General features: G+C 52.1%; 5 protein-coding genes across 8 annotated transcripts; 3 read left to right on the forward strand and 2 right to left on the reverse strand.

Moving 5' to 3' along the window:
* The first annotated feature begins 2,753 nt into the window (after nt 1-2,753).
* LOC106737830 (bone marrow proteoglycan) lies at nt 2,754-7,007 on the forward strand. Its single transcript, XM_019485789.2, has 6 exons — nt 2,754-2,791; nt 3,349-3,420; nt 4,949-5,145; nt 5,445-5,579; nt 6,283-6,394; nt 6,739-7,007. Exons 2-6 carry the CDS (start codon nt 3,360-3,362, stop codon nt 6,795-6,797), a joined length of 564 nt encoding a protein of 187 aa, XP_019341334.1. The 5' UTR covers nt 2,754-2,791; nt 3,349-3,359; the 3' UTR covers nt 6,798-7,007.
* A 1,583-nt stretch (nt 7,008-8,590) lies between these two features.
* P2RX3 (purinergic receptor P2X 3) lies at nt 8,591-43,085 on the reverse strand. Its single transcript, XM_019485788.2, has 12 exons — nt 41,304-43,085; nt 35,322-35,457; nt 18,439-18,510; nt 18,172-18,238; nt 17,670-17,775; nt 16,979-17,056; nt 14,649-14,790; nt 14,197-14,333; nt 13,195-13,288; nt 12,492-12,557; nt 10,027-10,104; nt 8,591-9,634 (listed from the first exon to the last, which is right to left on the reverse strand). The coding sequence occupies exons 1-12, from the start codon at nt 41,441-41,443 to the stop codon at nt 9,509-9,511; spliced, it is 1,242 nt and encodes a 413-aa protein (XP_019341333.1). The 5' UTR covers nt 41,444-43,085; the 3' UTR covers nt 8,591-9,508.
* Nucleotides 43,086-43,156: 71 nt separating this feature from the next.
* SSRP1 (structure specific recognition protein 1) lies at nt 43,157-54,725 on the forward strand. Its single transcript, XM_006261412.4, has 17 exons — nt 43,157-43,230; nt 43,412-43,605; nt 44,698-44,883; nt 45,692-45,797; nt 46,094-46,284; nt 46,381-46,611; nt 47,037-47,140; nt 47,869-47,997; nt 49,414-49,635; nt 50,004-50,076; nt 50,725-50,863; nt 51,179-51,224; nt 52,277-52,400; nt 53,069-53,239; nt 53,505-53,596; nt 53,858-54,038; nt 54,153-54,725. The coding sequence occupies exons 2-17, from the start codon at nt 43,552-43,554 to the stop codon at nt 54,219-54,221; spliced, it is 2,118 nt and encodes a 705-aa protein (XP_006261474.1). The 5' UTR covers nt 43,157-43,230; nt 43,412-43,551; the 3' UTR covers nt 54,222-54,725.
* Nucleotides 54,726-56,699: 1,974 nt separating this feature from the next.
* TNKS1BP1 (tankyrase 1 binding protein 1) lies at nt 56,700-86,796 on the forward strand. Of its 4 annotated transcripts, XM_014597154.3 has the most exons (14): nt 56,735-56,803; nt 61,499-61,586; nt 62,143-62,294; nt 62,837-63,653; nt 66,366-66,435; nt 68,951-70,588; nt 71,910-73,705; nt 73,900-73,995; nt 75,787-76,123; nt 76,750-76,897; nt 77,633-77,769; nt 80,869-81,035; nt 85,206-85,280; nt 86,330-86,796. In XM_014597154.3, the coding sequence occupies exons 3-13, from the start codon at nt 62,153-62,155 to the stop codon at nt 85,264-85,266; spliced, it is 5,409 nt and encodes a 1,802-aa protein (XP_014452640.1). In that variant the 5' UTR covers nt 56,735-56,803; nt 61,499-61,586; nt 62,143-62,152; the 3' UTR covers nt 85,267-85,280; nt 86,330-86,796. The 4 variants fall into 4 exon arrangements, with proteins under 4 accessions (XP_014452642.1, XP_014452640.1, XP_019341338.1 ...); XM_014597156.3 differs by lacking the exon at nt 61,499-61,586 and having other exon boundaries at nt 56,700-56,803; XM_019485793.2 differs by lacking the exon at nt 56,735-56,803 and having other exon boundaries at nt 61,425-61,586.
* Nucleotides 86,797-128,432: 41,636 nt separating this feature from the next.
* Nucleotides 128,433-129,254, reverse strand: LOC102565449 (olfactory receptor 2C1). Its single transcript, XM_006267493.2, has one exon. It carries the CDS (start codon nt 129,252-129,254, stop codon nt 128,433-128,435), a length of 822 nt encoding a protein of 273 aa, XP_006267555.2.
* Between the last annotated feature and the right edge of the window lie 10,408 nt (nt 129,255-139,662).

A 139,662-nucleotide genomic window follows, 5' to 3' on the forward strand; every position in this document is an offset into this window, starting at 1 on the left:
GCAGGGGCAACGTTGGACCCCTGCTGAACCAGATGGGGCAACTGACAACTGACGCCCAGGAAAAAGCCAACCTATTAAATAGGTACTTTGCGTCGGTCTTTCATCAGCCCCATGGGACGCCTGTGCCCGCTACAGGGCCGGGAAGTCCGGGTGAGGGTGATCCCCTGCCCTCCATTAATGCTGACTTTGTGAAGGAACATCTTGAGAAGCTGGATACCTTCAAGTCAGCCGGCCCTGACAATCTTCACCCAAGGGTACTCAAGGAGCTGGCGAGCATCATAGCCCAGCCTCTAGCGCGGATCTTTGAAAACTCTTGGCGCTCTGGTGTAGTGCCCGAAGACTGGAAGAAGGCCAACGTGGTGCCTATCTTCAAGAAAGGGAGGAAAGTGGATCCGGCTAACTATAGGCCCATCAGCCTGACTTCTATCCTGGGGAAGATCTTAGAAAAGTTTATTAAGGAGGCCATCCTTAATGGACTGGCCGACGCCAACATCTTAAGGGATAGCCAGCACGGGTTTGTTGCGGGTAGGTCTTGCTTGACCAATCTCATTTCCTTCTACGACCAGGTGACCTATCACCTGGACAAGGGAGATGAGATTGATGTCATATATCTTGACTTCAAAAAAGCCTTCGATCTGGTGTCCCATGATCGTCTCTTGGAGAAACTGGCCAATTGTCGCCTTGGGTCCCCCACGATCCACTGGCTGGAAAATTGGCTCCGGGGTCGGACCCAGAGGGTAGTAATTGATGGAAGTCACTCATCGTGGTGTCCTGTGACCAGTGGGGTCCCCCAGGGCTCTGTCCTTGGACCCATACTGTTCAACATCTTCATTAATGATGTGGACACTGGAGTCAGAAGCGGACTGGCCAAGTTCGCCGATGACACCAAACTTTGGGGCAAAGCATCCACACCAGAAGACAGGCGGATGATCCAGGCTGACCTGGACAGGCTCAGCAAGTGGGCGGATGAGAATCTGATGGTGTTCAACGCCGATAAATGCAAGGTTCTCCACCTTGGGAAAAAAAACCCGCAGCATCCTTATAGGCTCGGCAGTGCTATGTTGGTTAGCACTATGGAAGAAAGAGACTTGGGGGTCATCATTGACCACAAGATGAACATGAGCCTGCAATGCGATGCTGCGGCTAGTAAAGTGACCAAAACGCTGGCTTGCATCCATAGATGCTTCTCAAGCAAATCCCGGGACGTCATTCTCCCCCTGTACTCGGCCTTAGTGAGGCCGCAGCTGGAGTACTGCGTCCAGTTTTGAGCTCCACAATTCAAAAAGGATGTGGAGAAGCTTGAGAGAGTCCAGAGAAGAGCCACGCGCATGATCAGAGGTCAGGGAAGCAGACCCTACGATGACAGGCTGAGAGCCCTGGGGCTCTTTAGCCTGGAAAAGCGCAGGCTCAGGGGTGATCTGATGGCCACCTACAAATTTATCAGGGGTGATCACCAGTATCTAGGGGAACGTTTGTTCACCAGAGCGCCCCAAGGGATGATAAGGACGAATGGTCACAAACTACTACAAGATCGTTTCAGGCTGGACATAAGGAAGAATTTCTTTACTGTCCGAGCCCCCAAGGTCTGGAACAGCCTGCCACCGGAGGTTGTTCAAGCGCCTTCATTGAACACCTTCAAGATGAAACTGGATGCTTATCTTGCTGGGATCCTATGACCCCAGCTGACGTCCTGCCCTTTGGGCGGGGGGCTGGACTCGATGATCTTCCGAGGTCCCTTCCAGCCCTAATGTCTATGAAATCTATGAAAAAGCTGTAACCACACCCCCATCTGCACAGTCCCCCTGGTCAGGGTCCCACATGTGCCAAAGTAGGCCAGGGGTTAGAGATACCAGCTCCACTCTCCCAGTATGCCTTCCAGCATGGGCGACTGGTGCCACCTAGATCAGGGGGGGCACGTGCTCCCCCAGCGACCAGTCAGTGAACCAGGGGCAGGGGGGCCCAGCAGCCAGTCTCACCAACTGGGGAGTGGTCCCCCCATTGCCGATCGTGCTGACCAGGAAGCAGCTGCGGCACCACATCCGACACTCCCACTCCCCGGGCAGCAGTCGCAGGGAGGGCACTGGTACTCCCACCTGTCCCCTCTGCCCGTCACCTAAGCGGGGAACGTGGCCTGTCAGGGGGTGCACCAGCGCTCTCAGGGGGTACACGTGCACCCCTGTGTAATCCCTATGCATCGCCACAGCCTTCCAGGAGCTCCCAGCTGCCCTTGCCCTAGATTCTTGCTGAGGGACTCTTATTGCTGCCCTGAAAGCTGGGCCAAGCCAGGTGAGACTTTCCCTTTGACCCCCGGGACCCACACAGCCCTTCATGACTCAATGCTGCCTTTACAGTCCTTCTGATGCCCATCACTCCCAGCCTGCAGCTCCCTGCCAGCTCAGCCCTCCCAGTGCCACTCAGTCCAAGACCCTAATCTTGGCTTCCTCCCACAGATCTGATAGTACCCTCACTAGACATGCAGCCCCCTGCCAGCTGCAGCCTGAGCTTCCCTACACCTCTGTCAGTGCCCACCAGTTCTGCCTCATGCCCCCTTCTATCTCTGCTTCTAGGGTTGAGGCGGGGACAGTACCCAACCCCAAAAATGGTGCATGTGAAAGCATCTTCCTGTGATGGGAGCACTGTGGGGCAGCTGAGTGGTTGGAGCCTTGTGGGGGCGGGGGGAATATTGCAAGCCATCCCAGCTTCCTCCTCCAGCCCCATATAAGGGGCAGGGCAGGCTAGAGCCACCCACCAGAGGCTGCAGAGGATCTGGATTCTCAGCACGTCCAGGCAGGTGAAAGATGGGGGCTCCCTAGGGCCTCCTGCATCTTGTGTGGGGAGGGGATGACTGGCAACAGCCAGCGCCGGATGCACCAGGGAACAGAGCCTCCCAGGCCATGGGCCGTGGGAGCTGCCCAGTCTGCCCTGCGTCTTCCCTTAACACCCTGTGGCAGGGGGTTGGAGAGGCCAAGGGCGCATCTCCTCTGTGCATGTGCAGTGGGTGCCCAGGTCACCCTTGTGCTCATGTTATAGAGTAGGTGAATGGTGACCTCCATGGCCACAGCCCAGCCATGGCCTGGGTCTCCTGCCCACCCCTCACTCGTCCCCTCTGGGTGGGGGCCCCAGGGAAAGGACCCTTCTGTGGGGGTTGGGGAGGGAGCCAGTTGTTGGAGCAGTCATGGGCACTGATCCATGCAGAGACCTCTGCCAGCTGCCATCAGCAAGAGCAGGTTTGGTCTGTCCAGGTGGGGTAGCTGGAGGGCTCAGTCCAGAGGAGCTGGGGGTTTGGATAGCTGGGGTTGTAGGCCTCAGAGCTGACTCTGCCTCTTATCCCCAGCCTCTCTCCCCTAGGTCTGACTGAAATGGAGATGCTCTTGGTCCTGGTGTTTGCCCTGCTGGGTGCTGCCTCAGCTGGAAGGCTTTGTAAGTCCCTTTCTCCTCCGTTCTCTTGCCACATGCTTCCCCCACCCCAGGGAAAACCGCTTATTCCCTTTTCCTCAGCCCCAACTGAATCCTGTTAACCCCATGTGCAGCCCCTGCAGGGACCCAGTGGATTTAGGCACAGGTGCCAGCATGGGAAACGCTGGGTTCCACTCCCCCAAGCCAGCGTTCCCCTCTAACCCCAGCCCATTTCCCTGCCAGACACCAGTGTCCCTGATCCTCACAGCCACAACCCTGCTTCACGCCAGGCACTGAGATCCTCCTACCCTCAGAGCCCCATCCCTGCATCTCCCACACCCTGGGGTCCCCTGGCCCCCACAGCCCCAGCCAAAGGCAGGTCTAGGATTTTGAAAAGGGGGTGCTGCAGGAGTGGCTGTAAAGCCTCAGCTCCCAGCATCCACCCCTACCTTGATCTGCACCAGAGCTGCATCCAGCTGCAGCTGTTCTATCAGACGCTGCATGGTGCTCAGGCTGGAGTTGGGAGACAAGTTGGTGGCTCCATTTACCTGCAGCCTGGGATGTCTGGGTCCCTGCAGAGTTCGGGCAGCAGGAACTGAGCTCAGACCATAGAGATGGATGGTGGCAAAGTGTGACTGAAGCCTCTGAGCCAGGCACATGAGAGGGCCAGGCAGGGAGGAGGCCAAGTAAGGGGGTATGCATCTATGTCCTCTGCTGCTCCCAGTTCTGGGCCAGCTGAAGACGCTGGTGACAGCAGGTAGGCCCCCACCACTTCCTGTGCCTGCTCCCTTCTGGGTGTGACCTCCTGGCCCATTGCTCCTCCATTTCTGAGCTCCGATTCTGCAGGAGAGCCAGGCATCTGGGTCCATGTGGAACTGGAGCAGCTGCCATATCTTCCAGATATCTCATTGTGCTACACAGTGGAAGAGGGGGTGCAAGCGCACCACTGCGCTGTCCCTGGATCTGTTTGGGTCCCAGCTCTGCTCCGTCACAGACACTGGGGTACCTTGGCCCCTACACATCCAGTCTTGTTCCATCTTAGACACCAGAGTCATAACCTGCCTTACACCCCCACCCACACCTCCACCGACACATAATATGAGCCCCTGCTGACTCTGGCCCACATGCTGAGACCCTAATAATAGCTTGAAGCTTGGGGAAGGGAGAGATGTCTGAGATCTGAAAAAATGTGAGTCAATCTAATGATGTCAGGGTCGGGCTGGTGACAGGCTGGACTCCTTACCCTCCCCGCTCAATTCCCATGGGTATTTGGACATGGATGATCCGAATCCCTGGCTGGAGCACTAGACACTGACGGGAATGGTAGAAAGTGCCCCTGTGCTCCCCACTGGAGGGTGGGGAGACCCACTGAGAAGCACAGGGACATAGATATGGACAGGGAGGGAAGGTGCCTATCCCTCATCCACTGCTACTGTGCCCCCACCCCACTCAGAGTGGTCCTGGAGCCCTCTCTCCTCCCCTGCCCTGGTTCTCTTAGGGCCTGGGGCACTGCATGGTGCTAGAAGGGCCAATGATGTATCTTCTTGCTCAGCCGAGGTCCAGGAGCTAGTGGTGCCAGCCAAGGAAGACAGCTCTATTTCTAGGGAGGAAACAGGACTGGAGACTGGGGACTTGGACCCGCCCTGCCCCCTGGAGTCTGAGACCTTCATGGTGACGATGGCAGGGGAGGGGGCCAAGACTTGTCGGTACAAAGTAGTGACTAGAAGCCTGACCTTTAGTCAAGCCCAGGTGAGGAGGCTGGCAAATGGATCTTGAGGCTGGAGGGACGGCCAGGGGCTGGTGGGTCGAGCATGCGGGAGGCAGATGGTACCTGTGGCGGGTCAGTGGTGGGTGCTGGATGGAAGTGGAAGATGCAGAGTGCTGGGTGTGAGCATGGGAGCTTGGGGTGTGATTGAGAGGTGGGAGGTTTTTCTGTGGGGTGGCGGGTGTGACCATGCACTTGGCTGGTGTTATATGAAGGCACTGGTGGTTTTGTGACTCCTGGTGCCAGCACAGGACCTCTGTGTCTGCTGTCTCTCCCCTCACAGAGAATATGTGCACGCTGCTACAGGGGCTGCCTGGCCTCCATCCACAATTCCAGGGTGAACCGGTACCTGCGCTGTGCATCCCGTAAATATACCAACAGTGGCCAGGTCTGGATTGGAGGCCAGTGTGCTGTCTCGGTAAGCCCCCATAGCTCCATCCCCATTGGTTTGGGGCTGTAGCCAGAGCCACCCAAGCTGGTGCCAGATCTGGCCCTAAGGGATTCAGGACATGCTAGCATGGGTGGGCAGAAGGTGACTGAATCAATACAGTCCCACTCAGAGCAAGCCCATGCCCAGGCCCGCGCCAGGTCTGGAGGCTGGAACTGGAGTGTCACCTTAGGCCCCCTATATGTAGCCAGCCCAAACACAGGCCGTGAGATGACCTGGATATGTGCTGTGCAAGAAACTAGTGTCATTATTACCACATGGACCCTGCTATGGATTGTCTTCTACCCAGCTTCAGGGTTTCCAGAACCCCTGCCCTGCCTCATGCAGGGTTGGGTTAGATCAGGGATCGGCAACATTTTAGGGTAGGGTGCCAGAAACAGCCACACCCTTGATTTGTAAGATGTTGGCGTGCCATGGGTGGGTGACAGGAGAGCCACGAGGGGCCCAATCCTTGTTGTGGTTAGCACAACCCCAGCTCCTTCCCTGCCATCAGCTCTGAGGCGCATTTGTGAAGGAAAATGCTTTTGCACACCATGCTCTGGCACCCATGCTGGAGTTGCGTACCGCTGGGTTAGATCAAGGCCTAGGCAGTAGTGACAGCTTAGTGGGGTGGTGGCTGGGCACCCGCCATGGTACAGGTATGCCAATATAGCTCAGTGTTGGTGTTCTACAGAAAGGACGTGTCGTCAGCTGGTGGATGGACAGGAGCGCCTGGAACTACTCCCACTGGGCCCGCGGGAACCCCATCCGTCGCTGCAGGAGCTGCACATCCCTCTGTACCAACAGTGAGGAGCACAGGGATGGGGAGATAGGGGGCCTGGGGCAGGGGACCAGGACTTCTGATACTGAAGACAGGGGCAGGGGCAGCTGGGGCACTATGGGGCAGTGGAGTTTTGGGTTAAGCAGATGTGGGGCCTTGGGGAACAGGAGTATTTGCGGCAGGACGATCTGGAGTAGAGTGGGGTCTGGGTCATTGGGATCTGGGGCTCTACAGGGAAGAGGGGCCTGAACCAGCTGGACCTGGGGCTCTGTTGGGCACCAGGGCCTGGGGCAAGGGGTCCAGGTTTGCTCGGGCCTGGGGGACCAGGTGATGCCAGGACGGCACTAACCCATCTCCCCTTCTTGCCAGATGGTCTGTGGAGGTCTCGTAACTGTAATACTCGCTTGCCCTTCATCTGCGAGGTCTGAGAAAACATGCATGGCCCTGCGGCTCCCCATCCCCGCCGCTCCACCACCAGGCACTCCCAGCTCTGCGTGGTGTCTCTGCTCTCTGCACTCATCTCTCCCTCTGCAGTGGGTTCTGGGTTCTGGCTGTGTCCCATCTCCTAGGTAGGGGCTGCCCCCACGTATGGTAACTGCTTGCTGTTCTCTGCAATAAAATACTGCTTCACTCAGCAGCTCCAGCCTCATGTTGTTCCTTCTTGCTCTGGGATGGGCACAGTAACACTGAGGGCTGCTCATGCATGATGGGGCCTGGGTGGGTATTTTTGGGGAGATTGGTTCCCACAGGATCTGTGCCTGGTCGGAAGGGGCTGGAGACGGTCTATCTTATCCCAGCACTCTGAGTCCAGGCAGGGAGCCCCTCCAGGGTCCAGGAGATTTTTGCTCCATGGTTGTGGGATGGAGCCATTCCATAGGGGTCAGTGGGCCTACTCCACCCGAGGCCCCTGTACCTTGTGTGTGGTGAGGTTTGCATGACTGTTCTCCATTTAACACCCTACCTGTCAGCAGGGCATGTGGGATCCTCGCTCCCTGCCCCAAGATACTCTTTCAGACCTATAAGCAGACCCCCGATCCCTTCAGGGTGGTCTTTCTTTCAGTTCCCATGGAAAGGCCCTTGAACACCCCTAGTGCACTGGTGCCAGGGATGAAGTCTGGCACTGGCCAAACAGACTAGCATGAGTGTGAGCAGGAGACACTCCATGAGGGCCCCCTTCCACACACACCTCATGAATACCTGTGACATCAGCACAGGATCACCCCTTACCTAGGAGAAAGGAGCTGCTTGTGGGGGGTACAGAGTGACGCACTTGTCATAGTCGGATCTGGAATGCTTGCTGGCACAATAGCTTTGAAAACACGACTAGTTCAACAGTTGATGGAAGAACGAGACCTATGAGCTTCTCCAGGCTGCTGTATAGTTGCATGCTTTTGCCCTTACAATTGACCTGATAGATGAGCAGTCCACGTAACTGGTACTGAGAGAAGCTTTGCTTGCTGGTATTACGTCCCCTGAAGTAAATAACTTATTTAGAGGCAAAAGGAACTACATTAGGTTATACAACTGCTTCTGTACAGTTGTACTGCTGGTACAGGTATCATCCCCCTACATTTTACCTGTGGCATTTTAAAGGCTGTGTTTGATGTTTTGGGCATTGTACCTGGTAGATGTGGGTGAGGGTTTATTCCCAACGTTTTTAAGAGCAAGTTAGACAAATGTCTAATATGCTTTAAACAGGGATGACTAGATGACCACCTGATGTACCTTCTGGCCCTACTTCTCTATGAGTCTGTGATTTTATGGTTAGCAGGGTGATTTTTCCCCCCAGATTACCCAGCTGACACCGTGTGTGTGTGTGCGTGTGTGTGCGTGTGTGTGGGCACCTGGTGATTCTTTGAAAGCCACAGCTTTCCAAGTCATGTGAATCTCTGAGAATCAGAGCTTTCTTACTTTCGTTCTTGCTTTAGTTAGGTGTCCAGTCCTTATGGCTGGGGAGAAGCCCAGGGGAGAGCCTAGGGACCACAAATTAATCCCTCTTGGCTGCATGCAACCCAGAAGCCACGGGTTGGACAGCCCTATTGTATTGGAATAACTCTCACAATAAAAGCCTCTAACCCAGTTGGCTGCAAGCAGCCTTCCCACTTTGTGGGAGGGCCTGGGAGGATGGGTATCACACTGGCTCCTCCCAGTTTAGCCTTGAGCAGTTGGGCTGGAGTGAGTCCCAGCTCACATCTGGCTTGGTAAAACCCCAAGACACGTATTTGAGAGCTCACAAGAGGGTGAGTTTTATTGACTAAAAAGCCCCTGTGGCTATGGTGCTGTGGAAGTGGGCAGTATAGGGGTGGGGAGGGTGTCTCCCTGAGTCTCAGAATCTATGCTCACATCTGGTGGCCAGCTGCACCTCCTAGCCACAAGCACAGACAAAGGGCACTGGGAGGAGTGCTGGAGGGGGCAAGCCCAGTCAGCTGTCAGAAGGGAAGGGAGTCAGGATGGTCCCTTGTCCCAGTGTGGACAAGACCTGCCATCCTAGGAAGAGTGCCCTATGCTGGAAAGCTGGGCAACCCATAATCCAAGCCCTGAAGCTGGACCACTCTCTCAACACTATCAGCCTGCCGGCTGCTAGGAAAAGGGATTGGGGTGTTCTTCTAGCACCTCCAACCTGGAGAGAGGATCCCCTGCTGAGGATCCTAGACAAGCATTTTATGGTGGCTGAAAGCATCCCAGGAGGTGAGGACTGTCTTGTTTTGCACAGAGCTAAGCATGCTGTTATACAACCAGTGACACCAATGTCAGGCAGGCTGGCACCCATGTCAGATGGCAAATGCCTAAACAGGTTTACTGGACATGGTGAGGGACTCTGTGGCCAGGCCAGGCACCCCTGGCTTCAGACAGGGGCAAGCCACAAATCCCAAGGTGTCCCCCTGAGTGTGTGTTGTAGGAAGAGGAGGAGGCTTGTAGAAGGAAGGTCCAAGGCTCTCCCTGGCAGAGAAAGACTGGTTGGTAGTGAGGAAAAGGATGGTGTTACTGGCCTTTCCACCCACCTGTGGTGGTGTTGGACAGCTGTGGGACTGGAGGATCATGAAAGGGGGTATAAAAGAGAAACCATTCTGCACTGTGAAGCCAGGTAGAGAGGCCTGTGCACTGAGTAGGGGCATGAAGTCCTGGACTGGCTCTGGGGCTAGAGGCCAATGGAATATGCCCCTGAGTCAGTAGACTGCTTCTCCTCGCTCCGGCCTCCCAATGTCTGGCTGCTCCTGTACACAGGGCTGTTGGAGACGGCTGGAGGCAGGTTCACCTCCGTCACCTGTGGGGCACAGAACCATGTTACTGTTTCCTTCCTGGTTACCCCATGGGAGAGAGCTGGGGTGGGTAGGAGTTGGGGGCCAGCTGCTCCAAGGAAACACCTTGGCACCACACACCCCCATGGCAGATACCTTCTGGCCAGGCTGGTCATGCTGATGCATGTGTGCACATGGCACAAGCGGCCCTGCTGGGACAAAGTGGGACCAGAGTAGCCAAGAGCGCTTTTACCTCAGCCAGCACTCCTGCCCCACTCTCCATGATACCCCTGCTGGGAGAGGCTGGGGCTTATGTATAGGGAGCTCCCTCATGGTCAGTACACCAGCCACGTGATACTTAGCATCCCTTGGCTCTGCAGCGATCTGGGCTCAAGAGGTGCCCCTCTTTCAGACTCACCTCTTCAAACTTTTTGGCTTTGTACTGCTCAGCCCCCTTGAGGAAGTTGAGGAGGATGATGTCGCATAGGACAGTGCCCTGAAGGGATGGAAGGACAGAAAGGCTAAGGCAGTGCTGCCCACACAGCACAGCCATAGATTCATAGACGTTAGGGTCGGAAGGGACCTCAATAGATCATCGAGTCCGACCCCCTGCATAGGCAGGAAAGAGTGCTGGGTCTAGATGACCCCAGCTAGATGGTTATCTAACCTCCTCTTGAAGACCCCCAGGGTAGGGGAGAGCACCACCTCCCTTGGGAGCCCATTCCAGACCTTGGCCACTCGAAATGTGAAGAAGTTCCTCCTAATGTCCAGTCTAAATCTGCTCTCTGCTAGCTTGTGGCCATTATTTCTTGTAACCCCCGGTGGTGCCTTGGTGAATAAATACTCACCAATTCCCTTTTGTGCCCCCGTGATGAACTTATAGGCAGCCACAAGGTCGCTTCTCAACCTTCTCTTGCGGAGGGTGAAAAGGTCCAGTTTCTCTAGTCTCTCCTTGTAGGGCTTGGTCTGCAGGCCCTTAACCATATGAGTGGCCCTTCTCTGGACCCTCTCCAGGTTATCCGCATCCCTCTTGAATTGTGGTGCCCAGAATTGCACGCAGTACTCCCACTGCGGTCTGACCAGCGCCTGATAGAGGGGAAGTATCACCTCCTTGGATCTATTCGTCATACATCTGCTGATGCACGATAAAGTGCCATTGGCTTTTCTGATGGCTTTGTCACACTGCCGACTCATGTTCATCTTAGAGTCCACTAGGACTCCAAGATCCCTTTCCACTTCCATGCCACCCAGCAGGTCATTCCCTAGGCAGTAGGTGTGCTGGACATTTTTCCTCCCTAGGTGCAGCACTTTGCATTTCTCCTTGTTGAACTGCATTCTGTTGTTTTCTGCCCACTTGTCTAACCTGTCCAGGTCTGTTTGCAGCTGTTCCCTGCCCCCCGGCATGTCCACTTCTCCCCATAGCTTTGTGTCATCTGCAAACTTGGACAGAGTACATTTGACTCCCTCGTTCAAGTCGCTGATGAAGACATTAAAGAGTATCGGTCCAAGGACCGAGCCCTGCAGGACCCCACTGCCCACACCCTTCCAGGTCGAAGCCGACCCATCCACCACGACTCTCTGGGTGTGACCCTCCAGCCAATTCGCCACCCACCGGACTGTGTAGTCATCCAAGTCACAGCCTCTTAACTTGTTCACCAGTATGGGGTGGGATACCGTATCGAAGGCCTTCCTGAAGTCTAAGTATACGACATCCACCCCTCCTCCTGTGTTCAGGCGTTTCGTAACCTGGTCATAAAAAGAGACTAGATTGGTCAGTCACAATCTGCCTGCCATGAACCCGTGCTGGTTTCCCCTCAGCATAATTTGTCCTGCTGGGCTCTCGCAAATGTGAGCCTTGATAATTTTTTCAAAGACTTTGCCAAGGATGGAGGTGAGACTGACTGGCCTATAGTTGCCCGGGTCCTCCTTCCTCCCCTTCTTGAAAATGGGGACCACATTGGCCCTTTTCCAGTCCTCCAGGACTTGGCCCGTGCGCCACGAGCGTTCGAATATTTCCGCCAGTGGCTCTGCAATGATGTCGGCCAGTGCCTTCAGCACCCTCGGATGGAGCTCATCCGGGCCTGCCGACTTAAAGGCATCCAGTTCTTCCAAGTGACTCTGCACCATCTCAGGGTCTACGCATGGAAGTCTGGCGCCTTGCTGCTGCCTCTCTACAACCCCAGTGGGAGACTTATCGTGCCCCTCGCTTAGGAACACTGAGGCAAAGAACTCGTTGAGGAGTTCAGCCTTGTCCCCCCTGTCCGTCACCAATTGCTTCTGCCCATTTAGCAGGGGTCCTATTCCTCCCTGGGCCTTCCTTTTACTCCCTATATATCTAAAAAACAATTTCTTGTTGTCCTTTACTTGGGATGCCATCCTCAGCTCCATGGTAGCTTTGGCCCGTCTAACTGCCTCCCTGCAAGCACGAGCAGAGGAGGTATATTCGTCTTTGGTGATCTCTCCTTGTTTCCACTTTTTGTGCACTCCCCTTTTGGCCCTTAGGCTGCCCTGGATTTCTGCGGTCAGCCAGGGAAGCCTCCTGGCCCCTTTCCCTCTTTTACCCCGCACGGGGATTGTCTCGCTTGTGTGAGGTTAGGGGTAGAGTCCTTCCCAAGTGTGATGTAAGCGAAACCCTGTAGCTATGGCCTCATCTCTGCATTGTAGCCATGGAACCATATTGGCATCTTTACACCTGGCTGTTGCCAAGCTGTGAGGAGGTCTGCCAATATGGACTGGGCTGGGTAGCAGAGGGCCTTCCTTTGCTGTCCTGGTTCTCCATCAGGGGACTCAGATGCATGATGGGACTTGCCTCCTTTGAGATTGTCCTGGCCTTTGTGGGATGGGGAGAGGGACAGGAGGAGGAGGAGAGACCACCACACTTACCACCCCCACAGAGGTAAATGCTGCTACAGCGTTGATGAGGGTTGGGATGATGTTGAATTTCCCAGCCTGCAGCAGAGTGAAGGGTTAGTGTCTGGGATATCACCCCTGGACTCCACATGGCATCGGGGGGCAGACATGGTCCCTCCTTCCCATGCAAGGATTAGTGTAGCCTGTCCCTCCTCCTGAAATCAAGGCACAAAGTGTATGCTCCCTCCCTCCCCACCCTATGGAGCTAATGTCCAAAGGAAATGGCAGGCAACTCTGTTCCACTTGATTAAATACCCACTCCTGCTCCCTCCCAGAGGCACTTGTGCTTGATCTAGTGCTAAGTCTTGCTGTAGACTGTGTGCAATCATCCCCTTTTTTCTTACTATGGTTCTGCAGTGCTTAGGGGGTAGGAGCCTAAGAATGTGGGGCAGGGGTCCTGGGGGTAAGGCAAACGGGGGCTGTGCAAGGTCAGCCTAGAAGGCAAATGGCTGAACCCCTCCTGCCCACTGGGAGCTTGGAGCTGAGGCACAGGTAATGCCAGGACTGGGCTTGCAGTGGGAGCACAGCCAAAGGACACAGAGGTTCTTATGGCATCCTGTATTCTGACTGGCCAAGTCCTATGCACTTTCACTGGCATGGTTCTTACAGGGCCATATGGACCCTTGCCCCAGTAGCTGCCTTGCCATGTCCCCCACGCTGGTGTGGCTGTACGTACGTTCCCATAGACCAGGACGTCAAAGCGGATGCCAAAGGCCTTCATCAGGGTCCTGTACTCAGTGCCGTTCCCATGTCTGTAGTATTTGGCATACCTGGTAGACACAAAGCGGCGCTATGACTGGCTGCCCACACACCTATCTCTACTGTGTAAAGGGGGCGTAGAGGGTGAGGAGGGCTGCCAAGCAATGTGTGTGCATGGGTAGTTCTGGTGTATTGGACTGTGTGTATCTAGAACATAAATGGTGTATGTGTAGCCAGGTATATCAGAGTGGCCCAGACGTGTGTGTATGCGTGCGCGCATGCGCGCGTGTAATGGGGTGTGTGAGTGAGGCGGTAGGAGAAGGACTGTAATAGGGGGTGTGTGCTGCTTTAGTGTACTGTGAAAGGAAAGTGTGTATACATAACTGAGCTTGTTGTGTCACTGCAGGGCAGTCTGTAGTACAACTGGTTGTATCAGTGAGCAGCTGAAAGATGGCATATGTAACTGGGTACATGTGCTATGTCAGTGTATTGGTGGAGGATGTTGTTTGTGTACCTAGGTGTAAATCACTGTGGGGTGTCAGCATGTACTTCGAGGCAGTGTGTCTATGTATACTGTGTGTACAGTGTACAAGCTATATTTTATGTGACAGTGTGTAACTGAAGGGCAGTGTGTATGTCTGTGCTGTGTGTCTCTGTAGTTGGAAGGGTGTACACATAGCTGAGTAAATACACACTGGAGTGTCAGCACATGTGTACTGGTGTACCAGGGTGTAGCTGGAGGGCAGTGTGCATGTGTGTCTGTATATATGCACATGCACATGTGCAGTGGAGTGTATCTGTATCTGGTGTGTCATTGTGGATGCGGACAGTGGTGTGGATCCCCTGGGCAGGTGCATGGGACTGAGGGGTTCTGTGGGAGTGGACATGCACCTGCCTGCACTATATCCTAACAAATGAGTTAAAGCCTGGTCTCACAAGGCTTTGGGTGTGTGCACACATGTGTGAATGATGCCCTTGCCTGAAGTTGTATCCACGAGAGATGCTGTTCTTCTGGGAGACACTGTCAAGCCGGGTGAAGGAGTAGTTGGGCACACAACGATCCCATGACTGATCCAGGTCACACACCCACCCGATCTTGATACCCACGACTCCTCCCTGTGCAGAGACACAGGATTGTGGGTCAGGTCACACCAGGCTGAGCCAGGAGATGGGCATTGCTGTGGAAGAGCCACCATGTGGGAGCTGTCAGGAAAGTGCCCCCCCCGCCCACCAATTCTATGGGGTTGACTGAAGTCCTAGCATCCTCTGCAGTTCTGCTCCTCTCCCAGTCCCCTACCATATTGAAGGCCCATCCTACCCATATGGCTACCTCTGCTGGGTTCCTTGCAGTGCCATCACTGGAAAGACTCTGCTCACATGAACCTCTCTACCCCTGCTTTCCCTAAGCAATGGACTGTCATTGATCCTCACCGTGGAGGCCAGATTGGCGAAATCCTGGCCAGCAAACTTGACAATGTCACCCAGACGCAGGATGGGGCAGAAGGGCTGGCTGATGGGGTGGAAGTGGCAGCGCCGTATATCCTGGACTGTCAGGTCAGGAAGCAGGTTACCCCTATGAATCATAAAACCATAGAGAAGTAGGGCTGGAAGGGACCACTGGAAGTCATCTAGTCCAATCTTCTGCCTGAGGCAGGGTCAACCCTGTCCAAACCATCCCATACAAATCCTTGTCTACCCTGTTACTAAAACTACAACTAAAACAGGAGAGACACAGAGGGAGGTAGAAGAGCAGGAGAACAGGACGCAGGGAGGAAGGAGTGGGGGAGATGCCTGATACTACATAGGGCAGTTTCTGGAGGCTCTGGGGCCATCCCGCTCCCCTACCCAAAATACTAACAGGGGCTGGGGTCAAGGAATTCCATCCATGCCTGCTCACTCAAGGCGAGTCCCCACTGCTTTTTAGGAGGTGAACTTCATGATAACTCATCTGATAACTCCAGTCCTCAGTATCAGCCCCAGCCCATTACTCATTACAGAAGGAGAGAAAATCAGGATAGGGAGGGAAAGCTTGTGATCCCTAAACCTTAAATCCAACAGCTGCCATCCGTAACCATTAACTCTAACACAAGCACAATTCATAACCCACAGCCTCTAACACCAACCCCTATCATCATCATCCATAACCCCTAATCCTGTCCTTATCATATTCCATAACCTCTATCTGCAAACCCTAGCTGCAATAAATAACCATTAACCCTAACCCCTAACAGCCATCCATAAACCTTTGCTGCAGCAGAGAAGAGGGCAGTAGCTACAGCTCAGGGTTTAAGCTGTAATACCTGAGGGCAGGCTGGGTACTGGGCTAATTAGAAACCCCTGGCCAAAAAGAAGGCCATGCGCTCAAAAGGGGTGGAGCCTAGTGTACTAAAAGCCTGGCACTTCAACCAGAGAAGTCAATCTTGCCCTGACTTCTGTTAGCCTGGGTGGCTATGGAAGGAACCCAGGTAGCACAAGTAATTGGGGAAGCTGGAAGAGCCAGCAGCTGGAGGGTGGGACTGGCTGGGATTCTGGAGCCAACAGTTTAAAGGCTGGAGACAGCAGCCCTGCAGAGTTAGGGGCTGGGTGTGGAGGAAAAGTTTAGCTCAGTTAAAGGGTCAGGGGCTGTCATAAAACAAGAGGAGCCAAAGGGGCTGGGACTATGAGCAGCAGTGCCCTGGGACAGGGACACCAGGGAGCTGGGACAAAATGTGAGACAGGGTCAGGAATGGGACACAGGGAACGCTGAGGTTGAGAAAGCTGGCAGAGCAAGCAAGCCAGAGTTGGAGGCTTGCAGCCAGAAAAACAGTGAGCTAAACCAAGAGGCCCCTACAGGAAGGTAAAGAACGTTGACAGTAACGCTTGTGGGGGGCATGGGCGTAGCTGGAGGGGAAGATCAAGGCCATGATTTTAGCCCTTAAAGCAATTAGGGCCAGAGAGGTCTGATCCCCATGTAAAGGGTTGGTGTTGAGTGGGGATTGGAGCTCTGCAAGAAAAGCTGCTGTTGATGTGGGTTTGGAGCTCCAAGGTCAAGAGACAGTGTGCAGCAGGGTCAGAGACCCAAAGCTGAGAGACAGTACTTGGAGAGGTCAGAGCCCTGAATCAACCAGGCCAAGCTGAGCCAGAGGAGGAATAGAGCATAGAAAGAAACCCTGAGAGGCTGGAGTGAGAGCAAAGCAGGATTAAGACAGCCATCAGGGAGTGTCACAGCCAGCCTTGTGACCCATCCTGCCCTAATCCCCTAACCCTAATGCCTTCCATGATGACCTCTAATATTTTGCATTCAAAGGACTGTCTAACTTGATCCCAATTATGCAGTTGGTCCAATAAAAGATATCACCCTAAGAAATCCTTGCCTCTTGCATAATTTCTGGATCATCATGGCTACAACATCACTCTTGCATTACTCTTACATAACCTCATCCACTGCTGCTAACCACTGTCCATAGCCTCTAGCCCCATCTATAACTTCTTGCCCTAAACCCCTATCCCCATTCACAGAGAGTCCAGGAAGTGTGTTATCTGTGAGATTCTGGGTGCGGGCAGCAGGAACTTTTGGGTCAGGGAACAGGTGCAGTCCACCACAAGCAGCAGAACTGTTCTGTCCTACTGTGAATAGCTGCATATGAGTTCTGTATGTAATAGAGTTGTTCCAAATCACAAGCCTCTAGATACTATGTACACCTTACCCACAGCCCCATACGTAACACGCAGACCCTGCCCAAAACCCTCCTCAACCTCCTGCCAAATGCACAGGCACTCACTTCTCAAAGTTGAAGAGTGGGAAGCGGATGCTGTTCTTAATGAAGAGAGTGAAATTCTCTGCCTCCAGCATGATGGGCCTGTGGGAGCAAGACACAGGAGGTCACCCACAAGAGTAGTCCCAGTGGGAGCACCCAAGTGACCCCACCTCATCCTACCAGAGCCTGAGAGCCTGGCTACCTTTGCATGATGCTGTTCAGTTTGTCAAGGTGTAAAGTTTGGGGTAGGGACCATGTCAGCACCTGGCCCAACAGGGCTGATCCAGGCAGCCACCTCAAGGAACTGCTGTGATAACAGCCGAACCAGACAGGCCTGGGTACTTCAGGGATGGCATGCTGTCCAAGGTCTGGTTGAGTAAAGGGGAAGAACCTGGGTAGTGGAAGAGAGCTGCAGTGCAAGGCCGTGTCCTTCAGCCATGTCACCTATGTGCCCACCTGAGGGAGCCAGCAGGTAGAGAACAGCCCCAGCACAGGGTGCTCCAACTGTTCCATAGTAGTGTTTTTGTTCTGGACTGAGATCTGGGCTGTTGGTGGCTTCCTGCTTCCCAGCCATGGGGAATGGGTGACCAAACAAAGCAGTCTTACTACCAGGAGATGCCTGCAGACACTGCAGGCACCACTTTCCAGTCCCAGTACTGATGTGACAGGGGGTGCAGGTCAGAGGAGGGGGCATATTCCACAAGCCTGGGCTTACACATCTACAGTGTCCACCTCTGCTGGGCACCAGCCTTGGATCTCACAGGTGTGCAGGGTCTGGTTGTATTTCACGCACCGTCCGGTCAGGATCCCTGCAGAGGAAACTGCCGGATGGCATTAGCATAGGGACAACATCAAAGCTCAGTCTCAAATGCCAACCTGTCTTGCCTTCCTGCTTCATGCCCCACGGACTCTCCCAAAAGTCTGATCCTTGGGCACTGGCAGCTCCTGCTTTTAAAAACTGAAGGCTGTGGAGTTGTTCTCAAAATTGTGGCTACCTGCTGGCTGTACATGACCCAGGGGGCCTATAGGGATACACTGCCCTCTGGCTCTCCTCACTCTCCTTTCACCACCTTCCAGCATCTTCTAGAGGGCCCTCTCCCCTGCCCCAGCCCAGGTCCCGAGCATGCCCCTCCCAACCACTATTGCTGGGGTGAATCTACCCTATCTTCTACCCTAGCTGAGATGACCGGGAGAGAACAAGCAGGGTGGGCACTTACCGCTTCCTGTGGCAGAGATGAGCTTCTGGCATTCACTGTCTGACCTACACCTGTACCTTGCTTCAGACTGGAAAGAAAGTGGAAGGATGAAGTGACTCCAAGGAAGGGACAGATAGACAGACATGACTAGCTCCCTCTCCCCACTATTCCCAGGGAGATACAAGCCCTGCCACCCCCCATGGTGGACCATGTACCAAGGACACCTCTACAGACATATGGTCTGAGCAGGGGCAGACCATGTGCTTCCCCAGCCACTCCCCTGTTTACCTCAGGGCAGAAACCTTGCATCTGGTTCTCTGTGACGATCTGCTTGGTGATAATCACAAAGACAGATGTGCCCTGCCAAGAGCAGGAGAGAAAAGAGTTAGAAACATGGTCCGGGTGAGGCAACTGACAGCCCCCTAGGCCCGAGCAGAGAGTGGACCAGGGATCCTCAGAGCTTGGGTGGGGTTATCAACACCTGAAACCATGAAACCCCACTTGGGTGACCATATCCACAGCTGTGGCATTCTGCTTACCAGAGGGGTAGCCTATACCAGGCGACTCAAGGGATGGGATTGTTTCTGTTTGTGGATGGGTCATGGGCTGGGGCAAAATGAATTATAACTTGAGGAGGCAGTGGAGATGAGTTCTGAGGTAACTTGACAGTCCCTTCCAGGGGAAGTCTTCAGGAATGGGAGCCCCTTGCTGGAGCCTGTGCCCATGCAACTAAATACGGCCAGAACCACTCCTGACTCCCACAGCTGGGGTCCCACCATACCTCCCCAGGTTGGGCTGAGCCAGGTTTATCCTAGCTCTTGTGGAGGGCATTGAATACCATTTGGACATACCTGTGGAGACAGCAGAGATCAAGGGGCTGGATGTCCTGGATTTGCTTCAGTGTCTATTGCCTGGGTAGGTGGTAGCTTGGTGTCCTAAGGGCTGGGGGCTCTTTCTTACAACCTCCTGGGAGGAATATGCCCTGTCCAGAGGGCATGTGAGGTGTAATGGTGATAAGTAATTTGGGTCTGATTGTACAAAGAGTCCTCTATGCTCCTCCCTGAGTCTTTTAGCCCCTGGGGATGGAGGTTGGGGGGAAGGGTCCCTCTGCCCTGGGAGGACCTAGGTGTTAGCTTTCTCCAGGTATGATTTTGAATAGGCTAAGTGACCTCAAAGAGCATGGGTGGAAGTGCATAGATTCATAGATACTAGGGTCAAAAGGGACCTCAACAGATCATCGAGTCCAATCCCCTGCCTGGGCAGGAAAGAGTGTTGGGGTCAGATGACCCCAGCCAGGTGCATGTCTAGCCTCCTCTTAGAGACCCCCAGGGTAGGGGAGAGCACCACCTCCCTTGGAAGCCCATTCCAAATTCTGGCCACCTTTAGTGTGAAGAAGTTCTTCCTGATGTCCAGACTAAATCTGCTCTCTGTCAGTTTGTGACCGTTGTTTCTTGTTACCCCAAGAGGTGCCCTAGTGAACAAAGCATCTCCAATCCCTTGCTGTGCCCCTCTAATGAATTTGTAGGTGGCCACAAGATCACCCCTCAGCCTTCTCTTGAGGAGGCTGAAGAGGTCCAGGTCCCTGTTTAGTGTGGGTGGAGTGTGTGTGTGTGTGTGTGTGTGTTTGTGAAGGGACTGTCTGTGTATGTATGTGTGGGTGTTAGTGAGGGGGCTGTCTGTGTCTAGGAGTGTGCATATGTGATAGTGTGTGAACACTGGGGTGTTAGTGGGGAAGCTGATTTTGTGCATGGATGCTGGATGTATGTGCAGGGGTGTATATGTAAGTCCATATATGGGGTGTGTGAGAGGTATGTGTGGTGTGTGCGTAAAACATGTGCAGCATGTATTTGTGGAGTGTTTATGTGTTAGTGTCCGCGTGGGTATATGTGTGTGTTGGGAAGATGTGAGTTTGAGTAAGGTGTGTATGTGTGTGGATGTGCAGAGGGAAAAAAGTATGGATGTGGGTGTAGGATATGTGTGATGAGTGTGTGTGTGGGGAGCTGATGGGTATACATGTGAGTGAGCTTCACCCTTGCTGTGCTGACAATGCTGCTTGAGCTGTTACAGTAGCACTGACAGGCTTCCACTAAGCCTGTGGGTGTTTTTTGTGCTGTGTTGTGTACTTGCACCTCCCCACCCTGCCACAAGAGACAGTCCTTGCCCAGAGAGCTCACTGTGAACACTCAAGACATGTAGTAGAAGGGGAAATGGAGGCATTGAGAGGCAGCCTTCCTGGCTCCTGATCACTTGGCTCTTAAACTAACAACACCCATGCCAGGGCCCACTCCTGGTATACACCCACCCAATGGGAACAGCTGCGGGGCAGAGTCCAGGGAGAGGAGTGACACTGTTTCAATGCACACCTCCACCTGTCTCCTCTCCCAAACCAGAGTCCCATCTCCCTATCATGCCAAGCAGGTGCAATGACCTTAAGGCTGGTTTATGCTTCTGTGTTTCTGACACAGCTGTGCGCCCTGCTGCTCAGCCAAGGGTCCGATCCTGTGAGGTGATGAACAATTGCACCTCCTAACACAGTCAAAAGCGATCTTGGGTAAGAGGATTTGGCTGGGGGGGTGGGGTTTGCAGGAAGATTAGAGCCCTTTAGGATGAGGCCTATCAGCTCACAAGGAGGGTATATGAGGCGTGAATCACTAGCTGCATCTTAGCAGCTGAGGCTCAGGGAGATAAAGGTCAGTGTTCAGACAAAGGCACCTGCAGGTGCCTGAGAGTAACTAAGAGCTCGTCCATGCTGCAAATGCAATGCTGGTTTTGTATCCAAGTCCACTTGACCCTGAGAACCCAGCAGTGGTGTCCAGCCTGGCTGTAAGGCTGCCAGCACAATTCATACCTCCACCCTGATGGTCTGCCCCAATGTATACTGAGAAAATCTCAGCTGCTCTCCCAGAATGCTCCAGCAGGCAGATAGAGCGACGACCACTGGTGCTGTCTTGGGCAGTGCATTCTGGGATACCTGGCCCCATGGGTGACTGGTGCCTCCCGAGTCTGGGGGGGCACCAGATCACTGACTGGGGGGAGTCCCCGAGCAGCCGATCGCCAAGCCCAAAATTACCACTGGTGAAACTGGAAGTGCACTTCCGCTGGTGCTTCCAGTTTTGCAGCTAGCATTTCCAGGGGTGCACAGCCGATCTCAGGGGGTGCATGACCCCTATGTGTCACCAATGCCTGGCCCCACAAAGAGCTGGGTGGCTGCAGAACTGGTCAGGCTGGTTCCACAGTGGCAGAACCATCATGGGTGCCTGTACACGAGCGCAGAGGCTGCTCTGGCATGCGGTAATTATAGTGTACTGGAGCAGATGCGATTAATTGAGTCTTCCGGAGGGTGGCAATTACCATGCTCCAGTAGTTTCCTGTGTCTCGTGTATCAGCATCCCCATGCTTCAAAATGGCAGCAGGGATGCTTGAACAAAAGCTCATTTGATAAACTTTAGTTCAAGTGCCCCCCGCCGCCATTTTGAAGCCTGGGGATGCTAATACACAGGATGCTGCAGCGCTTTAATTAGAGCAGCTCTCAGAGTCGCTCTAATTAAAGCGCCCCTCCACCTCCCCACACACACCTCTGGAGCACGTGTAAAAGTGCCCCATGTGGCTGACTGGTTATGAATGTGGTTAGGAGCTGTTGTGTGACCATCAGTTGGGACTGCTGTGGAGCTGCTCTGAGTTGGGCTGAGGGCTGGACAGATCCCAAGCCAGGACTAGAGCACAGGGGGAAACGGGGTCCTGAAGAAATCTGGCCTGGTGCAGGCCGGGTCTGGACTCCTCATCGGCCCTCAACAGAAGCCCCAGAAGCATGGGTGAGGTGAGATGCCAGGGAGGAGAAGGAAGCCAGCTCTGTCTGGCCACAGCCTCCCAGCAGCAGAAAACAGCCGTATCCCCAGCACCCCCTGGCAACGGGGCATTGATTTATGTCAGCTGTGTTTCTGCAGCCTGCTGGCTCTGTACTGTTGCTATTCTTGAACCATAATACCTCTGGTATACCCCATGGGGTGAGCTGCCAGGACACCTGGATTCCTGGCTTTGCTGTTGGCCTACAGCAGTGGTTCCCAACTTTTTTTATATTGCGGACCAGAACAAGAGTGGCAGAGCCGGCTGCCTCCTTCCTGGGGCTGCCCCGCTGCCCAGCTTTAACCCTGCATGTGACTGCTGGCAGCAGAAGCTGCTTGCCTGCGTGGACAGATGGGGGTCTGAGCAGGGGGCTTGTGCCATGACCTGGCAGCCAACCCTTTGCAGCCTGGCTGCCAACTCTTTGCAGCCCAGAACTGGCCAGTGGGCCCAGTACTGACCAGTGGCCATTGGTTGGAAACCTCTGGTCTACAGGATGGTTGCAGAGAAGACCCTTCTCCTCTCTGTGTCTGAGTGCCCCTAGGGGCCTCAAGGTAGCCTCTATTGATGAGTGTAGGTGACTGACTGTAGCCCTTGGTTTGGGCTCCAGACCAAGGGCAAGTCTTTCGACTGCCTTAGGCTAAAACCTGCAGTGCAGCTCCAGGCCAGAAGAGAAACCTGGGAGGGACTTGGCAGTGGACCAGGGCCATGGGCTTGGGGTCTGGAGTTGGCTATCAGGGAGGAACATGTCCTGGTAGGTGCCTGATCCCAGTCCCTGTGGTCTGCACTGCACAGCTCAGGAAGGCATCTCCTCTCACCCTCTGCCAGGCTCTGGAAGTGAGGGTAAACCTGACCCTGACATGGGGACCAGAATACAGATCTGGTCCTGGCTCCCTGAGGCTGGAGCCCCTTTGAGCTGCAGTGGCATGGGAACAGCACTTAGCAGGGCTACAAATGAGGAGAGGAGCAGGTTGGAATAGCCTCTATGGCATGGGAATGCCTCAGTCAAGGGGCTCATTGGGCTCTGGGGGACCATGCAAAGTCACCATGTCCAAAACCCACCTTCTCCTAAGCAGAACCAAGTGCACTGAGAGCAGTGATTGTCTACCAGCATGAATGGTGTGTGCCCCTGGCAGCTGGGGGAGCATGGCAGTGGTGGGAGTGCGGTGGTGGCAGTGGGAGCGTAGCGGTGGTAAGCGGGGGAGCTCCTGCAGACGCTGCCAGCACTGTCAGCATCAGGGAGGGGAAGGGGTCCAAGGGAGGCGACCACCTGCAGCCACCGCCGGTGCTTTTTTGCAGTGGGTGCACCACCACGCTCAGGGGGTGCATGTGCACCTGCGTGCACCCCCTATGCATTGCCCCTGTCCACCAGGGTGCCATGAAATCATTTTAAATGTGCTGCATAGTCCAACATAATATTAACACTATTTGATGTACATAGACCTACACGATTTGCAAGATAACAGGGGCAACGCGTAGGGGGAGCATGCACATGCACATGCACCCCCTGAGCATGGTGGTGCACCTCCTACAAAAAGGCACTGCCAACAATGTCAGCAGCACCTGCGGACAGTTGCTGCTCACCACCCTGCCGCTGACACCATTGGCGGGTTTGCGGGTAGTCACCAACACCTGGTCGGCACTCACCACTCCCCTGCTGTTGTGCTCCTGCCACCGCCAGTGCAGCCATGCCCCTCCAACTGCTGGAGGCGTGCATTGCTCATGCAAGATAAACATACGATTTTAAATAGGAATCCATGGCGTGAAAACCATTCTGAACTAATGGTCTTTCTGAGTTCTTTGTAACAGAAGAATTGCTCTATTATTTTTCCATAGCCAAAAAATGACTGAAAGCTAAGAGCTGGCATTTACGCAGGGATGCTTTGGGTCTAACGAGAGGCATGTTGAATCTAAAACTGTTGAGAAAGACTGACTTAGACCACCTCCAAGGGAGATGTTGGTCTGGGCTTTTTCCATCCTGCCAGGGAAAGGCTGTCCTCACAACCCACCTACCCACCTTGGTCTTTGCTGCAATTGAAGGCAAGAGCCTCTTGCCCCAGCCTCTAAGGCTCTGGAAAACTACTAGTCATGGCACTCTTATAACTGCTTTGACTCCTGGTGTTGCCCTTCTATGCCCAGGGGAACAAGCTCCAAGACCAATGTGGAACCAGTCTGGCAACTCCCAGGGTCTTTGGTGAAAAAAGAAAAAAAAATCAAGATTTTCAGTGGAAAGCTGACACTTTTTGCAAAAATTGTGGGTTTTCTTTGCAATTTTCCACCCAAAAGTTAGGACAGAAAATGATGGCAGAAAATTTCAGGCCAGAAGAGGGAGACAGTGGAAAAGGCGGTGGCATTTCTGCCTATTGTGAAGCTACTAGAGAGAGCACATACAGACTCTGTGCTGGGCTGCTTATTCCCAGACCAGGTACCCTTGCTCACTGACCCATCTCCTGCATAGCAAAAGCTGCTGAATGCAGCATCAGTACTAATGGAGCAGTTATTTCAACCCCTTGTGACCTGGGCAGTTTGGGGGAGGAAATAGGAAGAAAATTCCCCCCCAGGGGAGGCGTTCTCTCCATGGGTCCCCATTGGGAACTTCCACTCCTGGTGAGGGGTCCCCCCTCTGCATTTACAAACATGCTGTCTTCTCTTTTTCATCCCCTTCTTCTACTTAAGCTGGTCTGAGATTGGGATCCTGTCCTGGGAGGGCCAGCTGCAGGCCTGGGAGAGGACGTGGAGGGTAGCAGGGGCCTCCTGTGAACAGGGGAAGGGGCTCACAGACTTACCCCTGTTCATTTATTTTAACAAGGTGGAGATCAGGCTGATGTTTCCTCTAACCCAGGGGTGGGCAATTACTTTGGGCGGAGGGCCACTTAACAAGTTTTGGTGAGCTACTGAGGGCTGCAGAGGTGGCCCTGCCCCTTGAGTTGTGTTGCCCCACCCCCTTGTCACCATGTTGGGACCAGAAATCCCACCCCTAACCTTGCCCCTCAAAATACTTTGGGGGGCGGGGTTGCCATCCTACATCCAGAATAAAACCAAATCATAAGCTAAAAGTCAAACACCTATTATAAAATATTTTAATTCTATTACAAAAAATATCTTGGTCATGATTTGTGTTTGCATAGTGTATATAGAGGTGACTGAAAAATAACTCACAAATTCTTAGTTTTGTATATTTGTTGGTATGTGTATGTGGTGTGTGTGTATGGTGGGTCTGTGTAGGTGGTGTGGTCTGGGGTAGGTGTGGTCTGTGAGGTATGTGTGGTGTGCGCATATATGGTGGGTGTGTATGCGTGGTGTGTGGTAGGATGTGGGGCGTGTGGGGGGTTGTGTATATGTTGGGGGTTGTGGGGTCAGGATGGGGGCAGACCCCCTACATTCCCCCCATGATGTAACAGCTGGTGCTCAGGGTGCAGGTGCCCGGTGGGATGTGACTCCAGCCAGCACTGCACATCAGGGTGAGGGGCGTAGCCTCCCCAGGCTGTCTGTATCACCAGCACTCTGCCAGGCACCTGTGCCCCGCTGGGCACCTGTGCCCTGAGCACCCCACCTGCTGCTGCTGGCACTGCCACCACCTGCCAGGGCTGCACGCTATGGAGGAGTGGGTGGAGGGTCCTCACACCCCTCACCCTCCTTCACACCCACATGCTACCCACCCCAGCTCCGTGCTGCCACACCCCCCTGAGCATGGGCTCCAGCCCCACCATCTGCGCTTCCTCCCAGCTGCAGCCCTGCGCCCGCTGCTTCCCTACTGGCTGCCCAGAGTCAGCAGGAGACCAGGGAAGTGGAGCAGGTCCCTGGGGGGCTGCAGCAGCGGCAGCAGCAGCCCCGCCAGGAAGCTGCATGCTGGCTGGGCCAGGCCCTTCTGCCCACAAGGGTGGGAGTGAGGCAACAGGGTATGTTTGGGTGGTGGGTGTATACGTGGGTGCCTCACTCCCACCCTCGTGAGCAGAAGGGCTGGCCAGGGCACAATTTGTTGGAGGGCCCTGCTGGCTGAATAAAAGTGCTTGGCGGGCTGGATCTGGCACATGGGTCATATTTTGCCCACCCCTGCTTTAACCCCAGCTTCCCCGCTGAATGAAACAAGATAGTAACCCCCATTATTCTTTGGAAACCAGGAGCCCCACACTGGGACCGGGGTTCTGATGCCCCTGGTGCTCCACCTCCCTGAAGGAGACCAGAGTGGAGGAAGCATCACCACTTTCCCCCCCTGCCTCCACTGCACAGATAGGGAGCAAAGCCTCAGAAGATGAAGTGACTGGCCCCAGGACACTGGAGGAGCATGTGATGGAGCTGGGAGTCTGACCTCCATTGCTAATGCTGTAATCTTGCATTTATGTCCCGACTCAGGGACCACTATGAAGAGCTCAGAGCCCTCACTCTGGCATAACCCTGCTATTAGGACACTGTAGTTTAACAGAGAAGTAGGATGTCCTAGAAGCCACAGCACTTCCCTGGGGATGCAGGTTATATCCCAGCTTGGCCCTAGACCTACTGGCTGACCTGGAACATGTCACTTTGCCTCCCTGTGCCTCAGTTTCCCCACCTGGGAAGTGGAGCTAGTGCTACTGTCCTTCTTTGGAAAGCACCATGGACCAACAGCAAGGTGTAAGGGGAACTGACTGGATTCTCAGGTGGGTGTCAGGTCCCTGAGTGGGGGTTTCAGAGCACAGTTGGGTGGCTTTCTTGCTCTGGCACGCTAATTCAGTGGCATGAGAGAAGCTGGAGTCTTGACTTGGGGCGGGCAGAGGCTTTTGTACCCAGGGTAAAGCTGGGTGTCTAGGAGTGGGGGAAGCCAAGATGGGGAAGGGACCCTAGGGCTCTGAGAACAGTTCCCCACAGTGCCACAGACACCCACAGGCAAGTAGCTCCATGCCTCAGTCTTCCTACCTGTAAAAATTGGTGAGGAGGAGGAGAGGCAGCGATAACAATCTCTTCCCCCTCTAGATCAGAAGTTATCTGGCACCTGCACTGCCCCAGGCTTTGTGCATGTGCAACATGTAACTGGGCCCCTGCCCCATTACTGAATAGGGGGAGCAAACCTCAGGGCCTGCCAAGCCCCCAGGTACAGACTTATGGGCAGAAAAGGGACCCCTCATGGATCATTTCTACAGTTGGTGACTAGAGAAGTGTGTTTGAAATTCTGGAGGTCCCATTAGTACCCTAAGGACACGTGATCACTTTGAGCCCTGCTGGGGGGCAGGCTCAAGGCATAATGAAGGAGCAGTAAGCCTGGAGCAGAGTAAAGTGTTGGGACAGAGAACCCAGAACTGGCCAGACTTTGTGACCCAAGAGCCCAGAGCCAGGCAGAGCGCAGGGCCAGAGAGTCCAAAGCCCAGGGCATGGCAGATTTTGGGGCTGGGGAGCCCAGAACAGGGTAGCGTTTGGGGCCAGAGAGCACAGATCAAGGCAAAGTGTGGGGCCAGAGAGCTCAAAATGCAAAGAGGGCTGGGACCCAGAAGCCAGGTCCAGTGCAGCAGGCTTAGGCTACGGCCACCAGCAACACAAAAAGGGAGCTGAGGCCAGGAAAGGCTGAGTCCCAAGAAGAATATAAAAACCTGAAGCATCCGGGTGTTGAGTTAGGGCCAAGTGCCCCAAAACACATATCTAGCCCTGGGAGCCAGAGAGTAAGACCAGGCTTGGGAAACCCTTTTTTTAAAACAAAGTAATATCAAGGTGTGGCAGATGAGTAAAGGGGAGTGTGGACTAACAGCAGACTAGGAAAAGGCTGAGCGGCCACCAGGGGGCATCATGGCCACCCCCTGGAACGCCACATGGCTACACTGTTGCATTGGCCAGGAACATCAGCAGTGGGCCACAGATGCATGATCAGGGTCCACCTTAGAGGACCCCTGGGTGTATGCATGATCTGTGGACAAAGAAGGAGATGGAGCAGCTGTTGCAATTGTTAGGCCAGCAACAGGCTTTGGCTAATGAACAGGTATAGAAGTGGGAGGCCAAGATCGAGGACAGGAGGCACCTGCAGTTCTGCCAAGCAGAGACTTTACAGACACTGGTGCTCAAGAACCAGAAAACAATGATGAGGCTGTTTGCCTATAATGAAGTTGGTTCCTCCTTGAGTACTCCTGGGTATATGACATGTGAGGACAACCTAGAGGCATTCCTCAAGGCCTTCCATAGGGTGTCTGTGAACTCACAATAGAAGCAGACATAGGTCTCCTGTTTTGGCATGCTGTTGTTAAGGGAGGCCCAAGCTAACTAGAGATGACTAACGACTATGATAAAGTGAAAGTGGCAATATTACAGAGGCTAGAAGTGTTGGAGGAAATACATAGGTACAGATTTAGAGCCAGGAAAAGGCCAGAGCCCATCATCCTATGCAGGCTGGGCCCTCTCCTTCACAATGAAGCCAGCAAGTGGCTCTGCCCCAGGGATAGAACCCCTGAGGAGCTACTAAAATGGATAGTTTTAAAGCAATTCATATGGGACTTGAAAGACAATATCAAAGATGGGGTGCAAAGACACAAACCTCAGATCCCCAATGAGCAATCAAGCTTGTGGAAGACTTTGCCAGGCTGAAAAAGAGTTGAGGCAGGAATAGGAAAGCCCTGGCAACAAGGCTAGAGAAAGGCGCTAAGCAGAAGAGAGAAGGGGGACAAATGGGATGCTATGAGCACTGGATGATCCTAGCTGGGCCTGTTTCCAGTGTGGTTGCATCGGGCGTTTTGTCTGAAGCTGCCCCTGGGGTGAGCCAGAGAAAGCAGGACCCACCAGGGTGGCAGGAGCTGCAGCAAGTAAGGGCAAACTCCTGAACACAGAAGAAATGGAAAGCAGCTAGGGAGTCATTCCCCAGGAGGCAAGGGGGTGTGAGGGGCACCACCTATCCCGCCTTGTAGTCAAAGTTAAGGTGGGAATACAGCAGATGCCCACCCTCCTAGATTACAGGTCCGAGCAAACTCTGGTATGGCAGGGGTTATTGCAGGGAGTCCCAGGATGAGTAACTGACTTCCTCACCTTGGTCTGTCTGCATGGAAAGCCAACAAGTTATGACCGAGTATGGATCCAGATGATCACAGCCAGACACTCCCATATCATACCAGTATGTGTGGTGCCATGGTTGCTGTACCCCATGCTGCTGGGCTGAGATTGGCCATGGTTTTGGGAACTAATGACAGAAGTGATGGGAAGAGAACTCTCTCTTGGCCCTTTCAGGGATACCTCCCCTGAAGTTGACTGAGGGCTTGGTTGGTGGGGAAAGTGGGACAGCTTCCGAAGCCAGAGAGGCCACCAGGGGCTCAGAAGTGGACATCAGCGAGATCACTGAATGCAGTCAGCTAACGGTGGAGCAGATGTGCAAAGATGGATTCTGACAGATCTATGAATAAGGCTTCATAGCCCATAATGATGATACGGTTCTGTGCCCGGACCTTGCTCAGGCATACCCCCAGTTTGAAGTAAGAAACGATTTATTATATCAGGTGGACCAAGGCCCCATGTAGGGGGAAGAAATAGCTCAGTTGCTCATCCCAAAAATGTACTGGGGGGCATTCATGAAGATTGTGCATGAGCTCCCCAAGGGGGGTCATCTAAAGACAGCAATAAGATCCATGACCACCTGCTCCTTCTTTCTTTTCTTTGGCCAGGGATATACCAAGAGGTGCAGAACTTCTGCAAATCATGTTAGTTGGACAAGGGACAAGAGATTTACATTTGAGTCAGCAGTGTGACGAAGCCATCAAAAAAGCCAATGGCACTTTATCGTGCATCAGCAGATGCATGACGAATAGGTCCAAGGAGGTGATACTTCCCCTCTATCGGGCTCTGGTCAGACCGCAGTTGGAGTACTGCGTGCAATTCTGGGCGCTGCAATTCAAGAGGGATGCGGATAACCTGGAGAGGGTCCAGAGAAGGGCCACTTGTATGGTTAAGGGCCTGCAGACCAAGCCCTACAAGGAGAGACTAGAGAAACTGGATCTTTTCAGCCTCCGCAAGAGAAGGTTGAGAGGCGACCTTGTGGCTGCCTATAAGTTCATCACAGGGGCACAGAAGGGAATTGGTGAGTATTTATTCACCAAGGCGCCCCCGGGGGTTACAAGAAACAATGGCCACAAGCTAGCAGAGAGCAGATTTAGATTGGACATTAGGAAGAACTTCTTCACAGTTCGAGTGGCCAAGGTCTGGAACAGGCTCCCAAGGGAGGTGGTGCTCTCCCCTACCCTGGGGGTCTTCAAGAGGAGGTTAGATGAGCATCTAGCTGGGGTCAGCTAGACCTAGCACTCTTTCCTGCTTATGCAGGGGGTCGGACTCGATGATCTATTGAGGTTCCTTCCGACCCTAACATCTATGAATCTATGAATCATAGATCTTGACTTTAAAAAAGCCTTTGATCTGGTGTCCCATGATCTCCTCATGGAAAAATTGGCCAACTGTGGCCTCGGCGACATCATAGTCTGGTGGCTGGGGAATTGGCTCCGAGGTCGGACCCAGAGTGTGGTAATAGATGGAAGTAAATCATCATGGTGTGCCATGACCAGTGGGGTCCCCCAAGGCTCCGTTCTTGGGCCTATACTCTTTAACATCTTTATTAATGATGTAGACATTGGTGTCAGAAGCAGACTGGCCAAGTTCGCCTATGACACCAAACTTTGGGGCAAAGTGTCCACACCTGAGGATAGGCTGGTGATCCAGGCCAACCTAGACAGGCTCAGAAAGTGGGTGGACAAAAACCTGATGGTGTTCAACACCGAAAAATGCAAGGTACTCCACCTTGGGAAGAAAAATCCGCAGCACACTTATAGGCTCAGCAGTGCTATGCTGGCTAGCACCGCGGCTGAAAGGGGCTTGGGGGGTCATGATTGACCACAAGATGAATATGAGCCACCAATGCAATGTTGCAGCTGGTAAAGTGAGCAAAACTCTGGCCTGCATCCATAGATGCTTCTCAAGCAAATCCCAGGATGTCATCCTCCCACTGTACTCAGCCTTGGTGAGGCTGCAGCTGGAGTACTGCATCCAGTTCTGGGCTCCACAATTTACAAAGGGTTTGGAAAATCTTGAGAGAGTCCAGAGGAGAGCCATGTGCATGATCAGAGGGCAGGAGAACAGGCCCTATGACGAGAGGCTGAGAGCCATGGGACTCTTCAGCCTGGAAAAGCGCAGGCTCAGGGGGGACCTGGTGACTGCCTATGAGTATATAAGGGGTGTATATCAGGATCTGGGGGAATGCCTGTTCACCAGAGCGCCCCAAGGGATGACAAGGTCAAACGGTCACAAACTCCTCCAAGACCGTTTCAGACTGGAAATAAGGAAAAACTTCTTTATTGTCTGAGCCTCCAAGGCCTGGAATAGACTGCCACCAGAGGTAGTGCAGACAACTACTCTGGACTCCTTTAAGAAACATTTGGATGTTTATCTTTCTGGGATCCTTTGACCCCAGCTGACTTCCTGCCCTTGGGTCGGGGGACTGGACTCGATGATTTTCCAAAGTCCCTTCTAGCCCTAATGTCTATGAAATCTATAAATCTATGAATATTTAGCAGGTCCGGGGTAGCCCCCAAAAACCCTTCTGGTACCATTGTCACTAATAGAAAGAGCCCTTTGAGAGGGTGGTGGTGGACATTGTCGGGCCCCTCATCAAGAGCACAGTTGGATATCAATACATCCTGGTGGTAGTGGATTACTCCACAAGGTACCCAGAGGCAATACCCCTCAGATGTATTAATATGGTGAAAGTTGTGTGAATATTTTAAGTAGTTCCTCCACAAGTGGGCCTGCCAAAGGAAATATTGACAGATCAGGGCAGCAACTTCATGTTGACGGTATTCCCTGAGATCTGCAAAATGCTGTGCATTAAGCGGCTGTGAACCCTTGTTTACCACCCTGAAATGGATGGATTAGTAGAGTGGTTCAACCAAACCTTGGAGCCCATGTTAAAAAAAATCATAGGGAAGGATCCTAGATACTAGGATAGGATCCTGGCCCCTCTGATGTTTGTGTATCGTGAAGCACTCCCTTTGAACTGTTATATGGGTACCAACCACAAGGAGCATTAGACCTCTTCAAAGAGGACTGGGAGGTGCAGAAAGGATCAGTCAGAAACCATGTCAGCCACGTGTTGCGAGTTCAGGAGCAACTAAAGGCAGTGCAAGTGGCTGCCAGAGAGAAGTGGCGAGCTGGGCAGGGCAAGCAAGCTGTGGCATACAACTGTCCAGCACAGGAACACCATTTTGAGATCAGGTATCAGGTACTAGTTTTACTATTGGAACAAGTATCCAAGTTAATGGCCTGATGACAGGGGCTATATGAGGTCATTTGGAAGACAGGGTTGGTGGACAAGTGTGGCAGCCTGGCAGAAGAAAGACACGTCAGATATATCACATTAATATGTTGAAGAACTGGAGAGAGAGGGAGGCCTTATTTGTGGCGTCTTACCCAGATCCAGAAGAGTTGGGCCCCAGGTAGGGAAAAAAGAGAGTGCCACGTTGATGGTCCTGGGGGAGGACCTATCTGAGACTCAGTGGACTGAACTAGAGCAACTGGTGCAGGAGTTCCTGAAAGTCTTCATGGAGGAACCAGGTTCACTCTTTGATCGAACACAGCATAGAGACAAGCCCCAACAAGGTGGTGAGAGAAGGTTGGAGACACATTCCCCCAGAGACTACAGACACTGGTGAAGGAGGTAGGCCAGGTGCTTGCCTGAAGCATCATTCAGAAGTCATGAAGTGAATGGCAGAGCCCCATCATGATGGCTCTGAAGAAAAGATGTAAAACTATGGCTCTGCATAGATGTCTACCGGGTCAACGAGATCGCAAAGTTTGATGCCTACCCCATGCCCCAGATTGAAGACCTGTTGGAGAGGATTGGAGAAGCCCAACTCACCTCCAACCTAGATCTCTTGAAGGAAGGGCAAATTCCCCTGGGATGCTAGTCCCAATTGAAGATGGCCTTTGCCACCCCCTGTGGCTTGTATGAATTTGCGCGGATGCCTTTCGGACTACATGGAGCAGCAGCTACCTTCCAAAGATTAATGGACCAGGTCCAACCCCCTCACCAGAAGTATGCAGCAGCCTACAATGATGATGTGCTAATCTTCACATAGGAGTGGGAGGAGCATCCAAGCTGCCATGAACGAATTCAGGAAGGCAGGCTTGACAACAATCCAAAGAAGTGTGCCCTGGGCGAAAAAGAAAGAAGGTACTTTGGTTTTCTGGTACAAAGGGGGGAAATCAAACCCCTCGTGAACGGGGCAAGCCTTAAAGGACTATTCTCTGCCATATACAAAGAGATAGGTGTGGTCCTTTTTAGGCCTGATAAACTACTACTGCTGATTGGTGCCCATGTTCTCAGAGCTCATGGCCCCCCTGATAGAACTAAGCAAGGCAGCAGCTCCAAAAAAGTTATGGTGTACCAGGGAAGTAGCAGATGCCTTCCACAGGGTAAAGGATGTGCTATGCTTGCAGCCAGTAGTCCATGCACCCAACTTTGGAAAGCCCTTCTTACTGCAAAGGGATGCCTCCAACACAGCCATAGGCGCTGTATTGTCACAGAGTGGGAGTGAACACCCAGTAGCATATATTAGCCGCAAGCTGCATGCCCTGAACGAGTATAAGCTATGATAGAAAAAGAATGTCTGGCTATAAAGTGGGCAATAGAGAGCTTCTGCTATTACCTACTAGGGTGGCAGTTTACTGTAGTAACTGACCATGCCCATCTCCAGTGGCTATACCAGATGAAGGCAGACAATCTCTGGTTGACTTGATAGCATCTGAGTTACAGCCATATAACTTTGTGGTAGAACACTGCCGAGGAAAGCAACACAGTAATGCCTACTTGTTTTCACAGAACAGCAAGGAAGAGAAGGACCAGTGAAGGCAACAGGACCATAATTCCAAAGAAAAGGTTGGACCCTGTAACAGAGCCCCTGCCCCATTACTGAGAATGGGGAGCAAACCCCAGGGCCTGCTGGCCAGCCAAGCCCCAAGGTACAGACTTAAGGGCAGAAAAGACTATACTTTCAGGGATCATTTCTAAGGTTGGTGATTCAAGAAGTGTGTCTGAAATGTTGGAGGTTTCATTAGTGCCCTAGGGGCACATGATCACCTTGAGCCCTGCTGGGGGTAAGCTTAAGGTGTGCTGAGGGAGAAGTAAGCCCAGAGCAGGGTAGAGTGTGGGACCAGAGAGCCCAGAGCCTGGAGCAGGGCAGAATGCAAGACTGGAGAACCCAGAGCCCAAAGCAGGGCAGTGTTTGGGGCCATAGCACCCAGAGTGTGAGGGCAGAGAGCCCAGAGCCCAAAGAGGGCTGGGATGCAGAAGCCAGGTCTGGTACAGTGGGCCTAGGCTACAGGTACCACTGACAGAAAAAGGCGGCTGAGGCCAGGAAAGGCTAAGACCCAAGAAGAATATTAAGACCTGAAGCACCCTGGTGTTGAGTTAGGGCCAAATGCCCCAAAACATGTAACTTGCTCTGGGAGCCAGAGTGAGACCACGCTTGGGAAGCCCTGGGGCAACCTCCCTTTCTTTTAAACAGTATAACATCAAGGCATGGCAAGAGAGTGAAGAGGAGAGTGAACTAACAGGGCAGATCAGGCAAGGGCTGAGTGGCCACACCCTGAGCCGAGCACCGGGTTATAAACACTAGGCACAACTGGGGCATGGTCTTGCCTGGGGTCTCCAAGCTCACAAGCCTATTGGGTGCACTTGATAAATGTGGGCCTAGGCCCACCACAAATATCTATAAGCTTCCCTTGAAAAGGAAGGCCACTGAGAGTGCAACAACTGATTGTTTGAGACACAAAAGAAAAAAGTAACAGGACTGAGGGTTACAGGTTCAAATCAAGGAATTCAGAAGGGGACACTGAGCAGAGCATACAGGTCAGTGCCCACCTCCTGGAATGAGTCATGGGAGCTTGTGGATGCCAACCAGAAACCCTGCCTGGGGACGTGCCCAGAGGAGCGAGAGGAAGACAGCTCCACCCTTGCTCAGGTTCCTCCTGGCCAGAAATTCCTAGCTCGTCTTATAGATGGTCAGCTTGGCCAGAGCCAGGAGGAAGCTGACTAGGATGTCCTGGGGCTTGGTGGGGCCATGGCCAGGGAATGCATAAAAGAAAAGGTGCAGGGAGAAGTGCAGCCAGAACCTCAGCAGGAGGTTCTGGAGGAGGTGGAAGAGGGTCTGCAATCTGGTGCACTTCAGGTAGGCATGCTCCAGGGTCTCCCTCTGTTTGCAAAATGGGCAGGTGTTGGGGGTGTTTATAAAGCACACCAGAAATACTTCAAGCTCACAAGAGCAGCAAAAGTGGTATCCTTCTTGCTAGCTGGGTGTCCCATTCCCCAGCTGCTCTGACCCCTGTCCCCCCTCATGCCATAATACCTGGGGAGGTGTGACGTAATCCACCACGTCCATGACCTGGTTGGCGTATTTGCCGAAGCCCTTGACCTTTGTCACCACAGAGGATTCGATAGCTGTGTCCCGCACCTGGTATGCCTTCTCATGTAGGAACACCCAGCTGTTGGTAGAGAGGGGCAAGACAGCTACATCAGGCTAAGGACCAGCCAGAGGGGGATGCACTCCTGAAAGACCAAGGGGAGTGGGGCAGAGGAGGGGCAGATCTGGGGTGCAGAAGATAGGTGTTGCCTATACTTTGCAGACAGCTCACATAACTTTAATGCAAGCTGCACAATATTTGGGAGTATGGGGGTTCTTTAAAGCTCCACCTGCTGGAGTCATGTTATTTCCTAAGACGTTACATCTACATGGGGCAATTTTTTCCGGATGGATTTATGTTTCCTGCACTTCAATGACCTTGAGTCTACACAAAAGAGCACTTTTTTCTAATCAACTTCTAGCCCTCACAGTAGAAAAAAGAGCTCGAAAACAGTCCCCTGGGTGCCCTGCAGCAAGGGAGAATGCGAGATCAACTTCTAGGATAAAAAAGCCCTCATGACTTCTGAAGGCATCTCGTAATTTTGGGGCAGTCAGACTAATGATTCTGGACTGCCTGTGATCAGCAGTGCTGCCTGGAGAGGGTGAGGAGACACTTTGCTACCTATTGACAGGTCATTACCCTTTGCAAAGCAGCAGGAGATGTTATCCTCTCCCTTTAGAGGAATGGCTGAGCTGAGCTGGGTCAGTGCTCTGAAGCCTGAGCCTGGCCCTCCTTTTTGATACCATGCTGCCCCCTAGTGCCCTCCAGGGGAATTATTTCCGTGCCTATTTTCTTTCCTCCAGCTATGGACCTAGTGCAGGGGCAGGCAATTATGTTGGGTGGAGGGCCACTTACTGAGTTTTGGCAAGCCATCAAGGGCTACATGACAAGCAGCCGGGGCAGATAAATATTAATTTTCTAAAATTTTTAGGGGCCCCACGGGCGAGATAGAATGGCCTAGCAGGCTGCATCCGGCCCACGGGTCACATTTTGCCCACCCCTGACCTAGTGGGTAAGGTGGGTTAGAGTCCAAGGGGTTTAAGAACTGTGTCCCATTTCTAAAATATGAAAAGCCCAAGGGGCAGATTTCCAATGGAGACCATATTTCTTCCCTTCCTTATGGCATAACTAAAGCCAGATTTCCCAAAGCAGCCAGCAGCTGCCACTGTGATAGTTACGGGCAGGATTTCAGGAAGAGTCTGCTAGCCTGCCCCATGAGCCATGTCACTAACCTGCCCTTGCAGCTAGAAAAGTCTGCCTGGTAACACAGGGGTAAGAAGCATATAACAAGGAGATTTGTGCCAGATTTGACAGTCCTGATCTGCCTGAGACTAAGAACAAAGGGAGATTGCCAGCTGACAGAAATACCATCAAAGGTGACCACAGGACCCCCAGCCACTGGCTGCTGCCTCAAACCCACCTGCTTGACAAATGACTGCCTAAACACTTACTAGACATACAAAAAACTAGGACTCTTACTAGACTGTTTAACTTACTGTTAGTTTAGTGTTTGGAGTTTAGTGTTTATATTTGGTTTAATAAAGTTTGCTGTCAAAGAGTGGAATGCTCCTGTCGCCGCCGCATATTCCTTCCTGTCTGAGCCAACCAGAGTTTATTGGTGCAACAGGGGAGGGTAAAAGACCAGCATGAGGCCTGTGAGTCCCTTGCTCCCTTTACATGCACTCCAGGGCATGGGGCTGGCTAGGGGTCACCCTACCAAGGGTCACCTGCTCTGCTGAGCTCCCAGCTGGAGCTGGGAAAAAGGTTTTAGCAAAGGCCCTTGTATACTGGCTAGCAAAAGGCATTTCACAAATTCATTGCAATGTATAGGCAGTCCTCGACTTACAACGTTTCAAGTTACAACGTTCTGCACTTACAACGTTTACGAATCGACACCCTGTTTCAGCTTTATGATGTCAGATTTGACTTTACAACAATGCGATGCCACGCCAGCGAACAAGTTCGCTGCATCGCTCATCTCCCTGGAAAACATCTGTCCAAACTTCCTTGGACACTTTCTTTAAGAAAGCAGGCAAGACTCCAGAAAAACCTGCAGCCAAGACTCCCGAGAAGACTCCAGCCAAGAACCCTTCAAAAAGTCCAACCAAGAGCCTTTCAAAAAGTCCAGCAAAGTCACCTCAAAGAAATCCTTCCAAATCAATGTGATTGCTATTTACAATATAAATACATTAACGCCACTATATTACTCATCTATAATTGATCGAGTACAAAATTGTGGGGTATTTTTAGTGAAAATTGGGTATCAGGCCTTGGTTCAGGAACCAATCCCGCATTTATAACATTGTTTCTTATGAGACAATTGGTTCTGAGTTACAATGTATCAACTTAAGACCCATTTTTCAGGAACCAATTTTGTCTTAAGTCCTAGGACTGCCTGTGCAACAAATAAACAAAAACCTCTGCAAAGCAGCAACAACCCCCTGACAGAAGCACACCCAAAGTAGCCTGTGCTGGCATTTTGGAAGGGAAACATGGATTTTTCTATCTGCAGTGACATTTCATCTTGCAGTTCCCTTCAGTTTTACTAAAAATCCCTTCCGTGTATTAAAAGAAGAGGTTGGAAAAGATCACTGTAATGTGCAATGTGACCTCAGACTTGGGCAGTGGGGTGGCAAGGTGGTAGCTCAATGGGGTAGCCCAATAGGTTTGCTAAAAATATAATTCATTTTGGGTTGACCCGAAACAGTTTTTTGGGTTTTGTTTTAAAGATTTTTTTTCAGGACTGTGAAAAAACAAAACAGCTGTTTGTACAACTCTGCTCCCAGGCTTCACCAGGCTAAAGAATGGGTACCTCTACCCCCTCCCTCCTCTGGGGTAGGTATCCTGACAGTGCCATCTGCCAGTAGAACTCTTCTATGGCCCAACCAGATCTAAATGTAGGCAAGGGAACAGTGCCTTTTTAGTACCTCAGGAGTTAATGCCCAGCCTTCCCCTGCATGCCCCCTAGGGATGGGGAAAGGCGTCCAGCTGGCACCCGCAGGCCATTTGGCTGCTAATGGAGCTCTGACTGCTGTCATAAATCAGCCAGCTCACATTTGGTACTGCCAAGGCATTAATGGGGGTTGCAGGGGGAGCCATATCCTGCTATCTACCCAGAAATGTAATTGGGGGTTCTCCCACATAGTCACACACATATACTCGCACATGGACTGTCACACCTTGTGCTAATCCTCACACCCTGTCCCCTTTCCTTACTTACTGTCTCCCATTACCCCTTCTTTCCACACACACATACACACACTTCTCCCTTAACCTGCATTGTCAGTCTTCACTTTAACACAAACCTGATCACATCTCCTTCCTCAAATATACACACACCCCATCAACCCATAACCCGAACTGTCACCTGTCACTTAACACCCATCTCATAACATCTTCTTCCACATACACACCCTGTCATCCCTTCCTTCCTCCCTCTCTCTCACACACTCACACATCAGTCAGTAACCCACACGGTCACACTTCATGTTAACATACACCCCATGGCCTCTTCTTTTTCACACATACAAGTGTCAATCCACCAATCACACTGTCACCCATCACATTAGGATGCACAAAGTCTTCTTTTCCTCACCTCACTCCCCTACCCCATTTTCCATCTCTTGCACAGTAACCATCCCCCCAACACACATGTATTGTCACACCCACCACTCTTTCAGTCCTTTACTCCCAGGGTCACAGTCACCCCAAGATTCACATGCATCCATCCACCCATCTGAGGTTTGCAAAGGCACCTACACACACTTACACCCATACTGTTGTCACTCCTACACTCATGTAAACACGTTCACCTCCTCCATGTGGTCACCCCCTAAACTCATGCAAACACTTCCGCCTCCTCCATGTGGTTACCCCTTTCACCATAGGCAGCAGAAGACTGGCACTAACAGGGCTCAGCCCCCTCAAACGCAGGTTAGTGGGTAGGGCTACAAGGCAGCCCAGCCGTGGGCTTCAGGTGGCTGTAGCAGGGGTGGGAAGAGGCACACATGCAGCCAGAATCGCAGCTCGGCCTGTGGATCACTGGCTGCCCAGCATGGCAGGCAAGTACCAGTCAATTTGGTGAAGGGGAAAGGGCTGTGTTGGGGGGCAGATCGAGGCCCCAGTGCTGAGGGAGGGAGTGGGGCACAGGCAGGGGCAGGGATAGGGTGAATGGGGCCCTGGCTGGGCCAGGTGGTGGGAGAATCAAAGCCTGGGCGGCTCCTCCCCAGTCTGTGTGTGGGGTGGAGGTGGCTGCCACTGCACACTGTGCATTATACCCTGCTGCACCTGCCCTGGGAGCAGCGCAATGCCACATGCCTGCTGCTGCTGGGCTGCGCCCTACCTCCTGCCCGCCCAGTGGCAGGACACACGTGGATTTGTGTGGCTTGGAGGCAGTGGCAGCAGGGAGCAAAGCCCAGTCCATAGCAGCAACCACCTCTGCCAGGGTGTGCATAGTGGTGGGAGCCCCCCTCACCCTTGGATGAGCTGCCTGGGCTGACTGTCCCACAACCTGGCCTGGCTGGGGCCCCATTCACCCCAGCCCCATACCCTGCCCGTGCCCCACTCCCTCACCATGGGGGCCTCGATCTGCTCCCCACAGCCCTTTACCCTCTCCCCACCCCTTCCCCCATAGACTTACTTACTGGGGGGGGGGTACATGCATGCTCAGCACCCCCAAATAGTTTTTTCTCCCTCCGCTTATGCCTTTCATATTTGCGCAGGAACACACACTGGCACCCTTTTCACAGTCACTGTGTCTCACCCCATCCCATACATGTGTGATCTTCTCACCACTCCTTCCCACCCACAGCCATTGCCTCTGGACACATCCATGCAGAGACTTCCACCACCCATTCACTCTGAGGCATTCTTGCTGGTCCCCATGACAGACTCTGCCACCATGGCGGTGAACACAGTGGCTGGGTTTGCACATTCCCCCTTAAGGGTTGATGGGGGGTGTTTGCGGGAATTAGGACAGGGTAAATGAGCCTGAACCCATGGTTTCTCCATACAACCCCCCTACATGCATACACACATACTTGACTACACACGCATGCATTTATGCACAAACATATCATGCATGTCGATTCAGAACACTGGTGGAGCCAGGGGATAGTTGAGTCTCCATGGCCAGACGAGACAGTGCTTGGCACTCTGAGTTGGAGCAGTGGGAGCCTGGACACTTAATCCCACAGTCCTGCCCTTGCAACCCCCTCTCTGATGTCAATGCCAAGAAGGTCCCAGGGAACCCTGGGCTGTGTGTGATGTAAATTCTTCACCCTAGGCACCTGCCTCAGCCTCCTTTCTGGTTGTGTCTGCCTAGAGTTCACTTTCCAGCCCCGCTCGTCTGCACAGCCTTGTGCTCCTGCTTGTCATCATCCCTTTATCTTCTCTCTCCCCTCCAATCCTGAATCTCACCCTCCTGCTCTGGATGCTTAGCTCCACACCATCTCAGTTCACCTAAATGCCTCTCACTCCTTGGGAGCTCATATATGCTTGTCAACATAGAGTCCCAGGACAGCTCTGGGTAGAGGGGACTCTGGAGTTGCTAAGGCCACCCTCTTCCCCTGTGTAGAGCTGTCTGGCTGTTCCCAGGCTGGGGAAGGGTGGGGGTTGGGAAGGATGGGAACTCACTGCAGGTGGGGGGTGAGTCAATCATATTCCACCCTGCCCAGCAAGTACCCCTTCCACCCACCATTTACACATGTGTGCTTGTGGAGGTGTCCTCAGAAAGGATTCTGTGTTAGGGTGGGTTAGCCTGTCCCTGCCCCCTGCCCTTTCTCCTTCAGGAGCAGGGATCACAACTGGACAGGTCTCTGCTGGAGGGAAACTCTTCTCATCTTCTGGGGTTCACCCTGTTCCAGGCTGGAACCAGTCACAGGTTGTCAGGGTGCTGGCCAGGCCAGCGCTGAGCTCCTTGCACTTACCCAATGAAGTATGAGACAATGAGCAGCTGCACGGCGCGGTTGATCACACCGATGGTCCAGCTCTTCACCACCACTGACTTGGTGGTCTCATAGGTGAAGAAGTTGGCTACACAATTCATCCCGGAAGAGACCGTGGGCATTTGGCACAGCGTGGGAAGAACTGGCTAATGCCTGCTAGCCCCGTCGAGATGGGATGCTGAGACCAAGGCAGGGATGGGAGATCAGTGGAGCGATGGGTGATGCTCCCAGAGCTACTTGGGAGGGCTGCTCCTTTAAACCTGGGATCCAGATGGTAGCCTTCCTCTGCCTTGCTGCTACTCTGGGCAGGCTGGAGCTGAGAGACCCCTTTATACAGTCTCCACCCCCATTCTCAGAGGACAGTGATGCTGGTGGGGAGAGGCAGGAAAAGGTGGGGCTTCATAGCCTGTTCATTGCCAAGCAGCTTCCCTGGTGTGTGCAAGCGAGTAGGTCCTTAATGCACCTGATGATTCCAGAGAGGAATCCACTTAGCGCATCTCAGCTCAGCAGCTTCTCCCTGCCCAGCAGTGCTAATGTCCCTCACCCTCAGTTAACTGCCCCTGCCATCCCAACTCTGTGCCAACAGGAAGGGGGAGGAAGCTAAGCAAATACAGATCTCTCTGGGGACAAATCAGCAGCTGGTGAGCAGCAGGTAAAAATGGTCCCTGAAGACTAACATGGTCCATTTACCCGCAGAACAGGCACGCGACCAAGCCAGATGCCCGCCTTGCCTGTGTTATGCCTCTTAACATGCCTAGCTCTTCTTCTTGAAGGGTGAGGGAGGTGTTTATCCCTCCAGAGCTCATGCAGGCCTTGATTGCAGCCCCTCTGCTGAGACTGCATGGAAAGGACTCATCTGATTATTGGAGGTTGACAACCCCCTCCTCCAGTCCTCTGTCACAGCTACAGGGACAGATTGGCCATGCTACCCACTAGGCTTTGTGCTTGCACCACAATGAACTCCCAACCAGCCAGCCACGTGGGTTGGAGTGTTAGAGCCTTGAGCAGAACGTCCGGGAGTGTTGGCTCTGCTGGGACACAGTGTGTGATGGGAACGACGGTTCCAGCAAGCGCACACAACGTATCACGGAGCTCCACTCCACTGCCCCTTGCTTCAGCAGGGCTGGTGCCTGGTGTAATCACCCACACACGGAAGGGCAGCCTGTGGTGGCAATGCAGTGTGACGGTGACACGAGTGTTGCTGTGGGATAGTAGAGAATAGTGTTGGCGCCGGGCCCTCCTGGTCACAGCAGCTCATGCTCTGGAGGTGTTGGTGCTGGTCACACTTCATAGGGGCCATGAAGGCTCCCCTGGACACACCCCGGGGCGCTTTCACCCTGCAAGGGGAGGGGGAGCACGCATCCCCTCTGCTTCTCTCCAGGGGCTGGCCCCACAGCCAGAGGGGTGGGCAGGGGGGCTTGGCAGTGGTGATGCCACAGGTGGACGTCATGACGTCACCACGCCACGTGGCCACCCTGTGACGCAAGAACCATCCTGAGGTTGAGGACGCGTCAGCCCGGGACACTGACCAGGCGGGGGTCGCCTTAATTATCCCGGGGGAGTGGGGGGGGCTCTGCCCAGAGCTCTCCCAGGACTCTATGGCGACAGGCGCCGCGGACCCCGCAGCAGCACCCCCACAGCCGCCACCTCCTCCCAGCCCTACGCAGGGGATTTGGCCGCCAAGCGGCCTCTCTAGCCTCAGGCCTCCGGACACTCTATGCTCCCGAGCGCCCGCCCTCCCCCGGCGCGCCCTCTCTTGCCGGAGGCCTCCCACAGCTCTATGGTAGAGTTGGCGGCCTAGAGCGGCTTGCGGCGTCGCCATGGCCGCCCGGGCCGGAAGTGGGGGCATCTTCCGGTGGCGGAAGCTTCGCGCGGGGTTCGTGTTGCGCAGGCGGGAAAGTGACCCCCGGTGAGCGGGGGAGGCGCGGGGCAAGGGCCGGGGATCGGGCGGAGGGGGATTGCCCCCCCCCGGCCACGTGCCCTCCCCCCGTGCCGCGCACCCCGGGTGGGGGGTGGGATGTGCGCGGCCCGCTCTGCCTCCTCCCCCCCGCGGGGCCGCCCTGGGCTCATCCCTCCCGTTTCGCCGCCAGGTGCCTCCGGCTCGGCCGACGCCCGGTGCTCGCCGGCTGCAGCGGGGTGCTGACGGCCCTGGGCATCCTCCCCGCCGGGTCCCGCCGCCCCAGGCGCTGCCCTGCCAGCTGGGCGCGGGCCGCAGGGGGCAGGAGCTGCCATGGCCGACACGCTGGAGTTCAACGAGATCTACCAGGAAGTGAAAGGGTCCATGGTGAGAGGGGCAGGGGGCGGGGGACCCCGGGGCTGCCCCCAGGCTGAGCTGGACAGCTGCAGGGTGCAGTGGAGGGGGGGACCGCATGGCACCTGCTGCAGGGGCCTGGGGCACGTGGCCCAGCTTCTCGCCTGTCTCCTTTTTACGGTGTGCTTCAGGCTCAGGAGGCTTGCCCTGTGTCAGGCCCTTAAATTTGGGACCTTCTCCCTGTTTGCCTGGAGGGAGGTAGCGTCCTGGAGTCTATGCTGACACCAGCGTTTGGGACTGGGGCTGGCTTACTATCAGAGGAGGCACAACATGATCGGACCCTGTTCGGTTTAGCATCTGTGGGGTAATAAAGGGGCTTTGAGGCTGTCCAGGGGACTGGGGCCGTAGCCCCAGAATCCTGCCTGCGTTCCCAGCTGGCATTTTATCTGGGGAAGGGAAGACTCGTAACTTCCTGCCCTAAACTTTTGAATCGGGTTGTAGAGGTTGTGGGAGGGGTCCACGACTTGGGTGATTGTAGCATGGGATCTGGCTTGCACAAGAAACTTAAGATTGAGGTGTGTCTGTTTGTTGGTTGACCACATACGTGTGCAGGGATTTAAGGTTCATAAGCTAACTTATCTGAGTCCTGGGACATCTGAATGTGTGGCTGCAGTTCCCGTAAATGTTCCCAACTGATTCACGTGCCTGTGAAATACGGCTGAGGAGGGTTCTTGTCTCAAATGGTCGGTTGTTTTTAAAGCCAAAACAGGGTGTGAATGCAGGGCACACAGTGCCAGTTTGGTTGGTTGTGTCCTAAACCATGGAGCTTCTGTGGGAGTCATTGTTGGAGGATGAGGAATGGCTGATTTTGGGGTGCCTTTTGCCCAGGGAGTGGGGTTGCTGGTATGTTACATCTGGCCTGCAAGATGCATACAGTCTTATTTTCAAAAGGAGCGGTAGTGAGGCCTCCTTGGCTCAAACGTAAGAGGATGGTTGGCTTCTACTGGTGATTCAGGGAGCGCTCCCTGGCTCTATCCACTTTGTTCATATCTTGCTCATGGGCGACGGCCTGTGTGGGGGAGGTTCTGGCTCCTGCCCACCAACCTCTGTGTCTCTTCCTGCCAGAATGATGGGCGGTTGCGCCTGAGTCGCCAAGGTGTGATCTTCAAGAACAGCAAGACAGGCAAAGTGGACAACATCCAAGCTTCGGAGCTGTCGGAGGGTGTCTGGCGCCGTGTGGCGCTGGGCCATGGTCTCAAACTGATTACCAAAAATGGCCACGTCTACAAGTATGATGGTTTCAGGGAATCGGTGAGTCCTTTTCTTTTGATAGTGACCAGGGTTAGAGGTGGCAGCTGGTGTCCTTGTGGGGGAGACCTCCTGTCTTCTCAAGAGTGGAGGGGGGACCACATGCTCCCCCCTCCATATGGTCTCTTAGCCTCTTGCTGGATGCTAGGCGTGCAGCTCATGCCCTCATGAGTGTTACATCTTGTTGGGTTCTAATCATGCACCCCTTCCTCCTACCGTCTGTGTATCTTTTTCCTGGACCATACAGTTTGTTGTGACCTTTGGCTCTCAGCTTTTCTGTGTGAGCTGCCAGTGCTTTCTGAACCTGAGTCTCTCCCTATGAACTGTCCAGCAAAGACTCAGTACTGGTAACACCTCCTCCCTGCTGTCCTTTCAATATAATAGCAGGGTCTACCCCAGGGGTGGGCAATTATTTCAGGCGGAGAGTCACTTACTGAGTTTTGGCAAGCTATCGAGGGCCACATGACAGGCAGCCAGGGGCAGATAAATATTAATTTTCTGAATTTTTTTTATGGGCTCTGCGGGCCGGATAGAATGGCCTGCGGACCGCGTTTTGTCCACCTCTGGTCTGCTCTGTGCTTCTTGGTAAGCACTACAAATTACAACCAGGCCACCTCCTGGATGAGTATTCCTGCTAGAGTCTCCTTCAGCTGCTTTGTCATCACCCCAGGGGCATTGCTGTGGTACTAACGTTAGTCTGTTCTGTCGGAGAGGAAGGAAGTCCAGTGCTTTGGTATGGGTTGGGGTAAGAGGTATGGCTTAAGCCAGAGGTTCATAATCACTTTTCATCTATGTTTTCTCTCCCGCTTAGGAGTTTGACAAACTCTCAGATTTCTTTAAATCGCACTATCGCCTGGAACTGGCAGAGAAGGACCTGTGTGTGAAAGGGTGGAACTGGGGAACTGTGCGGTTTGGAGGTGAGTTGGGGAGAAGTTGGATGGGAGGGAGTGGAATTGGGGCACATCTTTGGCGCTGCAGTGAAACTATTTTGGCCCTACTGCAAATGATGCGTGCTGGCAAGAGTGAAGCTGAGAGAGAGGAACCTGCTGTTCTGCCCTTTTGTGCAGAGGCATTTTGCTTTTGGCCATGGTTGAGTAGAAAAGATCAACGAAAGGTGAACCTGCTCATGAAAGGGCACTGGCTGGGATCCCCCACCGTGTGGGGCAGTCTGGTGACTCCTGCCAATCTATTTGGTTTCCACTGCTCTGTGCAGGCCAGCTTCTCTCCTTTGACATTGGGGAGCAGCCAGTGTTTGAGATCCCTCTCAGCAATGTGTCACAGTGTACAACGGGCAAGAATGAAGTGACGTTGGAGTTCCATCAAAATGACGATGCTGAGGTGTCCCTCATGGAGGTGCGCTTCTACGTCCCTCCCACACAGGAGGACGGTGTGGACCCTGTGGAGGTACGTGTAGGCCAGGAGGGCTGGCAGGCAGAGCAAGGGTGAGGGGAAGCCTCTGCTAACCCCACTTCCTTTCCTCCTTTCCCTCGTATGTGATAGGCGTTTGCCCAGAACGTGCTCTCCAAGGCAGATGTCATCCAAGCAACTGGGGACGCCATCTGCATATTCCGGGAGTTGCAGTGCCTGACGCCACGTGGTCGCTACGATATTCGCATTTACCCCACTTTTCTGCATCTGCATGGCAAGACCTTTGACTATAAGATTCCCTACACCACTGTGCTGCGGCTCTTCCTGCTGCCCCACAAGGACCAACGGCAGATGTTTTTTGTGGTGAGCATCCCTCCTTTCTCAGAGTGCAGACAGCTTACCCCCTGGTCTCTAAGCTTTGAACTATCTTCAAAGACCCAGTAAATCTCCTTTGTGTCAGGGTATGGGGTGTGATAGGGGTAGAGAGCCTGGTGAAGAGAGAGGAGCACTCATGTTGTTGTGGAGGTAGGGGTTTGGGGCAGCATAGTGGGGAATGGGATTTTGAGCTTTGCTCTTCTAGAAGACTCTGGCTCTAGCCTGACCACAGAGCAGAGGATGCTGGTTAGCTCAAGAGAGTTGTGAGAAGGACATGGGGCCTTTCCCCTTCTGCGGGTACTGGTTTCAATCTGTCCCAAAGTCAGGAGGGACTGACTGGGCTCTGGGTTGGGGGTGGAATAGGAGGATTGTGGACATCCCTCACCTCACCCTGTACTTGGCTGCTTCTCCAGATCAGCTTGGACCCTCCGATAAAGCAGGGCCAGACGCGCTACCACTTCCTGATCCTGCTGTTCTCCAAGGATGAGGACATCTCTCTGACTCTTAACATGAATGAGTGAGCATCCTTCCCCCACACTTTGCAGCCTTGCTTAGTGCCCCAGCCAGGATCTGTCTGCTCCTGCTGCTTTTACCTTGTTTATGGCAGGAAGCTTCAGCCTTTCATCAGTCTTAGAGGACCCTGACTGCTTGGTCCAAGAGCCTAGTGATCCTCACCCATATGGCTCTGATTCACAGACTCTTTCAGAGCTGCTTGGGGAGTGGCCTTTTGATGTGTGGAGGCTAGAAGAAAGGAGTGGACACCCCTCTCCCCCCCTTTACTTTGGTGTAATATACTATAATCCTATGTGGGAATCCTATTCTGGGAAAACCTCAGTAAAATATATTGGTGTAGATGTCTTGTGTCCTCAGCTATCCCAGCGTAGCAGTTGGTTCAATGCAAACTGGCTGTGGCATCCTTCCCTGACACCTTGTGGTGAGGCACTGTAATAATGCTTACTGCAGCATCTGTCCAGAGATCACTTATAGTCTGTGGTCTAGACACTAGTGGCATTTTATATTGGTGTTAACGTGCCTTATGTCCAGGACATCATTCTTTTGGTGTTCTGGGAGCAGATGTGGTTGTCTTATTTCCCCTAGTCTTCTTGCTAGTCCTGCTTTTACCATGTGCAGAGGCCTCTTTGTGATCTGATCTCTCTGTTGGTACAAAATCTCCTGGGCCTCTGGGTGTCTGTGGGTTCAGACTTATCTCTCTTCTTACTGCTGACTTTCTGTTCTGCCCCTTAGGGAGGAGGTGGAGAAGCGATTTGAGGGCCGGCTCACGAAAAATATGTCCGGCTCCCTGTACGAGATGGTCAGCCGGGTCATGAAAGCGCTAGTGAACCGCAAGATCACTGTACCTGGCAACTTCCAGGGGTGAGGCATAGTGTGTGCTGGGGGGTGGGTGTTGGACCCTGCAGCAGGAAAACCCAGTGTTTTGGGGCATGGGGAATGGGATGTTAGGCTTTGCCTGACTGAGACTGACTCTGGTCTGGCCCCAGAGTAGGGGGGCTGCTTAGCATAAGAGGACAGGGAATGGTCTGTATAGCTTCTTTCTAGGGGGTATTGGTTTCAGTTTGTTCCAGGTCAGGTGGGACTGACTGGTTCTGAGGCAGGGGCAGGCAATTATTTCAGGCGGAGAACTGCTTATCGATTTTTAGCAAGCTGTCGAGGGCCGCATGGGTAGCCCCGCCCCTTGATAGGTACCCTGCCCCTGGGTCTTGGGACTGGAAGTCCCGCCCTCTAAGCTCTGACCTTTGCCACCAGAAGTCCCTCCCCATGTTCCCAGAAGTACTCCTTTCAGCGAGGGGTTTTGCCATCTTGGAACCAGAAAAATACCAAATTATATTCTAAAAAGCAAACATCTACAACATCCATTAATTTGATTTCAAAAAACATTTTTGCCTTGATTTACATGTGTTTGTGTGGTGTGCATAGAGGTGATTGCACAATAGTTTAAATTGAAGTCTCACACTTGTATATTGTGGAGGGGGGTGTAGGTTTGTTGGGGGCTGTGGGCATGGGGGTGTGGATATATGGGGTGTGGGTGGGTATGGGGTTCTTGGGTGGGGGACTGTGTGGAGGGAGGGTGGCTGGGGTTTGTGTATGGCAGTGTGAAGGGGGTGTGTGGGGATAGGGAGAGTCCCACATGCACACTCTGCCCCTGCCTACACGTGTGCATGCACCCGCACACTGCCCCTGCCAACATGCAGGCACACATCCCCGTACCACCGGGGCCCTGTGCTCCCCAGTCTGGCCATGAAGCCAGGAGCACCATGTGGTGCTAGAGCAGGGTGAGGGCAGGAAGTGGGGAAATAGCTGGGGGTGGGTGTGGCTGGGCTCCTGCCTCCTGCTGCCAGCTCTCCCTGGGTTCTCCTGCCCAGTGCCTGTTGTCTTTGACAGGCAGCCAGGAGCAGATAAATATTTTCTAAATATTTTAGGGGGTCCCGCGGGCTAGATTTTGCCTGCTCTTGCTCTGAGAAGACTCAGAGCTGCCCCCGTGGGAGAGATTTCAATGGTCCATAAGCTGCTCTGCCCAAGACAGTGGTACTAAACTCTCTCTTCTCGCATTGTGACACAGAGCTGCCTGTGAGAAGGGTTTCAAATATGATAGGGGAGGGCTTCTGCCTCACAGTGCCAAGAGCTGAGGCTTCTTATCTTGATATGGCTGACCATGTTAGTGTTTGGGGAGAGTGGGGATTGCCCCTGTATGACTGGACTGTGGGCAAGTGCCTGCACATGGACCCTTTATGTGTATAACCCAGCTGTGTGTTCCCTCCCTGGCCCGCACAGGCACTCAGGGGCCCAGTGCATCACCTGCTCCTACAAGGCCAGCTCAGGGCTGCTGTACCCACTGGAGCGTGGGTTCATCTACGTGCACAAGCCCCCTGTGCACATCCGCTTTGACGAGATCTCCTTTGTCAACTTTGCCCGTGGGACCACTACCACCCGCTCCTTTGACTTTGAGATTGAGACCAAGCAGGCCACACAGTACACCTTCAGCAGCATAGAACGGTAAGCATCCCTACCTCTGTCCCAGCATCCGTTCATCTTTCACCCACCACTGCATGTGGTACATCTTCAGGAGCATAGAGAGGTGATTGTGCTTCACCCAAATGCTGACTGATTGCTTAGATCCTATAGGTGCACAAGCAGCCGTCCTCTTCCATTCCCTCACAGCTTCCCCCCCCCCCCCCCCAGCTCCCTGGGTGATTCATTACTGATGTTCCATGCCTCCTGGGTTGGGCTCCTCTCCCTTGCCACAGTGCCGTCCTCCCCCAGGTATTTGGCTGTGCCCCACATATACTGTGGGCCTGCCAGTGGTGTGTTGGTTGGGTGAGTGTTGGGCCTGGCCTTCTTGTGACTGCTGTTTGGTCCTGCAGGGAAGAGTATGGGAAGCTTTTTGACTTTGTCAATGCCAAGAAGCTGAACATCAAGAACCGAGGACACAAGGAGGTACTGGCAGGGTGGGGGCAGGGATGGCAGGGTTGGCCTGGCCCCCCTTTCCCACTACTGCTCTGGAATTGCTCCCCGACTGGCCAGGGGTGCGTGGGGGAGGGGCTGGGCTGGGCCAGGGCTTCTTTCTTCTGCTCCAGATTCGGCCTCTATTTCATTTTCTCTTCTTTCCTTGCCCTTGTAGAAGAAAAAGGTCCGTCCGATTCCCCTCTTCTTCCTCCTCCTCCTCCTCCTGGTGCAGGTTTCCTGTGCATGGCTGTGGTGATCCCTACTAACCCCCATAACCATGCATGAGCCATAAGAGGGAAGGGGGGGGCTGTTGCTCCCTGCTTTTCCCCTTGAGTGGGCTTCACTTACCCCAGTTCACACCACTGGTGTTCCCCGCACCGTCCCCAGAGCGAGGGGCACGCTGGACGTGTGCTGACCTTCGTCTGTGGACTGCATGCCGCCTCTGCTCAGAGTGCTGGGGCCACCATGTGTGGAGTTGACTCCTAGGGTCAGGGCAGTGCCCAGGAGCATGCTGGGAGTTGTAGTTCTAGGTTCTCCGCATGCTAGGGTGGGGAGGAGAGTGTCTGTCTGCCCCTCTTTGAGGGTGGGAAAGGGGAAAGGGTGGAGAGCAGCACTCACTGCTTCCCCATGGTGCTCCAGGACATCAAGCAGAGCTACGATGAATATGCTGATTCAGATGAGGACCAGCATGACGCCTACCTGGAGAGGATGAAGGAAGAGGGCAAGATCCGTGAGGAGAATGCCAATGACAGCAGCGATGAGTCTGGGGAAGAGACAGGTGAGGGCCCTGCCTTCGGGTAGGGTGGGATAGGTGGGGCAGGAGCAGCATTGGTGCTGACTGTTTCCTAGTGCTCCTCTCCTTGCAGCTGAGAGCTCTCCCTAGCTGAGACCTGGGAGATTCTGCCTCCTTGCGGTGGGTGGTTGGGGCTATTGACTCAGTCTCAGTGGTGCGGAGTGGGGAGGTCCTGTCTCCTTTATTTGGTCCTTTCCCAGACTCCTGAGAGCTTCCACTGCTGGGTGACTGCTGTGTACCTCCTGCCTAGCCTGCCATGACCCCCAGCAGTCAGACTGACTTGTATGCTTTTTCTTCCAGATGAGTCATTCAACCCTGGGGAGGAGGATGATGATGTGGCAGAGGAGTGAGTAGGGGCTGGGGGGGGGGGGGGGGGCTGTTCCTATTTCTGGGTGGATGGGTAGGTGGGTGTCCCTTGATACGCTCTTGGCATGGCCTAAGTGGTGCTACCAGTGCCAGCCTGGCTGTGGTGGTTGAGGGTGCTATGGCTTGGCATAGGTGCCTACCCCTCACAGTGCCCACCAGTTCTAGATCCCTGGCTTAGTGGTAGGAGGGAATCTTGACAGGGGATGCTGTCAGTGCCATCTTCTCTAGGAGATGTGAGACTGACCTGCTTGCCCCTCTGCTGGGGCTTTTCACAGGAGTTGCGGGGAATATTAAGCAAAGCAGCACCTGAGCAATGTGGCTTGGCTAACTAGTGAGGCTCCAGTTGGATTCTTCACTTTCTGCCCCCATTGTAGCACTGCCACAAGCAAGGAAGCAGCTACTATCTTTCCCCTCTGATCTGGCTGCATTTCTGTAGCAGGTTCTGTCTGCATCTAAAGTTCTTGAGCTAGCTACCTATAAGTTCTTTGGGGGAAGGTGCCTAACACCCTGGGACAAGGGCTCTGATGTTCTGTGCCCATCCCAGGCACTGCGATGAGGTATGAGGTTTGGTCTTTCCTCTTGTCTTTGGTCAGGCTCTGTGCTTCAGAATGGTCTTTTGATGAGAGCTGATGTTCTTAGATTGTACCTTGGCCAGAGGGATTCCTGAGAGAGCAGGAAAACAGGCCAAGGGGCTTGCTCTTTGAGGTCACCACTCACTTGGGAGTCCCTCAAGGGGGAAAGATGAGGGGAGGGTACAGGGCCCTATTGGAGAATTGCAGAACCAGAACAAGACATTACAGCTTGTTCCCAGGGACAGGCTAGGCCCTGGCTTCTCTCTGGGTAAGGGCTGGCTTCTGTGTAAAATGCATCTACCCCTATAGCTAAGGTCTCAGAGGTGGCCTCTTTATGTCATGCCCCCAGATAACCTTCATTTTTGTCCTCGCTAAAGCACCTTCTTGGAGTTTGCGATCCCTGCCCCCAGTAACTCTTCTGGGCATGGGGCTGATTCCCAGCTGATGCTTCCTCCTGCAGATTCAACAGCCATCCCTCAGCCAGCTCCTCTAGTGGTGATGGTGACAGTGACCGTGACGAGAAGAAACCAGCCAAGAAGGCCAAGATTGTCAGGGAGCGCAAACCTCGCAAGAAACAGTTGGAGGTGAGGGCTGTGCCCAGGCAAGGGGAGAAACGAGATGGGGTTGGATGCAGTGGTCCCCAGTGCTTTCTACAACCAAGCAACATCCTCTGTCCTGGGAGGATGAGTGTCAGCTTCACTCCTCACTAGCTTGCCTTGCTCCTGCCCTGCAGGGATCCTCTGTTGGCACGTGAAGACCCAGGTCTTCATGCTACTGACGTGGCCAGTGAGTACCCTGAGCTCTGGGAAGCTGGTCTGACACTCCTGCTCCCCCTGACCTGACTTCCCACAAGGCAGTGACCAGTCTGTAGAGGGGGTGACTTTGACTTAGACTCTGCTTGTGGCCCACTTGCCAAGCCCAGGATAGCTCTGTAGCCTCCCTCCACCCCTGCCAGTCCAGTTCTGTCAGCTCAGTGTATCATCTGAGCCCTAATAGCAATTTTCTGTCCAGGTAGAGCTCCATCAGGAATAATTCCCCTCCAAAGGGCTTGTGTTGCTGGGGCCCAGTGGATGTCCTGGCTGTGGGAGGGGGTGTCCCACTCTAGCCATGCTGTTAATGGGGCTTGAGTGGGGAATGACCTCAGCCCTTGCTATGAGGAGGTCCTCTGAGCCCATGAGCTCTAAGGGGATCTCATGCTGCTTCTCTCTCTTTCCCCTTCTCCCTCCCTTGCTGCCCCCTTCCACTGTCCCAGGGTAAGAAAAGCAAGGACCCCGATGCCCCTAAGCGGCCAATGTCTGCCTACATGCTCTGGCTAAATGCTAGTCGTGAGAAGATAAAATCAGACCACCCTGGCATCAGCATCACTGACTTGTCCAAGAAGGCTGGGGAGCTCTGGAAGGCCATGTCCAGGGAGAAGAAAGAGGTAAAGGACTGGGAGGAGCTGTGGTAGCATGTTTGAATTGTTAGGGTAGTGTGGGTGTGACGGGGCTGCCAGGATGGTGTTGGTAGGTCTGTGCTTGGGGGATGCCATCCTCTGGCCCTTAGGATGGTTGGGTGGCTTGCTGAGTTGTGAGATTGCCAGTTGGGGGTGGGATGGTGTATGGTGCAGGAGTAGCAGCATGTTGGGTGGGGGGCAGGGGTGGAATTGCTGTTGTGGGTTTGTGACTGACGCTTTGCACTTCCAACAGGTGTGGGAACGCAAGGCAGAAGATGCCAAGAGAGACTATGAGAAGGCCATGAAAGAATACAGTGTTGGGGGCAAATCAGAGAGCTCCAGGACGTGAGTGCACCAGCCTTTGGGGAACCCAGGGGGGAGGGTGGGAGTGATAAGGAGTCATGTCTCCTTTTGGAGGACCCATTCTGCCCGGGGAAGGTGAGCGAGATTGTGGTGAATGACTTCTGTTCCCTCCCATTATGGTGGAGCCTGGGCACTTCCCCAGGGTGGGGTGAGCAAGTCCCCCATGGCTCTACCATCCCAGAGGCAGGGACCCAGGTGGTGGCTGTGGGTAACCTCTGTGCCCGGTGGCTCTCTTGTATTTAGGGAGAAGTCAAAAAAGAAGAAGAAGAAGCAGGAGAAACAGGTGAAGGGGAAAGTGGAGAAGAAGGGGGTGTCTTCCAAGTCTCCATCTTCGAAGTCCCCAGTCAAGCCCACCACTGAAAGCTTCAAGAGCAAGGAGTTTGTCTCCAGTGATGAAAGCTCCTCAGGCGAGAGCAAGAAGGAGGTAGGTGCAGCACTGCCTTCCATGGGTGGGGGGCCCCATCCTCCAGCTGGCTGCTGTACCCATGGCTCTTGCATGTGTCACCGGCTGACTCTCTCTTTTCATGCATTCCCCCAGGACTCGGAGGAGGAGGAGATTGCCAGCACACCCCCCAGCTCAGAGGACTCAGCATCTGGCTCAGATTAGAGAACCTACCCCTGCCCTCCCTTCAGCCCTGCCCCTTGAGCCAATGGCACTCTTCTTAGGTCAGCAGGGCAAGGCCCAGTCCTCTGCACCCAGGTTTCCCGTCATCCAACTGGGAGGACTGGAGGGGTGGGTGTCATACTGAGGTCTACACCATTGGCTAGAACCAGACCTTGGCTCTGCTCCTTCCCTGATGCCTCTGCCCTGGCCCCAGCCACCTCCTGCTGTGTCCTGCTCCCTGAGCTCTACCATCCTTCACAGCTCCTGCTGGTGAGGGTTTAGGAAGCACACACTTCCTTTCTTTGCATGTCACTGAAGGTTACTTGGGGGGTCCTTTGTGTGATAGGCTGTGAAGAGTGTGGTGGGGGAGTGTTGGGGAGGTGGCTGCAAGGGCTCCTAGGCCCCTCGCTTTCTTGCCCTATCAGTGTTTTTATGTTCCGATTTGTTTCTTTTTTTTGTATTTCTGGGCTGCCACATGGGTTGAATTAAAAATCAAGTGTCTTTGGACAGAGCTTCTTTGTGGGTAAACAAAGAGGGATGGAATGAGTGGGGACACAGACAAAGAGCTGTGTCTGCCCAAGAGAGATCTACACCCTCACCCATAGGGGACCTGCCAGGTTTGCTTGTGCCAGGTGCATATCTCTGGCACTTCGGTGCGTGTGTGACACTCCCCACAATGCTGAGTTGGGGCCAGAGCCTTATCTTACTGCCTTCCATTAAGACTGCTGGCCCCTGCAGGTGGCTGCAGCAGCCCTAATTGTGTTAAAGGGCCATCTAGCCTTTTCAGAGCAGCCTAATGGAGGCAGGCAGTCAATAGAGAGCAGTCTTAAGATGAGCTTGGGGGCTCTGCCCTAACTCCCAGGAGGGAGGGGCAGACTACCATCTGGTACCACTGCCACTTTCAAGGAGGACTTAAATCAGCCACCCCTGCTGCAGACAGGTGGAATCAGGAGCTCAGCTCTGCCCTACCATGCAGGAGGCATAAGGAGGAGGCTACATCTTGCCATTTCTGCCCTTCCCCATCTCCCGGCGATTTAGTGTCATTTTCTACTCCACCTTTGGGCCTGTAGCTCTTATCCTCTTAATCAGTAACAGCCAGGAGAGGAGGGGGAGAAGCTCTGTAAAGTGGATCAGCAGATGGATGGGTCTACTTCCATTACAGCTCTCTCCCCACTACGTTCCTGCCAAGGCGTGCTAATCTGACCTGGGGAATGCGTCCTGATCAGATTAGTGCCTATTACCGGACCTCAGTACTCCATTAGAGGAGCTACAGGAGACCTTCCGGCTCCATTTCCCATCACCTGTGACGCAGAGCTGCTTCTCTGTCTTCTTTAATTGAATCAGTGCTGAGCTGTCTTGCTGAGAACTGTCTTTGGAGCTCTTGGAGAGGGGGAAGAGAGCTGTGCCTGGTGAGGGGGAGGGGAGGTGGAATGTGCTAGGCAGCCTGGGGCCCTTCCGAGCCAGCCAGCCGGAGGTTAATATTTGTGCAGATGGAGGATGCCCTGCTTATGAAATTCCCTAGGCTCCCATTTCCATCAGCTTAGTTTTCTGGAGGTTATTTACTGGAACCTCCCAGTTGCCAGCAGTTAATTGGGAAGGAGATGCGCTAATGGCAGCTAAAGCAACTCCTCCATCCAGGCAGCATGCACCTGTCTTTATACTGGTCCTGTGAGCCAGATAAAGCACTGGGGGCTCTCCCTCACTTTGCAGGGGGTGCTGCCTCCTTTCTGGGTGCAGAAGGAAGGAGTACAGGGTGGTGTTGGGTAACATACAGAAGTTGTGGGGAGGGCTGCTCAACACTGGTGTGATAGTGGGTGGCTGTTGGGAGAGGGGGCATGTTGAAGAGAAGGTTTTGCATCCAGTGTACTGAGAAGTGCTTGCCCCAGCTTCCGTTGTTTGTCGCTGCAGCTCGGGCAGGCTTTGGGGAGCAGGACAGGGAGAGCTGTGGACGGCGGGGGTGATTGTGTGGAGGGGTGCAAGAGTGGAGGGGCTTCACCTGAACTAGCTTTAGAGCTCCAGCACCACGATCCTGCTTGCCCTCCAGAGGGGGCCCCAGGGAAGGCGGGCTGCAAGGGCCATCTAGTCCCGTCCTGCCCTCGAGGTAGGGTCATCCCTAAGTAAGTTGAAGGGAGGCTGTCTCCCAGGCAGGGGTTGAGAAGCCGGGGTGTAAATTTTGGGTTTAAAATTCCTAACGCACTGGTTAAAGCGTGCCGCACCAGGTTTAGCTGCTCAAGCTGTGCGGGACGGGCCCTGGGCGCGGGGGGGCGACACGCGAGGAGCGCCCCTGGGCACGACGGAGCTACAGCCCTAGCTCCTGCATGGTCGGAGCCCCCCGCCGGGGGGGGCTGCAGGCGCCTGGACCTGGGGCAGCCGCGGGGCCGCTCTAGCCGCCCTCAATGGCACAGCGGAGCCCCGCCCCCCTCCCGCGGCTTGCGCAGCCGGCCCGCCATGACATGTTGGCGACACGTGAGCGGGGCGGGGCTACGGGCGGCAGCCGCGCGCCTCATGCATATGCAGCAGGGGCGGGCGGGGCTCATGAATATGCAGGGTGGAGGACGCGGGCGGTGCGGCGCGGAGCTTAGCGGGTGAGCGGCGGGGGTGCGGGACCCCGTGCGTGCCCGCCCGCCCGGCCGGCTGGCCGGGGCGGCGGGGTGCCGCGGGGCTGAGGCCGGGGGCGGCGCGGGGGGGGGCCTACGCGTGCGGCTGCGCGCGCAGGCGGGTGCGGGCCCCAGGCCCGGGCCGGGGCGGGGCCGCCCCGGGTGTGATCCGCGCGCCCCTGGGCCCTTGGGGCACAGGCTGGTGCCAAGGCGGGCGGGAGGGCGCTGCGGTGCGGTGCGGTGCAGTGCACACAGCGCGCCCCTTGCCAGGTTTTCTGGGGCTGGGGAGGCGGAGGAATGTTCCTGTTCCTGCCTCCGGGGCTTGGCTCCTTGTAGCTGCGTTGCAACCCCACCATGCCAAGTCATGAGACAAACACTTAAAAAAAAAATCAAGAGATTGGCATGTAAATCATGCGATGCTATTTTTGAAGTGTGTGCGTGTGTCAGGGGTTGTTTACGAAGGAGCTGGGGGATGAGGGTGGGGGGCCCTGCCTGTACTAGCAGGATGTGGGGTACTGTGGGTCAGGAGTGAGGGGCAGCAGCAAGGCTGGGGGGGCTGTGGCTTGGGAGTGAGGGACACACACACGGACACAGACACACACACACACGGACACACAGAGGGACAGCACCCAGCTGGTAAGTGGAGGGGAAGGGGCTTTGATCTGGCCCCTGTAGTGAGAGAAGGAGTGAGGCAGGGGCTGGGATAAATGTGGCCCCAGAGCCAGGGCAGGTCATCCAGGGGTGGGGGGCAGCTACCCACAGCTGTGCACACCCCCGGGGAGGCATGGAGTTCATGTGCCCCCCACGAGGCAGAGAGAGGCTGCAGGCTCAGAGCTCTGTGCCTTGGTGCCTTTGCCCCAGGAGCTCAGCCACACAGTGCCAGTATGTTTCCTGTTGTCAGGGGACATGCTGCGCGGCCAGTGCGCCCCATTAACCCCAGCTCCTACCCCACTCCCTCCCTCACCATAGGGGCCTCGATCTGCCCCCACTTCCTTTCCCCTCCACAAACTTACCAGCTGGGTGCACTCTATGCGCCAGTAGAAAAGTCCTGTGATTTGAGGGTTATATCCTGAGATCATGAGTTAGCGTTAATTTGATTTGGAAATCGGGAATCTCACAACTGTTTTGTGAGAGTTGGCATTGCTGCTGTAGTGATGGCACCACTAAGCCTTGATGCTTGGGCTTGCCCCACTCGGTCTCTCAGTCCCTAGAGCTGGTTTCACTCAGTTTCCTTTTGATTGTGGCTCCCAACTACCTTCCACCAAGCTGCTAGTGAGCTGTTCCTTTCTGGGGCAGGAGCAGAAGGCTCCATCTCTTTGCCTTTGCCCTTCTACTACAGGTGAACTTTTGGCTCCTAGTCATTGTATCTGAGGGTTCTTGCTCTAATATTCCTGGTCTGATGCTACACGCTATTCGTCCTCTGCTGGGAGTCCCCTGCTCTCGACCCTGGAGATAGCTGGGGCTTTCTTCTCATTTCGCCTTGGTTCCCTTATGCCCACTTCTCAGGGTGACCTGAGCGCTGATGGTAGCAACAGGCATGTGGTAGAGTCAGGCCTGTGCTGTAGTCTGCTGCTGGTTATAGCTCTGTTGGTCAGAAGGTGAAGAGTTGTGGTCCCTGACCAATACAGCTAGGCAACTGAAATGTCTAGCATAGACGCAAAGAAATTAAAAACTCTAGAACTCTTGGTTCAGAGATGATACCTTTTATAAGACTAAGACATTGCAAAAAAATTATCTTTTTTTGCAAGCATTTGGGCACATGTACCCTTTTTCAAGCTGAGGGAAGATGGTAAAAGTCCCCATAGGTAGAAAATAAACTTGCAAAGTTTTGCATTTCTTTTTGTCTCAGACCAGCACAGCTACCAAATACATCCTTGTAGCATAGACACAGGCATGCTGGCTTGGTCTTTTGGGAGACTGCATCCCTTTGGGGATGGTATAAACTCTTCTGGCAGAAGTGATCTTTTGTAGATAGGAAGGAGGTTGCTGACAGCAAAGCTTTTTCCAGCATAGACCAGGCCTGTGTCTGTACCAGGAGCACCCTGCTGCTACAGGGATGCTAGTGGGCTTTGCTGTGCTGTCTGTGTTCTTAGTGTGGACGTGGACAGCCTAGTAAAGTGGTGTTTTGTACTGATGTAACAATCCTTGTTCCATCAAAACCAGCTGTGCTAGTGAAAACAGGCTTTGGCTAATACTATGGCTCTTGATGCCCCTGGGCCAACACCTGTAGCATGGGCCTGGCCTGAATGAACTCATGAGAAGGATGACTGTCCCCCACCAAGAGCCTCTCTTACGCCCACGGCCTTCTCTCCTGTCAAGGTATCTTTTGGCCTGATCTGTCCCCCTCTTCCTAGAGCCCTTTGCTAGGAGATGTGCTCTGCCCCTGCCCCTTATATTCCCCCTCTTCTGAGTTCCTGGTTCCCCTCTCTCTTCAGAGGTCTGGATCCACTCTCTATGTTCCCACCTGGGTAGAAAATGCTGCCTGGCTTCCCTTCAGCTCAGCCTTTCCTGCCTTGAGCCCCTTTTCCAGGGACTGCCCAGCCCAGGAAACATAAATCAGCTCTTCTCCACTTGTCCCCCTTGATCTGCCTTCTCAGGATGCCCCCCATTGTGACCCCCTCTCCCTCTCTGCTATCTCTGGGGCCATCTGGCAGGTCTTTCATCTTGCCTAATTCTCTTCCCACTTGGTTCTGCACCTGGGGACAGAATGTGCTCTAATTGAATGGTGCTGTGCCGCACTTGGCTGCATCTAGCACTTGGCTGAGAGAGAGTGCCTGGGGACATGGCTGGAGAGATGCTCTGTGGGACAAATACTCGGGCATGCTTTCCTGATGGGGGCTGGCAGGGTGAGTTCAGGGGCATGTGTGGGGTTCCCCCAGTGGAGAGGGGGTAAGGTTTAGGAAGGACAGACTCCTTCCAGGAATGCCTTTATTGGACAATGCACCCCTCGGCAGGCTTTAGGAGAGGCCATATTTGGACCCTGGTCCTGGCTCAGAGTAGTCTGATGGTCCATAGTCTGTAGAATGACTGAGACTCACTCACTCATCTGTGAGATTGTACTACAGCTTTGCACGTCACTGGGGGTGACTAAGTCAGAAGCCCAGGTGATGCCAGAAGAGGGAGACTGGGCAGTGCCCAGCCAATGCTTTCTCAGTGGTGGGGAAAAGCAGGAGGAGTTATTGGAGGAAAGCCTGAGAATATAAGTTCTGAACTTGTGGAGCAAGAAGGGATATGGACATTATGGGGAGGGGGGGGCAGGGGGGGGGTGAAGCGTGGGTGGAAGGTAAGGATGTTGGCACCCGTGGGACAGATGAATTGGGTTATGGGGAGGGGACCCAGTGCAGAGGGAAGGACAGATACTGGTGCAGTTTTGAGGTGAGTCAGTGTCAGGAGGGGGCACAGTGTGGTTGGATATTCAGTGGCTTTTGGCACTACAGGCAGGGCTGTGTTGGGGTTTATGGAGGGGTCATAGTATGGATGGAGAGTTGGGGTATCAGCACCACTGGGGGACAAATTGGGGTCTAGGGAGGGGATGCAGTGTAGAAGGAGTGTCTACATATTGGGATAGGGGGTGTGCATCGGGGAAAGGGGGGGAACAGTGATTGGGGCAGTGTGTGGGGTAGGAGGTGTAGGGCACAAGGTGGGGGGGGTAAGATAGAAGGGGGTCATTGGGTCCTGCTCATGGCTCAATTCCCTACAGCCTGCCCCATGCTTTATGCAGTTGCTTTCTTGGCCCCTGCCTTGGCACTTTGCTGGCCTGGGAGTGGTCATGCCCTAGTAGCTGTGCAGGAGGAGGGGGGTGGGCTGAGCCTGGGGTCAGGGGAGACTCCGAGATGGTGTCCAGTCTTGGCTGTGCTAGGACACGCTCTCTGCTTGGCCACGATCTGGCCCTCTCCCGAAATCTAGTGGGAGGGTGTTGCCACAGCAACGGGACCAGGCCCTGGCTTTACCTCATTGAATTCCAGCACTGCGCCAAGTGATTGGGAAATGGAAGAGCTGGGGGGGAGTGTGGGATTGGGGGGGATGTCTTCCAGATGTGCCCTCCCCAGCTCTGTTTATCCGGGTTTGGACTGTGCAGCCGTGATGTCAGTTCCCTGGAGACTGGGTGGGGGGGGACCGTTCCCATAGCTCTGCAGGGGCAGGCAAGGGAGAGAGTGACAGGCAAGAGAAGGGGTTGGTGGGGGAGAAAGTGGGGCAGGGGAGGAGGAGAGAGGAAGGGAGGGGGCATGGAAGGGAAGGGCAGCACAGGAGGGGGAAAGGGTATGGAAGGGAGGAGTGGGGCAGGAGGAGGGGGCAGAACGGAAGGGCGGGCAAAGAAAGGAGTGAGGCAGGCGGGGAGGGGAAGGGTCATGGAATGGGGAGGATGGAGGGGCAGGGCAACAGGAGGCAGTGTGGTGGAGAAGGGGCAGCAAAGGGAGGAGCGTGGAGGGGCAGAACGGGGAGTGCAGCAAGGCGGAGGGAGGGGAAGGCAGGGGGAATGGGGTAAAAGAGGGTGTGGAAAGGGAGGAAGGTTGGGGGAGGGGGAAGGGAGGAGAGGGCAGGGCCAGACAAGGCACAGGCCCGCTGGGCTTGCAAAGCTAAGCCGAGCGGGTTTTTCCCGTCCCTGCAGCGTGAGTCACAGGAGCTTGTGCGAGACACCAGCTCTCTCCCTGCTCCAGCTCCCTCCCTCCCTCCCTGCTCCAGCTCCCGCTCCTTTTCTGTGCCTGTCCTGCTCAGGGCCTCTGACATTGCTGTGCTGTCCAAGCTCAGAGATGAGGCAGCTGCAGGGAAGGTGAGCCACATGGGGAAGGAAGGCATGCAATGGTGGGATCAAAAGGGGTGGCATCTGGTACCGGAAGGGAAAGAGTCTGGGGAAGTTGGGCATAGTGCGTGCGTGTTAGCACAGTGTATGGAGGAGGGGAGGGGAGGAACTGGGGGGCTGGCACTGTGCATAGGGCAGTTGTGAGTTGTGCATGGACTTGGGGTCCTGGAAGGTTGGGGTGCAGATAGGGCTATGTGGTGTTGGAGCTGAGGGGAGCTGGCTCTGATGGTAAGAGGCAGAACCCATGCCGTCCAGCTGGGTCTCAGCTGCTTCCCTTGCTGTGGGGCAAGGTGAACTGGGGGCAGGGTTGATACAAAGATGGGGCTGCAGGGTGCAGCTCTGGAAAGGGGTCTTTTCAGGAGGAGCTGGGGGGGAACTGACCAGCTAGGTGTGAGGGGACCAAATTCTGAGGGGTCTGCTGGGAAATCCTGTAGGGAGGCACTGTAGGGAGTGCATGTCCTGTAGGGAGGCACTACCTGTTCCTTTCCTGTCTCGTCATCCTGTAACATCCCTCTCCTCTCTATAGGGGCTGACGCATGCACTGCATCCATCAAGACTCAATTCCAGCTTCCACCATGGCCTTCCAGCCTCAGCCCCTGCACCCTCCATTTCCCTGCACCCCCTCCAATGGCAGTAGGGATGATGGGGCTGGGCAGCTGTCTGGTGGCCCTGAGTCAGGTCTGTGCTCTGGGGAAGAGGAGCTGAGTGGAGGTGGGATGTTTGGGCTTGGAGGGAGGGGTGGCAGAGTTCCTAATATTTCCCTGGAGCGAGAGGTGGGGAAAAGGTGGGGCAGGAAGTGTCACAGTTCAGGTGACACCAGGGAAGGATATTAGGAAATGGGGTGTGGGGTGCTAGCTCTGATCTACCTTGAGCCTGGGGGCCTTTGCTAGTTTAGGTAATGGGGAGTGGGATATGGGGCTTCTTCCCTCTAAGGGGCGTTGTCTCTTATTCTGCGTGAGGGTGGGAAGCAGGATCATGGGGCTGAGACCTTGATCACTTCCACTATTTTGAGGTCCATCTAGGAGACAGGTTTGAGTTCTCACTCTGGTACTGCCTTCACAGAACCCCCTTTGACACTGAGCACAGGCCCTGGACAGGGCTCCTCCCTTGCAGCCCACGGTCATGGTGCTAGACCACTCTCCTGTGGCGGGGGAGGCTGTCATTGCCTCTTCCGTGAGGTTTGGCTCTGAGGCACACTCCCACCCCTTCTCTCCATGCAGGTGACACTCGCCCAAAACCTCCGGTCAGGCCTAAACCCCGCATGCTGCCCAAGCCAGCTGTGCCAGTGAAGCCCTGTACCCCATTGCTGTCCCTTGGGGTGCGAAACACCCGTACCGAGCTGCCTTCTGCTGAGAAGATCAACCGCTTGGCAGGTCCTAAGCCATACAGTGCTGGGTTCAGCAGTGTTGTTAAGCGCCCCGCTTTCAGCCTCAAGAGCTCCATGGGAGAGGCCACCAATGGGAAAAGGGGTTCTTCTCCCACACCTGGTGCCGGGGTTCTGGCTTCAGCAGTGCTCACAGCTGAAGATTTGCCTTGCGTACCAAGGGAGGAAGGAAGGTCTTCTCCCGTGATGCCGCAGGCTGTGGGACTCCTGGGGACCCGCAAAATGACCTCTCCCTTCAAGGTGAAACCAGTGCCAGTGGCAACCAAGCCAGAGCGCTTCCCTGGCACCACAGTGGAGGAGATCCTAGCCAAGATGGACCAACCTCGTAAGGAGGGGCCGCTCAGCCCTGACAGGGCTTGGGCCCTGCGTTCTTTCAGCTCTGACAGTGGCTCCTACTTCACACCTAAGGGCTTCACTGCCTTTTGGAGACGTGCCAGCAGTGAGGAGGTGGGCGAGAGTGACACCACCTTCATTTTTGAAGCTTCCAGGGACTTCCTGCCTCCTGAAGCTCTGGAGAGCAAAGAGCCTCCCAGGAATGAGTTGGGCTCCCTTCCCTCTTCCTCCTGCCCATGCCCAAGTTCTAATGGACAGCACTTGCTCGAGCCCCCAGGTGGAGCAGCAGAGAGCGACTCTGACACCGTGCCTACGACAAGGTGAGGGGCAGGTGGCCCTGGGTGGTAGGGGGCAGAGGACTGTTGCTAGCTTTCCAGGGTTACATTGCCTGTTCTTGCATGGGTTGGTATGAAAGTAACTTTGCATTGAATTGTGAGTAACTGGAAACAGGTAGAAACTTGGTGGTGGGGCTGAGGCAGGTCTCCTCTGAGGGGAATCGGACAGAACTCAAGGAAGGGGATTATAGTCTCCTGTTTATGCCCTGGGTAAAACAGCACTCATTGGCTGGCACCTGCAGCTGCACAGGAAGGGGCAAAAGCCCTGCAGTAGTCAGCATGGGGTCATCTGTGCCCCACATGTTAGCCCTCTCCTGATTCCTCCAAGATTGGCGTACGCTGTCAAGCAGGGGGTTGAATATGCATTCCAGGATGCATGTAGCATTCCCCATGACAGCTTTATTTCTGCTGCCCACAGAAAAAGTTACCTTTTGTACAGGAACCAGCTATCCTGGCACGAGCAAATTTAGAAGTGCTGTGATGCTCAGGTCAGAGGCTCACGCACTATAGCTAGAATGGTGGGGAAAAAAATCCAACCTCAGATCTACTGGGGAAACCACACCCCAGGTAACTTGGCTTTAAACCCAGCTGGGAACATCCACAAGGGTCTTTTCTACCAAATCTCACATTGGGCGGCTCTGTTAGAGCAGAGTCATGTTGCATGGTTGGCCCAGGGAGTGCTTTGTCTTAGAGTATCTCTGAGGCCAGATGCTCAGCTCCTGTCACCAAGGAGTCACCTGCTCGGTGAGTTAATCAGTGGACAAGACTTTGCTTCATCTGGAGTTGCCAGGAAGGGTGCTTAGCTGAACCCAAGTGAGCCACTTTGGTCTTGTCCGTCTTCACTGGCCTCTGCTGACAGCTGTCACTGCCAAGCCACCAGTGCTGCACCTTGTTTCTGCTAGCCTGTTGCAGCCCCAGTGGGACAGGCAACAGTTGACGGAGGGGCTGCAGCATCTAGCAGGTGTGGGAGCATATAACCATACTTGTTGCCATCAGAAGCCTTTCTCTCTAAGCAGAAGTGGCATAACTCTGCTAGCAGGAAGAGGGTCCTGTTGCTATGGAAGGATGGCCTGTATGGAGGTTCTGCTGTTAATTTTTTGCAGTGGGACCAGGGCTTCCTAAGGGGAGCACTGCACCCCTGGTAGGCACAACATAACTCAGCAGGCAGGTTCTCCTGCTGTACTAGTAGAGCCACCACCTGGAATGACCAGCTGTTAGCTGTCTTAACAGAAAGACTTTTCCCCCTGGTTTAAGTTGTGTCTGCATAGCGGAGGAAGATTTTTGACAGAGTGCTGTCAGTTGGGGAAGGATGACTTTTTCATGTTCCTAACTGACAGTGCTATATTAGCAAAACTTTGTCACTTAAATCTGCTCTGTATGTCCATGCTGTGTTCTGTCCCTGAAAGCCTGGGTTCTGTGCTGTGCAGGTGTGGGTTTTTATAGAATCATAGAAAATTTGGGTTGGAAGGGACCTCAGGGGGGGCATCTAGATCAATACTCTGCTCAAAGCAGGGCCATCCCCAACTATATCATCCCAGCCAAAGCTTTGTCTACCTAGGTCTTAAAAACCTCCAAGGATGGAGATTCTACAACCTTTCCGGGTAACGCATTCCAGTAGCTTATTACCCTCCTCATGCTGAAGTTTTTCCTAATATCTAATCTAAACTTCCCTTGCTGCAACTTGATGCCTAGTTCCCTGTTCTGTCATCTGCCACTATTGAGAACAGTCTAGCTCCATCCTTTTTGGAACCACCCTTCAGGTGGTTGAAGGCTGTTATTAAATCCCCCCTCAGTTGTCTTCTCTCCAGACTAAATAAGCCCAGTTTCCTCAGCCTTTCCTCAGAAGTCACGTGCCCCAGCCGACTAGCCATTTTTGTTGTCCTCTGCTCTACTCTCTCCAATTTGTCTACGTCCTATCTGTAGTGGTGGGCCCAAAATTGGACACAGTACTCGTGCTGTGGCCTCACCAGTGCAGAATAGAGGGGAATAATCTCTTCCCTCAATCTGCTGGCAACACTCCTACTAATTCCACCCAGTATGCCGTTAGTCGTCTTTGCAACAATGGTACGCTGTTGGCTCATATTCTGCTTATTCCTCACTGTAACCCCCACATCCTTTTCTGAAGAGCTGCTGCTTAACCAGTTGGTCCCCAGCCTTGTTCTACCGCTTTGAAGAGGCAGGGGCTGGGGGGATGCAGTGAGGGAAAGTGGGACTGGGTTTGGGCATGGGAAAAGGTTTGGGACAGGGAAGGTCCTATGCTGGAGTGAGAAGACATGTGGAAAGTCAGTCATAGGCAGCAGCCGAATTTGGTACAGGAGGGATTTGGCCTGGAAGGTAGGTGTGAAGGTCCATGGAATGGAGAAAAAGGAGACCCATCCAAAGGCAGGGTGGTAGGCAAGAGGTGGATCCTGGTGAGACTGGAGAGGGAAAGAGAGAATGGGTGCGGGAAAGCTGGGATGAAAGGCTGGGCAGGGAGCTGGTGTGGAGTGGGGTTCTAGCTCCACACAGTGTAGCTCACACCCAAAGGAAATGTATAGCAGGGCCTAGAAGAGACCCTTGACCTCCTCGGTTGGAAAGAGATCCCCAGAGAGCCATGCCTCCTTCTCTCTCCAGCCAGTGCAGGGCTCTCAGGGGTCTGAGCAGGAGGGGTCCTGGCTGCCTGCTCGTAACCCCCATGCTTCACTTTTCTTTCCTCAGAGCCTCCCCAGCCAGCACCAGCTGTGATGGAGATTCATCGGGACACAGAAGGCTGCTGTCCACCCCTGGTGTGAGTTCTCAACTTGGCCCCCACAGCGCGGCATCTGCTCTACTGGGCTCTCTCCTTCAGTGCTCTCCTGTCTCCTCCTGGGCTCCCTCCCTCTGGGGTGCGTTTCTCTTTTCTTCTTTCTCTGCCAGGCAGTAGGGAACTGGCTTCTGCATCTCTTCCTTTCGCCCCCACTCTAGGACTGGTGGGATATTGGGAGCTCAGATGTCCTGCACAGGGCTGTGAGGATCTCAGGCCCACTCAGGCTTCATTGCTGTAGTGATGGGAAGGAAGCAGGAGAGCAGGCCAGTGCACAAGCCAGAGTCTCTTGGAAGAAGCGTGTAGGCTGGGCCTAGTCCCCTTGGCTCTCTCAGCCCTGTCCAATGCTGGGATCTCAGCATTATCTTCTCAGCCTGGCTCTGAACAATGAGCAGCAGTGACTCACTGCATTGCGCTCAGTGACCCAACAGGTATGCAGTGTGAGGGTGCGTCCCTCTGGGCCCACTGCCAAACCCCCTTGGCACTGAGGGTGGGGCAGGACAGGATGGGAAAGCCCCTCTTCTCGCCCTCCTCTCTGCCAAGGAGATAAGAACCAGCAAGAAATTAACTATTAACTCCCTTCCTCTCACACTTGGTGATGGGCGGGGGTCCTGGTTTTCCCTGATAAAAAATTGCAAATTCTCTGATAAAAACCCCAAAATATATGATTAAAATGAAAGGCCCCCCCGCCCTGCTGGAATGGGTCTCCAGCTGTCAGAGCTACTGGGCCATGGACCTGGGTCCGCAGCCCTATACCCCCAGCAGAAGGTGGCAGCTGCTGCAGCAGAGCAGAGCCTGGCTTTCCCCCACTGCTGCCTGTCTGCTACAGGCTTGGGTGGGGTGGGGCCAACTCCCCGCCACTGTGCATACTCTTGGGGGAGCAGGGGAGATTGGTGCCCCCAAGATCTATGTGTGGGGATGAGTGCAGGCTCAGGCTCCTGCCCTCCCCCAGGGCCTCTGCAGCCTGGCAGGTATGACCCAGTACTGCAGGGCAAAGTAGGGCCCTGCAGGGAAGCTGCTTGCTGCTGCGAGCTCCGCGCTGCCCTGGCAAAGCGTGCGCTGCCCTGGCAAAGCAGTGGGGGCGGCAGTGCAGGGTTGTGCCCCTCACTGCTGCCACGCATGCTGGGGATGCGTCTCCAGGGCAGTGCAGAACTTGCAGTGGCAAGCACCTTTCCTGCTCAGTCCTGCTGTGCCTTTCAGTGCCAGGCTGCACCCACTGAGCTGAAGATGCCCTGGGGGAAGGCAGCAGGGTGGGAGCCTGAACCTGCAATGGGCAGACTGTGCCCATCTCCCCCCAACCCCCGTGCACAGATCTGGGGGGCACGGGTCTTCCCTGCCCCCACAGGAGTGTGTGCAGTTGCAGGAGCCAGCCTCACACCCAGCCCCCTGGACAAGTTGCTCGCAGCCCCGGGCCCCAAGCCCCACACACTGCCCAGCTGGGCAGCAGCCCCAGCCCTGCCCAATTCCCTCCCTCACCACCCTTACCTGCAAGGAGCTGCTCTCCAGGCTGCCTCGGGGCATGTGCATATACATGCACATGTCCTCTGCCTGACCGCCGTCTACCTGCTCCCCCCAGCCCCTTGCAGGCTGGAACTCTGCCAGCCTGCAGAGAGCTCTTTGCTAAATCCACAGGTTTCTCTGTTAAAATGAGAAATCTGCATTTTCCTCCAGTACAAGGAAAAATGTGCGTTTTGTTCCGTTTTCCTATGGGAAACTGAAAACTTGGATCCCTGGTGATATGCGACTGATTCTCCAGCCCCCCTTGGGGTTGCCATCTTGGCCTGTCTGACTGGGAATGGGGGAGCAGGAGCCCTGTAGGCCAGTGTGTCCACTCTGCTGCCACAATAATAGCTTTCTCTTGCTTACTTTCTCTTCCTCCTCCTCTTCCTCCTGTTTCTGCCTGTTGTTTCCTCCCTGCTAGATCAGAGGATGTTGGGGGCCCTCCCGGAGAGGGAGTTAAGATGCAGGCAGTGGCTAGGCCTGGGTGGGAACCTGCAAACAAGGCTGAGTGAGGGGTGTGGGCAATGAGGCATGATCATGGCTGCAGGGATCCTGGAGATGCAGGGAGAGAGAGGAGTAGAGATGGGGAGCGGCAGCCCCAAGGGAAGTTAGTAACTGTCAGGGCTGAGTCACATAGGGAATTTCCTTGTGGCCCTTGCATTTCACATTGAGACGCTCCCTGCAGGGAAAAGGGTGGGGGCAGCAGGGCATCTCTTGCCCCTGCTGTTGGATTCTAACAGACTGATCAAGGTCCTGCACAGGTGGGGCGAGGGGCAAAGCTTGGTATGGACAGGAGTGGGTAATAGGGGTTAGCTGGAGCTGTACCAGGAGATAGGGGAAATAGGTCTGTGAGGTGGTGGTTGGGCTGGCTTGGGGTGCAGAAGGTGTGGTGGGTATTAGAGCTGTCTTTGGAGGTTAGAGGTCACTCATATGGGGGTGCTGAGGCCTGGCCTGGTACAGGTTATTGCTTATTATACCCAATTTCTTGCTTTTCCCACAGGTCTCCCTTCTGCAGATCTGCTCAGTCCCTGCTGCTGCTGTTGAGCTCCCTGACCAAACAGCCCCTGGCTCTCCTAGTGTTTCTGCCAACCCCTTTCAGGCCCCAGGGCCCCCCTATATCTCTCATGAACTCCTGGCCCAAGCACTGGGCTTCCCTGATGCCCTTGCTGAACTCCCATCCCCAGGTGTGCCTGGCATCCCTGCCAGTGTCACTCCTGGGTCCCCTGGCACCCCTTCTGAGCTTCAGGTGAAGATTTCTGTTAGTCTTGCCCAGGCCCCAGGTGCCCCTGATGCTGCAGCTGAGACCTGTCCTGGGGTATCCCATTTACTAGGGTCACCTGAGGGTCCTGGTGAGACATCTCCAGGCAGCAACAGTCCCCCAGCACCAGGAACCCCCGACACCCCCTCTGAACTCCTCCCCAAGGTCACCTCCTCTCCAGGGTCCCCTGAAGCTCCTTTCCAGTCTCTAACCACCTCCAGTCTAGCTCAGGAGCTCCCCAGAGTCTCCCAGTCCCCAGGATCCCCAGAGGCACCCACCCAGTCCCCAGGGTCCCCTGATAGCTTGCCATATCCTGAACGCAGCTCCCCTCCACTCTCTGGGGACACCAAGCCATACACAGGCCCTGTGGAGTTGTCCCTGCCTGATGGTGAGAGGAGGGTCCAGCCCCTGCAGTTGGGGCTCCGGCGCTCCTCGGAAGGGATAGTGCAGCCGTCTGCCAAGGGGCTGGGCATGGAAGAACTGGGAGGCTCATTGGCTGCCTTGTCCCAGGGAAGGGGTCCTCCCTCAGAGCAGTCCTTGGGAGGCAAGTCAAATTGGAGCCTGTCGCAGTCATTTGAGTGGGCCTTCCCCTCCCGGGCTCCTGAGTTGGGGGTGAGGAAAATGGAGTCATCTCCCAGGTCCCCCATCAAAGAGGCCAGTGATTCCAGCATCTCTGAGGGAGGGGAATTGGATGGGGAAGGTTTGGTCCATCCTGGTACAGCCCCAAGCCCTGAAGGGTCTGGCATGGGAGCAGAAGAATTGAGGCAAGGAGACCCCAGCACTGAACTGGGGAGTGAGAGAGGAGATCAGCCTGATGCTGGTAGACATACTGGGAGCACAGAGGCCCCCAGTGAGGTGGGAGAGTTCAAGGCAGAGGAGTCTGGGAGCAGGGAAATGGTAGCTGGGAAAGCAGGGGAGGCAGAGGCCACGTGTCCTGGTGGCCCCACAGCACAAAGGGAGCTAGCTGTAGCTGTAGCTGAGCCGAAGGGCCCTGGGGCAGAGGGGGACACTCTTCAGGAGGAGCAGGGCACACTGTCGGTCCATTCTGCTCTTCATCTGACAGAGCCACTCCAAGCTCTAGAGCAGGCTGAGCCCTCTACACAGCCCTGTGTCCTCTTCTCTGATACTGCTCACCTGGACAAGGCTGCCTTTTCCTGGGAGGATGACTCAACACTGGGCCTAGCCCAAGCAGGGCCTGCCCTTGAGAGCATGGAGGGTGCAAGGCTGGAGCCAGGAGAGGGAGATGCCGACCTGCTGGGGGGTTCTGAGTCCCACTCTGATCCGTGCTGGCTGGAGGAGCTGCTGGCGTCACCCCCACCCAGTGCTGATGACACTAAGAGGAAGGTGGTGCCCACACCTGGAGACTCTGAGGGGTCTGAGGTAAAGCAGTGGCAGTGGCTGCCTGTTGGGTGAGGGGCAGGAGCAGGGGAGTTGAGCAGGGCATTCCCCTGGGTGTGTGTGGGGTGAGTATGTCTCTGGTGCTTGGTGAGAGGGTGCTCCTCCATGTAGGAGAAGCTTCTGTGGAGTCAGAATGGTGCTTCCTCCCCAGCATTTCAAAGGTTGGAGGGGGTGGGGGGGGAAGTTGCCCTGGCACCAGTAGGAGGTGAGGTGACTTTCTCCAGGTGTATTGGAGTCAAGAGGAAGTTTTTCTAGAGGTCATGTCTCTGGCACCCGTAGGCAACACTCTTCTGTGGGAGAGGGCATGGGGATAGATGTGAGGCTCCTCTTTCAGTCCGCACATGCAACAGGGCTGTAATGGGTTAATCCCTGCCTGGCGGCAGTGGGTGGGTGTGCCATACTGAATGAGCCAGGCTTGGTCCCAGGCAGCCAAGCCCTGAGTGAGTGAGTGTGCAGAGTGGTTGGACAGGTTGTGTGGAGGCAGAACAGGAACGTGCTGGGGGAATGGGGGTGGGGTGAAGCACAGAAGGTAGCTGCAGCGCAGCCTGCTGCACGCTCCCCCACCACCTCTCTTGGCTTTCCCTTCTGGGGCATACGGGAGCCCCCAGTTTGGCACAGCCATGAACAGGGACAGTGGTAGGACATCAATCCTGCAGAGGCTCTTGGCTAACTTGGAGAGGCGGGATGAGGCTGGGCGTGTTCGGCACTCAGAGCAGTTGAGTGCTCCCTGGATGGGCGCAGCATCTGTGAGTACACAGAATGATCGTGCCTTCTGGCCTGGCAGCTGGGCTTGGGGTCCTGCTGCAGAGGGCTGAGCAAGGGATCCCGATGGTCTCTGCTGCTGCCCTGCTGGCATGCCCTATTCCTCCAGGTTTTCTGGTGATGGGCAGGAGGGCTTGCAAGAGGGGAAGAGGCTGGGGACATACCACAGGAGCTGATGAACCACAGCCCTCCAGAATAGCCTGGTGGAGGTTACACTCAGAAACAGGATGCCTTCCCATCCAGGAGGGTTGGGGGGGGAACAGGTGATGCTGGGGGTCAGGAGGGGGCCTCTTCATGCTCCCTTCCACAGGTTAACCTGGAACCCCACTGCTACAGCTTCACCTGGGAAAGTACTTAAGAGGGAGTGCTTCAAGCTCAAGGGAGTGCCACAAACCCAAGGCGGGTCCTCTTCCTTCCTGTCCCATAGCAAGGCTGCTTTGGGGTGGAGGGGACAGGACTGTCCCAGCTGGGTCTCCACATTCATTCTTGTCCCAAATTCCCTTTTCGTCTAAATCACCTGTCTCCCTCCCTTTCTGCACAGGGTCTCCTTGGCTGGTCGCGGAAGGACCTGCACAGTGAGTTTGGCATTGGAGAGGCCCGCCAGGTCAGTGACTTCGACTGGGCCAGTGAGCCTGGCTCTGGGAAGAGAGACTGGCCCAGTGGGTATGGAGCAAGCGAGACTGAACAGGATCGGGCTTTTGGCACCAGTAAACGCGACTGGGCCAGTGCATACAGCATTAGTGAAGCTGATCGGCAGGATGGGGTGTTTGGTGTCAACAGGAAGGAGTGGGCCAGTGAGTACAAAGGGACAGAGGTAATGGGGGATTCCAGCACTGGGCACAGAGACTGGCCTGACACTTATGGCCTTGGGGATGGCCAGCATCAGGATGGAGACTTGAGCACTTCCAAGCCAGACTGGACCAGTCAGTACAGCATTGGCAGCACTGACAGCCAGAGTATGGAATTTGGCACCGGGAAGCCAGACTGGACCAGCAGCTATGGTATTGCAAGTGGTAACCAGCAAGACGAGGAGTTCAGTTCTGGTAAGCCAAGTTGGACCAGTGAGTATGGTGTGCATGATATCGGCCAGCAGGACAAGGACTTTGATGTTGGGAAGTCAGGCTGGACCAGTGAGTATGCCATGGGTGACACCAGCCAGCAGGACAAGGAGTTCAGTCCCAGCAAGCCAGCATGGACCAGTGAGTACAGTGAGAGTGATGCCAGCCAGCAGGACAAGGAGTTCAGTCCCAGCAAGCCAAGTTGGACTAGTGAGTACGGTGTGGGTGACAGCAGCCAGCAGGGCAAGGAGTTCAGTCCCAGCAAGCCAAGTTGGACTAGTGAGTATGGTGCGGGTGACACCAGTCAGCAGGACAAGGAGTTCAGTCCCAGCAAGTCAAGTTGGACTAGTGAGTATGGTGTGGGTGACACCAGCCAGCAGGACAAGGACTTTGGTGTTGGGAAGTCTGGTTGGAATGGTGACTACGGTGTGGGCAACACTGAACAAAAGGAGAGGGAGTTTTGTACTGGAAATCAGGATTGGGCCAGCGAATATGGCCTTAGCTGTACAGACCAGGAGAGTGCCTTTTGCAGTGGAAGCAAAGACCAGTCTAGCATTGGGGATTCTTGTTGCCTAGGTCGAGAGCCCAGTGCTGAGAAATCTGGTTGGAGTGGCTCTAATCTCCAGGAGAACAAGTCTGCCACTAGTAGCAGAGACTGGGCTGTTGAATTCAGTGTTGGAGGGGCTGAGCACCAGAACCAGTTTGGCATCATAGGGACGGACAGGGACAGCAGCATTGGTTTAAGCACTTTGAATCCATCCAGCTCAGCTGGGACTGTTGGTCCAGCAGAGCTCAGAGACAGCCAGTCTGATTGGGTTGGTGAAGAGGGGATTGCAGGCCCAGCGATGTCCCAAGAGACTGGAACAGGCCAGTCTGACTGGGCCCAGGATCTTGGCCTTAGACGCCTGGATATTTCCAGCAGCTGGGGAGCTGTGGGTTCTGATGACTGCACAGAGGGTGAAGTGGGACGGACAGACTGGGTCCAGGACCTTGGCACGAGCAGCCAGAATCCCTCTGATGGCCAGAGGCCTGAAGGCTTTGATATGTGCAGAGAGGAGCAGCTGGACTGGGCCCAGGACTTGAGCCCTATATTTGGCATAGGGAACACAGTTACTTTCAGCAGCTCACAGGCCAAGGGCCTGGACAACACCAGTGAGCCTGGAGCGGAACGAACAGATGAGGCTGGTGACAGTGGGAGCGATGTCATGGAGCAAAGCCCTGACCTCAGCCTGCACATTGAGGAGCCGAGCATAGAAGATGGTGGAGACTCGGAGGATGGGTAAGGGCTATGCTGGGCATGTGAGGGTGGGGTGTAAGAGGGATGAACACCCCGGTTGGTGTCCTGGCTCCAGTAGTAGCTCTTTTTAGTGGGGCCTGTTGATGCTTAGAGTACTTGCTCCAGTTTAGGAAACCCATGGAGGGGACATCGGTATGGCTGAGAAGCTGTTTGGCTAAGCATGCATCTTATGGCAGGGAATGCTGCTGCTGCTGCGAGGCATCTGTGGGGAAGTTCTTCCCTGGGCCTTCTGCTGCGGATGTGGAGGACCATCTTGTGCTCACTCAGTCACGGTAATGGGGTCAGGCTGTCTGCTGTGCAGTATCCTCCAGGACCCCTTTCTCCTCTTCTGCAGCCTGCTTGGCTTTAGTGGGCATCCCTCCAGGCTGAGGTGTGTTGGTTGAGGTGGCCCAACTTGCCACTGACAGCAGGACCTGGCCTTTCCACCTACTTCCCCCATCCTGCACCTTTTCACATGTCCAGGTCCAGAAGAGGACAGGTGGACTGGACCAAAGCAAATTGATCTTGCTGCCGGGGAAGCCATGCTGCTTTGGGCCCTTTTCCTTGGCACTGCCTTTAATTCCCCACCTGCACCTCTTTCCCCCAGCCTTTGGGGACTATCTGGATACAGCTGAGAAATGTCTGCAATGTTAGCCCTGAGCCTTAGCTCTCTATCTTCCTTGCTCCCTGATGACTTCTTGCTGTGCCTTCTTCCACTCTCCCTGAGGACTGTTGCTGGCCTCGTGCTGAAATATCCTGATTTCCTCTGAGTGGCCTGCTGAGGCCCTTGGGGCAGGGCACATTGGCTCTCAAGTAGGGCTTCCCCCTTGCCAGGCACTGGGGACCTGAGGACAGCCCTGCATCTTCCTGCTAGCCCCCAGCATGTAGAATGAGACCTGCCCCTCTCAGTCAGGAGCTGAAATTCTAGCATATGAAGGTTTGGTTGGAGTCACTGAGGGGTGACGTCATGGGCTTGGGAGTAGCTGTCTGGCTTTTGGTAATCATGGGAGCTGGCTGGAAGCCTGGGGCTGGGTGGGGCCCTGAGCACGCTCTCTCCATAGGCCTGGCTGGCTAGTATGGCTTTGTATGGCTCTTGTTGCGTTGCCCTGGCAGTGTCCTCTCCATAGGGCAGGCCAGGTCCTGCAGAGCTGACAGCCAAAGCATAGCATCCTGGCTCCATGCCCACAGCAAAGGGCAGTGCGCTGCTGTCCCATCCACTGCTGGGAGAAAGCAAGCTTCCCCATTTCCTGTCCTCTCTGCAGCATTTGTTGTTCCCCCTGCTGGCTAATGTTCCCACCAGCATGACAGCCCCTGTGAAGAGCCTGCTGGAGTTGGAGGGGTTACTTGCCTGAGTAAGCCAGACTTTGGGCTTCTCCATGCCAGGCGATCCCTTTGCCAGCCCAAGTGAGCCCTGCCCCACCGCTGCTAGGGGGCTCCTCCAGGCTGGCTGGATTTTCAAGTCTGTCTCTGTAGCTGGCTTGGCTCCCAGTATGGGCTGTGCATAACCTAAAGGGTGTAAAACTTATGTTCCCTGGGAACGGCTTCCCCTTGGTTATTTTACACCCACTTCATGGTAGTGCTGCCTCCCAGCTAGTATTCCTGCCTCCCCAGAAGGGTTTTTTTTCCAGGCTTAGGATGCCTGAGCTTGGCCAAGAGGCAAGGAATTCTGTGAGCAGTATCTTTTATTGAGCCAACTGCATGGTCGGGAAAGAGTTTGACAAGCTTTCAAATGCCAGTCATTCTTCATCAGGTCACTATGAGCTTTTCCAAGTCACTTTCCCATGCTGTGCCTCAGTTTCCCTAGGTGGATAATGACACTGCTGTAATGCATGCTATGAGGCCTGATAATGGGGCATTCAGTCCTGGGCTTCTGACAGCACTTCGGCAGCGGAGGGTCTGGGAAGAGAGCAAAGGAGCCTGGGAGAAGAAAGTTCTGGGATTATGGGAATGCAGGTCTGTGGAGGGCAGGGGAAGAGGGGGAAGGAGAGGATTCTGTGATTGAGAGCACAGGGCCGTTGGGGAAGGGAGCATGAGCCTCTGCGTCAGTGGGTAGGCCAGGCTTTCACTCTTGTCTCCCCTTGCAGAGGACCTGTAGGCTCACGACTTTCTGGCCCCAGCTTGCTGCTGGAGGAAATACTGGCCAACGGCTCTGTCCAGGCGGCCCAGCAGGAGAGACCTGCCTCACCACAGACCAGCCACATGGGAGAGGAGCGGGGCCTGAGCAACACTGCCAATGACCAGGCATTGGAGGTTGATGGCCCTGACCAGGCTGCTGGGCCCCCCCAGCCTGATGATGCTGATGGGAGCTGCCTACCAAAGCAAGTGAAGAGGCTGAGCCAGCCAGAGTGCAGGGGGAGCCCAACCGAGAGGCGTCAGCCTTCCCAGGGTCTGCTCCCAGCACAGGACTTCTCTTTTCTGGAGGTAAGCATGACACGAGCTTTCCAGCAGAAGCTTCTTCCAAGCCCACCCGTGCAGGGGAGCTTTGGACAGGTCCTGGATAGCTGTATCCCACCACCATCCCCCTGGTATCCTCTGGCTGGACCTGTGAGCAAAGCTTGAAGCTTTTGCTACCCCCAGGGAGTGGAGGCCTGCATTGTGTGTTAAATGGCCCTTCCAAAAGGAGGGGACCCTCTGCTGATGGGGATACTGTGTGGTGGTCAGAGGAAGGGGGCTGTGAGGTGGACTTCTCAGGGGTCCTTACCTTACCTCCCTGGCCACCTTGCAAGTAGAGCTTTCAGGTCCTGGGCCCCATTCTCCCAGCATTGGGTGACTGTGTCTGGGTTGGGATTCCTTTGTGCTGCCAGGATCTCACAGATGCCACCCTGAGACCTGCATTGTATTGTGAGATCTGAGATACCCTGGACTGAGTCCTGATGCAGCATGGGGAACTTCACTGGCTTATGATTGTGTCTTGGGGCAGGAAGGGAGCAGGAGGCGGCCCTGGGGCTGTGGACAATGGGCTGAGTCAGTGTGGTGTTATCTTTGTGTGGGGTGTCCTCCTTATGGCTCTCACTGACCTATGTCTGTCCTTTGTGGGGTGTGTACAGGATGCAGAAGTTCTCGACAGCACTGTGTCCCGAAGCAAAGCCAACCTGGGTCGCAAGCGAGGGCACCGGGCGCCCGCCATCCGCCCTGGGGCTACGCTGGGGCTGTCAGAGATGGAGGGGGACAGCTGGATGTTCCAGGACTCCACAGGTGGGATTAACAGCGGGGATAGGTTGCATCTTGGGCCTGGCTGGTGTGGCTGTGATGTGATACTGATACAGCTTCGTGTCTGCTGGCGGGACATGGTACTGGTGCAGTGTTGGCAGGGCAGCAGGATGCATTCCTTTGTGGGAGAGGATGTTGGGGTAGCAGTGGTATGTGTCCCTGTATGGCATGATGTTAATATGTGATCATGTGTGGCATCATGGTGTTGTCTCATTGTCATCTCTGTGTGTAGGGGGAGCGTGTGGTGTGGTGCCAGTGCAGGTAGCCCTGTGAGGACTGTGTGTCTTGAGGTGGCATTGACACTGTGTGCCTGATGTGCTAGTAGGGCAGGGCATCTGGTGTGCACTGGTCATGTTTTCTGCTGTGCTGGTGGTGTTACCTTGGCATGCTTTCTTGCACAATGGAAGCATGAGTGCAGCAGTGGCCTTCGTTTCAACATGGCAGCAACATTGGTTTAGCATTGACCCATTCCAGCATGCTGGTATTGATGTGGCATTGGTACGTGTATCTGCTTGACAGTATGGCAATGACGTGTGTGTGGTGGTGATGGCGTGATGTTGGTGTTAATGTAGCATTGGTGTTTGTTCCAATGTGGTGTCGGTGAGGATATGGAATTAGCATGTGTTCCTTCTTGGTAGTCCTAATCTGTCACTGGCTTGTTGCTGTTGGGGTGGCATATACTCATGTAGCCTGATGCTGTCCTCTCTGCTTTCCCGTCAGAGCCTAGAACAACATGTATGGCCTCCTCAGATGAGGAGGCAGCAGAGGAGCCAAAGAGCAGGCGCGCACGGCCATCACCAGCCTCTAAGGGGGCGAAGGTGTCTCTGTTCCCAGGCCTGAATCCATCGGCCATCAAGGTAGCACCAGCTGTGGCCCTGGTGCTGGGCGGGGCGTGGGAGCCCTCTGACTACGTGGTACAGGGCAAGCCTGTCTTTACGTGTGTGATAGGGGCCTGTAAGGGGATGTCAGATTAGTTGAATGTGGAGTGCTGGGTGGGGAGGAGTGGGAGCATATTTAATGCTCCCACTCCTGGTGGGAATAGGATAGGCTTCAATGTGGATAAGTGCAGGGTGCTGCACCTGGGGAGAAGGAATCCACAGCATACATACAAGCTGGGGAGCTCCCCCTTTGTGAGTACAGAGGCAGAAAAGGATCTTGGAGTCATTATTGACTCCAAGATGAACATGAGCCGCCAATGCCAGACCACAGCCAGCAAAGCCAACCACACCTTGTTGTGCATCCAAAGATGCAGCTCAAGCCAGTCCAGAGAGGTGATACTCCCCCTCTATGCGACATTGGTCCGGCCTCAACTGGAGTACTGCGTCCAGTTCTGGACATCGCACTTTAAGAAGGATTCATAGATTCGTAGATGTTAGGGTCGGAAGGGACCTCAATAGATCATCAAGTCCGACCCCCTGCATAAGCAGGAAAGAGTGCTGGGTCTAGATGACCCCAGCTAGATACTCATCTAACCTCCTCTTGAAGACCCCCAGGGTAGGGGAGAGCACCACCTCCCTTGGGAGCCCGTTCCAGACCTTGGCCACTCGAACTGTGAAGAAGTTCTTCCTAATGTCCAATCTAAATCTGCTCTCTGCTAGCTTGTGGCCATTGTTTCTTGTAACCCCCGGGGGCGCCTTGGTGAATAAATACTCACCAGTTCCCTTCTGTGCCCCCGTGATGAACTTAAAGGCAGCCACAAGGTCGCCTCTCAACCTTCTCTTGCGGAGGCTGAAAAGGTCCAGTTTCTCTAGTCTCTCCTCGTAGGGCTTGGCCTGCAGGCCCTTGACCATATGAGTTGCCCTTCTCTGGACCCTCTCCAGGTTATCCGCATCCTTCTTGAAGTGTGGTGCCCAGAATTGCACGCAGTACTCCAACTGCGGTCTGACCAGCGCCCGATAGAGGGGAAGTATCACCTCCTTGGACCTATTCGTCATGCATCTGCTGATGCACGATAAAGTGCCATTGGCTTTTCTGATGGCTTCGTCACACTGCCGGCTCATGTTCATCTTGGAGTCCACTAGGACTCCAAGATCCCTTTCCACCTCTGTGCCACCCAGCAGGTCATTCCCTAGGCTGTAGGTGTGCTGGACATTTTTCCTCCCTAGGTGCAGCACTTTGCATTTCTCCTTGTTGAACTGCATTCTGTTGTTTTCTGCCCACTTGTCCAATCTATCCAGGTCTGCCTGCAGCTGTTCCCTGCCCTCCGGCGTGTCCACTTCTCCCCATAGCTTTGTGTCATCTACAAACTTGGACAGAGTACATTTGACTCCCTCGTCCAAGTCACTGATGAAGACATTAAAGAGTATCGGTCCAAGGACCGAGCCCTGCAGGACCCCACTGCCCACACCCTTCCAGGTCGAGACTGACCCATCCACCACGACTCTCTGGGTGCGACCCTCTAGCCAATTCGCCACCCACCGGACTGTGTAGTCATCCACGTCACAGCCTCTTAATTTGTTCACCAATATGCGGTGGGATACCGTATCGAAGGCCTTCCTGAAGTCTAAGTATACGACATCCACCCCTCCTCCTGTGTCCAGGCGTTTCGTAACCTGGTCATAGAAAGAGACTAGATTGGTCAGGCACGATCTGCCCGCCACAAACCCGTGCTGGTTTCCCCTCAGCATAATTTGCCCTGCTGGGCTCTCAAAAATGTGAGCCTTGATAATTTTTCAAAGACTTTACCAAGGATGGAGGTGAGACTGACTGGCCTATAGTTGCCCGGGTCCTCCATCCTCCCCTTTTTGAAAATGGGGACCACGTTAGCCCTTTTCCAGTCCTCCGGGACTTGGCCCGTGCGCCACGAGCGTTCGAATATTCCCACCAGTGGCTCTGCAATGATGTCGGCCAGTGCCTTCAGCCTCGGAAGGAGCTCATCCGGGCCTGCCGACTTAAAGGCATCCAGTTCTTCCAAGTGACTCTGCACCACCTCAAGTCGGGATGTGGCCTGACTTGAGAGGGTTCAGAGGAGGGCCACCCGCTTGGTTGGAGGGCAACAGGGCAGGCCCTATGAGGAGAGGCTGAGGCACCTGAACCTGTTCAGCCTCAGCAAACAGAGGCTGAGGGGAGATTCGGTGGCTGCCTACAAACTCGTTAGGGGAGATCAGCAGCAAGTAGGAAGGGTCCTTTTCCCCCCAATAGCACCTGGGGTGACAAGGAACAATGGCCAGAAGCTGCTGGAGAATAGGTTCAGGTTAGAGATAAGGAGGCACTATTTCACTGTTAGGGTGGCTAGGATCTGCAGCCAACTTCCTAGGAAAGTGGTCCTCTCTCCTACCTTGGGTAAATTCAAAAAGAGCTTGGATGAACACCTGTCTGGGGTCGTGTGATCCCAGCATGTGCTTTGGCCAGTGGTGGGTGGTCAAACTAGATGATGTATTTAGGTTCCTTCTGACCCCTAACTACTGTGAAACTATAATGTAGATGATCTTGAAGAAAAAGGGAGTGTTGGTAAGAGTCTTAGGTATGGGAGGGGAGGTCTTGGGTGTGGGGAGTAGGGAGGGGACTGGCACAGTGGGTCCTGGGATGAGGAGGTTGCTGAAGTAGATCATGGTTGGGAAAGCTGGGAGTGCAGGGACTGGTGTTGAGGGAGTCCTGGGCTGGTGCGGGTATGCTGGGGAGGCCAGGGTATGAGAAAGGAGGTCTCAAGAGGGGCTGGCACAGAGGTATTGTGGGGTGGGGGTGCAGAAAGGGAGACCTACGTGTAAGTGAGGCTGGAATGGGGCAGGGGAAAACTGGTGTGAAGGGGCTGATATGGAGGAGGTTTCTGGGGAAGTCTTGCAGGCAGGTGGGAGGGCTCAGAAAAGGCTGGGGGTGGGGTTTGTCCCGGGTAACTGGTAGGTCTGAGGGTGATGTGCAGTTGACATAGGGGTGAGGAGTGGTGTTGTACAGAAAGCCAGGATGTCCATGTATCTGTCTGACTTCATTCTTTGTCCCTTCCTCTCCTGCCTGCACAGGCCAAACTGAGGGGCCGGAACCGCTCTGCCGAGGAGGGGGCCCAGCCAGGGGAGGGCAAGCCAGCTTCATCCAAGGAGCTCCACATGCAGCGCTCCAAGTCCTGCAAGGTCCCTGGCCTGGCTGGGAAGCCCCCTGCACTACCCCCCAAGCCAGAGAAATCCTCAGGGTGAGTGTGGGAGTGTGTGGGGAGGAGGCAGTCATGAAGGGCCAGGTTGGGGTGTGCGGGTGGGGAGGGGGTGTTTTTTGTGAGGGGAGAAGGGTTGTGGTGTCTGTTGGGGAGGTCCTGTAAGGCAGAGGTTCTCAACCTTTTGCACCTTGCATCCCACCTATGTAAGGTCAAAAAATCCTGGTCCCACTGGTTGATGAGCAGGGCAGGGTGTCCCCCAGAGGCCAGTGGAAGGTAGGGGAGGTCCCCCAACAGCTGATCGAAGCACGCAAAAGTGAAACTGGAAGTTCTGCCTTGAGACTCCCATTTTCACCACTGGGACCTGAGTCCCATGTAGAGGACCTTTGTGTCCTGCCAGTGAGACACGTCCCACCGGTTGAGAAACCCTGCTGTAAGGGAGAAGTGGGGAGGGAAGTTCCTGTGAGATGTCCAGAAGCTGGAGTGTGCGTTTTGGCGGGGGGGTGTATGTGGGTGGGAGATTACGCTGAAAGGGGTTGAGCTGTACGTGGGGTAAGGGGTTTTATGGTGGGGATGGGTTGGGAGGCATGCATGTGTTTGGGGGGCTTCCATGAAGGACCTGGGTTTGGGGGGAAGTTCCTGTTGGGAGGATGTTTGTATACCTGGGATGATGGCAAGTGTCTGTGTAGACCTGGGGTGTTGGCGTATGTTCACACCTGCAGGTGTCGGTGAGTATTTGTAGGCCTAAGGGTGTTGCTGGGTATGTGCCTGGCTGGGGGTGTTGAGGAGTCATAGATTCATAGATACTAGGGTTGGAAAGGGAACTCAACAGATCACTGAGTCTAACCCCCTGTCTAGGCAGGAAAGAGTGCTGGGGTCAGATGACCCCAACTGGGTGCCTATACAGCCTTCTCTTAAAGACCCCCAGGGTAGGGGAGAGCACCACCTCCCTTGGAAGGCCATTCCAAATTCTGGCCACCCTTACCATAAAGAAGTTCTTCCTGATGTCCAGCCTAAATCTGCTCTCCATCAGTTTGTGACCATTGTTCCGTGTTACCCCAAGAGGCGCCCTAGTGAACAGAGCATCTCTGATTCCTTGCTGCACCCCCCTAATGAATTTGTAGGCGGCCACAAGATCGCCTCTGAGCCTTCTTTTGCAGAGGCTGAAGAGATTCAGTTCCCTTAGTCTCTCCTCATAGGGCTTAGCCTGCAAACCCTTAACCATATGAGTGGCCCTGCTCTGGACCCTCTCCAGGTTATTCACATCCTTCTTAAAGTACGGTGCCCAAAACTGGACGCAGTACTCCAACTGCAGTCTGACCAGTGCTGCATAGAGGGGAAGTAATGCCTCCTTGGATCTATTTGTTATGCATCTGCTAATGTGTGATAAAGTGCAGTTAGCTCTGTTGATGATTTTGTTACACTGATTTCATCATATTCATCTTGGAGTTATCAGGATGTATGCATGTCTGTCAGTCTGAGCAGCTGTAATTTCAGGGGCACCTCCTTGTGGCTCAGAGTGGTCCTGCAGATCCCTGCCCTCTCTCCTCTTCTCAGTCCTTGCAAGGCCTTGAACCCAGGCTGGAACACTGTCAGTGAAATCCTCTGGAGAGGGCCACATTTACTGGGTCTCTTTCCCCAGCACAACTCTGGCCCCCTCCAGCCAGAGCCCCCTGCCCTCCTGCGTGGTACTTCAGGCTGTTTCCTTCTCCTTGAGATCATGGGTGCTGGACAAGTGGGCCTCTTTCCTGACTCAGGAGTCAAGGTGGCCAAACACTAAGGGTTTGGTGTGCTGGCAATTTCATTCCCTTGAAATCTGGTTTCTGCCTGAATCAGGCCTACACCCAAATTTGCCAAACTGGCAGATCCTCAGGCCCCTGCAGCTGCTTGTGAAATGGATGCTCTCATCTGTTTTGCTGTTCGCTGCAGGAGGAAACTGGCCAAAAGCCTTAATTTCATGGAGCAGCTGTGGAGGGGGCAGCAGGGGTGGGCTCCCAAGTGCCCCACCTCTTCCCCTGGACTCCTTGAAGACCCTGAGGTGTTTTGATTGAAGTGGGTTTTTTTTGTTTTTGTTTTGCTGGACAAATCTGTCCCCACCAGCATGGCTCTGGAGTCCTAATCCCTCCTTTTCTGGGCATCATTGCCTCAGGCCAGCTGCAGCCTTACCCCAGCTCTTCCCCGCTGGCCCCTCTGCAGCTCAGTCATCTCCTGGGTGGGCTGGGCAAGGTCAGCAGCACTTCCCTTGCAACAGAAGGAGGAGGAGGCAGACAGTATCCAGCCCTCTTTCCCAGGGCCTGGCCTGCTTGGCAGGGAGCCTTGCTTCACTGTACATGGTTCCTGGTCCTGAGCCCTTAAACAGACAGTGGCCAGGCTCTGCTGCTCTTTTGGATTGCTTCCTTCCTCTGCCCCCAAGGCCAGCCCCTCATCTTCCCTCTCTGGAGCTCCAGAAACCCTAGCCCCTCTTCTTAACATACTCCGTTAGTCACAGTTGGGAGGTGTTGGGGTGTCAGTGGGTATGTGCAAACTTGGAGTATTGGTGAGGATGTTGGTGTGTAGACTTGGGAGGTATCACATGGTGGGGTTGATGAAGACATTGGGGGTGTATATAGATCTGGGTGGAGTCAGTGACCGAGAGTGTGTGTGGACTTGAGAGGTAGCCTTGAATGTGTATATCTTGGAGGTGTGGGGGTGTGTGTAGATTTGGGGCGTTAGAGAAGGCATTGGCTGGGGGGTGGGAATCCAGGATATGTCAGAGGGTGTGAGCAAACCTTTGGGCATTGGCTCATGGGCAGTATCAGCGAACATATATAATAAAGGTGTTGGGGTGTAAATGTGTGAGAACGATTGAGGCATGTTTGTTGATGTGGGCGCACTTGGGGTTGTTGGGGTATGTGTGATTTGGCAGGTGTCAGTGAGGGTGTACGACAGGAGTAGGCAGTATGTCCACCCACGTAGGGGTGGGCAGGCTGGAGGACCACTTAGGGAGTTTTGCTGAGCTGTTGCAGGCTGGGTCAGCACCCCTCCCCCCCCCGCCCCCCCCCCAAACAGCTCACCTAAACTCCCTAAGTGTTTCTCCAGTCCAAATAATTGCCCACCCCAGATCTAAGGGCAGAGAGGTGACTGGACAAAGGTTAGGAGAACATAACCTTTGTTCCCCTCTCCCCAAGTCTGTGGCATGCAGCCAACCTGGGCTGGTGCTGTACTGTGTTCCCATGTGCTGCCTCGGGCCACGTGGGTACAGCTGGAGCAGCTTCTGCCTAACCCAGCCGCATGCTGGGGATGCAGAGAAGTGGGGAACTGGCCTGGCTGCGTCTGGATAACTCTTGGTTCCCAGACCCCTTCCCCCTACACCTTCTGTCCCACCCTGAGTTGCCGGCAAGCAGCCAGGCCAGCCAGTTCCACATTGTGTTCCTGGGCGCTACTATCAGCTGTGTAGGTGCAGCTGGAGCAGCCGGCATGGCTCCTGCCTAACTTGGCTGCATGCTGGAGACTTGGGGTTGAGCAGGAGCCACTTCAGCAGTGCCCAAGTGGCATGGCCCAAAGCAGCCTGTAGGAACATTGTGGCACTGCATTAGTAGCATCTGTGCCCCTAGCAGGCGCCAGCCCAGCATGGCAGGGCCTGGGTAACCCATGGCTCCTGGCCATCTTCCCCCTGCCGCCCCTCCCCTGTCAGCAGGAAGAACTTTACCTGAGCTTTGATGCTCACTGCAGGGCAGGCTGTCTGGCCTGTGAATGGCTGCAGGGTTGGAACTGCATGCAGACAGCTTTGCCAGGCAGAAGCTTGGCTAGGAGCTTTGTTCCCCCTGCCTTGGAGTATATGCGGGGAGGGGGGAGGGGGGGCGCCTTGGAACAGGGCAGGCGGGCTGGGGAGGGGAGCAGCTGCTGTTGCTGCAGCTGGTTACCCCTTGCGAAAGGGAGAAGGGCAAGAAACACCAAAAGCCAGGTCAGCTGTGGGTCAGACACAAGTCTTCTTCAGCGGAGCAGCTGTGGGCTAAGCAATTATTTGGCGGGTCAGATTTGTCTCGTGGGCTGTATTTTACCCACCCCTGGTGTAGCGGAATGTATGTAGGTTTGGGAGGAGTTAGTGGCATGTGCACATGGTGTTGGGGTGTGCATAGATTTGGCGCTGGTGAGGTCTGTGCATTTTAAAGGGGATTTGGCTTTTCCTGCTCTGGCTGTCCCACAGGCTGTAACTTTTATCTCTGCCTGCAGGTCTGAAACCTCCTCGCCCCACTGGCTGCAAGCGCTAAGGCTGAAAAAGAAAAAATCCTGAAACAGAACATGCAAGTGAGTTTTCACAGCAGGGCCTGAGCTGACCTGGGTCTGGTTCTTGTGAGCCCTATGATCCCCTTACAAACTGGAGTGGCACTGCCAGGACTCTGAGTCTGTGTGGCACCAAGGTGTGGGGTGTGAGCAGTGCATGTGTGCACCCTGCCTGAGCACACTTGTGGTCATGGGAAACAAAGCCTCTGTAGCCTTAACCGGGGAAAATCCTACATCTGAGCCACACCTGTGTGCTGAGTCACATTGATGTCCCTGACCTTAGGCATGGGATGTGGTGTATAGCGGTGGGGACACAGGACCTACCTCATCAGCTTCACAAGCATTTCTCCCCTCTGTCACTGGGAAGAGCAGCCTGCTGAGCCAGTAGGATCCTTACCCTTTGCTTCCTGAATCCCAGCATTTGGCCTCTTGTGACTGGCAGGGTCAGGCTGGCCATTTGCTTCCTTGCAGCATGTCCAATCAGGCTTTTGTGGGATGATGGCACCACCTGGTGGGGGCCATGTGTCATGGCACTTAGTCCTTCCTGTCTGGCATGTTTGGGACCTCTTGTAATGGGTGCCGCCAGGAGGGGGGAATTCAGACAATATCAAGGGAAGTCTCCTGAAGAGAGAACGGCTCCTTGAATGGGGGCAGATCTGGCTGGGGACTCTCTGCATGTCATAGCATCTGCCCTGCTAAGGGCAGCTCTTCTCAGTTCCAGTGGCCAAGGCCTGTTTTTCTACAGCAGGGGGCTGAGTTCAAGTGGCTGAGTGGTGATGATCAGGGAGTAGTGGGACTTCTGTCTCCTGCCTTCATGAACTGCTGCTCCTAGAGGAGGGGGTGGATCTGGCTGGGGAGCAGTCCTGGGGTGGGGGAGCAGGGGTTCTAATATGTCAAACACACCCTTCTCTCCAGACTTTCCACCCATGAGTGCACTGGCTCTGGGCAACCTCCCCCCACCACCTGGAGCCTGTCCCCCACACAGGACAGTCTGCCAGGCTCTCCATTATGGATGGGGTGCTATATGGTACCAGTCTGCCCTTGCTAATGTCTGCCCTTTCTCTGTCTTCCAGGCGTCTTTTGTCTGCTGCTGGGGCTTGGACAGCTCACGCACCAAAGAGGCTCATGTGGGCATGGGGAATGGGACAGCACAACCTTCGCAGCCCCCCTCCCCCCGCCATCCATGTGCTGTTGAGATGCACAGTGAGGGCTGGGGCAGGGCAGGCACACCTATGCACTTTGTATCACACTTGAGAGCTGCTGGGTCCCTTTGCTGCCTCCCGCAAGCCGGCCGCTTCCTCTCGCTGCCCTTTCCTACCACCGGCCTCTTGTTATAAAGCATCTGGTTTTTGTAATCAGTGAAGGGGCCCAGCCCTGTCCCTTCTGGCCCGCTTTCCCACTGAGTTGGGGCAGGGTGGGACCTGGGGTTGGAGCTTGTACTCTCTTCCTCTCTGCTGCCCTATTACATATTTCACACACAGAGCAATGAATTATGTTGGTGCCACTTGATGAGACAATAAAATCTTTCTGATAACGGAAAGGGCAGCTGTGGTCTCAGGTGCATCCCTGGGGTCTCCCAACTTTGCTTGCTTTATCTTTCATGTAATCAGGGAGCAGAGGACAGCTCCTGGCAGGACCCTCTGAAAAGCTGGCTGTAGGGCGAACCATTCCTTGTTCCCCATTGTGTCCTGCTCCTTCCTTCCCCCTGCCAAGCCATTGGGGCCACTTGCTGAGTCAGCGGGGGTGGGCAGGCCTTGCTAGGTAGCTAGTTCAATTGTATTGGGTCCCCCTGTGTTCTGTCTCTGAGCTGAGTTGCAGGCATATGGCCCTGGGCAGGGAGGTGGGCTGCAGGGATTGGGGCTCCTGAGTGCGTGATGCCAGCCTACTGAGGCATCCTGGCACTCACTGACACTGCCCTGCTCCTGTCTATTCCTGCAGAGCCCCAAGTTTCCTTCCAGTGTCTTGTTTTTCTCCCATTCTTCCCAGGCAGAATCTGAGCATGCAGTGGGACAGACTGAATGTGGATAGGGGCATCCAGCCACTGACAGCTCTGCATGCATGCTGTCTTAACTCAAGAGCTTTGCCCTCATGAGGGACGGGTCTATCCTGGAATCCCTTCCCCAGGGGGCTCCTAAGAGGTGTCAGTAGAAGAGACTCCAATGTAGGTGTGGTTCAGCTGTTCATACCCAACTCCTGTGGTTTTGTGTCTCTGTCTTAAGCCCTACACCCAGTAGGATTATATCTGCAGTTTTGATCCCTGTCCAGCCTACAGTCTCTTAAACTCCACTTCTGGAGTTTGCTGAAGTTGCAAGGCAGATGAGCTTCACTTAGTGCCTCAGAATGACGTGTGTACAGGAAGTGTTACAGGAACAGGTAGAGCACATCTACAGGGCTGTTTCCTTCAGTGCTGAATCTTTGGGACCCCACAATGAGAAGGGTGTAGAACAGTGATATTTTACCAGGGTGTTGGAGCACTCTGGGGTTCCATCAAATCCTCTGAAGGGTGTCGCAAGGTGTGAGGAGATAAGCAAGGTATGAGGAAATAGGTAAGTGCAGGCTCAAGCTTGTCCTTTCCTGTACAGTCCCCCACATCTATTGCCCAGCCCCTCTGTAAGGAGGCCAGCACTATAATGTATACATTAGTTTTGAATTGGGTGCCACTACATTCACAAAAATTGTGAAGGGTTGGCTCGAGTCCAAAAAAGTTGAGAATCACTCATTTAGTACCTGTGTCCTCCACACTGATCACCACCCATGGGGAGGTATGATTCTTCAGTTCTGCCCAGGGGATAAAGACAGCTGCTACAGAGGGTGTAGAGGGGGGTGGGGTGGGAGGAATCCATCTGGGATAGTGCTCAGAGGATTTGGTTCAGTCCCTTGCTTGGCTACAGTTTCTGTCTGTCCTTGAAGTTTCTTAATGGATCTGGGTTTCCATTCCTCAGCAATGAGAGAGGATCAGTTTCAGCTGCTTAAGACACAGGAAAGCAGGCAGCCATTGTATCATGCACATGGAACAAGGACACTTCTTGCATGCCGAGAAAAGGTGAGAAGCCACAGACCCCAAATAATAGTGCTTACATCAGAACAAGGGCAGGTGATTACTAATCCAGGCAAGAACAGTGACCAATTTCTGAAACTCCACCAGGCTTGTTACAAGAATAAATTTTCCACCCAGCCTAGAAGAATTGAGTAACTTTGTTATAAGTCTTATGATTCCACAAATATCAATACAGCAACGGGTCCAGCCAGCCTTAGGCTTGTAGTCAGAGGAAATAGTCAAAGCCATGGGGGAGATGAACCAGGCAGGGGCTTCCACCTTGATGACCTAGCTGTAGAATTCTGCCAAAAGTTCAAGGAAGAACTGGTCTCTTGGCTGTCAAACATCAATAGAAGGCCCACTTCAAAGGCACCTGACTTCTGGCTATGAGGGAAGATTGTATTGCTGACAAGGTTGCTCCAAAATGTAATGGTTATCAACCTACCTCTTTAATCAATGCTGTTATAAAATGCTTTCAAACCCACTGGCTAAGAGGCTTACGAAGGCAAGAAATAGGATTCATAGATCCAACCTGGTCTGCAGCCCCATAAACTCCTTGCACATTGCCTCCATCTGTAAGACATCTTCCCCTTCTTGGCAATCCGCAATCAGAGAGGCCTAGGTCTGTTGGACATGGCCTATGAGAAAAGCATAGGCTTCCATGCCTAATGGGGGACAAGCAGCTACAGGTGAAAGGGTTAATGATGAGGTCATACAGTGGTTGACAGCCTTGGTTCTCACAATCATGACAAGCCACGACCAGGTTTGAATTTGCTGTCCACCCGTTCCAGAAATGTTCCCACCCCAACAGCAGGTCCAAGCATTACTTGCTCACCTGAGGGGGTGGGGCACAAGCACAACGTGCAGCATGTTTCCCTGCTCCTTCACCTGACTCCCAATATACTTTCTTGAACTGAAAAAGAATGTTCAGCTTGGGTCAAAGTGAGCCTATTAACTTCATATTGACAGTTAATTAGCTTTCTAAAGTTTTGGTTGCAAAGATTGTTTTCAAATTCTAAATCCAAAGCTTTTAAGCTGCTCAGTTAATTCCGTAAGCTAAGCCTAGCAAGCCTTCTTGCTATGGTGAGTTGAAAACAATTCTCTTAATAAAGACTTTTAAGATACCCCATAGTGTACACCAGGTTATAAGTGGTATCAAGGACAAGATGAATTTCTTTTGTTCTGAACTTGTTTCTCATTTCAAAGCAGAGTTTAGACTCTGCACTTTAGTCCAGTTTGTCACAGGAGGAGAAACCCGCAGAATCCCTGGTGCCTGTTCAGAAGTCAGAATTGATTTGATTTGATGAGATCTGTGGAAATCAAGAAATAAAATCTGTTTGTGAATAGGTGCAAGAAGTGAAATCCATCTTGATGGGTGTTATGACCATCATACACCTTTTAACCCCAGCTCTATATAATCATTCATGATGATTCTGACCCATAGTTATGTATGTTTGGGTTGGTCTGATTTGTTTAAAGTGATTTGATACTTCCCAGAAGTCTCTTGCCATGGCATCCAAATGTAGTAGGACATTAGTGGCCACAAGGTTGTGGCCATGTGCTTAAGGCAAAGGACTTAAATCTACTGGGATTTGTGTTTTCTTTCAAACAGTGATTAATGCAGATAAATGTGTGGTGTGCAAAAGTTAGCATTATCTTTATTTTGTCCATTTAAATGAATAAGTTATATCTTGTACCAGCAAAAGTTTACCTTCCTCGTTTTTGTCCACATTTTCTCAAGTCTCTTGTGAAACAATATTGCTGTATTCTTAGCTGCAGAAAAGTAATTACAAGGTTCCCTTGTATTGTCTGTTTCCCTTCAGTTTTTCTGTCTCTAGGTGATTTTTGTGTAGAAAAAGAACCTCTGTTTTCTATGCTTCTACATGGGTCTGTTTTCTTTCATGAGGCACCTTCTGGAGGCACCAAAAGATACAATTTCCACTGTTAGCCACAGAAATTGTATCATCATGTCATTCCACTGTTTGCTCCCATTAATTTTGCCATAATGCTTCCCAGGTATAGATTGGAGAACAAATAATGTGTTAGCCACTAGATTTCTTCAATAACTCACCAAGCCAAGAAAAGGTTATGCTGGTTTAGACTTGGCTTTGGTAAGTTATGAGGCTGTAATTGAAGAGTTGATCATAGACAATAACCTCAGACTGAATGCTCACAAGCTGATGAGTTTAAACCAGTAAAAGGACAAACAAAATAGGTCCATAACTCAAGTTCTTGATTTTAAACATTAATGAAGTGTCTTAGACCAGAGAGCTCAAGGACTTGAGTGTGCAAAAGTCTTGGAATTTTTTGAAGTCAAAGATACATACCCTATCTGGAATTTATGAACAGAAGGAGGTGTAATTAGCCATGTTAGTCTGAAGATAGGCAGAAGGCATGGCAGGGTGGCACCTTATAGATTAACTCATTCAGAGAGTCATGTGCTTTTGTAAGCTACAGTCTCTGTCAGATTTATAGTAGAGGGTAAGCAGAGATTCTACATAGAATGGAACAAGAGAATTGATCACCAAAAAAAAGGTACAGCTTAGGAGTCAGGACACAGGGTTGAAGTACAAATGGCCAAAACTCATGCTGAGTTAGACCTTGCAAAGACTATTAAATAGCAAAAGGTTCTTTGGCTGTGTAAGAAAGAAGAGAACAAGGTGAGCTTCTGTACAGTGTGAATGGAGAAGAGATTAAAGATAATCCACATATGACCCAAAACTAAATGAATGCTATACCTCGGTTTTCAATGTTGCCCAGGGATAGAAAGACAGGAATTAAAGACAACGTAAATAGAAATGGGATGAAATGCAGCATGGGTTTTGCCAGTGGTAGATCATGCCAGGCTAACCTGATGCCTTTATATGGTAAGGTAACATATTTTCAAGACAAAGGAAATGCAGGGATTCTGATTTGTCTGGATATGACACCATATAAGAAATTACTAGTTAAGCAGGAGAAGATAGCAGTAATTGCAAGGACTATAAAGCACTGACTAAAAGAAATACTACGATGAATAGGGGTGAAAATGATCAGGATGGAGGAAAGTTACTGATGAGTTCTCCAAAGACTGATCTTCACAGTGATCTTTAATATTTGTATTAATGACCTTGGCATAAAAAGTAGGAATGTCCTTGTGACATGAGGTTGGAACTCATGATCCATATAGAGGAGGATCAGGATATTGCACAGAAAGAACTGTATGACCTTGAGGACTTGAGTAATGGACATAGGGCAAGATTCAGTGGTATGAAGTGTATAGTCATGCACTTGGAGACTCCTAAGAATTTCTGCTAAAAACGGAGCTCTTCTATTGGAAAAGATGAAGGAGGGGAAAGATCTGGAGCCACCAGGTTGAAGTGTCTACAGAAAAGGTACATGTGATCTATCAATCAAGGTATTTCTAGTAGAGTTATGGCATTCTTAATGCCATTGGTGAGGCCTCATTTGCAATATCGTATACCAATGGGGGGTGAACCTATCCTATCCTGTGAGCTGGATGAGTGACATAGGGCCAGTCTGCAGACTAGATACCAGGGGCAGGGTCCAACCACTGAGCAAACCCATATGTCCGTCCAGAGCAAGCTAGTGCATGATGGGGCCATCATCCCAGTAGGGAAGTGGTGCAGCATTAATAGCTGCCTTTCTCAGATCCCTGGTGCAATCTGGGATCCTGCCACTACTCCCTTACTGCCAAATTTCCAGACTTGTGGCCACATGACACAACTCCACAGACTAGATCTAGCCCACGGACCACATGTTGAAGACCACTTTGTATACAATTCCAGCCACTTGTATTGCAAGAAGGATGCATCCCTATTGGCACAGGGCCAGAGTAAACTATCTGGGGGACAGAAACAATCTTGGGAGAACAGAAAAAAACCACTTTGTGTCGCTCAGCTTAGCAAAACAAAAATTATGAGGTGATATATGGGAGCTCTTTGTAAGTTTATCATGGCAGTGTTTGGGGGGTATACTATCAACCCCCAGACCAGGACAGCAGTAGTGAGGTAGAAATGCTAAAGGAGATGAGAAAATACAGCAGAAAACAGTAATAATGGGTGACTTCAACTATTTACAGATAGACTGGGTCAATCTAACATTAGGCTGGGATGCAGAAACCACATTTCTCGATGTTATAAAAAGACTGCTTCCTGGAGCAGTTATTCCTGGAACTTACAAGAGGAAAGGCCATTTTTTACCTAGTCTTAAGTAGTGTGTAGGATTTGGTGTAATGGGTAAATGTTATTGAGCCATTTTGTACTAGTAACTACAATACAGTTGGATTTGACATCCATGTAGGAGGGGAGATGAGAAGAAAAGCTACCACAGTAGCCTTGAACATTAAAAAGGGAGACTAATAATATAAAAAATGAGGAAGCTAGTTAGACAGAGGTTAAAAGGGGTCCCTAGGGAACTGACTAATGGTGAAACAGCATAGGAATTGCTTAAGAACATCATATTGGGGAGACAGCAAATGAAAACAAATTAAAAAAAAAAAAGGAAAGCAGACCAAAAGAAAGCCAGCATGGTTTAATAGTAGTTGCAGAAGAAATAAGCAGAAAAAGGCTTCTTTCAAAAAGTGGAAGTTAAATTCTAATGAGGAAAATAAAACATATCATAAACACTGGGAAATCAAATGTAAAACTAAAGAGACAATTTCAGGAGAAACTTTCTAGAGACATGAAAGGTAACAATAAAAATTGTTGGCAGGCGAGAATAGAAGATGCCCATAGGGTGAAGTTGGCAAGGTCACAGGGCCCTAGGGACATCATGGCCATCCCTAGGGACCCCACCCTGTGACACTCACCAACCTGTTTGAGTTCTTTGAGGGTACCAATAAGCAGGTGGATCAGGGCGATCCAGTTGACATAGTCTATTTGGACTCCAAAAAAGCCTTTGATAATGCCCCCCATAAGAAATTCTTAACTAAGATAGGTAGTCATGGGATTACAGATGTAGATTCCTTGGTAGATTGTAGGTTTAGCCAGGGCCAAGAGGAGGTTGACCAGGAAGTCCTGGGACTTGATGGGGCAACATATGCTGAGTGTGTAAATGCACGAATGATGCATGACCCTGGAGGCTGGGGGGGCACGGCAACCACCCGCAAGCGGTGGTGGCAGGGGCATGGCAGTGGGGAGCTCACACAGGCAGCTGCGGCGGTGGCAGCAGTGGGAGCAGGCCAAGCAGGGAGCTCCTGCAAGTGGCTGCAGCAGTGTCAGCAGTGACCACTTGCAGACGCCGTTGGCAGTGGCAGCCAGCAGTGATCAGGGACTGCCCGCAGACACCACCGGCAGTGTTGGCAGCATTTGTGGGGGGGTGGCGAGTGGTGACCACCTGCAGGGGGTGCACCACCAATCTCCTTGGGGTGCACGTGCACCTGTGTGCACACCCTATGCATCATCAATGTGTAAATGAAAAGATGTGGGGAATAGTGCAGACAGAACCTCAGCAAGAGGTTATGGAGGATGTGGTGAAGGGGCTGCAGCCTGATGCGCACCAGGTAGGTGTGCACCAGGGTCTCCCTCTGCTCACAGAAGGGGCAGGTATTGGGGGCATCTGTAAACTGCACCAGATATACACCTGTGGCAACGGCTCTGTGGATGAGCTGCTAGCTGAGGTTCCTGGTGGCTTGTTGGGATCAAGGTGGAATATATACTCATCCACTGGGGACCCTCTTCTTTGCCAAGTGCATCCTGCCATTTGGTGTCAGCAGGATGTGAGGTTGGGATAATGGAGGGTGTAGACAATGTGTGTGTAGAGCTGGTGGTGATGGGTGGTCTGCAAGTGGACCAGCTTGGTATTTCCTAGCCTGTTGACATGGTGTGATGGAGAACGCCATGAGGCCTGTCAAAGCAGGGGCCCCATGATGAGCTCCAGGGGACTGAGAGCTACTGGAGGGTGAGGAGTGCCCTTGTGCAGGACTTAGTCAATGTAGGTGAGGGCAGTGTCCAGTAGGGTGGCTTTGACTTCCTGGAGTAGGCAGCAGGGTATACACAGTGTGGACAGCTTCATGTGCCAGGCCAGTGCAGAGGGATCTGCCCACCTCTGCCTGATATAGTCCAGGAGATCCCTGATATGGGCATGTAGGAGAAACCCCCTTTGTACATTTTCCTTCTGGACATTGATATAACAGAAGCCCCTGGGACAGAAACAGGGAGAGATTACCAAAGAGGAGTATACCTCCTCTGCTCGCGCTTGTAGGGAGGCAGTTAGACGGGCCAAAGCTACCATGGAGCTGAGGATGGCATCCCAAGTAAAGGATAACAAAAAATTGTTTTTTAGATATATAGGGAGTAAAAGGAAGGCCCAGGGAGGAATAGGACCCCTACTAAATGGACAGAAGCAATTGGTGGCAGACAGGGGGGACAAGGCTGAACTCCTCAATGAGTTCTTTGCCTCAGTGTTCCTAAGAGAGGGGCAAGACAAGTCTCTCACTGGGATTGCAGAGAGGCAGCAGCAAGACGCCAGACTACCATGCGTAGACCCTGAGATGGTGCAGAGTCACTTGGAGGAACTGGATGCCTTTAAGTCGGCAGGCCCGGATGAGCTCCATCCGAGGGTACTGAAGGCACTGGCCGACGTCATTGCACAGCCACTGGCGGGAATATTCGAATGCTCATAGCGCACAGGTCAAGTCCCGGAAGACTGGAAAAGGGCCAATGTGGTCCCCATTTTCAAGAAGGGGAGGAAGGAGGACCCAGGCAACTATAGGCCAGTCAGTCTCACCTCCATCCTTGGCAAAGTCTTTGAAAAAATTATCAAGGCTCACATTTGCGAGCGCCCAGCAGGAAAAATTATGCTGAGGGGAAACCAGCACGGGTTCGTAGCAGGTAGATCATGCCTGACTAATCTAGTCTCTTTTTATGACCAGGTTACGAAACACCTGGACGCAGGAGGAGGGGTGGATGTCGTCTACTTAGACTTCAGGAAGGCCTTTGATACGGTATCCCACCCCATACTGGTGAACAAGTTAAGAGGCTGTGACTTGGATGACTACACAGTCTGGTGGGTGGCGAATTGGCTAGAGGGTCGCACCCAAAGAGTCGTAGTGGATGGGTCGGTCTCGACCTGGAAGGGTGTGGGCAGTGGGGTCCCGCAGGGCTCAGTCCTTGGATCGATCCTCTTCAATGTCTTCATCAGCGACTTGGACGAGGGAGTGAAGTGTACTCTGTCCAAGTTTGTGGATGACACAAAACTGTGGGGAGAAGTGGACATGCCAGAGGGCAGGGAACAGCTGCAGGCAGACCTGGACAGGTTGGACAAATGGGCAGAAAACAACAGAATGCAATTCAACAAGGAGAAATGCAAAGTGCTGCACCTAGGGAGGAAAAATGTCCAGCATACCTACTGCCTAGGAAATGACCTGCTGGGTGGCATGGAAGCAGAAAGGGATCTTGGAGTCCTAGTGGACTCCAAGATGAACATGAGTTGGCAGTGTGACGAAGCCGTCAGAAAAGCTAATGGCACTTTATCGTGCATCAGCAGATGCATGACGAATAGATCCAAGGAGGTGATACTTCCCCTCTATCGGGCTCTGGTCAGACCGCAGTTGGAGTACTGCATGCAATTCTGGGCACCGCACTTCAAGAGTGATGTGGATAACCTGGAGAGGGTCCAGAGAAGGGCCACTGGTATGGTTAAGGGCTTGCAGGCCAAGCCCTATGAGGAGAGACTGGGGCACCTGGACCTTTTTAGCCTCCGCAAGAGAAGGTTGAGAGGCGACCTTGTGGCTGCCTATAAGTTCATCACAGGGGCACAGAAGGGAATTGGTGAGGTTTTATTCACCAAGGCACCCCCGGAGGTTACAAGAAATAATGGCCACAAGCTAGCAGAACAGATTTAGACTGGAAATTAGGAAGAACTTCTTCACAGTTCGAGTGGCCAAGGTCTGGAACAGGCTCCCAAGGGAGGTGGTGCTCTCCCCTACCCTGGGGGTCTTCAAGAGGAGGTTAGATATGCATCTAGCTGGGGTCATCTAGACCCAGCACTCTTTCCTGCTTATGCAGGGGGTCTTGACTCGATGATCTATTGAGGTCCCTTCCAACCCTAACATCTATGAATCTATGAACAGAAGCCCCTTCTTGCCTGCAGCCCCCCCCCCCTCCATTTTGTACATTTCTTTTTCCTTCTAAGTATTGGCAGAGATCTAGTACACTCATTGCATGGGTATGACAAGGCTCAGAGCAAGCCAAAAAGCTGAAGTGGTTTTCTGTAGGAGAAACCTAAAAACTGTATCTACATATTAATTAAGCTCAGTGTCACTAAAGAAAACAAAAGAACTAAAATATCCACTTCAAAGACTGTAAATATATCTTGGTGCTAATAACTCACTCACTGTCCACAGTAACCTTTAATCCTCACTACCTCACATTGCATTTTTATTTATTTCTCACAGTGCATTTTTATATTTCAACTGTCTCATTTTTACCAGGGCATTTTGTATTTTATATTTTATACTTTTAAACCCTTAAGGAATGTACTCCTTGTAGAATGAAGTTACACCCTGGACCATTGTTAAAAACTGCATTGAAATTGTAATTGTAAAGTGATAAAATCTGCTATATTGGATGGTCCCTTGAGTGAATGTGAGTGTATGGTGATCAGTAGATAATTAAATGACAATAGCTGAGCCAAAGAAACTTACCATTACAAAACTCTACTCTAAAGCCATTTTAAGCTAATCAAGCCAAGGAACTGATTCCTGGAACTGAGCACCCACCCTATTGACTATTCCCGTAAGACAATACAGCTATTAAGTCAATAAGTCAAGGATGGACTTCTGAAACTTCACCAGCAGGCAGAGACCCCTGTCATGTACTACTCAAAACCCACGTGGGACAACAACCTCCAGATTGGGCAGCCAAGATGATGCTGAGGGATCACACAAGTCTGCCAGAAAGGGATGAAGGCAGTGAAGTGTGACTCTCAGTGGCGCCCTCTCATCCACCACCTGACCTGCCAAAACAGAAGGACAAGCAGGTGACCCCCTTCTGGAGAAGACATCGCCTTGAAGGAAGCTGACCATCGACAGCAGATGCCAGGGCCTCAGATAGGTAGATATCTCACAATCACTACAGCAGCTACTACACTATACTACATGGGTTTAACTGACATGGGTTTGAATAAGTGAGTGCGTGTGTGTGTGTGTGCGCTAAGGTGACCAGAACCACTCATAACTCAATGTCTGAATTTATGATTTTATTGGTAACTTTACGTCCTGTCCAATAAACTAGAATTTGTGATGATCCTGAGAGTTGGTCCTTTGTAGCCAACAGGCGATGTTGGCCAGGACCATCCTTCCATGCACCCAGGGCACCTCTGTTGCCAGCACCACCACCTGCAGGTTTTTCATCAGGGCTCAGCAAGGGGGTCAACACCCTAGGAAACTGTCTGGGGACCTGGAGGCAGAAACCAGCTTCCAGGCTCTTGGGATCTCCTGATAGAAATCTGGCAGCTCCTCCAGGTCCTGCCTGGGGAAACCTCACAGGTATAAGAGCTATTGATCATAGTGGAATCTTTGGAGGTGGTAGAGGAAGGCATGTCCTATATAACTCCATGCAACATCACTACTGTCACCATCCAGAAACCTCTGTAGGGCCTGCAGGTAGAAGGTGTGGACCTGGCTGTGGAAGCAGACCAGGCCCTGTCCACCCTCCCACAAAAGAAGCCTCAGGACCTCTGCAGACCCAGTGCTGCCTTGGCCAGAAGAGCCCCAGTGACCATCTCTGGAGCCTGGCCAGGAGCTCTGGGGGCATGGGCAGGGTGTTGAAGTAGTGCCAGAGCATGGACAGGACCACCCTGTCTAGGGAAGAGGAATGGACAGGAAGAGGACATAGAAGAGGAATTGCTGCAGGCCTGCTTATGCCTGCAGCTGCTCAGATACCCTAGCCTTTATCCGGTGCTAGTTCTCTGGCAGGGAGGCATATCTTGGGGACAGGTGGACCCCAGGTAGAGCAGTGCACCTGTGTCCCAGTGAATGTCCTGGAGCATGGGTGGGAGCAAGCTCACCTGCTGTTCCATCACCCATGATCAGGCTACAGCTCTTGATCCAGGTGACCTGGGCAGATTGTAGGTTTAGCCAGGGCCAAGAGGAGTTGATGCTGCTGAGTAGATGGACTGGCAGGCCTCTACCTGTTCCAAGGTGCCCAGGTCCTGGAAAGTGAGGAGCATGTCATTAGCATATGATGACAGGACCAACCTCATGGTTGCCTCTTGGAGCACTAATCCTACCATCCACTTGCACAGGAGGCACAGGAAGGGCTCAAGGGTGATGGCACAGAGCTGACCTGACAGCAGGCAACCTTGACCCACTCCTTACCTGAACAGGTTGGGCATCATCAGTACCTGGTTGAGGTTGACCATGTACTCTGTGGAGGTGTACATCATGGTCAAGAAAGAGAAACTGCATGAAGTGAGGGTCAAAGCCAGATGCCCTAAAGCTCAGTTCCTTCAGTCTCTCCTCCAAAGCCATGTGCCCCAGCCCCTTAACTGTTTTCCTCTGCTGGACTCTACGATTTATCCACATCCTTAAGGTAGTGGGCGACCCAAACCCGGACATAGTACTGTTAGCCTTCTTAGCACTGCTGACTCATATTCAACTTACTGTCCACTGTAACCCCCAGGTCCTTTTCTACAGAGCTGCTGCCCAGCCAGTCAGCCCCCAGCCTGTACTGGTGCATGGGATTGTTCATCCTAAGTGCAGGACTTTGCACTTTATTGAACTTCAAGAAATGTCTTTTAGTTCAGTCCTCTAATCTGTCCAGGTCTCTCTGAATCCTAGCCCTGCCCTCCAGCATATCTACTACTCCCCCAGCTTGGAACTTTATTTAGCCTGGGAAGAGAAGACTGAGGGGGGATTTAATAGCAGCCTTCAGCTACTTGAAGGGTGGTTCCAAAGAGGATGGAGCTGGACTGTTCTCAGTGTTGGAAGATAAGAGAACAAGAAGCAATGGTCTCAAGTTGCAGCAAATTTAGGTTAGATATTAGGAAAAACTTTCTCAGTAGGAGGGTAGTAAAACAGTGGAACAGGTTATCCAAAGAGGTTGTGGGCTCTCCATCCTTGGAAGCTTTTAAGGCCTGGCTAGACAAAGCCTTAGCTGGGGTGATCTAGCTGAGGATGGTCCTGCTTTGAGCAGAGGGTTGGACTAGATGACCTCTTGAGGTCCCTTCCAACCCTAATTTTCTATGATTCTATGATTCAGCATGCCTGTGAGGTATCTGTGATCCACCCTGTCAAATGCCTTCTCCTGGTCTACTCCCCTGCATTCCCTGTCACTCATTTCCCAGCCCTGCCTCCTCCCAGGCTCCACCCTCTTCTTTTCCTGACTCGCAGGCTCAGGCAGCTGCAAAACTGCCACATCGGAGCCTGTCATGCCTGTGCCTCTTTGCCTGCCAGGGAAGAAGACAGAGGGGAAAACCCCTGTGTGGAATCAGAAAAAATATATGCCTTAAACTTTGATTATTTTAGTTATAAGATGACATAACCGCTTTGTGGAGAATTGCTGGCTCTGTACAGTAGAACAGATAAGGGCAAGTGTTTGTTCTTTGTAACTCCTCTGCAACTGCTTCACTCACCGTGGCCTTGAAGGTAGCAAAAAGTATGTACAAAGTAGATTTCCAGGTGCAAGAAGGAGGTTTGTGAACTAACCTCACCTCCCCCATTAGTTCCCATCCTGATTACAGCAAAGAAATAATGAAGTAATATTATAGCCGCTTTTCATGCTAATTTCACTATATGATCACGTGAGTTGTAAGCGACTGTTAAAAAGTATATAAGCCTCCTGATTTTGCTCTTGGGGGGGGACCCCTTCCAAGTGCTTGGGAAATCCATGTCACTTTGGAACTCCCCCTACAGCCGTAGTTTCTTTTGAATAAAAGCTTCTGCTGACCTGACCCAAAAGTATGCTGCGTGTGTTTCCCCGACAATTCCTGGTGCCGTGACTCGGATCCAGAACACAGGCTGAGGAAGGAGGACCGCAGGCTGCCCCCCCCCCGAACCCTGAGGCGCCAAACTTGAGAGGTAAGAGACCTAATTCAAAATCTGTATTGGGGTTTCGGAGGAGGACTGCCTGTAGGCTCCCAACTTGGCCGTGGTAACTGGATCTGAACCTTGCTAAAACAGGTCAGTCTGAACCTTACTGCTGGCTAAAATTTTCTGTCTGGTAAAGGATCCCATTTTGTGTCTGGTAACGTACGCTTTATTTAGGGAGAAACTGTTTGAGGCATCTTCATTCAACAGCACATCGGGCTTGTAGTTAATTAACTAAGGTGGTGTGGGGTAGGAGGTCTGGCTGACTGAATAAATGTGCATGTGTGTGTATTTAGAAATATGAGCCACTGACCAGTACTGAGACCACGGTTGGGTTCAGCCGCCCCAATTCTGCCTGACAGGGCAGTTTTGAAAGCAAGGGGGCCCAACTGGAACCTCGTGACCCAGTGGACAGGGCTTATTGAATGAATGTGTGTGTATTTAGAAATATGAGCCACTGACCAGGACTGAGACTACGGTTGGGTTCAGCCGCCCCAATTCTGCCTGACAGGGCAGTTTTGAAAGCAAGGGGGCCCAACTGGAACCTCGTGACCCAGTGGACAGGGTGTCTGAGTGATTTTGTCTTTTCCAAACCCCTTGTCCCAGTAGCTTCTGCCGAGAGCAGGAGTGAAAGGATCCCTCTAGTGTTTCCCTCCCCATTTCCATTTTATGAGCCGGTGTCGGGTCAGAAGCCTTTTGTCTGGGCAGTGAAAAACTGCGGGGCAAGGCACTGAGCGGCCCGGACATCCTAAATAAGCCTCTCCTACGTCTCCCTGTGTGACTGAAAATGGGAACAAGTCAGTCTAAACAAGTTCCTATCCCCTCTAAGGGGACTCCGGCGTACTTTATGTACACACACTATTCTCCCGAGACTTGAAAGTACCTGGATAAGTGGAACTGGTATACTAGGGATGATCCTGTGAAGCATTTTCCACAGGAAGGAACATTTGATCAGGATAAAATAGTGCACTTGAGAGGGGCTTTAGAGTCCCGTGGATCCAAAACACCACAAAACCAGTGGGACGCGTTCTTTTATTGGTATGATGAAATGTCCAAAAGGCGGACAGCATCTCAAACTAGGAGCCTAAAAGACTCTCAAGAAAAATTAAAACAGCAGTTAAAAGCTGTTCAGGAGAAATTGGCTGCTCCCCCAAATTACACGCCGGCCACCGCTCCGATGTATCTAGCATTGCCCGGGGCGCCCCCACCACCAGAGCCAGCAGAGGATATCCTTGACCTTTGTTCGAACCCTGCTCTCCTGGGACTCCCACATCAGCAACAACTGGTTCAACATCAGGCTGCAGCCCAGGCTAGTGACCCATTAGCTGAAGCTCCTTCAGTAAATCCATCCACGGAGTTTAATAGTCCATCCGCCATATCTGCCACTCAATCATCACCAGTGTGGCAATTTACTCCTGGGTCACAACCCACCACAGGTGTATTTAGAAGAATGGGAATAGGCATGGAAAGATCTCCTATCAATCTGAGATCCCGAACTGCACAAGTTTACCCCCTAAGACAAATGCCAGGCATTGGCACCGATGGACAAAATATAGTAACTGTGCATGCACCCTGGACTCCAGGTGATCTCTACAATTTAACTCCAAAGTTCCCAAAAATCAGGGAAGACCCAGAAAAATTTCAGGAAGAATTGCAGACTGTTATAAATTGTTATAATCCAACATGGGCTGACATTAATCAGCTCATGCGATCCATTTTGCCCAAGGAAACTATGCTACGTCTGTACGCTGCCTGTACTTGGCCAGATCAAAACCCAGGGATTGGCCAAGACTTTATTGACAAGAGAAATGCTTTGGTTCAGGCAGTTCTCACAATTTGCCCAAAAAAGGCAGACTGGACCAAAATAAATACCTGTAAACAAAACAAAAATGAACACCCCAGTGACTATTTAGAACGCCTCAAACAGGCATTTGAACGATACTCAGGAATGGATAACCCAGTCAGAAATGCTAAACAAGCAATAGTGGCAGCATTCGTCCAGGGACTTAACCCTAAAATTGCTGAGAAAATTCAAACAGTAATTATTGGCTGGGAAACTAAAGATTTGACTGAAGTCCTTGCTGCAGCTAACCATTTTCATAACAAATTGGAACGGTCTAAAGACAATGCCGAGTTTAAGTTAATGGCCTTACAGATTTCTCAGTTGCAGGGTCCAGGTAGAGGAAGGGGACGAGGACGGGGAAGGGGAGGCCCGGGTAGATTCAGGGGAAGAGATAGATCCTTGAGCCCACAAAACCCAGGCTATGGGAACCAATGTCATTATTGCAAGCAAGAAGGACATTGGAAATCAGAATGCCCCAACCGCCCCGGCCAAGGACCCAGACCCCAGCCCCCACCTCCACTTCCTGTCAATTTTCCCAGTGTTGAATAGGACAGCCTGAGGGACAGTGACATCATTGCTCCTTTGCTTGCTACTGACCAATCTGGTCCGTTTGTTGAATGCCTTATTTCTGGTAAACCTGTCTCCTGTCTTGTCGACACCAGAGCGTCCCGCTCCACGCTAAAGGCTGCTGAGTTTCCTTTTCTACCTTATTCTCCTGAAACTGTAAATGCTGTCGGTATAGGCGGACAACCTATCCCACATCCCGTCTCTGAACCTGTCTCCATCTCTATCGGCCCTTTGTCTGAAAATCATGCCTTTCTTCTTAGCCCCTGTGCACCTGTCAACCTTCTTGGTAAGGATTTGCTGTATAAACTGGGATGCGTGATTTATTGTAGCCCAGATGGTGTTTACCTTGAGGTACCGGAACAGAGGGAAACCGAGCTTGTGGCTTTGCTAACCCAGGAGTACTCTGATCCTGACACTTCCTACTTGCAAGAGGAACTGTTGGCACGAGTACCTCCACAGCTGTGGTCCACCCATGCGAATGAAGTGGGGCACATGCTGAGTGCTGAACCAGTGCGTATCATCCTGAACCCTGCCAAGCCACTTCCTCGTGTCCCACAGTACCCCATCTCAAAGGAAGCTGAGGAAGGGATCAAGCCTGTCATTTCCTCACTCCTTGAGCAAGGGATTATTGTCCCAATACGCTCCCCTTGCAACACACCTATCCTACCTGTCAAGAAACCTGGTAAAGATACGTATCTCTTTGTGCAAGACCTTCGAGCTGTAAATGCCGCTGTTTTACCCGCTTTCCCCGTGGTCCCTAACCCTGCCACTATTCTTTCCTGTATCCCTTCAGATGCTACATATTTCACAGTAGTGGATCTTTGTTCTGCTTTTTTCTCTATCCCCGTTCATAAGGATAGCCAGTATCTGTTTGCATTTACTTATCAGGGATTTCAATATACCTGGACAAGACTCCCTCAGGGATATACAGAGTCCCCAACCCTGTTTTCCCAGATCCTAAAAAAGGATTTGGATCCTATCATGTTCAAAAGGGGGTCCACCCTTGTTCAGTACATTGATGATCTATTGTTAGCCTCACCCACTTTGGAGGCCTGTAAGCAACATACTTTGACACTCCTCACAGCTTTAGCTCAGAAAGGCCACAAGGCCTCAAAATCTAAATTGCAGCTCTGCAAGTCTAAGGTACATTATTTAAGGCATGATATCTCAGCAGGAGAACGACACCTTTCCCCTAGTAGAGTTGAAGCTATCCTCAACATTCCCAAACCTATGACTAGAAAACAGATGAGGGGATTCTTAGGTGCAACGGGTTATTGTAGACAGTGGATCTTGGGTTATGCTGCTTTTGCAAAACCCTTGCAAGCATTCACTCATGATACCACCCCGGAACCCCTCCCTTGGACTCCTGAAGCCGAACAAGCATTTGTGGCCCTTAAGCAAGCCCTCACTCTTGCTCCCGCTCTTGGACTTCCTAATTATAAGAAACCCTTTACCTTGTTTTGTCATGAACGGGAAGGAATCGCTTTAGGAGTACTCACTCAGCTGCATGGTGAAAAGCATCGCCCAATTGCATATTACAGCTCTGCCCTTGATCCCGTAGCTGCGGGACTTCCTCCTTGCCTCCATTCAGTTGCAGCTGCTGCCTTGTTGGTTGAAAAGGCAGATTCTCTAGTTTTGGGACACACTTTAACCATTGCAGTTTCACATGCTGTGATGGCCCTTCTGCTCAAGGGCAAAACTCAGCACATTTCCAATTCCTGTCTTACTAAATATGAGAAACTTCTACTGTCAGCTGCAAATATAACCTTAAATCGCTGTTCAATTCTAAATCCTGCGTCACTTCTGCCTATTGCTTCTGATGGTGAGCCTCGTGATTGCCTGTCTATCACAACTCAATTGTTAACCCCTTGAACTGACCTCAAAGACATTCCTATCCCGAACTCTGACCTTGTTTTGTTTGTTGATGGTTCCTGTCTTAGAAATGATGCAGGCAAATTAGTTGCGGGATATGCAGTATGCACTCAGTATGCTGTTTTGGAAGCCTATTTTTTACCCCAAGCTCGTTCTGCTCAAGTTGCTGAACTCATTGCTTTAACATGTGCTTGCATTCTTGCAAAAAATCAAACCACAACCATTTATACTGACTCTAAGTATGCTTTTGGTGTTGTTCATGATTTTGGACAAATCTGGAAACAAAGAGGGTTCCTCACTTCATCAGGGACCCAAATCAGTCATGGCTATTATGTAAAAGCGCTCTTAGAAGCTGTTCAATTGCCTCTTGCTATTGCTATTGTTAAATGTAAAGCTCATGAGAAACCCTTTGATGATGTCACATGAGGAAATGATCTGGCAGACCGTTCTGCCAGAAATGTGGCCCTTTCTGGCCCACAGGCTCCTAACTCTGTTTTTGTTTGTTTTTCAGGAGACCAGTCTCTTTTGGCTAGCCTTTCAAGTCTGGCCCTTCTTCAAAATCAGGCCCCAAAAAAGGAAATAAATGACTGGCTGCGTGCAGGATGTTCACTGCACCCCGACTCTCTCTGATGCTCCCCGGACGGCCGCCTGGTGGCGCCTAGAGAGCTTTTCCCACATCTTGCTCGTTTAACCCACTCTGTAGCCCATACGAGCAAAGTGGGGATGATTGCTACAGTACAAAGAAACTGGTTTGCCCCAAATTTTCCTTTCATGGCACAACAGTACTGTAGCTCCTGTCCCATCTGCTTAGCTCACAACATTGGGCAACGGGTAAAAACGACACCCGCAGCCCATCCCCCTCCATGGGGACCGTTTGTAAATCTGCAAATTGATTTTGTGCAGCTACCTAAGTGCTGTTCTTATGAGTACATTCTTGTTATTATTGATGTGTTCTGTGGATGGGTGGAAGCCTACCCATGCGTACATGCTGGTTCCATCACTGTAGCAAAGAAATTGCTCAAAGAATTCATCCCTAGATTTGGATTGCCCCTCACAATAGATAGTGACCGCGGCACCCATTTCACAGGACAGAAAAAAACACATTTCACATTTCACAGGCATAGTAAAAAACATCTGCCAAGCACTTAACATACAGCAACACCTAGACTGTAGTTATCATCCACAATCAAGTGGTGCTGTAGAACGTAAAAACTCTGATTTAAAAACGCGCGTTTCGAAGATTTGTGCTGAAACAGGCCTGAAATGGCCTGATGCACTGCCCATTGCTCTTATGCACATTAGGAACACTGTTAACAGAAAACATGGCCTAACCCCTTATGAAATACTCATGGCACGACCCATGAGGATGCCAGCTACACCACCTGTTGCCCCTCACCAAACAGACCTACAATTAACTGATGAAACTGTACTAAATTATTGCAAGGCATTAATGAAGTATGCCAGGTCTGTTCATTCACAGGTCCAAGAAGCCCTACCTCAACCACCGGATGTTCCCTGTCACAACCTCGAACCAGGGGATTGGATCTACGTAAAGGTCTATCAACGGAAAAATGCACTTCAACCCAGATGGAAAGGACCTTTCCAGGTACTTCTGACCACTAATTCTGCTGTTCGTTGCCAAGGTCACCAAACGTGGACTCACGCCTCGCACTGCAAGAAGGTATCACCTCCATTGGACCCTGAAGCAGCTGTATTCCAACCAAGGTTGGGATCTTTTCCTGAGGCCAAGGACAAAGACCCTCAGGACCTCACTCAGGCAAGTGAGGAGCATCAGGGTGCAAGTGCTAATAACCTCTCCCCTGAACCCAACACCTCAGCCCAGCCGGATTCATCAGTTGAAGAACGAAGATATCATCTTCGGCCTCGAAGAAACTGAATGCTCCCATTCGGAAGATCACCACCTCGATCAAGACCAAGAGCCGACATTATCAGTCCTTTAGGTAACTTGAGCCCAGAGGACGAAGAAAGACTTTGGCTGCCATCCTGGGTTTGGCTGGTAGTGTTCTTTTTCTTACTGGTGCTGGTTATGTTTGTTGTTAAGATTCTTTGTCCCTCCTGTATCTAAAAATGGCATTGATATCCTTATATATCACACTTGGGTATCTCAGTATCACCCAAGGGGGGTGGGAGAAAAATTTGTATTTGCAGATCTCCCGTACGGTGGCTCAAGCTGGAAATAAAAGTGACAGCTGGATATGCTCTCACAGCCCAGCACACCTGCACCAAGGAATCCCAATGATCGGAGTACCAATATCCCTCCAGCAATGGGGAACAATAAACGGCGGCTTCGTTAGACACTACTCGTTAGCTGCCCATCGGTCCGCTCCTAAAGAATGGAGGGCCGCCCCTGCTAACTGGATAATCTCCCCAAGAGTAGAGGCACCTTTCTGTTACAGATCCAACAACACCGGAGCTTATAATAAAGCCACACCTGTAGGACACTACCCTCATTGCCTAACTACTCTAGATTATAGCCCTAGTAGCACCAGTGGAATCCTGTTGGGTAACGTACCCTCTCTCAATTGTACAGGATTCATGGTCTACAACTTTTCTAAGGAACCTCATGTTGCTCTCATTGCAAACAGATCGGAATTTTACATTCACTCCAATTTTACTTCTTGTAATATATCTCGGTCCAGCAGGATAGCAGCTGAATGTGATCCATCCTATACGATGCATATCAATCGAAAGTGCCGGATATGGCACAACACCTGTCAAGATTTGAGTACCCTTTCTGCCCCAGGCCTTTACTGGCTCTGCGGAAACAGGGCTCATAAAATCTTGCCCTGGAATTGGGTGGGGGCATGCACTCTTGCACGTGTTATCCCTGGTTTCGAAATGCATAGTGCAATATATCTGGAACAAGTAAAAAATTTCAACCATCACATGAAAAGGGCGGTTAACCCCTTAGCTACCAGAAACACAGGGTTCCATCGATTTGTGAGAACCTTCATACCGTGGCTTGGAGTAAGAGAATTGGAACTAGCCATAATTAACATTTCAGCCACAATGGAAGCTATGGGAAATGCCACTGCGGATGCAATTCAGGCTCTGCAAAAAGAGATCTCCCAGATCTCACAAGTAACTATACAACACCGCGTAGCCCTAGATTACCTATTGGTATCCCAGGGAGGAGTATGTGCCTTAGTAAACTCCACTTGTTGTGTCTATGTCAATCACGACATGCGAATCGAAACTGACATTTGCAAAATCCGAAATCAGTTAAGGGTCTTACATCAAGTGGCCTCAGAAAATACTGACTGGGGTCTAGAAGAAATGTGGTCTTGGCTAACCTCCTGGCTCCCAGATTTCAGGGCCCTTGGCAAGAAAATCCTGTATGGAATATTGTTTGTCTTGATAGTTCTAATAATGTTTTATGTCTTAATGCAACTGATCCTCTGCTGCGTGAAAGCCAGCAGGGGAAGCTTTAGCAAGGCAAGAAAACCCACAGCAGAGTCTAGAATAATGGTGTTACAAAAGTGTGAGCAGATTGAAAGAAAACATGAAAGGCTGCATGATGAAATAGAGGGGCTCATGAGAACGGAAGTTTAAGACTAAAGTGAGACTAAATAGTCTCAAAGGGGGGGGCTGGGCTGTGGAATCAGAAAAAATATATGCCTTAAACTTTGATTATTTTAGTTATAAGATGACATAACCGCTTTGTGGAGAATTGCTGGCTCTGTACAGTAGAACAGATAAGGGCAAGTGTTTGTTCTTTGTAACTCCTCTGCAACTGCTTCGCTCACCGCGGCCTTGAAGGTAGCAAAAAGTATGTACAAAGTAGATTTCCAGGTGCAAGAAGGAGGTTTGTGAACTAACCTCGCCTCCCCCATTAGTTCCCATCCTGATTACAGCAAAGAAATAATGAAGTAATATTATAGCCGCTTTTCATGCTAATTTCACTATATGATCACGTGAGTTGTAAGCGACTGTTAAAAAGTATATAAGCCTCCTGATTTTGCTCTTGGGGGGGGACCCCTTCCAAGTGCTTGGGAAATCCATGTCACTTTGGAACTCCCCCTACAGCTGTAGTTTCTTTTGAATAAAAGCTTCTGCTGACCTGACCCAAAAGTATGCTGTGTGTGTTTCCACGACACTTGTTTGTTGTCTCTTCCTCTCTCATGCAAGTTCTGGGCCGAGGACATCCCAGAAGGTGCAGTAGAACTCCGCAGTCAGCCCGTTGGTGTCCGGTGCTTTGTTGGTGAGCATCAAGCAGAGGGCATCCAAGAGCTTGGCCATGGTGGGAGCCATAAGATTTAGCCAGGTAACCTAAGAGTTAAAGCTTAGGTTGGATATCCACCAGGCTTTATGCATGTGAGAGTTAGTAAAAAATAAAGGTATGCACAGGAATATCTTAAACCAAATGTAAGTATATTGTTAGATAGAATATAAGTTATAAAACAGGATAGAACAGTAAAAGAAAAAGTTATATTAACATAAACTAGAGTTACACAGCAACCTTCAGTCTAGGAACAGGGGAGATAAGACGTTGGCATTGCTTCGAAAACCTGGCCACTGGGCCACAAATTCAAACTCCCTCTCTCATGCAAAGCAGTCTCTTCTTGCTCAAATGGTCAGCTATTACAAAGATTACATAGACCAAATCTTTTTATACTCAGACATTGAACCACTCAAGTGGCAGGGGAGAGGGAGCAGGATACCTGAGTTCCCTCCCAGCCTGCCTCTCTTGTGATTAGAAACAAGGCTGGACATGTCTATGATAATTTCTTCATGGGCAGATCCAGGATTTACTAAGCGGGGAGGTGGCACACTACTCCTCAGGCCATGGGGAGGTGGGGGCGAGGTGTGGCTGAGGACCTCCCCAACACACAGGGACACTGGGGGGGGTCAGGCAGGGAGCATGTGAAGGAAGGGGCTCCAGCTGTCCCTACCTTTGGCTGACCCAGGGGTTGGAGGAGATCCAGACCTGTTCCTGTCTTGGTCTGGCAGGGGGCTGTGGGGAGCAGCTGTGCAGGGTGTTAGCTTGGCCTGGGACAGAGACAGAGACAGCAGCAGTGTGAAGGTTCCTCCATCCAGTGCCTGCTCCCTGCCTGGGCCCTCTAACTCCCTTGCTGTCTAGGAGCAGGTGCTGGAAAGAGGGAGGAACCTGTGTGCAGCCACTGCTGTCCCCAGTTGAACCTGGCTCCCTGCACAGTCACTCCCTGCAGTCTGTGGCTGCAGCAGCGCAGGAGCAGCTCTGGGGCTCCCCCCGTGCCTGTGGCAGCCAGGGACGGTGAGTGGCAGCAGTAGTGTGAGACAGGTTCCTCCTTTCAGCACTTGCATTTGGCCAGCAGGGACACCTGGTAGGGGGGCAGCATGGGAACAGGTGCGGGAAGAGGAAACCTACCTGCTGCTGTTGCTGTCCCCTGCCAACCCAGGCACTCCATGCATCTGCAGCCCCTGGGTAGAGTGAAGCAAGGGAGGCTCCGGCAGTCCCAGTGTACCCTGGATCAGCTGGATATAGTAGTGGTGTCAGCAAAAAAGGAGTGTTTCCACCTCTCCGCAGCCCCCGGGACCCACTCATTGATTTCTTGTTTCCTGTTTTTTCTTAGCAAATGCACAGCTGAGAACAGTGGGAAATGACCTCTTCCCTGGTGCACTTACTTGTTTCATTACTGTTCTTTTTTGGGCTCAGTTTCTGATTTACAGCCCTAGGCCCATCACAGACCCCTTGCAAAGGCTTCAGTTCAGGCACCTTGGTATGCACAAGGTTGGTGTGTAGGCTGTATCATAAGGCAGGCGTCCTGGGTTCTCTCCTGTTAGCATCATTGTCCACCAAGTAGTGCTTGTTCAGGGATCATTAAAGCACAATTAACCCTTAAATGGAATGTGAAATACAAACAGACAACTCAGTGTCCTAAAATCCAAGTCTAACTTTATTAATACAACAAGTATTATTTTAGCAGTTTCTATATTCAGAGAGAGAAGAAACATTCAGTACAATAATCTCACTCAATCTCAGATGTTACTTTGCTCAAGGGAAAAGACAGCCACTCAGTTCCTGGAAGTTTTTGGCTAGGATGGTCCAGACAGATGTTGAAGGCTGGATTTATGATGATGATGATGATGACAATGACACTTAATTTCCTTGCTGCCCCCTTTTATGCTTTTCTTTAACTTCACTCCTTTGATGACTCTGCTTTCGGATTGGTCTCTCTGCTGTCAGCATATTGTCCATATTTTATCCTGTCAGCATATTCCTTTGTTCGACAGACCCATCACAAGCACATCTCTTAATCTGGTCTTTTTCTAGTGTCTTACTTTGGCCATTGTCCACTGGTCTCCCTTACCACCTTTTATTAACATACCCAATCATTTCATCTCTCTGATTTAGCTGGTTAGTGCCAAGTTCAGTTATTTTGACCTGGTACCAAAACTATTACTATGGTGTATTAGAAAAACTTCTCACGGTGATAGAAAAGGAAAGAAACATCATGCGACCAAACTCAAGGCCATAAACTACTTGCAAGAGGCAAGGCCAACTGATATTGCACACACTAGCAAAATGACATATTTAGATAACAATAAGGCTATACAGAACTTAAGCAATGATTAAATAAGGCTGAATATAAAAGAATACTTTAAACAATATTGTAATTCACCACTCTATAAACAGGTGCAACTTTAAAGCATAAAGTATGGCAAGCTACCCTAACAGTCCCTCTCATTAAATGCAAACAAAGCCAGCTCTTATCTTTCACATGCTCTTTATTCAATCAAGTGTAACACCCCCACACACTTTTGGTTGTTGTATATTGTGTTTTTATGTGGGCAATATGGCCCGTTGTTCTGGCCATGTGAGCACATAGCAAGTTGGGGCCTGTATCTGGACTAAATATGCAAAACCCTCTAGCCATATTGGGCAGAGGATGCAGGGGATTCTTTAGGCAGACTGGCTGGGAGAAAGACTGCAGTGTGGTGCTCCCTGTCATGCGAAGGGATATAAGGTGAGCTAGGCTGGTTTCTGGGAGGACAAGCTGCTGAAGAGTGAAGTCTCCTCTAAGGGAGAAGGAGTTGCAGATAGTGAAAAGGGAAGCTCAGGTAGAGGGGAGAGAGAGAGAGAGAACTGTCCCAGTGTCTGGGAACACCTCTCTTCTGTTTTTCTCCCCCTTTTTCTTTTTTGAGGTTTTAAGGGATTAATGCTGAGGGAAAAGAGTAGTGGTTCCTTGGGTTTGCTGGCCAGGATTTAGGCCTGGCAGCTTAAACAGGGTTAGAACCTGGGTGTTTCTAATTCTGCCAGTTTTGGGCCAGCTGTAATCATGGATCAACCTGGTTCCTTTGGAGTTTTCCTGCAGTTTTCGTTTCAGCAGGCCATATCATCCATCCCAGAAGTGCAAGGTGCATGCATGCTGTCTGGAGCTGCAGTCACTCCCCACACACATATACAACCTCTCTGTGGGAGCAAAGATTGCTATGCCACTCTCTCTCCAAGAGCACTGAGGAGCCCCTTGCATCACCAAATGACCCATGCTCTCAAGCAGCTTCCCTTGGTGCAGTGCAACCAATAGATTATGTCATGTAGTTAGTAGTGTTTCACATTGAATTTGATGGGTTTTTTCCCTGTTTTCTGTATTGGATCTTTTTTTTTGGTTACACTGCTTGTGAGGTCGGAGTGGGGAGGTGTTTATGTGGGACACCCTAGTAATTAATTCAGTGTTCCAGACTTCTGGGTGGGGGCTCGAGCTACAGGTATAATCTATGAGGTACCCCAAAATGTGAACCTGGCCCATGTGCTGCCAACCAGTGCCCGACAGAAGGGTTACACAAGCAAAATGAGAATCATCCCCTAGATATATTCAGTGCAAGAGAGAAGCAATAGTAGGATGCAGGCAGAGGAAGATGCCTCTGAGGGCCCCAGGCAGGGGGGTCTGAGCCTTGATTCACAGCTCTTCACTGGGGTGTGGGGATTTGAGTGCTGTAGCATGTCACCCTGGTGAGGGTGCCAAAAGTGCCCTTGGTGTATTTCAGCGCCTCCATCTTTTTGTTGCAAACTGGGAGGGTTGCAAGCCAGCTTCCAAGTTGATCAGGAAGAGGGGTGACAGATAAATTTGGACACCCCCGCTTCTCCCCTCAAACCCATCTTCCTCCTGTAGTCCTCTGCAAATAGGATTGCTCCTGCCTCTAAGTGGGTAGTGGGGTCTGAGTGGGAGATAAGGGGCTGGTTGGGAACCCAGACACCTTGGTTCTGTATCCTAACTCTGGGCAGACAGGGTCTAGTGCAGTGGTGCTCAACCTTTTTTACCTGGTGGGTGGTATGGGCTGTTGCCCGACCCATTTACAGGCTGGATCTGGTTAGTGGTCCCAATCCAGCATCTGCAGGAGGGCTGGTGGGGCCCCATCCACCCGTGGGGAGAGGGACAGGGGCAACCGGGCCACAATCCAGCTGTGTGAGGGAAGAGGGTTTGACCCAGTTGGGTGAGGGGGCAAGGGATATGGCCAGCCCCAAATCAGCCGTTCAGGTGAAGGAGGTGTGGCCTGGCCTGGACAGGAGGGTTTGGTGGCGAGGAGGAAGGAGTGTAACCTGGCCCCAATCCGGTCATGCTGGGGGAGGAGGTGTGACCGTATTTGAAGGTTGAGCACCCTTGGTCTAGTTGGTTAGAGCTCGTGCCACTGCTGTCCCCAGCTCATCTGGGCACAGGGGAAGCCTCAGAGCTGCTCCAGCCCCAGCTCCAGGGAGCAGCTGTGTCAGGAACAGTGGCAGTGGTGAAACACAGGTTCTTCCTTCCAGCACCAGCTTCCAGCCAGTAGGAGACACCTGAGGGGGAGGTCCAGGAGCAGGGTCTGGAAGGAGAAACCTGTGCTGCCACTAATCCTGGTCAACCCCAGCATGCTGTGAAGCTTTCCCTACAGCTTCTGACTGGAACGGGAAAGGAGCAGCTCTGTCTCCCCGCTCTCCTCCCAAGTTAGCTATGGTTAGCAGGGGTGCTGGGTGGATCTCCCCCACTTCATGCATCCAGGCTGCAGCCAGCCCTGCCTGGCTCCCTGGTGTTCCCTGCTAGCCCAGGAGCTCCAGACACACCTTGCCTCCTCCTGCCATGAGGGCCACACTCCCATTAGTAAATCCTGGATCCTTCTATGGGTGAAGGGAAAGGTCTCCAGGTGCTCACATTGTCTTGCCCCTTCCAGGTAGCAGGATGGTCGATGCTGGATATTGAGGACAGAGTTAATTGGTGGCACTAAGCACAGCAGAATACAGGCAGTCCACATCTGTGGAAGGGCAGGCTAGGCAGCCAGAGGGTCTGTGCCAGCTCTGCTAGGAGAGGGGGATCTGGTGGGGTAGAGTGGTGGGACGGGAAGCTGAGTTCTATCTGTGCAAGAGATATGTGGGTATCCTTCCATACACGCAGGGGAGCTGTCCATTGTTGCACACACCTGTGCCACAACAGCTAAGGCTTACTAAGATGGTGCTGTCTGCCATGGCAAGCAGGTGACAGTGAAGGGGCCCTGCTGGCAGTGCGTGGCCTCCAGGCAGGACTTCCCCAATAAGACCTCGATTTCTCCCTTTGTGGGAGGGACAACACAGAATCAGCTGAAGCTAGATCAGAACTCAGACCTAGTCAGCCTCAAACGGAAGCAGGGCAAGTCATCCCCTGAACAAGTGCCATCTGCAGCAATCCCAGAGTAGCCCCCTGGTCTCAAATGGGCTAAGGAAATGAAGGCAGCCAACCCCGAAAGCCACAAGCAACAGGCCCCACCCACTCCAGCTCTTAAAAGCCAGGCCCAGCCTGCAGCCTTCTTGTCTGGGCAAAAGCAGGAGTTCTTGCTCCTGGCCCTCTCTGGTTTGACTGGCTTCTAATTTTGGTAGGACCTGTGGCATATCCTGATTCCAGTGTTTGCTCCTGATTCTGGTTGGATCTCTGTCTCTTCCTTCTGGTTTCTGATCCTGGTGTAAGTATTGGCCTACTCCATCTCTGGCTCTGCTCTGTTTTGGCTCCTGGACTGTCTTGACTTTGGCTGTCGCCTGATTCCTGTTCTGTTGCCAGAGCCCTCCAGAACCCCATCTCCTTGGGACTGTAGCCTGGACTGCACCCATTCTTCAGGTGACAAACTGCTAGGCTAAACCACCCACACCCCAGTTCCTAACACCCTTGGTAACTCCCCCAGCTCTGGCCCATTGAATCCAGTCCCAACCCCCTACCCCACTTGAATCCAACCTGATTATTGTTCCATCTCCATTCCATCCTCTCTCTCAAGTCTCAGGGTCACCCTCAAGTCTCCACTGGGGACAAACAGTCAGAGAGCTGCTGGTGGGAGAGAATCACACATTACTGCCAGTGAAGCAAAATGTCTTGCCTTCCTTAGTGCCACTCTCCGGGGAGAGAAATATTGCCAGGGAGGAGGTGGCAAGACAGGGTAGAAACTACGGATGCCATTGTTCTCAACACAGGGGCAGCTGGACTTGGATGCGTATTCCATTCAACAGGATGTATGGGCAGCTTTAATGACCTCTTGCCTGGTACAAAGGCTGCTTCATTCAGTGGAATTGGATCAGAAAGAATTGATTTCTCCCTGATCCTTCCTGTTCAGGTCAACAGAACGCACGAGCGGTTGGATTCTGCCAAGGGGATCCATGTAGATACTGATCATTTGTATCGTCTCCAAAGATGCCTAGGAGTTTGTTCAAGTCTGAGATGCTGTCACTTGAAGTCATTTTAAGCTGCATAAAATCTGAACACTGAGACTAAGTACAGACAGTCAAAAAGCCTGAGGCTGAATCAATTCAGTCTTTGCAGGTTAGTCTAAACTGCACATATTAAATTGAAACATAAGTGAACAGACATTTACCTTTGATTCAGGAAATGCAGCCACATGCCTGCAGTGGCTCAGGCCAGAAGCTGGGGGGATCCTCTAGAGCATGGTTCTTTGGCTGTATGTTCGCTTCCTCTTCCTGCTGCCCCTGAGGTCTCTGGGATCTGCAGTCCAAAATTATAGCAGCAGAATTCTGCAGGGTGTTCATCACTTCCTCTTCCTGCTTCCAGGTGCCTCTGGGATTTGTAGTCCACAGTTGCAGCCAGCAGTAAATTTAAGCAGGGGAAGGGGTATTTAACCCCCCCTCCCTGGCCCCAGACCCCAGCTGGGATTTCCCTGGGGGAGGAGGCACCTGGGGCAGGGTGTAGGATGGAGCCATGAGTGGCTCATCTGGGGGCGCGGGGCAGGGGCAGCTCCCACCACTGCACACACCCTAGGGGGGCATGTGTTCCTGGATCTGTATGTGGGGCAAGGGCTGGCTGCTGCTGCAGGTTGGGGCTGGGGCGGTGCCGAGCTGTTCCTGGTGAGTGGGCTGGGCCCCGCCTGCACTTGAGGCAGGTGGTGGCGGTGCTGGGAGGGGGGCTATGGCAAATTTTGGGGTTGCTGCAGCCCACCCCATAACCCCTGTCCCAGTGCCACTTGCCCCAAACACCCCAGCCCAGCTACCCTCCAGGAAGAGTTTATCACCATCTCCAGCCCGCAGCAGCAGCCCTCCCTTGCCCTACGCACAGATCTGGGGGCACATGCCCCCATGCCCTCCTAGGGTATGTGTTGCAGCAGGAGCCACTCCCTGCCCCACACGTCTCCCAGACGAGCTGCTAGTGGCTCCATCCCATGCCCCTTCCTGCCCCAGCTGTGAAGCATCTGCCCCTGCCTCAGCCCCGCTCCCTACCTCAGCGCAGGGGTCTCAGTCTGTCCCCTGCCATGCCCCTTCCCTCACAACAGACTTATAAGCCAGACCCGGCTGCTCTTCATACTGCTGGGCTGCACTCCTGGCTGCCTGTGTGCTGCGCTGTGGCTGCGTGAATGCACAAGGCATTTGTTGGTGACATTATTGGCCACATCAGCCAAAAAAAGCCAATTGCCAATACTGTCAATTTTCCTTATGTAACCTGGGTACACCCAAGGGTGTGCCCTATTCTCAATCAGATGGGACGGGTAGGCTGGAGGGGGTACTGTGAGAGGGATGCCAGAATTTTGAGCGGATCCCTCTTTCCTCTATAGAGTTAGCCTAATCCTGAAGTTCTTAACTATATACAATTTATTGAGTTATAATATACATAAACATAAAACTAAATATCATATACATATATATTACACAGTGAACATTAACCAATAACTAATGCTAAATCCTAAATAACACTATTTACCCATCACAATAAAACAATTTCAGCAGCATCAACACAATACAACATTTCAATTAGAAAATATAAGGTGCAAACATGAACAATCTTAATATCATCTCTTCCTTAATATAGTCCCTGACCCATGGCAAGAGACAGTCCTCCTTCTAATGGGGTCCCTTGGGAGGTGGGGTGTCCAGGAAGTACCAGGGGCCCCTCCCCTTAGGGCCTTGACTAGGGAGGGGGGCTGCTCACCCAGCCCCTTCTCTGGGGTTGCCCACTCCAAATGTCTTTCCCCTGTGGGACCCTTGGGCCCAATGATTAATGCTCCCTCAGGTGGTGGTGGTCAGGTTGCAGCTTGAGGGGGTCTCCTCTACTGGAGCACATCTCCAGGCCTCTCCCCCGCCGCTGGGTTCCTCCCCACCCTGTGCCCCACTCTGGGCACCGAGGGCTCAGCTCCTCTCAGCTGCTGTACCACCACTGCTGGATTCTGGGCCTCATGCTGTAGCACTACTATTTCCCCATGCTCTGGCTTCAGCACTGAGGGCTCTTTTAGCATAGGCTGGGCCCTTCAGACTCCGTCTGTCCATGCTCACGCCAGATGACTAAGCCAAGCAGCCTCCGCTGTTCCCTGGCTCCCAAGGCTCAGGCCCGTGTGCCACCCTGAGCACTGTAGGACCTGGCCGCTTGCCAGGAGATGGGGCCTGAGCCGCTTCACTGAGGCCCTTGCCCCATGCGCTACTCCGTGCACCATGTGGCCTGCTGGCCCTGCCAGGGTTGCAGGCTCGAGCCACCGCTTGAGGCTCCCAAAGCCTGGGCTCCGTGCACTGAACCACGCACCGTGATGGGCCTGAGCGGTTTCGCATTGCTCCCAGGGCCAGACCTCCCCGCACCATCCCCGTGCGCTGTCAACAGCTGCTCCTTGCTTCCTACCTTCGGAAAAGGGCAGGGCATTGCTTCCCTTGTGCTGCCTCCAGATTGGTGGGCGGGCTCCACCAATCAAACAGCAGACCCTCGGTCCTGGGACTCAACCCAAGCTCCAAAAAGGTAAGCCTGCTACACTTATAGTGGTGCTGATCCGATATGGGACTGATGTGTATTGGTACACTTCTAGTCATTAACTGAAATTGTCCTCTGTTGTTTGGCAGAGGAAACAGTGGATTAGAATGGCAGAAGCTGAATTGTTCCTTAAGGGTCAAATATGTTTTCTGGTATCTTCTGGTACCCTTGGCACCCGGCCTGGGCAAGTTCAAAATCCCTTAATGCTGGTTTGTGCATTTGCCTTGCCTTTCTGGAAGCAGTGCTTCTTAGTGTTTGTGAGATTTGTAGATGGGGTTGCTAGCAGGGGTGAGTGCTCATAAGAAATGTAAGGAGCATGACTCAGACTCATACCAGACACAACTGATGTGATACGGGCATTACAGATTCTCCAAGGCCTTTGGGGATCAGATGTGACATGTGTGGTCTCACCACTTTAATCTGGCTAATGTGTACCAGGTTTGGCAAAGACCCAAACACAAACAGAGGGTTACTGCTGCCCCATTGAAGGCCATAAGCCAAACTGACCTTGCAAAGAATTTGCCCTGGAGGCATTGCTCACAAAATTTAAAGCTACAGTCATTTTCACTCCACCTGTCAGGGCAACGTGAGGATTTCATAGATTTCATAGACATTAGGGCTGGAAGGGACCTCGGAAGATCATCGAGTCCAGCCCCCTGCCCAAAGGGCAGGAAGTCAGCTGGGGTCATAGGATCCCAGCAAGATAAGCATCCAGTTTCATCTTGAAGGTGTTCAATGAAGGCGCTTGAACAACCTCCGGTGGCAGGCTGTTCCAGACCTTGGGGGCTCGGACAGTAAAGAAATTCTTCCTTATGTCCAGTGTCGCAGGGCACGTCAGTGCCTGGCTCCTAAGGAGTGAAAACTGCCTGGGAGAGAGCCCTGGCCGAATATAAGGGGGACAGCTGCGGGTTGCTGGGGCAACTAATGGGAGTCAGCTGGCCAGAAGGGGGCAGGGCCTGGCCCTTATAAAAGCCCAGGGCTGAGGCCAGGCTGGCAGTTCTCTGCCAGCAGCCAGAGAGGCAGGAGCTCACTCAGCCCAGCTATGGGGAGAAGTCTGAGGGGCAAGTACAGCTCATGATAGCCCTGAGAGTATTCGGCACTAAAGGTTTAGCCAGGGGGCTTCATGTTTGTGTTACAGCCAGGAGGCTTGTGTTTGTTTGGCTCTGTTATTACACCCGGAGGCTTGGGTGAGGCTGTAGGGGTTGGAGGAGGCCTCAATTATAGGGACCCCAGAGAGTGTGGGGTGCCCTAGCGCCAAGAGGGCGCATTATTTGCATAGCGCCAGGGAAGGCGCAGCTTGCACGCCAGTGCGTGAGCAACTGGCGGCGAGGAGCGCGGCCAGTGGGTCGCGGGCGCAACCCGTAGGTTGTGGATGGGGACCTAGACCCCGGATTGCGTGTGGGGGAACATAGACCCCGGCCCCAGGAAAGGGGCGGTATTATTGAGTAGCCCAGTGTGGGCACAGCGAACCCCAAAGAGGGGGAGCGCCATTGTACGTTGTTGAGTAGCCCAGTGGGCACGGCGAACCCCAAAGAGGGGGAGCGCCATTGTACGTTATTGAGTAGCCCAGTGTGGGCACAGCGAGCCCCAGAGAGGGGGAGCACCATACTAAGGAGCCCTAGAGAGAAGGGCAATTACCGAGCAGCCTGAGACGGGCATAGCGAGCCCGGCCGCAGGCTAGTGCGGTAACACCCCTCAGACTGAGGCAGGGCGCTGCGGTTGCCCCGAGAAGACAGGGAGTAGCAGCGCGGGGAGCCAGGGTCAGAGAGGGTGCCCGTGCAGTTGGCCCATAGGACCGGGGCCCGCTAGGGAGTCCCTGAGTGGGACCGTACCATCAGGGGAGGCCCGGCGGGAGGCTGGGCACGAGAGAGACAGACCGGACAACGTCCATTACATCTGTGAGGCTTGGGCTGCGGTATTAGGGGAGGTTGGAGCCGCAGAGCGCCCCCCGGCATCGGGACATTATAATGGGCAGCCTCCCGCTAATTTAATTAATTAACATCAAGACGTGGCAGGCGAGAAGGCGGGCGGTTGCCGCAGGAACAGGTGAGCGGGCCACAACTTGGCTCGGAAGCGATGCCTGTTACACCAGCCTGAAACGATCTTGTAGTAGTTTGTGACCATTTGACCTCGTCATCCCTTGGGGTGCTCTGGTGAACAAACGTTCCCCCAGATACTGGTGGTCACCCCTGATAAACTTGTAGGTGGCCATCAGATCACCCCTGAGCCTGCGCTTTTCCAGGCTAAAGAGCCCCAGGGCTCTCAGCCTGTCATTGTAGGGTCTGCTTCCCTGACCTCTGATCATGTGCGTGGCTCTTCTCTGGACTCTCTCAAGCTTCTCCACATCCTTTTTGAATTGTGGAGCCCAAAACTGGACGCAGTACTCCAGCTGTGGCCTCACTAAGGCCGAGTACAGGGGGAGAATGACGTCCCGGGATTTGCTTGAGAAGCATCTATGGATGCAAGCCAGCGTTTTGGTCGCTTTACTAGCCGCAGCATCACATTGCAGGCTCATGTTCATCTTGTGGTCAATGATGACCCCCAAGTCTCTTTCTTGCATAGTGCTAGCCAACATAGCACTGCCGAGCCTATAAGGATGCTGTGGGTTTTTTTTCCCAAGGTGGAGAATCTTGCATTTATCAGCGTTGAACACCATCAGATTCTCGTCCGCCCACTTGCTGAGCCTGTCCAGGTCAGCCTGGATCATCTGCCTGTCTTCTGGTGTGGATGCTTTGCCCCAAAGTTTGGTGTCATCGGCGAACTTGGCCAGTCCGCTTCTGACTCCAGTGTCCACATCATTAATGAAGATGTTGAACAGTATGGGTCCAAGGACAGAGCCCTGGGGGACCCCACTGTTCACGGGACACCACGATGAGTGACTTCCATCAATTACTACCCTGTGGGTCCGACCCCAGAGCCAATTTTCCAGCCAGTGGATCGTGGAGGACCCAAGGCGACAATTGGCCAGTTTCTCCAAGAGACAATCATGGGACACCAGATTGAAGGCTTTTTTGAAGTCAAGATATATGACATCAATCTCATCTCCCTTGTCCAGGTGATAGGTCACCTGGTCGTAGAAGGAAATGAGATTGGTCAAGCAAGACCTACCCGCAACAAACCCGTGCTGGCTATCCCTTAAGATGTTGGCGTCGGCCAGTCCATTAAGGATGGCCTCCTTAATAAACTTTTCTAAGATCTTCCCCGGGATAGAAGTCAGGCTGATGGGCCTATAGTTAGCCAGATCCACTTTCCTCCCTTTCTTGAAGATAGGCACCACATTGGCCTTCTTCCAGTCTTCGGGCACTACACCAGAGCGCCAAGAGTTTTCAAAGATCCGCGCTAGAGGCTGGGCTATGATGCTCGCCAGCTCCTTGAGTACCCTGGGGTGAAGATTGTCAGGGCCGGCTGACTTGAAGGTATCCAGCTTCTCAAGATGTTCCTTCACGAAGTCAGCATTAATGGAGGGCAGGGGATCACCCTCACCCGGATTTCCCGGCCCTGTAGCGGGCATGGGCGTCCCATGGGGCTGATGAAAGACCGACGCAAAGTACCTATTTAATAGGTTGGCTTTTTCCTGGGCGTCAGTTGTCAGTTGCCCCATCTGATTCAGCAGGGGTCCAACGTTGACCCTGCTTTTCCTCCGGCTCCCCACATATCTGAAAAAGGACTTTTTATTGTCCTTGATGCTCAAAGCTAGCTGGAGTTCAGTTGCAGCCTAGGCTTTCCTGGTCAGCTCCCTACAGGACCAGACCAGTGCAGAATAATCCTCCTTGGAGGTGACTCCCATCCTCCATCCTTTGTAGGCTTTTTTTTTAAGCCTCAGGAGGTCTGCTAGGTCCCTGGAGAGCCAGGGGGGCTGCTGTGCCCTCTTGCTGCCTTTCCTCCGAGATGGAATAGACTTAGTTTGTGCATTGAGGATCGCTCCCTTGAGGAGCAACCACTCTTCTTGAACTCCCCTCTCCCTGTGGTCACAGTCCCTTAGGGCCTCACTGACAAGCCTCCTGAGCTTGTCAAAGTCGGCTTTCCTGAAGTCAAGGACTTCCGTGTTGCTGACCGACTTGCCAGCTTTTCGGCGGATGGTGAAGGTGATCAGCTCGTGGTCGCTGTCACCCAGCTTCCCATCGATCACTAGGTCGCCGACTAGGTCATCCCCAGTAGCCAGCACCAGGTCGAGCAGCGCTTTGCCTCTCGTTGGCCCATAGACTTCTTGAGTCAGGTAGAGGTCATCCATGCACGAGAGGAAGCTCTGCTACTGCTCAGGTTTTGCTGAGCGATCCTCCCACGAGATGTCTGGGTAATTGAAGTCACCCATGACACATTTGTATGTACTACCCCCTGAGCATGGGAAACACAAATGTCCCATACCTTTAGGCTGGTTCAAACTAGCCCTCCATTATACATAAGATGTAGCTTAGCTGGGTGGAAAACACAGCTGTAACGTCAGAGAGAAAAAACTCTAATTTAAATCCTCATCTGCATTGAGAGAATTTTCTTCAGTAAGACAGAACAGTGTATCAGCTGTAAGGGTCTTGCTTTTGGTCATGGGGTGACAAGTCTCAGATGGCCTCAGGCATTCATTTTGACCCCTACAGAGTTCCTTGGCTTTTGCCAGTATGACTCAGGAAAGACTTCTGTGAATAAGTGAAAATAAGTGAAAATCTCCAGGACTGCTGGCTACTAGCTCAAAATCCAGTGCTATTTCTTGAAAATGGCTACTGTTTAGGCACTTGCCCATGGAGCAGGACACCCAGGTTCTAGGTCCCCTCACATATAATGGCTTTGAATCTGCATTACCCATTTCCCAACAAAGCAGCCATAGGTTAGGTCCTGTCCAGAGCACTCTTCAGTCCACTAGAAGCTGGCCCACTGGGCAGCCAAGTGGGGATGATAGGTGCAGCTAGGAGAAGAGGGTGTATGTGGATTAGTGAGGTGGATGTTACTCTAGAAGAGAGGGGACCTTGACTCCCATGGCTATTCAGCACCTTTTATTTTGTATTTATTGGATAAACAGCAGGAGGAGAGTTTCTGTCCCATTTGGAGCTAGGGCTATGTCTTTTGTTTCCAACTTCTGACACACACGAATGCAGCTCCCACACTTCTTGTAAATTTGGAGGTTAAATTAAGTTAGGGCAGGTTTCCTGGCAACCAGTGAAGGCCTGATATCTATGTAGCTAATCTGTCCCTGCTGTTTTGGTGTCCTTGGCTTAGCTGACCCAATTGTGCTTAAGTCAGTACTCTTGCAAATCCTGACTAAGAAACTTAATGCTTTCTTAGATTTCATAGACATTAGAGCTGGAAAGGACCTCACAAGATCATGGGGTCCAGCCCCCTGCCCAAGGGGCAGGAAGTCAGCTGGGGTCAGATCACCCCAGCAAGATAAGCATCCAAGAATTTCTTAAAGTATCCAGAGTTGGTGTTTGCACCACTTCTGGGGGGAGTCTGTTCCAGATTCTGGAGACTTAGATGATAAAGAAGTTTTTCCTTATGTTCAGTCTAAAACGGTCTTCCAGCAGTTTGTGACTGTTAGGCCTTGTCTTCCCTTGGGGCGCTCTGGTGAACAGACGTTCTCCCAGTTCTTGATGCACACCCCTTATATACTTACTAGCCTATTGCCCATAAAGAATAACGGGTGCAGGTGCAGGCAGGACAGAGGCCTGTGTCTGGCTCCCCTCCCCACCTTCGGGGCTAGGCCCACTCCCCCTTTCCCTCACTCCACTCACTGTGGGCCAGGTCTGCCTCCCCCCCCCCCACCATTTCAGGGCCGGGCCCGCCCCCCTCCCCACGTTCCCACTGCTGTTTCTGGGCTGGGCTGGGTCTAGCACGCCTCCCCCCATACCCTTCATTTTGGGGCCAGGCTGGGCCCGGTATGCGCCCCCCTCCTCGCTGCCATTTCAGGGCTGGGCCTCCTCCTCCCATGCCCCCACCCACCCCGCATCAGCTCAGGTCTGCTGCTCCCTGCCCTCCACTGCCGTGGTGGGCCAGCTTTTTCCACACCCACTTGGGCCTGCTTCTCCCCTCCCTGCACATTGGGAGGGAGCAGCGCAGGAGAGAGAGGGGTGAAGCCAGCAGCACTGGCCTTGGGCCCCTCTCTTCTGTATTCGCTACCTGCAGGAAGTGTGGGGGCGGGTAAGGCCAGCCTCATCCCCCCCCGCCTCCCCCCCCGACGGCATCCTGACTCCACTCTCCCCTGTACCACCATGATGTCCAAGGAGCAAGGGGGTAGGGTGAGGCCAGCTCTGCCTCCGCCCATTCCGTTCACTCTGTTGAGGCCCTTCCCCCCACTCTGTCCCTTGTGTCCCCACCATCATGGTGGCACTCCACAGCATTGCCACTCTGCCACACCGCCACCTCCTGTCTAAATGCTGTATTTGCACTATGATTGGTTGTTTATATCAGCCAGTCAGAGTGTGAATAAAGCATTTTGGACAGACAGCGGTCCAGTGATGTAGCTGGCAGCCATGTGGTGCTGGAGCAGTGCGGGGTCAGGAAGAGAGTGAAATGGCTGGGGGCGGGGCAGGGCCGGGCTGCTCAGTCTTTCTGAGGGCTCCCCCTGGGTCCTACTGCCCCTGACTCCTGTCAGCTTTGACAGGCAGCCAGGAGCAAATAAATATTAATGTACTCATTTTTTTAGGGGCCCTGTGGGCTGGATAGAATGGCCTGGTGGGCTGGATATGGCCTGCAAGGCTGTGTTTTGCCTGCCTCTGTGCTATGATGTCAGCCACTTCTTTTAGCACTCTTGGGTGCATTCTCATGGTGAAAGTCCCTCCCTCCAGAGTTCAGGTGACAGGACCTCTTCCACACACACATGTGTGCATGTGCATGTGTGTGTTTCTGTATTTACCTCCCTCCCCTCCTCTTTTTTCCTCTGCCCTGTTGCTTTAGGGAGAAAAAATGTGATCTGTCCATGTGGGCAAGTTGGTCCCTGCTGTTCTGGCCATGTGCTCTACACATAGAAAGCTAGGGCCTTGTATCTGGGTGAGACATGTAAAATGCTCTTGCCTGATGGGCCAGGGGAAGAAAGACTAATATGTCACTCCCTGACTGGGCAAGGGTAAGGTGATGTCATGCTAAAGGATATAAGATCCTCCAAACTGGTTTGGAGGGAGAAGAAACTGCTATGAGCAGTGAAGAGAGAAGTTGCTTCCAAGGGAGAAAGAATCAGCACCTAGAGAAAGGGGAAACTCAGGTAGAGGGGAGAGAGAGAGAACGAGAGGGAGAGAGAGAGAGAATTGTCTGGGAACTCCTCTCTCCTCTTTTTCTCCCTTTTCTGAGGTTTTAAAATATTAATACTGGGGAGTAGGGTATTGATTCCTTGGGTTGGTTGGCCAGGAATTAGGCCTGGCAGCATTTAAATAGGTATAAATCCTGGGAGTTTCTAATCCTGCCAGCTTTGGGCTAGGGTTGAGGTTTGTAACCTGCTCCCAGTGGAGCTCTGTGACCCAGAGTACCTGCAGCCCAGGCCTATGGGGTAGGCCTAGCTTTTCCTCCTTTTATAGTACTAGGATAGTACTACCAACTATCTGATCAGGAAGGTGAAGGTGATTAGGAAATACTTAGGGAGGGGAGATTAGAGAAGCTGCTAAAATGGGACAAGCAATAATAATAGGAGACTTCAACTACCCTCTCACATAGATTGAGTAAACATTTCATCAGGGTGAGACATGGAGATAGAATTTCTGGATGTAATAAATGGCTGCTTTCTAGAACAACTCATCTTGGAACCCACAAGAAGAGAAGCAATTCTAGACCTAACTCTGAGTAATACTCAGGACCTGGTTGAAGAGATATATGTTGGTGAGCCACTTTATAATAGCGATCACAACATAATAACACTCAGTATTCTAGCATGAGGGAGGAAGCCAAACTATCCACCACCCTATATACAATGTTGGGAAGGGAAATTACACAAAAATAAGGTTAAGTTTGCAAGAAGTTAAAAGGAGTAGTCAGAAATGTAGAAGGTTTACAGGCAGGCTGGAAACTGTTTAAACATATCATGCTAGAGTCCCAGGAACAGTGTGTACTAAAAATCAAAAAGGATACCAAGCAATCCAGTAAATCCCCTGCATGATTTAATAGCAAAGATAAGGACGCTATCCAAGGCAAAAAAGCATCCTTCAAAAATGGAAGGCATGACCAAATGAGGAAAACAGAAAAGCTCACAAATTCTGGCATGTTAAATGGACAAGTGAAATAAAGCAGGCCAAAAAAAGAGTTTGAGGCGTGTTTAGCAAAACATGATAAAATTAATCATACAAACTTTTTTAGCTACATCAGAAGCAGGAAGCCAGTAAGAGAGTTGGTGGGAACATTAGATGACCCAGATGTAAAAGATGCACTCGGGAATGATCAAACTATAGCAGAGAAGCTGAAAGAATTATTTGCATCCGTTTTGATTGCAAAAGGTACTGGAGAAATTCCCATGCCAGATCAATCCTTCCTAGTACACGGGTCTTAAGAGTTGGATCGCATTAGAGTGACTACAGAAGTTTTAGAACAGATCAATACATTAAATACTAATAAGTCACCAGCACTGGATGGCATTCACCCAAGAGTTCTGAAGGAAGGTGAAATTGCAGACCTCTTGGCAGTAGTATGTAACCTATTATTACAAATGGTCTTTGTGTCAGAGGACTGGCAGGTTGCCTACACAAAACTTTATCTTCCAAAATGGCTCCAGAAGTGATTCTGGGAACTACAGACCACTAAGTCTCACTCTCATCCCTGGCAAGCTGGTAGAATCTATAATAAAGAAGAAAATCTGCAGTGACATGGACAAATATGATCTGTTAGGGAAAAGTCAGCATGGTTTTTGTAAAGGAAAATCCCACATCCTCAATCTCCTGGAGTTCTTTGAGGGTGTGAACAAGCATGTAGACAAGGTAGATCCAGTTGACATAACATATTTGACCTTTCAAACTAAATGCCTTTGATAAGTTTTTGAAAGACCAAAAGCTTTTTAAAAAAAATGGAATTGCTATTGGACTGGAGGGAAGGTTCTTTCATGAACTGAGAGCTGATTAAAAGATAGGAAGCAAAGGGTAGGGTTAAATAGTCACTTTTCAGTGTGGAGGGAGGTCAAAAGTGGGGTCCTGCAGGGATATGTGCTGTAGGCCCAGTTTTATTCAACATTTTCATCAATGATCTGGAAATGGAGGTGTACAGTGAAATCTCCAAGTTTGCAAATGATACCAAATTATTCTGCATAGTCAAATTCCAAGCAGATGGAGAGGAGCTGCAGAAAGATCTCACTGAGCTATGTAAGTGGGCAAAAAAATGACAGATGAATTTCAATGTCAACAAGTGCACGGTAATGCACATGGGGAAAATACCTTCAAGTATATGTACACAATGCTGGGTACTGAACTAGATGTTATGACTCCAGAAAGAGACCTTGGAGTCATTATGGATAGGTCTCTAAAAATGTCAGCTCAGTGCATAGCAGCAACCAAAAAAGCCAATAAAATGTTGGGTATTATTAAGGAGAGGGTTGAGAACAAAATGGAGAACACTTGTGCCAGTATACAAAACCATGGTGCACCCACATCTTGAATTCTGTGTACAGTTCTGGCCTCCACATATTAAAAAAGGATGTAGTAGAAATGGAAAAAGAACAGAGAAGGGCAACCAAAATGATCAGGGTTATAGAGCAGTTGCTATATCGGGAAATACTAAAAAGGCTAGGTCTCTTTAGTCTGAAAAGAAGGCTGAGGGGATATGGCGGAAGGCTATAAAATCATGAAGCGTGTGGACAAAGTGAGGAAAGAACTGTTATTCACAAAGTCCCAGAATACTAGAACTAGGGGGCACCCACTGAAATTAGTAGGAGATGGGTTTAAAACTTATAACACAAAGTATTTTTTTTAATGCAATGACAGTGCCTAACTTGTGGAATTCATTGTCACAGGAGGTGGTAGAGGCAGATAACATAGCCAAGTTAAAAAAAGAGACTAGACAAACTCATGGATTGTAGATCTATTAATAACTGTCAAACAGAATGATTAGAGATTTTTTTTTCTGGCATCTCTAGACTAATAATGGTGGATGCCAAGGAGGGTAACGGATACGGGATAGATCACTCTAGATGTATCCAGTTCAATGCTCTCCCTCTCAGGCAATTCACTCCTGTCAGAAACAGGATACTGGGCTAAATGCATCATTGGTCTGAACCAGTATGATACTTTTTATGGTCTACCATTCCTAAGCCTTCATGCTGATCATCCTGCTCTTAGATATTTGAGGGCTTTTGCATTCACCCATGGCTGAATTTAGTTTAGAGCCCTCCTCCCCAGATTAGCAAATCCAAATCCAGTGGTCTCATCTCTGCTCTGTCCTGTTGCTTCTTGAAACAGGGCCCAATGGTCAAAAAGGCCAAAGCCCTGTGGGTGACACCAGTTCCACAGCCATGTGTTGATTTCCAGGATGAATCTTTTCCTGCCTGAGCCTTTATTCTTGACCAGAAGGATAGACAAAAACATAGCCTGAATCCCTGTGTCCTTCACTCTCATATCTAGAGACCTCCAGTCATTTTTTATCTGCACATGCATGAATAGCCAGGGATAGCAGTCAGAGAGCTGCCTGAGTCACCCTGGGGACATGGAATTCAGATGAGCCTATCTTCCCCCGGTGGGATGTCTGTGGAGAGCGGACACATTTATGCCATTCTAGAGAACATGTTCCTTCCTAGGTTTATGACCTTAGACATGGCTCCCTTCACTTCCTTGTTCCTTAAGCTATAGATCAGAGGGTTCATCATGGGAGTCACCACTGTGTAGAAGACAGCAGCCATCTTGTTCTGTGCTGGGGAGCGGCTGGCTCTGGGCCGCATGTACATGAAGATGGCTGTCCCGTAGAACAAGGTCACTGCTGTCAGGTGGGAGGTGCAGGTGGAGAAGGCTTTGCGCCTGCCTTGGTTTGAATGGATGCGCAGAATAGTGATGGCAATACGGCCATAGGTGGCCAAGATGAAGGAGAAAGGAATGAACAGGGTGAAGATGTCCCTGCCGAACATGACAGTCTCACTGAAGCTCATGTTGGCACAGGCCAGCTGCATTACTGCTGGCACCTCGCAAAAGAAATGATCTACCTCATTGGGGCCACAGAAGGGCATTGGCAGGCCGAAGACAGGCACAACAGAAAGCATGAGGCTGACCAGCCAGGCAAAGGCCACTAAAACCTGGCAGGCTGTGTGGTTCATGATAGTCATATACCGCAGTGGAAGACACACAGCCACGTAGCGGTCATAGGCCATGAGAGCCAGCATCATACACTCAGTGATGCCACAGGTCAATGCCACAAACATTTGTGCCTTGCAGCCAGCATAAGAGATGGTCCAGTGCCCAGATGCCAGACTGAAAAGCATGTGAGGGACAATGCTGGAGGCATAGCAGATGTCTAGGAAGGAGAGACTGCTCAGGAAAAAATACATGGGTGTGTGGAGGCATGAATCTAGGCGGATGAGCCCAATGATCACCATGTTGCCAGCTAAGGAGACCAGGTAGGAAGTCAGGAACCCCACTAAAAGCATAGCTTGCATCCTGGGCTGGCTGGAAAAGCCCAGCAAGATGAACTCAGTCACTGCTGTTTGGTTTCCCCTTCTCATGCTGCTAACAGCGCCTTTCCTGCAGGGAAGAAAAGGAAACATGGAGAGGTCATTCAGGGCCTGGTTCTGCTGTGTTATTGACCTGCTGCTACACAATTGGATTCCAGACTGCGTGCTTCCATGTGGGAAAAGGAACTTTACCCTTTTATTTGCAAATAAATCCTGTCTAAATTGAAGTTAATATTGCCTGCTCAAGTCACCAACAACCTGAGACAAGTTCACGGCACTGACGGGGGAAATAGCTGGTGGTATCTTATGGCCTTTGTTATGCTGAAAGGCAGCTTGCATCACTCGAGTTTTTCTTTCTGGCCTTAAAACTCCAGAAAGAAGCCATGAGCACTGAGAAGTATAATCTGTGTTTTTCTCCCCATAATTGTTTTTATTCTGAAACCTAGTTATAGCAACATGCAAGTGAAGAGAGTTAATGAATTTTCTGTTATATTGCAGTGTCCAGGGAATAGCACGGGGAAAGCTTGTAAGTGAGATACCAGTGTGCCAGGCCAGAGGCCACAGGTCTGTTCCTGGTTGTGCCACAGACAGCTTGCTAGACCATGAGCTGAATCCTTTTGTACTTTGCTTTGTGGTTCTGTAGGATGGCAGTGATAATAGTTCCTTAGGTGGTTAGACTCTTTTGATACTGTTGCAATACAAGGAACCTCTGCCTTCATTTGACCCAACCAGAAATACTACTGTATGTTTCATAAGCATCTCAGGGAAAAAATAATGGCTACCTGAAGTTAGATTCCCTAAATCCAAACTCAATCCTCTAAACTGGTCTGTTTGTGGGCTGGAGCCAGCTGCATGGAGGGATGCAGGGGCCAACCTAGCCCCAGTCTGACCACACAGGACCTGGGAATTTGGCAGCAGGAGAGGGGTGGTAGTATTAATTTCCACTGCTCCCTGCTGCCATATCCTCTGACCCATGGGGAGCCCTACAAGCTGGATGCCATGACTCTGTGGGCCAGGGATTGCGTACCCCTGCTCTAAACCTAGCGTTTAAATAGCTTTGGGGATTCAGCTTGGAAACGTAGGATCTGATCCTGACTGAAAAAATGCTTAGTTCATCAGAATGCAAACACTTGGGCAATGCTATTCTTTCCTAAATAATCTCTGAAGAGACACTAGAAACACTTTCAAGATGGAAACATCGAAATTTCACATGGAATCACACAAATGAATGCATGTACAGATTAGCCTCCAGTGCTAAACCACAGAGCATATCATTTTACCAATACCCTGGAATTATTGTCAGCATTGTCATATTGTGGTAGCACTGAGGAGCCCATGACCATGTTATGCTAGTCACCCCAGAAACACATACTTCTATAATATGATTATGTTATCGTCCCCCAAAAGCAGATGTGGCATACCATCATTCTCAAACACGTGCACAAAGCTCTACACTTTTCCAATAATCTATATGTATAAGTGAGCAAGAATAATTATAAGTATACAAGTTCTACTGTAGCTGATAAGTCCGGTAAAATCTACTCAATGTGTAACAGGATAACTCATCGCTATGGGCTTATTTGTTGGTGCACAGAAACTCTGTCAAAGACCCGCTGATGCAAAAATCTTTCAGGAATCTATCACTGGCTATAGTGTAACTCATCATTTTCAAATATACATGCATACTAAATCACACTGGAATTCACTCCTGATTATTCGTCAGCTTAAAGGTACCACCTTATTGGGTAGCTTGTGATGCTTTGAGGATTTAAGTTACACGGTGAGCAGTTGGCAAGCTTCATTTTAGCTTAAAGCCCAACCTTAGCAGCAGTCACAATGAGAAGGAAGGTCCATCGAGGTATTATGTTGACCAGAAAAATGGGAGAAATAGTTAAAGGAAAATCAAAAGCCAATGTTTGTAAAGAATGAGATGTGTAATATACCACACTCTGAATGACTGACTTCACAAACAGGAAATATTCTTGGTGCAATTCACCAAGCCACTTTTTAGTGAGCTCTGAATTTTTGTAGCAAGGCTGTATATTGTATGTTAATCATTTTTCTGTGTAAACCTACCATCTGTATAAGCATCATATGAAGTGAGCCTTCTGCTTACAAAAGCTTATGCTTACAAAAACTCTGATTTAATTAGCCTAAGGTGCAAATCTACCCTGCCTTCTGCATGAGCCTATAATTCTCATACAATGAGCCAGAGTATTGAATTCACACTCAGTATTTTTGTAAGAATACATTTTTCTTTTTGTTATAAATGTCAGAAATAATTCTTTGCTGTGTCTTGATAAAGCGTGAAAAGTACTCTAACAAAGAGTTGAAACTGGCTTATTACTGTTCATCAGTCCCTCATGGATTAGTCAGCATTACCAATTCTTTTGGAATGATGAATTAACCCGCTTCTACTAAATATATCCTATTTAACACTATCCCCATCATGAAAATAGGAAAACAGCAAAGCCAACATAACCAAAATAAGACATTGGATGAAAGATTAGGTATTTTATGAAGTTGAGCTATGTGCTTATACTTAATACAGTTTACACTTAGCATGTTGATAACGCAATTCAGTTTTCTTTTCCTATCTTCTAAAAATGTGTTTATCATGAGATAAGTAGGTACACCAAGATGAGATGTATACTTACACTGCTGTACCCTGAATCTATTTTTAAAATAATATTTTTTGGTAGTGTGGGGAGTTAAAAAATGTAACAAAGCATGTCTTCTTGGGTAGTGGATAAGTAAGAAGGTTCAACAACTGTCTACAAAAGACCAAATGCTAAGGGATTAAAAATACCAAGAAAAGAGAGGTGCTGGGGGGAGAGAAAGGGGATTTAAATGAAAGGAGAAGCAAGGGTTGTTTTTTGTTTATACAGAAGGATTTCATAGACATTAGGGCTGGAAGGGACCTCGCAAGATCATTGGGTCCAGGCCCTTGCCCAAAGGGCAGGAGTCAGCAGGGGGCAAATAATCCCAGCAAGATAGGCATCTAGGTGTTTTTTGAAAGTACCCAGACTAGGAGCTTGCACCACCTCTGTGGGGAGTGTTTTCCAGATTAGGCTCTGGGGACTTGGACAGTAAAGAAGTTTTTTCCTTTCCTAAAATGTGCAGCCCAAAACGGTCTTCCAGGAGTTTGTGACCATTGGACCTTGTCTTCCCATGGAGTGCTCTGGTGAACAGATTTTCTTCCAGTTCTTGGTGCACACCCCTTATATACTTATAGGCTGCCACCAAGTCACCCCTAAGCATATACTTTTCCAGGCTGAAGAGTCTCATGTCCCTCAGCCTCTCTTCTTAAGATCTGCTCTCTTGTCCTCTAATCATTCTTTTTGATTATATCTCTTGTTGGATCAGCTGTATACTTGGGGGAGATGTTATACAAGCTTTCAGGTGCAAAATTTCTTTTTCAGGCCTGAGAAAGAAGTAGCTGAAGAAGGGCACATTTCACACAAAAGATTATCTAACATCCCTCCAAACTGTACTGCTGATTTAATAAAAAATGTCATCAAAAGCCTTGCTTCATGCATACTTCTTGGACCAGCATAGTACAACAACTATCCAACCCTACTTAAGGAAAGAAGAAATTATAGCTAGAAATCAGAAATCTTCTCTAAGTGTAAGTTCTGTTGAATGCTAGAATTGTCATAAAAATGAAGAGAGGAATTCTTGTTGCATGAGCCACTGCAAAAGAAACTAGACCCATCCCTACAGAAGAGGTTTGCAGGCAGTGAGCCTACAGAAATTGGGGCAGGGAGATGTCTGATAGCCCAAATAGTGAAGCAGAAGGATTTGCCTCTGATTTCTATGATTCCTCCAACCAGGGAGCAAAATGTGAGGGGGATTCAGAGGAGGAAAGGAAAAAAGATACACAGGGATTGATTTAGAGGAAAGATGAGAAAAACTAACGATGTGATGATGGTTTGGTTAAGAAAAGGCAACAGCAAGTTGCTATGATGACCAACAGATATCTGGAGGGTGTGGGACCCACAAAGAGAGAAGGCATTGGGGTGGGGGGGCATTATAAATGGGACCACTGGGAGGACAGTGAGCACAGAGAAATGCAGGCTGAGTCACAGGATAAGTGGCTTGCCAGGCTGATCTTTTAGATGAGTTGAGCGACCATTTCCCAACCAAAGTGATGGTGCAACTAATCTCAACAGAGGTTTGGGCCTTGGCTCTTAGCTGGTGTTGGTGGTTGGAGCTCACTGCGGACCTGTCTGTCACTGCAGGGTTCAATCACATGGTGGGTGAAGTTGGACAAAATGTGATCTCATTTGTTATTATCACCATTACAGCCCGAGAATAAGGCCATGTCCCAGGGCTGAACTCCAAATACAGAACACAAATTCTAAATTCTAGTCTCTTCTGCTGCTCTCATGTCTATAAGATTGTAAAACACACCATGAAGACGAGCCACAGAAGTGATACAGCCCAAAAAGAGGGACCAGAGCCCAACCCTACTTAGAAATCCTACCATGCATTGGCAGACTGGGTGCTTTTCATCCTGAAATCTGTGCTGATTGGGCTAGATCCTGAGCTTGAAATTGATGGAGTCCTTGGGTTCTGTCCCTTTGACCGCTACTCAGTGGACAGTGATGTTAAAATTCTGCCAGTAGGCAAAGCAAAAGGAACTCTTGGCTTTACTCCCATGTCCTGGAAGGTTCCCAATGAAGGGCATCCTCTACTACCGCTCACGAGAGGAGAGGATTCCTGAGATCCATTTCAGAGAGCGATTTCAGCCTTTCTGAAATTACGGGGATGAAATGGCACTTCTACATATGACCTTGTAATGGTGAATCTCAGCAGTGTTTCTGGGGCAAAGACACACCCCATGGATCCATGCCCCAGGGATCCAATTAAAATGAAACCATGGATGCTTGAAGTCAAACCTTCCTAAACTGGAAGTACCTAATGAGAACTCAGGAGGCTGTCTGTGTACAGGTGTGCTTTGAACATCTGCAAAGTTGCATGCACTACTGATTGGAAATGTCTTGATTCTGCAACCCACCTGTTTATCAGGCCCTTCCAATCCTTTTTCTTCTTTTCAAAAAGCAGTTTTCATGCTTGGTAAGAGCTATCAAATCTTCAGCATTATAGGGTGCCTATACACGAGCAGTGAGGCTGCTCCAAGGCGCTGGGATTCTGTCATATCAGAACAGACCCAGTTAATCGAGTCTGCTGGAGTGTGGCAATTGCCTCGCTCCAGCAGCCTCCTGCATCTTGTGCATCAGTGTCCCTGCACTGAAAAATGGTGGCAGGGGTATTTGAACTAAAGCTTGTTGAATGAGCTTTAATTCAAGAGCTCCTGCTGAATGTTTCAGCACCCACCCCAGAGTACAGTCAGAGAGATACATGTTCAACCTTTGTTGATGGAAGGGAGCCTAGAACCAGTGTCTCCATGTTCCTGGGCAAGTACCATTATGACTAGCTTAATGGACTAAGACATGGAAGGGTCTTCCTCCTTTTCTGGTGTCTTAAACACTCACCGGTTATAGGATTTTGCCTGACTACAATATTAACACTGTCAGATATGTATTTAAAGAACCACTCACCCGCCTGGACAATGTGCATGCTCAGTAGTAGCTGTTTGGAAGCCTGGATAGATAGGATAAGCCTTTGGAAATGGCAATATCAACATCATGCATAGAGAAAAGGGTTTTCTGTCTTCTTTGTGGGATGTGTTAGAACTGAAAGACTGATAGAGCAAAGAAGTTGGGGTCTTGCATCATCACCACCATCAATATTATTATCTATTATTATTAGTTACAACTGGTACTATAGCAAAAATGTTTTGTACCCAGGGCAAGCCCACAGCGGCAGCTTGCCCTTGCTCTGTGCACAGATCGGTATGGGGGTGGGGGGAGGAGCACTGTGCTTGCCTGGGAGTGCACGCAGCAGCAGAAGATGACCTCCCCCACATCCCTTCACCCCACCAAATGAGCCATTTGCAGCTCTGTCTCACATCCCACCTTGGCTGGGCAGCACCTGTTGGCACCCCTTCGTGTCGCCCCCCTCACCCCTCCCCACTTACCACAGTACTGGTTACAACAATTACATTAACTACAGTTACAGTAAGACAGATGCCATCATCCTTCAGTACAAATGCAAGATGATGTCACAGATAATGAAACCAACATTTATTAGGATGCTACAAACATTGCAAACTGGACTATGCCACACAACTGACCAGACATCATGGTTGTGGATAAGAAGGCCAGAATAGCACTGCTGATCAACACTGGAAGAGTGAAAGACTTGAGATTTTTTAGGTTGGCAAAGAGAAGACCTATGCTGGGGATTTGATAACAATGTTCAAATACACAGTGGGTTGTTACAAGGAGTTGTAGGTCTCTGCATCCCTATGGGAACAGAATACTAAGTAATGAGTAGGGATCCGGGTTTCTGTTTCTGCAGGAAAATGGAAAAAACACAAATTGTCCCTTTTAACCAATAAAAATGCAGATTTTTAATTTTAACGGAGAAACACCTGGATTTTCCACTTTTGCAAAGAGCTGTCTGCAGGCTGGCAGAGTTCCAGCCTGTAAGGGGCTGTGGGCAGTGGGAGGGCAGTCAGGCAAGGGGTGCCATGTGCAAGCATGCCCTCACACATGCACATGACCACCAGGCACCCTGGACATCAATCAGCTCCTGCAGGTAAGTCGGGGGGGGGGGGGGAGGATTGGGGCCCCCATAGGGAGGAAGGGAGGGAGTTGGGCAGAGCTGGGGAAGCGACTACTGCCTAGCTGGGGTGGTGCATGGGTCTTGGGGCCCAGGGCTCGAAAGCATGGCTGCAGGACCTGGGTGGGGGTGGAACAGGGCTGCAGGTGGCTCATCCAGGGGTTGGGGGTGGGGCTGGCTCCCCGCCACTGCATGTGCTCCTGGGAGGGGCAGGGGTTGCACATGTCCCCCAGATCTGTGCATGGGGCGGGGGTGGGCTGCCCGCTGCGGGTTCGGGCTCCCCACCCTGCTGCCCAACCCCAGGGGGCCTCCTCGGCTCAGTGGGTGGGACCTGGCGCAGCAGGGCAGAGTGGAGCCAGGTTGGGAAGCTCCTTGCCACTGCAAGCCCTGTGCTGCCCTGGTGAAGTGCCCCCTGCCCACCCAGCAGCAGCAGGGGTGGCAGTGCAGAGTTGTGCTCCTTGCTGTTTCCATGCGGGCAGGGGGTGCCTTGCCATGGTGGTGCAGAGCTGCCAGAGGCGGTAACAAACTTCCTCTCCAGGCCCTGCTCTGCCCTGCCATGCTGAATCTCTCCCACTGGGCTGCAGAGTTCCTGGGGGAGGGCAGCAGGGCAGGGAGCCCAAGCCCACAGAGGGCAGCCTGCCCCTCCCCACTCCCCACCCCCACCGGGCTCTGCTGGGGCCATGCTGCCAGTTGGGGAGGGGAAGCCAGGCTCCATGCTCTGCTCCACCGCAGCAGCTGCCACCTCCTGCAGATGGCAGCTGGAGTTTAAGTGCTACTGCAGGGGGAAAGGGGCTGCAGACATGGGTCCCTAACCCTGTAGCCCTGGCAGCTAGGGGCCTCCTCCAGCAGGTCTGGGGGGTGGGGTGCATGGGGAGTGAGGGTCACCAGCAGTGGTGGGGGGCTGTGGGTGGGGTGTGAGGGGCACCAGCAGTGGTGGGGGGCTGTGGCTTGAGACTGAGGGGCCTGGACCTGCATCCTGGTGAGCTAAGGGGGCAGAGGGAGCTCTGATATTCCATTACAAAAACCACAGAGTCAAATGCCAAAATGTATAGGTATTTAGAATTTATTTTATTATAGTGATTGAGGCACTGGTGGGCTTCCAAATTGCTTTAAAATTGTAAATATATTAATAAAACATTGTGTTCAATTGATACCTATATATATAGTGACATTTCATTTTAATCTCAGATTTGGGGGGTTTTAATCAGAGAATTCGCAATTTTTAAACAGTGAAAACCAGGATCCCTGGTAATGTGCTATAATGCAACAAGGGAGATTTAGGTTGGATATTAGGAAGAACTTCCTAATTCTTAGGATGGTTATGTATTGGAACAGATTACCCAGAGATGATATGGGAACCTCCATCACTGGAGCTTTTCAAGTGAAGATCAGACAGTCATTTGTGTAGGATGGTTTAGATGGGGATGTTCCTACCTTCAGCAGAGGGCTGAACGAGGTGACCTCCTAAGGTTTCTTTGAGCCCTATGCTTGCTGTCCCTTTAGATGACAAAGGGCAATGCACCATCAGACAGAAGCTCAGATGACATGGTAACTGTAACTTGGTCCCAGCAATGAAGGAGACCTGATTCCCCAGAAAAGTGAGTGGGGAGTGAACCATCCCATTCATTCAATGATCTGCACTCCTACAGAGGGAAAGAGGGATGAAGCTCTCACAGAAGAAAAGGCTGACGTCTGTCTGGGTTCTCCCAGGTGATGGCTGGGCTTCTTGTATCACTGTAGGGACACAGCTCTTCATCCAGAATTATGTCCCCTTGTCCCAGCAGCATGGAGCTCCTAGCCCTGGCTCCACGATTGTGGGGCCAGTGCTGGGAGATCCTCCTCTCCTGGCACCGGCCCCACAACCACAGGACTCAAGCTAGGAGATAAGGATCTCCTAGACCAGGCCCCACAACCATGGAGCTGGGGCTGGGAGATCCCTGCTTCCAGGGTAGGAGGACATTGTCTCTGCTCAGGCTCCAGTGGCACAGCCTGTTCTGGCAGCAGACAGCTCCTGGGGCCAGGGAGCAATGCTTCAGCTGCAGTGACGTCAAGTCTCATGAAAAAAAAGTCACAAGATTCCTGATTTCCAAGTCAAATTAACTCTGACTCATGATCCCCTGATAGAGAGATCAAATCTTGGGATTTTTTTCTTGTGGCTCATGTAGAGAGCACCAAGCTGGTAAGTCTGTGGAGGAGAAGGGGCAGGGGGAGAGGGAAAGGGGGTGTGGGAGGGCAGATCGAGGTCCCCACAGTGAGGGAGGGAGTGTGGCAGGGGTTAGGGTGAATAGGGCCCCGGGGCCAAGGCAAGTCATGCAACAGAGCCATGGGCAGCCCTTCACTCCTGACCCACAATACCCCACATCCTGCCAGTGTATGCATGGACCACCCCTCCCCATGTTCCAAAGCCCCCCACACCTTCACAAATAACCACCCCCACATGCACACACTTCAAAAATAGCATCTTATGATTTATATTCCAAATCTCTTTATTTTTAAGAGTTTGTCTCATGATTTTTGACATGGTGGGGTTGGCAGTATTGCAGCTGCCACCAGGAGACAGCTGTCTCTTGGTCCCTGGGCTAGCACTAAGGGGGAGCCTAGAGCTCCCCCAGGCTGCTGCAAGGGCCTGTTGCAGAGCCACAGGGAGCAGGAGCAATCTGCTGCTGCTGCTAGGAGTAGCAAATCTGCTCCTGCATCTCTGCATGTGTACACACATACTCAGGAGAGTTTACTCAAGAGTAAACTGCTCCTGGATGATTTGCATGTGTAGATGCACTCACTTAGTACCTGGTATCTCCCTTCCCAACAAGGCATGTAAACAGTGATTAAATCTCTTCCCCCACTTCTTCGGATAAACTGAACAGATTTAAGTCCCTTACTGCAATCCTGTTTTCCCAAGTCCTTGAATCCTCTTCCGGCTGAAGAAGGCAGATCAGGAACTCCTGTTCTCCCTGCTTCAGTAGACAAGGCCAAGGAGACAGCCAGTGAATGACAGAGTGGGAAATTTAAAACAAAAACAGAAAAATGAAACATTTTTTTCAGACACATAGCAGCAAGAACCTGCAGAGTTGATTGTCCAAAGGCATTGTTGATGCCATGGGTTAAGTAGGATTAGAGGGGCAGATATTTATATGGATAATGAGAAACCTGAGAATTTTTAGCAGAGGTTTAAGAAATCCAAATGTGTTATAAGTCCAGTGGCATAACTGGGGCAGGGGGTGATATAGGCAATTGCCTTGGGTGGCAACTTGGTAGGGGGAGGGAAATGAAAAAATGTGGCTGATCTGGGTGTTCGCATTTGGGATTGTGAGCCACAAGTCAGTGCTTTGCCCTGGGCTCCCAGCTGCATCTTTACACTGCTGTGTGAAGCTATATAGCCTCAAACTTGGGGCATAACTTGATGTTTTACAGTTTTGTAGTCTGCAAAGCCCTTGTATGGGAGCTGACCCTGCTGTAACCACTGACTGCAAGGCTCCACACATCTTCCTCTCAGGCAGTCATTGATAGGATGGTGGATTAGCTGAACCTTGCTGGCCCTAGTTTGGTTTGCAACATAAACCTGGAAAGGAGCTCTGTGGTCACGGTTCCAGTCCACAAGGACTACAGGCAGACATTTTATAAAGTCTCTTTCTTAAACATATTG

The sequence above is a fragment of the Alligator mississippiensis genome, chromosome 2 (genome assembly GCF_030867095.1).
Source record: "Alligator mississippiensis isolate rAllMis1 chromosome 2, rAllMis1, whole genome shotgun sequence".
In the NCBI taxonomy this organism is placed as follows: Eukaryota; Metazoa; Chordata; order Crocodylia; family Alligatoridae; genus Alligator; species Alligator mississippiensis.

Bases quoted from the DNA above. Each gene is read 5' to 3' on its own strand.
- LOC106737830 (XM_019485789.2), top strand. From the start codon at position 3,360: ATGGAGATGCTCTTGGTCCTGGTGTTTGCCCTGCTGGGTGCTGCCTCA. The intron at 5,146-5,444 runs GTGAGGAGGCTG...CTCCCCTCACAG, and splicing joins TGACCTTTAGTCAAGCCCAG to AGAATATGTGCACGCTGCTA. The intron at 6,395-6,738 runs GTGAGGAGCACA...CCTTCTTGCCAG, and splicing joins CACATCCCTCTGTACCAACA to ATGGTCTGTGGAGGTCTCGT.
- P2RX3 (XM_019485788.2), bottom strand. From the start codon at position 41,443: ATGCCCACGGTCTCTTCCGGGATGAATTGTGTAGCCAACTTCTTCACC. The intron at 18,239-18,438 runs GTAAACAGGGGA...CTTTCTTTCCAG, and splicing joins TGCAAGGTTTCTGCCCTGAG to TCTGAAGCAAGGTACAGGTG. The intron at 14,791-16,978 runs GTGAGTGCCTGT...TATGATTCATAG, and splicing joins CCACTCTTCAACTTTGAGAA to GGGTAACCTGCTTCCTGACC.
- SSRP1 (XM_006261412.4), top strand. From the start codon at position 43,552: ATGGCCGACACGCTGGAGTTCAACGAGATCTACCAGGAAGTGAAAGGG. The intron at 47,998-49,413 runs GTGAGGCATAGT...TGGCCCGCACAG, and splicing joins GTACCTGGCAACTTCCAGGG to GCACTCAGGGGCCCAGTGCA. The intron at 50,864-51,178 runs GTGAGGGCCCTG...TTTTTCTTCCAG, and splicing joins TGAGTCTGGGGAAGAGACAG to ATGAGTCATTCAACCCTGGG.
- TNKS1BP1 (XM_014597156.3), top strand. From the start codon at position 62,153: ATGCACTGCATCCATCAAGACTCAATTCCAGCTTCCACCATGGCCTTC. The intron at 63,654-66,365 runs GTGAGGGGCAGG...TTCTTTCCTCAG, and splicing joins GACACCGTGCCTACGACAAG to AGCCTCCCCAGCCAGCACCA. The intron at 73,996-75,786 runs GTAATGGGGTCA...CTCCCCTTGCAG, and splicing joins CTTGTGCTCACTCAGTCACG to AGGACCTGTAGGCTCACGAC.
- LOC102565449 (XM_006267493.2), bottom strand. From the start codon at position 129,254: ATGGTGATCATTGGGCTCATCCGCCTAGATTCATGCCTCCACACACCC.